Source organism: Pelodiscus sinensis, chromosome 24 (genome assembly GCF_049634645.1).
Source record: "Pelodiscus sinensis isolate JC-2024 chromosome 24, ASM4963464v1, whole genome shotgun sequence".
NCBI classification, from domain to species: domain Eukaryota; kingdom Metazoa; phylum Chordata; order Testudines; family Trionychidae; genus Pelodiscus; species Pelodiscus sinensis.
Genome location: NC_134734.1, coordinates 20,601,513 through 20,741,300, shown reverse-complemented (window position 1 = coordinate 20,741,300; position 139,788 = coordinate 20,601,513). Strand labels below are relative to the sequence as shown.

General features: G+C 43.4%; 2 protein-coding genes and 1 long non-coding RNA gene across 5 annotated transcripts; 2 read left to right on the top strand and 1 right to left on the bottom strand.

The window, feature by feature from the left end:
* The first annotated feature begins 60,414 nt into the window (after positions 1–60,414).
* On the top strand, positions 60,415–80,356 carry ANP32E (acidic nuclear phosphoprotein 32 family member E). Its single transcript, XM_006134666.4, has 7 exons — positions 60,415–60,601; positions 66,057–66,206; positions 68,165–68,287; positions 69,985–70,150; positions 72,493–72,650; positions 74,935–74,986; positions 77,157–80,356. The coding sequence occupies exons 1-7, from the start codon at positions 60,548–60,550 to the stop codon at positions 77,222–77,224; spliced, it is 771 nt and encodes a 256-aa protein (XP_006134728.1). The 5' UTR covers positions 60,415–60,547; the 3' UTR covers positions 77,225–80,356.
* A 147-nt stretch (positions 80,357–80,503) lies between these two features.
* LOC112547694 (uncharacterized) lies at positions 80,504–101,362 on the top strand. Of its 3 annotated transcripts, none has more exons than XM_025190498.2 (5): positions 80,504–82,631; positions 87,809–87,828; positions 91,110–91,200; positions 95,397–95,515; positions 97,924–101,362. In XM_025190498.2, exons 3-5 carry the CDS (start codon positions 91,149–91,151, stop codon positions 98,908–98,910), a joined length of 1,158 nt encoding a protein of 385 aa, XP_025046283.2. In that variant the 5' UTR covers positions 80,504–82,631; positions 87,809–87,828; positions 91,110–91,148; the 3' UTR covers positions 98,911–101,362. The 3 variants fall into 3 exon arrangements, with proteins under 3 accessions (XP_025046283.2, XP_025046281.2, XP_025046284.2); XM_025190496.2 differs by having other exon boundaries at positions 80,504–83,101; XM_025190499.2 differs by lacking the exon at positions 80,504–82,631 and adding an exon at positions 83,132–83,274.
* LOC142819685 (uncharacterized) lies at positions 101,349–138,258 on the bottom strand. Its single transcript, XR_012897526.1, has 5 exons — positions 137,908–138,258; positions 111,297–111,374; positions 104,882–105,129; positions 103,535–103,689; positions 101,349–103,345 (listed from the first exon to the last, which is right to left on the bottom strand). It is a non-coding gene; the product is annotated as an uncharacterized LOC142819685 (long non-coding RNA).
* Positions 138,259–139,788: the final 1,530 nt, after the last annotated feature.

Here is a 139,788-nt window from a genome sequence, read left to right as displayed (position 1 = left end):
GGGGGATTTAAATATCCCCCGCGGCATTTAAATAAAAATGTCCGCCGCTTTTTTCCGGCTTTTAGAAAAGCCGGAAAAGAGCGTCTACACTGGCCCCGATCCTCCGGAAAAAGCGCCCTTTTCCGGAGGCTCTTTGAAGTAGGAATAAGAGCCTCCGGAAAAGGGCGCTTTTTCCGGAGGATCGGGGCCAGTGTAGACGCTCTTTTCCGGCTTTTCTAAAAGCCGGAAAAAAGCGGCGGACATTTTTATTTAAATGCCGCGGGGGATACTTAAATCCCCCGCGGATTTCCCTACTACGATAGCTGAAATTAACATGCCCCTTCCGGAAAAGGGGCCAGTGTAGACGTAGCCGAGAAGTCAGTCTACCCCTCCACTCTGCACTGATTAGGCCTGTCATGGCTAAATCCCCATTCTGGCATGATATATGCAGAAGAGGGGGCCTGCAAAAGTATCCAAAAACCTTCTCTTTCCAGGTTTTGGTATAAAGCTTCCTCCCATAATCTTAAAACGTTATATTTGAGAATAAAATCTGCTCCCACCACACAAGTAATGATAAGGAAACCAGGGAGAGACCACTTGGGAAATTTCAGCCCCAAAAGTAAAAACCAGGACACAAAAATTAACCAATACCAGGTTAATACAAAGAAAAGAGAAAGAACTTTTAATATCACCACAATATTCTTATTGCAAGCATAATGACCAGATGGAAAAATCAAATTAATATACTCATGGGGAAAACCCCACCATGGGCCAAAAACTTAATTACAAAGGAAAGCAAAACACATTTTTAAATGTACAGACATCAGATTCCCATTCCCAAACCATAAAACAATAAACCCAAATGGATTTATCTAAACTGTACCCTACTTACAGATAGTGAAGAGTTCATTCTTGGAGGGAGACATAGTGTCTGTCTCCCTCAGTAGCTGGAGAGAAACTGCCTCAGAGACAAGGGAGGGAAAACCCCAAAATTTCTTTGCCCGTTTGAAATTCCTACCTACATTCCTATTGGCCGACTCTACCTGGCTTAGGTATAGTTAACCCCTTAGTCCCCAGGCTGCTGGCTAACCCTCATGATCATGACAAGGCCACAGTTGGAGTTTTGTGTCCAGTTCTGGTCACCACATTTCATGAAAAATGTGGAGAAATTGAAGAAGGTCCAGAGAAGAGCAACAGGAATGATTAAAGGACTAGAACACAACTTATGAGGGAAGACTGAATGAATTGGGCTTGTTTAGCTTGGAAAAGAGAAGACTGAGAGGGGACATGAGAGCAGTTTTCAAGTATCTAAAAGGGTGTTCGAAGGGGGGGCGGGGAAATCATTCTCCTTCGCCTCCAAGGATAGGACAAGAAGCAATGGGCTTAAATTGCAGCAAAGGTGGCTTAGGTTGGATATTAGGAAAAACTTCCCGTCAGAGTGGTTAAACACTGGAATAAATTGTCTAGGGAGGTGGTGGAATCTCCTTCACTGGAGATATTTAAGAGCAGGTTGGACAGACACCTGTCAGGAATGGTCTAGACCCACGGTCACCAACAGGTCAATCATGATCGACTGGTTGATCACGAGGCCTCGACCAGTCGATCGCGAGGAGTCCTGTCCGCCCCGCCCCCATTTCCCTCCCACCCCCGAGAAGCCCCACTACTTACCTCAAGTGAAAATGGAGGTAGTGTCGGCTTCCCGGGGATGGACAGAAGTCCTGCAGCTTAGCGCCACTTCCAGCGATTCTGGAAGTGCGCTAGCTGCTCTGCCGGGTGTACTGCGGGAGAGAACATCGGCTCCCTGCACCGCACAGGAGGGGTGAGTCAGCCCCGGGGGAGGCGTGCGCGGGGTTTCGCAGTGCACGCAGGGGGTTTCCCTGCGCTGGGAGGGGAGGGGTCGGCCCCGGGGCAGGCGTGCGCATGGCTTCCCTGTGCCAGGCCGAGGGGGTTGGTACTGGGGCAGGCGCACGCGCAGAGCTTCCCTGCACGGGGGGAGGGGGTCGGCCCCGGGGCAGCACGTGCTGTTTTCCTCTGGGGGGGGGGGAATCCTGGAAGGAGACAGATGCAGGGGACTCTCGGCCTCCACTGGCATCCCACTCCCCAGCCACATAACGCTGTCCCCACTCCCCTGTCCCCAGCTACAGAACACTGTCCCCACTCCCCGAACGCTGTCCCCACTCCCCTGCCCCCAGCCGCAGAACTCTGTCCCCACAAAATGTATAATTATAAATGCTTCATTTTAGATTTAAATAGCATGAATAAAAACAGACCATTTATTTCATAACTATAAACATGTGATTTTAATTTTATATATCGCATAATTTAAAAATAAACTGTTTATCAGAGTGTGTAAGTAAGGGCTGGGGATAGCAAGTGATGGACAAGAGGAGAATAGAGAGGGTGGGACTTCAAGGAAGGAGCGGGACTTCCAGGAAGGGGCGGGGCGGTAGATCTTCTCCTGTTCTGAGATTTAAAAAGTGATCTTGGGTGTAAAAAAGTTGGAGATCACTGGTCTAGACGGTCGGCTTGGTCCTGCCGTGAGGGCAGCGGACTGGACTCAATGACCTTTCGAGGTCCTTTTCACTTCTAGAATTCTAGGATTATCGCTGCATAATCTCCAATTATTATCACTTAAAAATATTATGTACATTTTTTACATTTGTATTTTTAATTACTCCAGCTTTGTGCACATAGCACATAGCCTGGCACAAGAGTTTTAGATCTGACTTTTGCTCAGTAGTAGGCTGCCTGCCACAAACAGTAAATCTGAAGCCCTGCATGAATTGGCTGGTAAGCATCATAGCAAATCATAAGCTAAGCTTATCTACTGGTACAAGAAATAAAGAAATACCTGTATCCCACTGCCATCTAGTGGTGAGGAGGCAAAAAGACTTTTCCCAGTTATACCAAGACCCTTTTAAACTTTGGAAAGATCCTGTAAAGTAGGTTAAAGACAAATGTACAGGGGGGATGAACCGGTTTAAAAGTCTTGTTGGCACTAATTGGGAGGCAGGTAGGAAAGCACCAGACCAAATATTATTGTTAAGCTTTTAGGTCAGTGTCAAATCCAGAACTTAAACAATGACAAGTCCAGGCACTATAGCTTGCATGACGTGTGATTATTACAGCGCCTCTGCAAAGCCAAAAACCCAGGTTGTTGGCAGGAGGGCTTGAACTTGGGACTTAGGCCATGTGCCTCTACCACATAAGCTAAACGCTATCTGTCCCTTAGCCAAGGCTTTAGAGCAGACTTCACTCTCCCTTTATCAGTGGTCTCAGTGCCATGTATATCAGTGGGGTTCAAGTAGTGATCCCCAGGCTGGACTTGGTTCACCAGGGTCAGCCCTCAACGGGACTCCGGTGCATTATTTACCTTTGTAACAGCAGATACAGCTGCTTGCAGCTCCCATTGGTCACAGCCAATGGGAGCAGCAGAAAATGTCTGTGTCCCTTGACACTCCGAGGCACCATCCTCTGCTGCTGCTATTGGCTCTGATTCTGGCCATTCGGAGTGGTGGGGAAAAGGCTCCAGGATGCGTTTTGCCACACTGCCCTTCCCCAGCCAGGGGCAGTGGGAAGGGAAGCAGCATGCTCGGAGCCACTTCCAGCCCCCTACTAAGCACAGCCTGAGGGCCCAATACAACCCCACCTTGCCTGACTTGGTTGCACAAGGATCAAAGCTCCCCTGGAGAGCTTTGTGGGGGGAGCACAGGACCGAACCACGAACACCGGCTCCCCAATGCTGGGAGTGGGGGAGCCCCAAGCCTCAGGAGCCAGATCCAGGCAAGACGGGTACCACATCCAGCCTCTTGGCCGTAGGTTCCCCACCGCTGCTCTGTGGCATGTCACAGGCCTTTTCAGTGTGTACAAAGGCAGCTATCATCTACTAATTTAGCAATGTGATCGAGGGTGCATAACAGGGAGGGAATAATACCAGGGAATTCAGGTCCACATCCCAGGTGTTCAGCAATTAGTCAAAGCAAATGGAGGTTTTGATTGTCATAGGGTGAACATAAGAATATAAGAACGGCCATACTGGCTCAGACCAAAGGTCCATCTAGACCAGTATCCTTTCTGCCGACAGTGGCCAGTACCAGGTGCCCCAGAGGGGGTGGACAGAAGACAATGATCAAGCGATTTGTCTCCTGCCATCCCTCTCCAGCCTTTGACAAACAAAGGCCAGGGGCACCATTCTTTATGCCCTGGCTAATAGCCTTTTATGGACCTAACCTCCATGAATTTATGTCGCTCTTTTTAAAACTCTGTTCTAGTCCTAGCCTTCACAGCCTCCTCTGGCAAGGAGTTCCACAGGTTGACTGTGCACTGTATGAAGAAGAACTTTCTTTTATTAGTTTTAAACCTGCTACCCATTAATTTTATTTGGTGTCCTCTAGTTCTTATGTTATGGGAACAAGTAAGTAACTTTTCTTTATTCACCCTCCCCACACTACTCATGATTTTATATACCTCTATCATATTCTCCCTCAGTCTCCTCTTTTCTAAACTGAAAAGTCCCAGTCTCTTTAGCCTCTCCTCATATGGGACCTGTTCCAAACCCCTAATCATTTTAGTTGCTCTTTTCTGAACCTTTTCTAATGCCAACATATCTTTTTTGAGGTGAGGAGACCACATCTGTACACAGCATTCAAGATGTGGGCATACTATAGTTTTATATAGGGGCAGTAAGATATTCTTCGTCTTATTTTCTATCCCTTTTTTAATAATTCCTAGCATCCTATTTGTTTTTTTGAGTCCCACTGCACACTGCGTGGACGTTTTCAGAGAGCTATCCATAATAACTCCAAGATCTCTTTCCTGATTAGTTGTAGCTAAATTAGCCCCCATCATACTGAATATATAGTTGGGGTTATTTTTTCCAATGTTCATTATTTTACACTTATCCACATTAAATTTTATTTGCCATTTTGTTGCCCAGTCACTCAGTTTGGTGATATCATCTGGTTCCCTCTTTCTGACTCTGTCTGATCAAGACAATTTTTTTGTATCAGCATCACAAAGGCCCAATGGGGAGAAAATGAATTCCAGGACCTCAGCAGATAGTAGGGGCAGCAGAAAACAAAATATTTCCTCCCATTTCTGCTCATTTTGATGTCAACCTTACCCGTAAATAATAAGATGCAATGTCTCCCACTTGAGCTTGTTTCTTGTTTACATGAGGATCCTTTTGCATCTGTCTGACAGCATAAGGTGTGTCTACACTGCACTGTTATTTTGAGATATCTAGCGTTATTTCAAAATAACAACGCGAGCGTCTCCACAGCCGTTCTGTTATTTTGAAATAATGGACGGTTTATTCCGAAATCTGTAAACCTCATTTTACAAGGAATAACACCTATTCCAAAATCACTATTTCAAAATAAGGCGTGTGTAGATGCTCCACTGCTGCTATTTCAAAATAGCCCCTCCCTAGGGCCATCCTAAGTTGTTCCTCACCAGTGCTTTGGTTGTCTTTTTTTTCTTCTCAATTGATTTTTCTGAGGCTCAGCAGTGGCCCCCGACCGCAAAAAGGTTCCCCACCCCGATACAGAACTAGCAATTCTCTTTTGCCTGAGTAACACTTCCTTCTTAGGCAATTTATATCACTTAACTTCCAAAGGGGAAACCTAGAAAATGTCTTTGACCTATTGCCTGCAAGTTAAAGGCACTGATTTCTGCTGAAACAAGAGAACAAAAATAGAGAACAAGAGCAAAACAATCCACTATCCGTGGTAACTGGTTGCAGTACAAACTCGGCAACTCACTGGTCAGCCCAATATCCACCTCCGCCCCTGCAGCCAGCGGGGGAGAAAATGTGTAATTTGCTTAGGCCTTTTGCAACCACACTGTTACGAACGAAGATCCACAGCTCTTCACCTCCCACAGAACAGCGTGGCCATGCTGGATAACACAATGTTTCTCAATCAGCGGTCTGAGTACCTTTAGGGGTACTCAAAATAAGTCTGGGAGATATGTCAACACAACTGAAATTTGGAGAAAACTGAATTTTAGTTTTAAGTTTTACAGAGTTTTATTATTTTTGTGCTTTTTACACCCAAAAATTTCATCGCCCACCTGGCTACGATTAAGTTGTTTAAAGAAATGTGTTGCAAAGGTAGACAATTTTTGTGTGTGTCTGAACACTGTAGGTACTGGGGGTACTTATAATATTTTTAAAGGGGTACTTTATAAAAAAGGTTGAGAAACACTGGGATAACAGACCAAGACAAATGGGGGTGGAAGTGGAAGGAGTACGAGGAGAGGTCTGAGGATGAGGTGTTTAAATGCCCTCCTTCACGTGTATGCGACAAAAAGAAGTGTCAAAACTGTCGTGGAGATTTGGCCATGAATTTTCTTGTTTTGGCTGCTATCACAACATTGTGGTAGCAGCCTCCTAAGTGACAAAGACCAGAAAGATGCTCAGTATGATGACAAGAAAAAAGTGACTGTCATGAGAAGAGAAGAACACCCCTCCTAAGGCCAGAGAGCAATCTGTCCTCCAGCTATCGGCAACCGGTCTGGAAATGACACAAGTTCGGCACCTGGTCAGGCCCATATGAAGGAAAGGCTGAGTTAAGTGGTCAGTAGGGGAATTTGCCATATCCATTCACCAACAGTCTCAAAAATGACATCAGGCTAGGAAGCTGCCAGCAGCAACTCACTCACGGAGCAGGCGGAAAATGCAGACAAATAAGGCAAAGCCAAACAAAGCTCCTGAAATATTGTGAGTCTAGGTAAACAACACATTGTAGTGCCCATTTGCAAATGACAATGGCAGTCATACATGCAGAAGGTGTAGATGGAAACGTTCCTGAGCAGGAAAGTTATTTTTATAATTAGTAAAAAGAAAAATGGCATTTTTCATTCCTAAGGATCTAATCATTTATTGCAGATTTGCATATGTATAGCACCACTGTATTAGAGCTCCATCTGGGCTGGATCAAAGCACCCATGGCAAGTACTTATTACAAAACAGGGGAAACAAAACTATAATCAGGTATTCTGGTAAACACCTCCTTTTGCGGAAAGTACCAATTTCTCTGAGGATGCTGAAAAGCCTATGGGATCTTATTTTTTCATGACTCCTCTGGAAAGACTATCAGATTGCAATTCCATGACTGCATTTCCATTTGGATATGATAACCCATATGGTTTTGGGCACACACAAGCTAACAAGAAGCGGAAGTCTTGTTTAGAAACAGAGAAAGACAGTACAGGCATGGGAAATTCCTCAGGCTTCCTTCCTCCACAGTACGTTATACTGTGAAAATGAACAAAGCCCATCTTGTGTCCCCCTATTCTTCTCTAAATCGCCAAACAATGTCTTTCCTCAGCTGCTTCCTCAGGAATGTTGTAATGTAATCCTTGTGGGCTTGATTCATTGTTAGTTTAGAATAATCTTATTTGCTCATCCATCCAATATTTAATTTTCCTGTTAGTTTCGTTTCCCTCCATGAAGGCTGGGATATGACGTTCTGCTTCCTAAAGCAAAGAGTACTTAACAACTTTGTCTACATGTCCATCTCCTCCCCTACCTCCACTTAAAATTAAACCTCCAACCCTGGGGTACCAAGCACTCAATAATCATAATTCTTTAACTTGTTATTTAATAAGTAGATACATACTCAGAAAGACTGAGAGGGCTGTATCACGATCTCACCATTGGAAGTTTGTGTAGTAAGAACAATGTATGGTAGGGCCACATCCAACTTAATAGAAAATTTTCCATATACTTTATTTGGGTCTCACGAGCAAAGTCTTTCATCTGGTTGGGCTTTAAAACTGAGACCAGCAAGGTCTTGGAGAGGATCACAAAATGAAGCCCTGCATCAGAGTAATTTGTAAAACCCTGAAATACTAAGGCCTTGATTACACCACGAGACTAGGTTGAATTTATTAAGGTTGATTTTTAGCACCCGATTTTATAAAGTTGAAGGTGCATGTCCCCTCTGTGCACAAGAATTCAACATAGTACATCTCCACCAGGGTGGCTACCATCAACTTTGACAGCAGTGCACTGTGGGTAGCTATCCCACAGTTCCTGTCGCTCTTTTGCATTCTGGGAAAGGCTCGCTGTGCCTGATGGGACAAAAACAGCAATGGGTGTATGGTGCACTTATCTTCTCCCTGTCTCTCCCTGCTTGAAAGCAATAGCAAACAACCTCTTTTGTGGCCTTTTTTCCCTAGTTATCCATGCAGGGCAAGTACAGACCCTTTCAGCTGCAAAATGCTACGGAAACACTTTGCACCTTATGCTGCGGTATGTCCAAAGCCCAACCAGGAGCCACTGGAGCAAGGAGGAAAGTGAGGAGAGCATGAACACAGATATGTATGAAACACTTGAGTGGAGCCACTGGCAGATGTTGACACAGCTGAATGTCAGTTCCGGTGCCATGAGACAAGCACAGACGGGCGGGCCCACATAATTATGCAGCTAGAGGAGGAGCTGCCGTGGCTGCAAAATTTTAGGAGATAGATCATAGAACGCAGGAGCTAGTCTCTTGGCATGACAGAATGTCTATCAAACTCAACAGCCATGTTATGGACAAAGCCAAAGTGATGTTTTAAAGTGCCACAAGGCAGCAGGTGCAGCACACTGATATGAAGGGAGGAGCTGATCTCGGTGTGGGGGCAGGCATGGTAAGGAATGGGTCGGGGCTTGCCCTTTTGCTTCCTCTTTGAAAGGATGTGCAACACATTGGCTGCAAATAGCAGCTCCCACAGCGAGGCAAGCATATATGTTTGCAAAGGGGGGGCATGGCTGCGAAGGGATGTGTTCAGCATCCCCTTGTTTGCCAGATCAACTTTCCCTTCCCACATGCACCTGCCAGAGGAAGGGGGGCCAGGAGTAGTGGCAGGATAGAGGCTCCCATTGTCACTGTGTGTTTGTCATCCCCCCATTTGCTAGGAGAGTGCAACTTTCCCTTTTCACAGGCGCCTATTGGGGGGGCAAGGGGATTGAGGGGCGGGTGAGTTGGCAGGGCAGGAGCTCCGGCCGTCAGCAAACCATACTTTGTTGGGGATGAGTGATGGAGGTGCACTGCCTTGGTGGTATCGCAGAGCACCCCCTAGGTTGCCATGCATCGTATCAGTCTTCCCCAAATCACTCGGAACGACAAGGAGTGGATGCTGATGGACTGTGGACAAAAACCTGGGCCTTATACTTCAATGATGCCAGATCACTTACTGCTGGCTTGGCATGGGCAGGTGTCCGGTCATGGAGGATGGAATAAGGCAGCCTCCCCAGACACCTTGTGAGAAGGATGATAGAGAACCTCTGAGGGCTTTATGGAGAGGCACAGGGCAGATTTCAGCTCCATCTCCAGACACATTCACACACTGTTCCGGGGAGCCCCCTCTGTAGGCAGAGTGGCTGCTGCAGATCACACCAAACTGCCTTAACCCACCTGTAGCATGATTAAAACTGTGAGCTCTCCAGACGTGCCCTTCCCACCATCAGGGCCCAGCAGCAGTATGTCCTGGGGGGAAGGGATTGTCTCGTAAGTTTAAAAAATGGTCCTGGATGATGCTAAGATCGGATGCTCCGTTCGCCTGCTCCCACTCTCCTTCTCCTCCTCAACAATGTCCTTCCTGCTGTTGACCGAGGCTGCATGAAGAGTCTCTTTGGAGGTATCTACAGACTCCTGTGGACACGGATCGGGTCCCCTCTCTCCTAGAATCCCATGTAGCTGCATATAGAAGCAGCATGTTTGGGCATTGATCCAGACCATCCATTTGCCTCCTTTGTCTTCTCATACACCTGCCTGAGCTCCTTTATTTTCACGCTGCACTGATGGGTGTCCCTGACCTATCCTTTCTCCACCATGCCCTGTGAGATCTTGGCACAAATGTCACTATTACTTTTGCTGCTTCGTAGTTCTGTCTGCACAGATTTCATTCGCCACACAGCAATCAGGTCCAGGATCTCCTGCATGCTCCACGCTGAAGCGCATTTGTAACCCTGGGCATTCATGGTCAGGTGGGCTGCTGAGGAGTGCGGCCTGTTCTGCTTGTTACTCTGGCCACACAGGCTTTCATGGGGCTTTTCTGTGCATCTGGAGAGCAGCAGAGTTGAAAGAGTTGGCCAGAGTGGTCACATTGGGGCACTGCAGAATGCCTCCCAGAGGCCAAGGATTTTGACTTTCGCAGAGCTGTGTCTGCACTACCGTAATGTCGACCATGCAAGGTCAAAAGCGAAGTTACTCACCTTGGTGTAGTAACTGTCATTCTTCGAGATGTTTGTCCCTGTGGGTGCTCCACTGTAGGTGCTGGGCTCATCCCGGCACCGCAGATCGGAGAGTTTTCCATTGCGGTATTCGGCCGGACTGCGCATGTGTGGTCAGCACCTCACAGCGTTCATGCCCTTTTGCACACAAATGCAGTCCGGCTCCCGCCAGTTCCTTGAATCCGCCTTGGAATCTGAAAGATATAAGAAAAGAGACTCTAAAGCGGGGAGGAAGGCAGGTAGTGGAGCACCCACGGGGACACACATCTCGAAGAATGACAGTTACTGCACCAAGGTGAGTAACTTCACTTTCTTCTTTGAGTAAAGTCCCTGAGGGTGCTCCACTGTAGGTGACGGAGTAGCAGAACCCTGGGATGGTAGGAAGGCGGGACTTGAAGTCACTATGTAGTTGTCGCTGAGACCAACTGCTGAAACCAATGAGGTATCTAAGCCATTGGTGTTGGATTGCATAGTGCTTCACGAATGTGTCGTGAGATGACCAGGTGGCTGCTCTGCAAATGTCTCTGAAGATAACACCCTTCAGAAAAGCTGTTGAAGTTGCCACCGCTCTTGTGGAGTGAGGTCTGGGTTGCGTTGGGAGTGGTATACGATGCGCAGAATAGCATTTGACTATGCGTGAAGTTATGATTTTTGCTACTTGTTGAGATGATATTGGCTCGCCTTTGGATCAATCAGCAAGTGAGACTATCAGACGGTCAGTCTTTAGGAATGGTTTGCTCCTTTCTATATAAAAGGCAAGTGCCCTATGAACATCGAGGGTGTGGAGTGATGCCTCGTGTAGTGAGACGTGTGGTTTAGGATAAAAGGAGGTTAGGATAATTGGCTCATTCACATGGAATTCAGAGCAGACCTTGGGAATGAAGGCTGGGTGGTGTCTCAAAACTATTCCATTCTCATTGAAGATTGTATATGGAGGCACTGCCATCAGAGCTGATATCTCACTGATCCTGCAGGCCAATGTGATGGCAAGGAGAAAGACCACTTTCATAGTCATCTTTTGTAAGGGAGTAGTAGCTAGTGGTTCAAACAGTGCCACAGTCAGAGCCCCAAGCACTATGTCCAGGTTCCATGGTGGAGGGACAGGTCTTCGAGGAGGGTTCAAATTGATAAACCCTTTGATGAACCTCTGGGTAGTGAGATGGGCAAACACTGAAGTGCCTTTAATGGGTTGTCTGAAGACAGCAATCGCTGTGAGATGCACTTTCAAGAAAGCTAAGGCCAAACCTGTCTGTTTTAGGTGTAGGATATAGTCGAGGATGATGTGCAGAGGGGCTGCATGCAATTCCATGTGATGCACGGAGCACCAGGAAGCAAACCTGTGCCATTTGGAAAGGTAAGTGGTTCGACTATTCTGCCTTCTGCAGAATTTCTTTTGACTTGTGTCTACACAGATCTTCGGATGCATTGAGACAACTAGGAGCCATGCAGTGAGTTATAGGGCGTGTATTTGGGGACAAAGCAGGGATCCCCAGTTCTGAGTCAGGAGGTCCGGAAGGACCGGGAAGGGGTAAGGAGGTCATGGCGACATTCACTGAAGGAAGGGGAACCAATGTTGGTGTGCCCACACGTGTGCCACTAGTATCATGGTAGCTTTGTCTGTCTTGACTTTCTCTAGGACTCTCGGGATGAGGAATATGGGGGAAAGGTGTAAAGGAGAGGTCCCTTCCATTTGAGGAGAAATGTGTTGCCCAGGGATCCGCGGCCCACTCCTACTTGGGAGCAGTAATGATGGCATTTCTTGTTGTGATAGGTGGCAAAGACGTCTATGGTGGGAATTCCCCAACATCAGAACAGAAGATGGAGGACCCCGTTGTGGAGCTCCCACTCGTAGTCTGGCGCGAAGTGTCTGCTCAAAGAGTCTGCAGCAACGTTGTTGACACCAGGTAAGTAAGATGCCACAAGCATGATATTGTTCCAAATGCACCAGTTCCAGAGTCGGATTGCTTCTACACTCAGGGTGTGTCTAGACTACAGGGTTTTTTCAAAAAAAGAGTGGCCTTTTTCGAACGCAGCAGTTTTTTCAACTGCGGAAAACCTCGTTTTACAAGGAATAATGCCTTTTTTCGAAAGTACACTTTCGAAAAAAGGTGTTCTTGAATGCAAATAGGGCTTTTTCAAAAGAGAGCACCCAAGCAGTTTGGATGCTCTCTTTCGAAAAAGTGGCTCACTTTTTCAAAAGAAGTGGTTGCAGTCTACACGCTCTCTTTCGAAAGAAGCTTTTTCAAAAGATGATTTCAAAAAAGCCTCTTTTGAAAGAGGCTTGTAGTCTAGATGTAGCCATAGGGAGCGAGAACTTGCCCCGACTTGACAAATGATGTAATATATCATCGTGATAGTGTCTGAGAGAATTTTAACTGTAGTGCTGCGAATATATCTGTGGAAGTGCTTGCAAGCGTTAAAGATTGCTCTGAGTTCCAAAAGGTATTTATATGGAGTGATGTCTTCTGAGATGACCACCGACCTTGGACCGACACAGTGTCCATGTGCGCTCCCCAACCTAGGAGGGAGGCATCTGTGGTGATATGCCATGAGGATTGTTGTTGATGAAAGGGAACACCAGACAGAAGATTTCTCTGGTCTGTCCACCATTTGAGGGAATCTCAAACTTGAGCCGGAGGTGTCACTGATCTGTGAACATCGTGCTTCGTGTGGTTGTAAACAGAAGCTAATCAATGTTGTAGTCTGTGGAAATGTAATCTCTCATGACGGACTACATATGTTATTGCAGCCATGTGGCCCATCAGTTTTAGACAGATAATTATCTGTATGGTGAGGCTATGCAATAGAATGTCTATCAAGCTCTGAATAGCTTGGAATCTTTGAAGAGGCAAATAAGCCCTTATTTTGACAGTGTTCTAAATTGTTAATACAGGCAGTCCCTGGGTTACATGGATCCGACTTACATCAGATCCCTTTTTACAAATGGGGTGAGGCAACCCAGCACTAGCTGCTTCCCCCCAGCAGACCAAGAAGACGTGAAGCTAGCGCCCCCCCCCACCCCCGCCAGCAGACCAGGGAGACAAGGAGCGGCTTTTCTCAGCAGACACCTCAGCTTGAGAATAAAGGACTGAGGGAAGTGAGGTGTGGGAGAATAAAACTGAGCTTTGGAGAAATGTTTGGCTAGAGTTTCCCCTACAATATGTACCAGTTCCGACTTACATACAAATTCAACTTAAGTACAAACCTACAGTCCCTATCTTGTTCGTAACCCGGGGACTGCCTGTAGTTCATAGTTTAATAGTTACTTAGTTAATATCACTGCGTTGTTGCTTGTTTAAAAAAAATAGAAAAGAAATCCTTTTTTCCTTACATCGTAGATAGATAGACAGATACCTTGGTTCCTTCAAGGCACATAGAGAACCTTACGTTTAAAAAAAAAAAAAACTTTAAAATGCCTGGCTCCCCAGGGTTTTAAAAGGGCAACACATGTCACAAAGCCATGCCCATCTCTGACAGACACTCGGCCTGTATTCGTTGTCTCAACGATGGCCATGTCGGGCCCTCATTGCAGCAAGTTACCTGCAAGGGCCCGCAGAGACAGGGAGATGAGGCTGCGAATGATCCTTTTTGATAAGGCTCTCCTACCGACAGGATCAGACTCCATAGCCTCTTCAGACCAGCCAGCTCAAAAGTGGAAAGCTTCATCGCCTACTGCTGTTCTGCTCAAGAAAGTCAGGGAATCACCTACAAGATCTCTGCCTGCTACTTTGCAGAGCAAATGGAAGCATCAGGGACAAGCCCAGTATGTCCAGCACTGCCACTTCCCGTTCAAGGGCAGTCTCAGGCTCGAAAATAAAAAAGTCAACGACTACAGTGCCAACACCACGTGCACCGACGGAACTGAGGGCAACCTCAGCACCGGCAGCTTCCACAACCAAACCTTCGGCACTGGCAATCATATCCATGCTGCGCTCGTCATCAACACCGCCGGCACTACCAACACCAGAGGGGCAGTCGGCATGGGAATGGCAAACAGATACTACGGCACTGAGGAAGACAACATTGAAAACAGCTCGGCACTGAGGCCCTACACCGCACACTCCTTCACCTACTTTCTCTCCAGCACTGTCACCTTTACCGCCAGCACCAAGGTCACCGACGCTGAGATCCCACCCCATGGAACAGTGCATCTCTCCCCACTCTCTGCACCAGAGATTGCCATCCCCCTTTCTCAGGGCACTGAGGATACGTCTACATTAGCCCCCTAGTTCGAACTAGGGAGGCTAATGAAGGCGACCAAAATTGCAAATGAAGCGCGGGATTTAAATATCCCACGCTTCATTAACATGTTCCCGGGCGGTCGCCATTTTGGAAATGACTAGCCTGGAATAACTGCCCGCATCTACATGCGGCAGTGAAACGGAAGTTCGAAGTAACCCCTTAACTCGAATTAGCTGTTAAACCTCATTCCAGGAGGAATAATAGCTAATTCGAGTTAAGGGGTTACTTCGAACTCCCGTTTCACTGCCGCGTGTAGACGCGGACAGTTATTCTGGGCTAGTCAGTTTCCAAAATGGCGACCACCCGGGAACATGCTAATGAAGCGTGGGATATTTAAATCCCGCACTTCATTTGCAATTTCGGTCGCCCTCATTAGTCTCCCTAGTTCAAACTAGAGGGCTAGCGTAGACATACCCTGAGAGATCACGCCCTCTAGTCTCACCGCCATTTTTCTGCCTCCTCATTGCCATCTCCCAGAATGTCATGCACCCGCTTCTATTCACCACGATCACCGCGAGCAACGTATTCAGAAAACTATAGACATCTAGACTTCATGAGACAGTCACCTCCCGGCAGGTCATGTTACCATCATGATTACTACCACCACTACTCGCCTCGTTGCTATTCCTACCACTATAGATCTAGGTCCAGGGGATGGTCTCTACACGAATGCACATCCTCTAGGCAATCACCCTACTTCACCTCAGCTGCAACAGTCGGAACTGGAGGAAGGGCAAGTTTTTGACATGGAAGGCCAACTGCCCGATATCTCTCCAACGGACCAATCCTCCTCCTCATCTGATGAAGACATTGTTCTGGGAAATGTCTCTCCTCCCGATGGCCTCAAACAATTTCAAGAATTGTTTCAGAAGATGGCAGCAAGCCAGGACATGCAGCTGGCAGAAATACAAGACAAACAACAGTGTCTCCTTAAAAACCTCCAGCCGGCCCTCAGCTCCAAAATAACCATTCCGTTAGATGAGGCTATACTTGAAGAGTGGACCTGATTTTCAGTTATTCTATTTCTGCACTTGTAGCAAGGATAGTGGGGAGGCAGCAGTTGCCCCTGTACTCTGAGGTGATTTAGGCAACTGCCCAGCTCCCTGTATGAGTTAGAGCAGTCCTGAGACTGCTCTAATTTATTATTGGTTTCTCCTAAAGGCCCTGAGAAGTAGAGAATTCCTATAATACAGCAGGTTCTAGATATACCCCAGATCTGCCCCGTGTGCCGGAGTCTGGGAGTAGAACTATTACAACAGCTCAGCACCAGCCAGGAAACACATCAGTGGAGTATGGATTGCCAGGGTACTGTCTCCATTCATTTTAAGGCCAAAGTTACATTCAGTATATTAGGACACAAGGACAGGACATGTTCTCTCATCACTCTAGCTAATTCATCTTCAGCAGAGGGAGTAACTAGGTTGACAAAAGAACTCTTACTTCTTCTTAGCACTGTATATACCAGGGATCAGCTCAGCTAAATGACAGTGTTCAGAAACATGTGTTTTTCATACCTCTGAACAAGGTAGTTGGGTCAACCTAGTTTTTTAGCAGAGGCCTGGCCTTAATATATTTTAGTATTAGGCAAAATGAATTTGTCTGATTGGGATGTAAATGGTATAAACACCATTGTATGACTGAGTGAATTTTTTGGCTTGCTTCTATTCCTGGAAAAAACGATTTCTCTGCCACACACTCAAAAGATATCTTCCACTCCATCTAAGGGCACATCTTCACTACCCACCAGATCAATGGGCAACAGATTGATCCAAAAAGGTCAATTTATCACATCTGATACAGAGAACTATCAAGCGCTCTCCCATCAGCACTGGTACTCCACCAAAACGAGTTGACGGGAGAGCATCAGCTGTCAACTTACCGCAGTAAGTAGATCTAAGTTTGTCGACTTTAGCTACGTTATTTACTTAAGAGAGGTGAAATGAATTAGCTCAGGTAAAAGGAGTCAACGGGAGATCCAAAAGCTGAATTCAGCAGTCCTGAGTCTCAGGTTCCAGAACTTTTCTTGGTTATCTGATTGTTAATTGCAAGACCTCATTCTGACACACACCTGCAAAAAGCAGAGCCCCATTTCCTGAAACCTTCTGGGTGCATCTACACAGCACCCTAAACTCAAAATAAGATATGCAATTTGCACTATGCAAATTGCATCTTATTTTGAATAGATTTTGAAATAGCTTATTTAGAAATTTGGCACATCTATACAGTGCCAAATTCTGAAATAATCTGTTATTTTGAGACATCCCTTAGCCCTTGTGGAACAAAGATTTACCGGGATGTCGAAATAACACACCCGTTATTTCAATAAATATTTTGAAATAACGGGATGCTTGTATAGACGCAGGGTAGCTGTCACTCAAAAGTCATATGTGGATATTGCAGCTTAGCAGACCTGGGTTGGAAGTTTCCATCCCTGCTGTACCCAGCTTAGCATAGTGTGGGACGCTGCAAGCCCAAACTGCAGCTGGGCTTTATCAGCTCCAATCCATGCCTTGAGCTGGGAAACTACTAAGAGGTAAATAAGTTTGACGTTGGGCCAGGTACGTCCATACCCGGTAGACAACTGTAGTATAACTAGTATAGGAAGCCCCATGCCCATTGAGTCTCACCAGGAACCTAAGCCTCGAAGGGTGTCGTGAATCCCCCTAACTGGAGCCACGTCCACGGCAGCTCGATGCGAGGTGACTGAAACAGGATTTCCCGCAGACTAAACAGGTGTAAGCATTTCCAAGTGCCTGTTACTCTTTTATGCATTGCTTTGCCTATGCCAATTTGTATTATTTTACAGTAGCCGTGTAACCAATTGCCAGTATTAAGCCTGTAAATAGTAGTGATTTAGTGAGATTAATAAAAGCAACTATCTATCCCTAATCGACTCTGCCTTGAAGCGAATCCACAATCCTGTTGGGCCATGCTTCTGTGAGTTGACTGCCGGTATCCTGAAATAGCTGTGCAGTGTAGACATACCCTCTAGTTACAATTTAATTGATAAGTCATCTTTTACACTTTTGCTAGTTCACTGATGCTATCATACTAAACAATGCCAATGTTGTCTGCCAAGAGACAAACTTAAAAGTTAGGAAGTCAGCAATCGTGCCTGTACTCCAGTAGTGCTCTTCACTGCTCAGTGGATTTTCCCTGTTCCCACTGGTGATTAACTCATTTTAATAAGCGCTGCAGCTCATTTGCAATACAATGCACAATAAAAAGTAGGCAGTCTTCCACAGGGAAGTGGGAAACAAGCAAAATTGCTCTGCTTTTTCTCAGAGCATGAAAATCACTTGTTCTGTTAGAGCAGTATCGTTTCCTGTTATACGCCAAGCAATTGTGTTGGTTCCTCTTAGAAAATTACAGACTAGGACAAGAAGCAGCCAGTGGATTGAATCAACTGTGACAAAATGGGCTTTTTGCTAACAGCAGCCTTGCTTCTCCAGACTTTCCTGGGTAAATATTTTACTTTTCATTTTTCTGTGGGTTGCAGTTGATGTGGTTGTGCTGTTAATTGTACTGATCAAGAAATCATACCCATTAGGTGCTTATAAAAGAATGTTGATTTTACTACAAAACAACAAATAATCTAGTAGCACCTTAAGGCCTCACAAAACATGTATATGGGATCATGAGCTTTCAGGGGGACAACCCACTTCTTCAGATGGTAGCGCCCATGAAAGCTCATAATCTCATCTACATGTTTTGTTAGTCTCTAAGGTGCTACTAGACTATTTGTTGTTTTTTAAGTTTTTCCTGTTACAGACTAACTCGGCCACTCTTCAGAAGCTTTTACTACAGTTAGTTATAATGATCTGTTTGGCCTCTTATCTTGATTTGGCCAGGTGATTAGCATAACAAAGCAGAGAGGGCAAGGTGAATTGATAAGTTAAATGGTTTGATCTGAGAAAGTGGGTCTGGCCCACGAAAGCTCATCATCTAATAAACCATCTTGTTAGTCTTTAAAGTGCTACATTGTCCTGCATTTTGCTTCAGCTACCCCAGACTAACACGGCTACATTTCTATCACTATGATAAGTTAAAGGTTGTGATTACAAACCACCTGAGTAAAGCATAAGGGATGTATGCTTATAGGGAACTGTTTTATATTATACAATCATGTCCATATAAAATTGTATACTGAAATACTTTACAGAATATCTACATATAATATAAATACATAATAGCAGAAAGAGAGAGAGAGACATGAAGAGGCACAGGCAAGGCAGATGAGAGATTTTCAGTGGATATCTGAAGCAAGATGTAGGAAGAGATGCAGAAACCTGATGCTCCAGAGAAGTTACTTGCAGTATTAACTGTGAGGACAGGCAATAAGGAGACCACTGAGCAAAGAGGAGAGAACAGGGAGTGGCAAGGCCAGAGCCAGGAATGACTTTAACAGTGGATTTTAAAAGCTAGGAAGGCGATTTGGATCTGGAAACCAGAAAAGGATTAGCACAGGCATGATGCAGGCATCCGCATTTGACCCATGCTTCTGTCTGGACAGCAGCCACTTGTTTATTATCCAAGGGGAGAGGAGATTATTGTGGATGAGCAAGCCAGCAGAGGAGAACCCGAGGTGATGATGCAAGTATTATTACCAAGGGCCCCCGAAACACAAACACGGTGTCTTCACAAGGGGACTCTGACACACAAGTGGAGGGGAAGACTTCGGGGAAAGGGTTTGCTGAGGGAGGATGCAGAGGAGTAGATGGTGTCTGGCAGGCATCACTGAGCACTATTGCGTGCTTGTGAAATGGAAACAAAAAATTTTCTGCGCTGATAGAAACACAGTAAGTGGAAAAATCTACCACAGTCAGAATGTCACATGATGGGAGCCCTTCACTGCTCGTTTTAAGCAGGCTAGGCTGGTTGGTGTGATGCTTGATGGGAGCTCTTGAAGCTCATGGGTAGTGGGTATCCTACGTGGGAAAGGCAATGCCTTCTCAGACTGCATCATCTGGCCTTGCCCATGCCCAGCTGTGTGCCATGCCTGCTCCAGAGCCAGGGCAAGCTGGGGCCGTATCGCCCATTGGCTCTCCCGAGCTTTGAGGTCAGGGGAGGATCGAGGGTGTTACCCTCAGGCAAGGAATGGGCAATGGGCCATCAGTCACACTGCGATGGTGAAGGGGAGGAGGCTGAGCAGGGACCAGTAGGCCATGAGGTGGTGGGAGGTACAAGGGTTCTGGTGGGTGGGGTTTGGGGGGCTTGCCTCCCCAAGTCATTGGGTCACCCATCGCCCATGCTGAAGCTACATTTCCAGAAGTGTCAGAAGCAATTTCAGAAAGTCAGCCGGCATCAGTTTCCACTCTAGATCAGCACAGCACCAAAGCCTCTCTTGCCAATAGACAGCATTGTGCTGCAAGGGCTTCCACCTTCCAAATCAGATGTAAAGCCAGAGTCCTAATGATCCTGGGAAACCTTTTTCTACGAGTGGGGTTGCTAAACCCAGGGGTTTTGACCAAACTCTACCTTGGAGAATTATATCCTGTCTTCCTAAATTCCTCTAGCAGCTTCCAAGAGGAAAAGAATCCTTATCTTCCTAGTCTGTTTGATGGCATTGCTGTTAAACACCTGCCACATTTCACCAGAGGTGTTTGCTTTGCAATGATAGACACAGCTATTAATAAGTTTGTATAAAAGTCCGTTGGTAACTTCATTAGACATTTTATCATCATTTGGATATATACTGCAGAAACAACTCCTACTTTTCAGTGGGTTTTTTTCTACAACACAAAATATTTAATTGTGCTTCACCTAAATAATTCAGCCACTTTTTGACATGTTTTTAATTGTATTTCATGTGCACACAAAAAGATAACTTGTAACTTGCATTTTTTTTCATCATTACAATCATTTTAACTGCATGCTTTCAGCTTCTTGTTTCTAAATATATTTCCTTTTGACTCTGCTGAAAATTGCCCAACAAAACACTGATGTCCGATTATGACTTCTTGGGGATTTCCAAATGGAAAGTACAAGTTCTTGACTTCATTTCCTTTCCCTTCAACAGCTAATTAATAAATAAATCACTTAATTTACTGTGGCACAAACAATACTAGATAATATCCACAGATCCAGTATAAAGTTTTTAAAGGAACTGATTAGATTGGATCAATGCTTTGGAACAGATCAAATTGAAGACATGGAAGAAAGTGAATACAATGAAAGCAAAATGAGGAGTAACGGTAGTCCAAATTAGGGGCTTTAGTTCGAACTACCTAGCCCGTGCCGTGTGCAGCCGCGGGCAGGGAGTCTGAACTACCGGGCATTTAAAAATGGCGGTGCACGGGAACATGCAAATAAAGCATGATATTTTAATCCCGGGCTTCATTTGCATGTTCGAATGACTATATTAGCCACCCTAGTTCAAACTAGGATGAACATAAAATCAATAGGGGCATCAAACTCAAGGGGAAGTCCCTCTATTTCCTGTCTTTATAGTATATGCATTTACCTAAGCCCCAATGAAATGAAATAGCAGGAGTACCATGACAGATTCAAGAGGCACACCAAACCCCAATAATTCTCATGCCAAAGTGCTTTACAAACAGTCAGAAATAACTTTATCTGGTAGGTAAATAAATAACTCTCTCGCAGAACAAGGAATCCCCACAATAGTGAAGAGAAAAATTACTGACACAAGACACTGAAACACAACCCCAACACTGGTAAATGAGAGGCCAAATTGGGACCTATATCAGGGAGCACGGCTATACATGGCAGTAACTGTTTGCACAAATGGGACTTTCTACAAACCCAACAGCCTTGCAATATTACAGCCTGAAAAGGGAATTTATACTCAGACTTTTGAAAAAGTTAACTGACCATATTTAGCCAGATCCTCTTTCTTGAGTCTTTAAAACTGTATAATTTCAGTAAGGTCAGCCATTTACAAAGCTTAATCCTGTTGGAAGCATATCCTCATTTTAAGGCACTTAAGATAAAGGAAGTGGAGAGGGTTTGCTCTTTTTAAAGAGAAAGCAGTAATATTATTCAACATCCAATGTATGGTGTATAGCATGGGCAGTTGGTAGGGCTCCACCTATAGCCTCACCTACAGCCCCATCCCTTCTGCTGAGTCCCTGCCTCCCCACCATGGGGAGGGGAGGGGGCGAGTATGCACACCCTAGTCTCCCTGGCCCAGAGCACTGGGGAGGGAGGAAGGTGGGGCTTCAGCCTCCCGGGTCCTGGAGCACAGGGACAGCAGATGTTCGGGGGCAGCAACACTCCACTCTCAGTATGCTTACAGTAGGTGTTCTGGGGGTGGAGTGTGGGCAGGGCCATGCCTGGTGGTTTGGGAAGGCTATGCCTTCCCCCGCCTAGGCTTCTGGGTGCCCATGGTGTCTAGATACTAAGGTGATAGGAGAATCTTAAAAAATTAATAGACAAATCATAGAGCTGTGGTGTCCAACCAGTTCTAAAGCAATAGCTACCATAGTGGCTACTGCTATAGCAAACTAACCACACTCAACCGGCCAAATAGCCACATGTGGCTAGTGGCTAGCGTGTTGGACACCATGGTCATAGAGAAAGTGATATCTGAGTTAAACAAACTGCCCCACAGGAGAGTTCAAAAAACTGTAGCACCAGATAAATGATGATTGCCCAACATGGGCAAAGCTTGAAATACAGACTTTTAGAAGAAAATGTGAGTTCTCACAGGGTATGTCTACACTACAGCGTTATTTCGAAATAGCTTATTTTGAAATAACATGTCTACACACAAAATGCATTTCGAAATAGGGTTTTGCTATTTCCAAATAGCGCGTCCACACTGAGTGGATGCTGAATTGCATTTAAGGCCGTCCGGAACCAGGTCCGGCAGGGCATCAGGTCAGGAGTTACTTTGTGTGGCTGCTGCCTGAGGCTATCTGAGGCTTGTGCTTAAAGGGACTCCCCCGGACAGCCACTTCTCAGGTTTCTCTGCTTGCTAGCCTACCTCGATGAGAGACAGCAAAGCATTTTATCTCTGTGTGCTCTGATTGCCCTCACTTGGGACACCACAGCACTCTGCAACATGGAGCCAGAGCTGCCCCTGGGCACTCTGGTGCTTCTTGCAGACGCGTTGCTGTGAGCCTGGCTGCAGTTTCTGCAGGCTGCCAGCAGGGAGGTCCATCGGGGGGCTGTCAGTATCCAGGAGGCCCTGCGGGAGAGCTTCCACCCTGAGGAGCACTAAGAGCCTCCCTGGTCTGTCCCACTCAGGGCTTGTGCCTCATTCCTCCTTCACGTCCTTCCATTTACCCCTCCCTAACCCCCCTTCCTGATGTCAAATAAAATACACGTATTTTCATGAACACAAACTCTCTTTATTTACCAAAACTTGGGGAGGGAGATGAAGGAATTAAACTCTGGTAAGACTGGGGAAAGGAGGTGGGAGAGGAGAAGAGAGAGGGTGGGAGAGGGGAGGGGGAAACCTGGGATGACCTGCTCCTGGGTTCGCATGTGGCCTTTGGTGGTCAGGCTGCCAGCTATCCTGCCATAGATGGCCGCATTCCCTTGTCTAGAGCGGAGATCATGGACGTTGGGGACAACCCCCCCAAACCTGAATAAGGTCCATGATCTCCACCCTAGACCAGGAAGGCACCTGCCTTCTCCGGTCCCTGGCAGGCTCCTGGGAGCTGGCAGTCTGTTCCTGGGAGTGGTGGAGGGCTGGCTGCCAGTGGCTTGCTGGCTCATGTTTTGGGGCCACTGGGTCAGGGGCAGTGACTACTGGCTCTGGGCTGGCAGGCTTGGAGCTCACACCGGCACTGTGGCCAGACTCTACCCCTTTAAGGGCTCTGGGGAGGGGGAGGGAGAGGAGTGTTCTTGGTTGAGGCTGGAGGGGACACCAGGGCACCCTGGGAAGGCTGGAGGCCTCCTATTTCAAAATAAGTTTCTATAAAGCACTTATTTCAAAATAGCTATTTCGAATTTGGTGTTATTCCTTTTGGAATGAGGTTTACCAAATTCAAAATAAGTGCTCTGCTATTTTGAATTAATTTTGAAATAGCGGTTTGGCTGTGTAGTTGCTAGTAAAGTTATTTCGAAATAACTTTGCTGTGTAGACATATCCACATATACTTTGAACTCATTTTGTTATATGATCCAAGGTTCTCAAAGCTAATTATGGGCCATTCTGTGAGCCCCTTACTAGTACAAGGGAGCAACTACGGGCAAAAGAAATCACAATAAATCAATGTCACTATTTTTGTGAGATGCTGTTCACTAGGGGAACGTCTACACTAGCCCCCTAGTTCGAGCTACGGAGGCTAATGAGGGTGACCGAAGTTTCTAATGAAGTGTGGGATTTAAATATCCCGCGCTTCATTAGCATAAACCCAGCTGGTCGCCATTTTGGAAACTGACTAGCCCGAAGTAACTGCCCGCGTCTACACGCGGCAGAGAAGCAGGATTCCGAGATAAACCCCTTAGTACTCCTCGTGGAATGAGGTATAGACTCAGGCAGTTACTTCGGGCTAGTCAGTTTCCAAAATGGCAACCAGCCAGGATTATGCTAATCAAGTACAGCATATTTAAATCCCGCGCTTCATTAGCAACTTCGGTCACCCTCATTAGCCTTCCTAGTTCGAACTAGGGGGTTAGTGTAGACATATCCTAGTGGAAGTGAAATATCAGACCCTATGAAAATCTTCATTTTCAGAATGTAGGAAGTCAGGTTTATATTGCTTTTTGCACTAATTACTGCTTTCCCCCTTTTCCTCCAAGAAATTTATTAACAATTGTAGTGGTCTAATGTATTCCTTTCCCACATCCACTCCCGGGAAATGTATTGCACTAGTATTTGTATTGCACTAATGTATTCCTTTCCCCCGGCCAGGAAATGCTGCTGGAGAAGAACAGAAATTATATGACAGTTTTGGCCTTTGGAACTTCTCATATTATTTCTATGGTGAGATAATGCATGGCACTTTGATCAGGTTGTTTAAAATATGTAAGGGTACGTCTACACTTGCTCCCTAGTTCGAACTAGGGATGCAAAAGTAGGTGACCGAAATTGCTAATGAAGCAGGGATTTAAATATTCCTCAAAAAAATGAGGAGTAACGTTAGTTCGAACCAAGGGGTTTGATTCAAACTAACGCGTTCCGGAGCACACTTCCTGGTTCGAATCAGCTGGTGAACGGAATAACGTGCGGACGAGATTATGCTAATGAAGCACGGGGTATTTAAATCGCCGCTTCATTAGCAATTTCGGTAGCCTACATTTGCATCCCTAGTTCGAACTAAGGTGCAATTATAGACGTACCCTTAACAAATATAAACATGGCAAGATGATCTCAATTGAATTGAATCCTTTTCTTGCATCTCTTATAGAAAAACATGATTTCAAATTTATTTTGACATGTGTTGTTCACAGCTTTGATTTTACAGTGTGGCTGAAAGGGAGCATAAGTGGCTATGCTCACTACTCATGAACTCCTGGCGTTACAGGAGTCTTAGCCCCTAGCAACCTGCACTGATCACCTCTTGGGGCCAACGATGGCCTGTGTGTGGCTATGTTTTCTGTAGGATAGCCCTCCAGCAAGGTCACCTCTTTCCAGTCAGTCCCCTTCTGGAGTGCCAAAAGTTCAATGAAAGAATCCACCCCAGCCTCTAAAGAAAAGGTCCTTCCATGCCTTTTGGACTACTTCCAGGGACTCCCGAATTTCTGCTCTGCTCCTTTGCTAGAGGCGCTGGGATTTCCCTGGAGACTTGCTGACAGGTTTTCTTTCTAGCAGGTTTATCCATTGCTTTGCCTCTTCCCTTCCTCAGGGACTCTGGCAGCTTCTTCTAGGCACCTCCCTCCTGCTTACAGGACTTAGTATCAGGTCTTTCACAGAAACCTAACCTATCCTCTGTAGTTCTCTGCAGTCTGCCTTCACCTGGCCCTTCCCAAGGAGAGGGAACTCTCCTGGTCCCTGGGCCTCCTTTCTCGCTGAGTTCTCTTCCCTCTCCACCTCAAAAAAGATATTTTGGTCTTGGAAAGGGTTCAGAAAAGGGCAACTAAAATGATTAGGGGTTTGGAACGGGTCCCATATGAAGAGAGGTTAAAACGACTGGGACTTTTCAGTTTAGAAAAGAGGAGACTGAGGGGGGATATGATAGAGGTTTATAAAATCATGACTGGTATGGAGAGGGTGAATAAAGAAAAGTTATTTATTAGTTCCCATAATAGAAGAACTAGAGGACACCAAATGAAGTTAATGGATAGCAGGTTTAAAACTAATAAAAGAAAGTTCTTCACACAGCCAGTGGAACTACTTGCCAGAGGAGGCTGTGAAGGCTAGGACTATAACAGAGTTTAAAGAGAAGATAGATAATTTCATGGAGGTTAGGTCCATAAAAGGCTATTAGCCAGGGGATAGAAATGGTGTCCTTGGCCTCTGTTTGTCAGAGGCTGGAGAGGGATGGCAGGAGACAAATCGCTTGATCATTGTCTTCGGTCCACCCTCTCTGGGGCACCTGGTGCTGGCCACTGTCGGTAGACAGGATACTGGGCTAGATGGACCTTTGGTCTGACCCAGTACGGCCGTTCTTATGTTCTGTCTTATGTTCTCTCTGTGTAGTCCTCCCTGACCCATAATGCAGTCAAGGATAAATGGAGTTTACCTATTTCTTACCTGGGAAATGTGATTAGTTTAGGTTAGTTTATGTGTTTCTTTTTTTACCACTATCACACACACCCAGCCCCTGCCTCTCCAGACATCCTGACATGACTGGATTCAGTGGCATGACATCCAACTAATCTGCCTCCAAAGCTTGCCCAGAGAACCTCTGGACATGCCTCATACTTCCTATTATCCACTTCTCTTTCCTTCCTCTCATATCCTGCCCTGACACCGAGTGGTGGGATTTGCAGTCTTCTGAGCAGGGCAAGGAACCCAGGTGGACTGGTGGGGACTCAACTCTGGTTTCACAGGAAATATTAATTGGAGGCCCCTCCATGGAACCGTAAGCATGGGTGTGTGACCTGATACAGGTCACAAACTCCTATGACCCAGGTCCCTTCTGCAGCGAGAGAGGGTATATCTACACTACAGAATTATTTTTGGAAAAACGGCTGTTTTTCCGACAAAACTTGAGGAACGTCCACATGGCAATCGCGTTCTTCCGCAAGAAAATTGAAAGAACAGAGGGGGTTTTCCAGCATTGGTAATCCTCATTCTACAAGGAAGAAGCCTTTTTGAGAAAGAGCTCTTTAGTGTGTGGATGGGAAAGTGGGAGTTCTTTCAAAAGAAGAGGAAAGAGGAAAAAGCACAGGTGCCCTGGTGGCCATTCCGCCCATAGCAATCACAGCTTACATGTGAGAGAGTGTCCATTTGGTCTGGATGCTCTCTTTCGACAAAGCAGATCACTTTTTCGATGCACTTTTGCAGTGTGGATACTCTCTTTCAAAAGAAGTTTTTCCGGAAGATCTCTTCCAAAAAAAGCTTCTTCTGAAAGCAGCCTGTAGTCTAGACGGAGCCAGAGAGAGAGCCTGGCACACATTTATGCAGGTGTAGCCCCTCTTCTGTCTCCTTTGTACACGAGTGTCTGCAGTCTTTGCCACTGTTTGTCTTTGCTGCTGTCACCCCTGTTGTGTCCTGCCCCTGTCGTCACTGCCACTTCTCACTGTGCTGCTATTATGAGGTTCCCTCTCCTACCTTAGCGATTTCACTGGGTAGTGGGGAACTGGTCTGCTACTTGCTTCTTCTGCATGGTCATTTCACCCCAAAGTTGTCTCCATTCTAGGGCAAAGGCTCATCCCCCTCGGATCAATTAGCAATGATCATGATCACAGAGGAAAATTAATTTAGTTGGCTCTTGACACTGTGGGGGAAATCAAAAGACTTCTAGGACCCTTTCAACAGTTCCCCACCATCAGACAAGAACGCCCTTCCCCAGGCTCTTTAAATCACATTTGAATTTGGCATCTGAATTTGGCCCTGAGTACTGGATGAAATTAAATGTTGGGTGATCCTTTCAGTCAGAGCACACCTTACACACCTGCAACTCTTGACTTATACATTAAGGATAACAACATTCCATAACTCTTAGGCCGTGTCCAGACTCAGGGGTTTTTTCGGGAAAAGTAGCCTTTTCCCGAAAAAACTTCCCCTGCGTCCAGACTCAAGCCACGTTCTTTCGAAATTATTTCGAAAGAACGCGGCTTTTCTTTCAATGGCGGTAAACCTCGTTTCACGAGGAAGAACGCCTTCCTTCGAAAGTTCCTCTTTCGAAGGAAGGCGTTCTTCAATGTAAAGAGGCCGTCTTCGAAAGAGAGCATCCAGACTCGCTGGGTGCTCTCTTTCGAAAAAGCGGATTTTTCTTTCAAAAGATCCGCGTGCAGTCTAGACGCGATCTTTCGAAAGATGCTCTTTCGAAAGATGCTTTCGAAAGAGCATCTTTCGAAAGAAGCCTGCAGTCTAGACATAGCCATAGATTCAAAACTAAAGTGAATTTTAATCCAAAACAGCCAAAATTCATGACTTGGGCAATGCAGGTCTTTCTGCTGATCCTCTCTAGGTAGGGTAGGTTTGTCTCTGCAGATAGTTTTCTCCTGATGTCTCTTCCCCAGATGCCAAGGGAGAGCTCATTCGGAGCTTACTTACACATAAATAAAAAAAACAGAAACAAGTGGTCCTGTAGCACCTTAGGGTATGTCTACACTAGCCCCCTAGTTCGAACTAGGGAGGCTAATGTAGGCATTCGAACTTACAAATGAAGCCCAGGATTTAAATATCCCGGGATTTATTTGCACGTTCCCGTCTGGCCGCCATTTTTAAATGCCACTAGTCCAGACTAACTGCCCGCAGCTACATGCAGCAGTCAAACGGTAATTCGAATTAAGTCCTTAGTTCGAATTACCTTTTACACCTCATTCCAGTTCAAACTAGAAGCCTAGTGTAGACATACCCTTAGAGACTAACAATAATATATAGATATAGAATTTTACTAATCTCTACAGTGCTACAAGACTACTCATTATTTTTTTAAGTTAGGGTATGTCTACACAGTACCCTTACCTCGAAATAAGCGACGCAATTTGTGCTATGCAAATTGCATAACTTATTTCAAGGTAATTTCAAAATAGATTACTTCAAAATTTGGCACTATCTACACAGCACCAAATTTCAAAATAAAGCACTATTCTAAAACATCCCTTAACTCCCGTCCAATGAAGTTTACAGGGAAATCTGAATAGTGAATCCATTATATTTCAAGATAACGGGCTTGCTTTTAAGACATGGAATAGCTATTTTGGGATACCGGAGGTCCACAGTGTAGATGAAGCCTGACCAACTAACGCAGAGACTCTGCTGAGACTTTTACACATAAATGTAACTTCTGAATGTACAAAAATGTGTATCACCTGTGCAAAGATGGTGACCCTCCGATGGGTAACATTGAAGTGTGACTGTTAAAACAAATACCCTTAAATTACTTCATTATTTTACTTTGTTTTCTCTCTATCCCTACCCTCACACACTCTAAGCCAAAAATGCTGTGCTTGCATGCAAGTTTCAAAATATCCGGGAAGAAAAGCACTCTTGTATAATGTTCATGTACTCCAACAAACAACCAAAATGTTAAGAATACAAGGAAATTCTAACTGCCCTGCGAGCAATCAGCAACTTGTATGATGTGCAGCTCCATTCAATACAAGCATATCATGCCTAAGGGAAGGTCTGTTGTTATTTCCCTTGGTGTTTGGAAGTATTTCCCTGTGCAATTATGAATATCACTATCGGTACAGATGCCATGCTAAACATGAACATTTTATTTTGATTAGGAAACTAAAGTATTTAAACATAATATTTAAGTTGTTCCTGAATGAGCTAATAAACAGCTAAGTACCACTATATACATTTATTAAAAAATCAGTTTTGAATTTTCTGATCAACTTTCTGAGACTAAAGTTTTAATAGAAAATGTCACACGGTCTAAGACTGAGACTCTGTACTCTTCTGTCTTCCCATTTCTGCTCATATCCTTAACTTCACCTTAACTAAGCTAACTTTTGGGGGGCCTTCTTGTGTTTTCCAAAGTTCAAAATGTTTGACATGCACAGAGCCCAAAATAGGCTGGGAAAGGGGTTCCGTTGTTTTGATGTGATTCTAAATAGAATATAGTCTGAGTATGTGAGAGGCACCTTTAATAACTCTAACTATATTTGTACATGATGCAAATAGACTCATTCAAAATCATTTTGTCATTTAGATAATTACTCAATTGATTATGGTCTAGAAAACTCTACGGGTTATTATTATTATTCAGAAAACGACACATATGATCACAGTTATTTCAAAACTTCAACTGAAAAGGTAAGTTAGATTCTTTCTTAGTCCTCAAAACACAAAGATGCATTTATCATTTGCAGTAAAGGTTGTTGCAACGTGGTGAAGAGATTTCTAAACTGGTCAGATAACTTACTTGAAAAATACACTAAGAAAATCATCAAAAAATTATTCAAGGAGAGGGATATCCAACTGTATGCAAAGGACCAGCATACAGATGATGCGTCACTAAGTCCTCCTAAGTCCCATTTTGAAGATCACCCTGATACCGTACTATGTATATTTTACCCAGATCTATACATAGGAGATACCATAGAGAAGTTAGCCCCTGAGTGCAGCCAGACCTTCAGTCTACTTGCAACAGGCTCTGCTAAAGAGAACAAACCAGGTTCAATTCCTCTGTGGATAACTGACCACCTAACCTGCAGGCCAGAAATTAATTAGTTAAAGAACACGTGGGTCTTACAAAGGGTTATGTGGGCCCAGGCAGGAGAAAGCTCAGGAAGAGCCTAGAGAAAGTGCTCCTGAGGGGACCTGGCTAGGAAACTATTTCCAGTAGAGACCCCCTAGAGAACAGACTCTGAGAAGAACGGGCCAGAAGGCAGAAAGAAGAAGAAAGTTCCTATGGGGAGGCCTTGGAACTAGTGAGCTCACTGGGAAAGGAAACCAAGGCAGAATGCTCCTAGGTGCAAGAGGCTGATGAGAGGTCCAAATGCCAAGTCCAGTAAAATCTGGTCCCAATGGACAGGCTTCACCAGACAGCAGCAGGAGCCCCAGATGAAAGGAATTATATGCTGCTCCTTAGAAGGGCTGCCATGGAATGATCTCTGGAGGTGTGACGTAGTGGGGGTGCTGTCTGCTCTATAACCAGGGGTTCCCCTGCTCTGTGACGTGTGATTCCCACTGACTCACCCACATGTGTATTGGCCCAGACACCTAGTCCCAACGTAAGCAGATAACAAGGTTCTTCCCAGAGAGAGAGACAAAGGAAGGAAGAAGGAGACGAACACCTAGCTGGGGGGCAGGATCTGGGAGCAAGGCAGTCTGGCTAGGAAACATGAAGGGAACAGACTAAGCTGGGTACTATGGGTTGATGGGGCGATGGACCCCCTAACCCCGGGGTCTGAGGCACCCTGGCCCTGACTCCCGTAACTACATCACGTCTATGTTGGGCTGTATCCTGAAGAAGCAATAAACCATCTCTATTCTACTGGCTAGCGGAGTCTGTTCTTGCTGCTTCGGGGGTGCAGGATCAGGGGGAACCCCAACACGCCATCACAGGGGGGACTTTGGCCCAAGAGGAGAGACCCATTCTCATTGGATGATGAGAAACCCTAACTTCAGAAAAGGGGCTTGGGCCAATAGGGCTTCACGGGGCAAGAACTCAAGTACGTGAAGATTGATTCATCCTCTACCCTCTTCCCCTGGGATGCTAGGGTGGAGCTCTATTTGTGTGTTCCTCCCTTGAGTTAAATAAACCCAACCCCTGACGAGGCACCGCTGTTCAATATACTTAAGCCTCCTTGGACTTACTGAGAGCCCAACAGAGGAAACTGAGGCAGAGACCTACTTGCAGCTCTGAGACAGTACAAAGGGCAATGAACTTTAACTCTAGCTTTGATGCAACATTATTCAGAATGACTGTTTTTTTAACATTACAGGCTTTCACAGAATCTGCAGGATCATCACTCCAGGGCCATCATCGCTTCCTCTTTGTTCTTCTCCACCTCCTGGTTTTTGTTACAACAATTCACACTTCTTTTGTAGAAGGTACTGAGGTTCTGTATTTTTACTTGGTATTTCTAGGTCATCTTTGTTGATTTCCTGATCCAATGAACAGTTCACTAGTTCCCATGACAGCAGCAAGCTATGTGCTATAACTCCAAGTGGAAATTACCACTCATTCTGAGCACCCAAATATGCGCTAGGAATTTCAAAACAAAAAAGAAAGGATCTTGTCCCTGCTTGCAATGTAAAAACCAGAAACGACATTAGTGAGAGCCAAAATCAGACAAAAAGAGGAAATGGAGAAGGGAAAGGAGTACAAAAATGAATTATGCGGTCATGTGTTAAAGCATGGAAAACTTTGGTGTATACATTAATTTCAGTTACGGAAGTTGTCAGGGCTATTCTCCACTCTGGCACAATAAATGCAGAAGTGGGAGCCCGCAAAAGCACCCCAAAACCTGATCTCTACAGGCTTTGGTACAAAAGCTTCCCCCAAAATCCTAATACCCAGACTTTGGAGAATAAAAACCGCTGCCACCATCCTACTATTACAAGAAAAATCAGGCAAGAGATCACTTTGGAAGCCTCTTCCCTAAAACCTCAGGGGTACCTGAAGCTCTTTTCCCCCAAAGAGCTTGAAAAAGAAAAGAGAAAATACAAGCTACAGTCTGTGATAGCTGCCCCCTAGTCAGAGGCATTCGTATACCCACAGAAAGATTTTCCAGGACACAGAAATGAACCAATAACAGGTTAATTAGAAAAAGAAAACAAACTTTTATTATCAAAACAAAACCATAGTTGCCACTCCAGCAGGTGACTAGATGGAAAAGAGCCACCAATTAATCTAGATACTCAGGGGCATCCCCTGGGCTCAGGACTTAGTTACAAAAGAGAGGGAAACCCCACTTTTAACAGCACAGACATTATTTCCACATTCCCACACCATAAAACAATAAAACCTGATAGGTTAACTAACTTTGCCCTACTTACACATTTTGAGGAGACTTTTCTTGGAGAGAGAGACAGCCCTTTCCATATCCCTGTTACTTGGAAGAAAACTGCTCTGACTTAGACAAAGAAGGGAAAAGTTAAAAATTCCTTTGTCCGAGTTTGAAATCGCTATCTGCATTGTTATTGGCTTATCAAATACCTGGCTAGGTACAGGGGACATAGTTAACCCCTTAAGGTATGTCTACACTTGCACTCTATTTCAAAATAGGGATGCAAATGAAGACATTCGAAATTGCTAATGAAGCCGGGATTTAAATATCCCCACACTTCATTTGCATATTCACATTATGGCACTATTTTGAAATAGCGCTATTTCAAAATAAAAGACGTTGTTGAGACGCGGTTATTTCGAGAGAAAGCCCTTCTCTTGAAATAACTGGTAAACCTCATTGTATGAGGAATAAGGGTTATTTCAAGAGAAGGGGTTTCTCTTGAAATAACCGCGTCTTAACAACATGTTATTTCGAAATAGCGCTATTTCAAAATAATGCCATAACGTGAATATGCACTGTTCATAATAAGCTGTTCATAATAAAATCCAAGCTCTGACTTCAATGGACAATTCACACCAGTTAAAGATTTGTCCCTTATCACTGTATGCTATACATTAAAAAAGATGCACAGTTACCATTATAACTTGCTTATTTTCCCATTTTATTTCAGACATGAACAACTTTACTGTGAATTAGAGCATTCCTCCAGAAGGAAAAAAGAACACTGCCATACTTGTAAATTCTTCCCCTATAATGAATCAGTCATCTATTTCAGTGCAATGTATGTATTTATGCAGAAACACATAATGATATTAAACAGAATTAGCAGCTATATTTCCTCATAAATGGTATAAAATGCATATATGTTGACCAGCTTTTTGTATATTCTGCATTTTATCCTTTCACATTTCCTCACTTTCACTCATTGGCTTCTACTGTAAATATGAAATATGTGCCGATAAAACGAAGCTCTGGCTGCTCACTCCAGTGGTATCTGATGTTCTGGCATCACTGGAACAGCTGACGAGATCTCCCTAATATGAAAAAAAGGACTATACTAGCCCTTGGATCTACTCTTGAATAGTTTTGCTGCACCCAGAAAAGGTCCACCTATAGACTGTTGAAACAAACAAGATATAAAGGGGACATTTGGAGTAAGGGTCCAAATTGCAATGTCTGGCTCACTTTTCCAAAAAATGTCACCTCCATTCCATTCCATTTAAAATGGAAGTTGTTCCCTGACCATGATTATATGTCGCTGTATTACTGTTCACTCAAGATAAAGTTTCAAGTCTCTGTCTCCCAGGCTACGTCTAGGCTACAAGCCTCTTTCGAAAGAGAGCGTCTAGATTACAGCCAGTACTTTCAAGAAAGTGAGCCGCTTTTTTGAATGAGAGCACCCAGGCAATTTGGATGCTCTCTTTCGAAAAAGCACAGTTCATGTTCAATAACGCCTTTTTTCAAAAGAGCACTTTAAAAAAAGGCATTATTTCTCGTAAAATGAGATTTTCTGTGATTGAAAAAACTGCCGCGTTCTTTCGATTTACTTTTGAAAGAACACAGTGGCAGTCTAGACGCAGGGGAAATTTTTTTGAAAAAAAAGGCCACTTTTTTCGAAAAAACCCTGTAGCCTAAACACACCCCTATTGTCCAGTGATCCTGCAACCCCTCACGCATATGAGCTTAGATGAGTCAAAAGAAGAAGATGCTAAGACCCAGGTGACCAAATGATTAGAGATTTCTGTATGAGGAGAGTCTGAAAAAACTGGACTGCTTTGGAGAGGAGAAAAATAAGAAAGGACATGACTGAGATATATGAAATAAAAAATGATAGAGAAGTCCATCGAGGCACTCCCATGTACCCTCTCACATTGTATAAGGTCAAGGGAACATTCAAATGAAACTGAAATGCAAAAAATATAAAGGCACTACATTCTCACATAATGCATAATTAACGTGTGAAACTCACTGCTGCAATCTCTCTTAAGAGGTTCTCTCCTATGCTGATCCAAGCTCTCTCATGCCACTCCCTCAGTCTCTCCACCACGGTGTCACTGAACATCTTCCCCTATTACCTCATCTCTCTTCTCATCAGGTCTGTTCCCAGCATGCCCTTGTCTTTCCAGTTAGCTAATCCCCACCTAAGAGTAAGCCTACACTGCACGCTTATTTCGAAATGAGCTATTCCAGAACACTCCAAAATAACTTATTTCGAAATAGCACATATACACTGCAGGGAAGCCTCAAAATTAGTCCAAGGCAGGTTTCCCTAATGTAGACGTGCTACCTCAATTTAGAGACCCAGGAAGCTCTGGGGAGCAATAATTTGGAATGGCCCTGGTGAGGGGCTATTTTGAAATAGCAACAGTGGAGCATCTACACATGCCTTATTTCAAAATAGCTATTTCAGAAATAGGCATTATTCCTCGTAGAATAAGGTTTACAGATTTCAGAATAAGCCATCCATTCTTTCGAAATTATTTAGAAACACTAGTTATCTCAAAATAATGGTGCAATTTAGGCGTACCGTTATAATTGAACATGCCCATTGTGGTGGATAGGAAGAGTGCTGGCCAGCACTTGGTGACTAAAGAGTTAAACTCAGGTAGCCAAGGCTACTTCTACACTGCGTTTTTGCGCAAGAAAAAGTACAGTAGATCGTCAGAAGCCAGCAGCTGCTCAGGGACAGGACCCCACACCTGCCCCTTCTACACGCAGCTACATTGCATCCTGGGGGATGAGGAAGACGATGCCTCATCCACTGTTGTGGACACTGGCCTGCAGACCCCCGTCATCTCCCAGCCAGAGCAGGAGCAGGAAGGTGAGGGCCAGCCGGCCGGGCAAGCTAAGGAGGAGATAAGCCTACAAGGTAGATGTAGCATAAGGCTGTTGGTAGGGGTCAGAAGAACCAATGGGATAAAGTGCTGAAATTTAAATCCTGCTGCCCTTTCTCTTTGTGCGAGTTCTAAGTTGAGAGCTGGAGGAAGCAATATGAAGTAATCAGACAGAATTATCATGCCTACAAGGAACACTGGGCATGGGAATGAACGGGCCTTGAAATACAGATCAGTACGGATGGTGAATAGCGAGAGGAATGCCCATTTAGTCGCAATCAGAGTATTTTTCTTTGTTTTAGTTAAACTTCTAAGTGTGAATTCCATGTTCCTCTCCCATTCACCATACCTGACCTGTGCCAAAGATACCATTTTTTTCTCTGTGTTTTAATCTGCTCTTTTCTTGGTTGCTCTGTAACACCTAGCAACCAAGTATGCTTGATCAAGTATACCTTTTTGTTTTTTTAATAAAATCACCTTTTTTAAGGCAATGAGTTGATTCTTGTGTTCTGGAAGGTGACAGGAAGTATGCGCATGTGCCTGCCTCACCTGAGAGGTCAACTATGAAAGACGCAGTTTGTTTTCTGTATTTTTTGTGTCTTTTATTTCAAGCTCTCTTGTGGCAAAAGAGCTCGGGGTACCCCTTGGGAAGAAATTCAAGTGTTTCTTCCTAGTTATCAGGGCTTAAATCACTTGATGGTGCCAGGGAATCTGTGACTTTGGGAAGCTTTTAAGCAGAAGCCTGTAGGAACAAGATATTGTTAAGGTCTCTTGCGGGCCCTCACCTTCAGCACTTGGAGTGCCAGAGTGGGGAACAGCCCTGACACCCTTTCTAAAAAATATTCCTCTAATTAACATAACGTTTGCCACAATTATATTGTTCATACTGCTTCCAAGTTATATTCTTTCCCCTCATGCATAACGTGTAATGAAAGAGGTGTCAGGGTTCAAGCAATATGTTTACCTTCATAATCAACGCGGCAAGCACAGAGATGCCAAGACTATGAACTGCCCAACCCAAAGATGCAAGGGGCCTCAGCTTTGGCAAGCTTTGGTACAGATTAAACACTCTATCACATCTGTTTTGTGTATTCAGCTTGTGAGCTCCTTCAGGGCAGGGGGGGCTATCTATTACATTGGGTTTGTATCCAATGGAACTCCACTCTTGGCTGATCCATAGACTCTATTATAATAAACATGATTTACTTTATTATCATTGGGGTCAACAGCTTAGTAGGGTTAAAAAATGAAAATTTACCTGTATAATGAAGACATCTGCAGTTATTTTACACAGGACATAAAGTACATAAAAGGACATAAAACCTCTTTCAGGCCATAAACTAGCTATTAGTAGATTGGAGTCAGGAAGAAATTTCCCATACAGGAAGGTAGTTACATAATTTTCCATAACAATGTCTTGCTTCTTTCTTTGAAGCATTTGAAACTGGTTACTGTTAAGGCAGGTCCTCAATGCTCCCTGGATCCAAGGGCAGCGATTGATCCAGTGAGGTTCAACTTACTGTGCATAGTATAGTCAAATAGACCAATCGACTGGTGAGTACTCTCCCATCGACTCCAGTACGCCACCAAAACGAGAAGAGTAGGTGGAGTCAATGGGAGAGTGTCAGCTGTTGACTTATTACAGTGAAGATACTGTGGTAAGCAGACCTAAATACATCGACTTCAGCAAATTATTCACGTGGCTGATGTTGCGTAGTTTAGTTCAACGGCCCACAGCAGTATAGGCAAAATCTTAGAGATGAAATACAAAACTAGCTGGACTATCAATCTGAGCCAATATGACAAGTAAAGATTTGCAATATTGGGCCCGTAAATTTTATTTCAAATCAAGCAAAAAATAGTCTTGGTACAATACATATCTGGCATATACTTCTGTGTGGCACATGAAAAGAGGATGGAAATGAAAAGTTAACCAAAAGCAGAGATGTGAGGACTTTAATTTCAGTAGCAACTGTTTTTACAGGAGGGCCAGGAACACAGAGCAGGGCAAAACTCCGTCCTATTGGGACTCAATGAATTCAAAGAGAGAACAGATGGAGAGCTGCAAGTATGGCAAAGAAGCAGAAGAGGGCTCAGAAAGGGGACAGAGTAGTAAAAGAGTTGGGTATTGGTTAGAATGGAGCAGAGGTGAAAGCAAGCGGGTGTGCCCTGGTGCACAGCTCTGGCAAGAGCTGGCTGAACTGTGGCAAAAGCTAACCGGGAGCTATTGAAAGAACCAGCAGGGACCTGGGTTGCAATAGAAGAGTAGCTGTAAGAAATTTTAAGTTACTTTCAGCCCTGGAATGGAGGATGAATAACAAGAAAAAAGGCTTGAGTGAACACAACTGTAGGAGAGGAGATAGTTATAAATATGGTTTACATTTTATTTGACTCTGGCCAGAATCAACATTTTGGGCTCATCAGTCCCTTCAGAAGGGGGAATTTTTCAAGAAAATGGCACTAGTCTGTTGAGTCATTTCCCACACATAAGACTCCCAATTCCTTCCAAGAAATAGTACACAACAATTTACAGTAATACAGCCCATGCTGTTAGTTTCCAGCGCCACCTTCTGATTTTTTAATGAATTATTACTATGATCCTTTCAAAAGCTAGTAACAGAGGTAGCCGTGTTAGTCTGATCTTGGTAAAACAAAAAAAACAGTCATATAGCACTTTAAAGAATAACAAGACAGTTTATTAGGTGATGAGCTTTCGTGGGGCAGACCCATTTCTTCAGATCATATTCTGAATGCGAACTGGCATTATATAACAGAGAGATACAATGATCATGCCCCATGAAAGCTCATCACCTAATAAACTATCTTGTTAGTCTTTAAAGTACTACATGACTGCTTTCAAAAGCTGTTATATTTTAAAAATATTTTTGACCTATGCCTATAATGGCTAGAAAAAAATTTAAAAAGCTTCTGAATGTCCCATCAATTCAACAGTTTCTATCTATCTACTTATCTAGCTATTCTATGACACAAGTGCAGTTCTGAGAGTAAAGAACTGTCAGTCAAATATGTGCAAGGAATGCATGTGTTCAAAGCATAGCATGTATATTATTATTACAGTGCAGGTTGAACCACTCTAGTCTGGCACTCTTTGGTTTGGAAAAATCCCTGGTCCAGCATAATTTTAATTAGCTGGCTGTTCACTTACTATGAGGCCGGCCAAGATTCCCGTGGTCCCATAAAGTTTGTTTACAGCCATCAGCTCTAGCCCTCAATGTGCTGTTCTTTAGCTCTAATTTACTCCTCCGTGTCTTCTATGAGCCCAGTAAGCAGTGGAAGTGTTGGTCATGTTGCTAGATAATACTGACCTCCCATGATCTGGCAAATTATCTGGTTTGGCACAGGTCAGGTCCCAAAGGTGCCAGACTAGAAAGTTTCAACTTGCAGAGACTGCAGACAAAACAAGAATGAAGCCCCATTGCGCAAGGCACTGTACAAACACAAAATAATGGACAGTCCTTGCTCCAAAGAACTTTACGCTTTGTCTAAATACACAAGACAGGCACAGCGTAGAGGAAAGTAATATAACAAGATAGCAGGAAGAACAATGTCATAGCTGTAAATGTAATGTTAGCGTTTTAAAATAAATGTAATGTATGTAATCATAAATATCTATTTAATTATGGGAAATTAAGTTAATCTGTTATATGATTTGCTATCTCCAAATGAAAACTAAAGATGTATGGAAATAAGGGTCATACATAAATGATTAACGTCTTTAAATAAGGGGGCTGGCTGGCTCAGGGATATTGAATCTCTACATTTTTAGATCATGAATTAAAATCCAGCCGGTAACAGCAGGGACCAAAAGTCAATACTAGTTATTTATGTGAAATGAGTTGATTGGTCAGTCTCTGGCCAGTTCCTAGTACACAAATAAGAAACAATGCCTTCATACTTGGCGCTGATTGGCTTCCGTATTGGCACTCACATCAGAGAATTCAAGGACTGAATGGGATCCTGGACAGTAAAATCCCCTGTCACACATGTGATCCCTTTGGCTAAAACACAGAGTGGGGGAGCAACTATAGAAGATAAAGTTGTGTCCTACCTGTTCTGTTGATTAATAATCTGGCATTTCTACTGAACATTATATTTTAGTTAATGAACCTTTCTGTCCCTGGTGGTGGATGAGTATTATCATCTTCCTTTTACAGGCAGCGAGACACAGCCACAGAAAGAGAAATTGATTTGCCCAAATTACATCAGATTCAGGTTTAGAAGTTAGGAATTCCTGTCTCCACGATCAGCAATCCACAATCCCCCTCTAAACATCAGGAATCAGTCTCTGCCCACATGAGATCTTTCACCAGCATTAAGCATTCCTGACTCCAAACCGGCATGAGATGATCGTGTTATATCAACCTTTCTGCCCTATAGCTGAGGAATCAACTGAATATCAGACTGTAATAGAAGATTCTCACAGACTATTTGATTAGCTAGTACTATGCAGATGGGATTCATTGACAACGGCTTTGGAAGAGACAAAGCACAAACTTCTGGTCTGACAGTACTGTCCACCCTGAAGTAAATTGTTGATTAGCTAATAAGTAGATTTATTCCAAATTCTTGGTTTGCACTGCTATGGCCATAAGAACAGCATAAACAAATCTGAGGCTGTACTTTGGGTCAGATATGACACTGAGGGTATGTCTAAACTACAAAGTTAATTCGAACTAACAGACGTTAGTTCGAATTAACTTTGATAGGCACTACACATAGAAACCGCTAGTTCGAACTTAATTCGAACTCGCGGAGCGCTTAATTCAAACTAGGTAAACCTCATTCCACGAGGACTAACGCCTAGTTCGAATTAAGTAGTTCGAATTAAGGGCTGTGTAGCCACTTAATTCGAACTAGTGAGAGGCTAGCCCTCCCTAGCTTTCCCTGGTGGCCACTCTGGGCACCACCAGGGAAACTCTTCTGCCCCCTTCCCGGCCCCGGAGCCCTTAAAGGGGCATGGGCTGGCTACGGTGCCCGTGCCAGGTGCAAGCCTGCCAGCACACAGCCAGAAGACCCTGCACCTGGCACGGCACGAACCAGCCACCCGCTGCCACCCAGTCCTCCGCCTCTTCCCGGGACCAGGCAGGCGGCTCCCGGGAGCCTGCCCAGGTCCGCAAGAGGCGGGCACCCGCCTGGTCTAGTGCAGGCATCGTGGACCTCATCCACGACCTCCGCACTAGGCACAGGAAAGTGGCCGTTTAGGGCAGAATAGCTGCCAGCCTGGCCACCCAGGAGCAGGTGTGCATGAAAATCAAGGTGGTCCAGTGAGACCCCCCGAACCTGAGCCCTGAGCTTAGAATGGCCGTCCTGGGTCAGACCAAAGGTCCATCTAGCCCAGTAGCCTGTCTGCTGACAGCGGCCAACACTAGGTACCCTGGAGGGGATGGACTGAAGACAATGACCATCCATCTCCAGCCTTCCACAAACAGAGGCCAGGGACACCATTCCTACCCCCTGGCTAATACCACTCTATGGACCCAACCTCCATGACTTTATCTCACTTCTCTGTAAACTCTGTTCTAGTTCTAGCCTTCACAGCCTCCTGCAGCAAGGAGTTCCACAGGCTGACTATTTGCTTTGTGAAGAAGAACTTTCTGTTATTAGTTTGAAGCCTGCTACCCATTCATTTCATTTGGTGTCCTCTAGTCCTTCTATTATGGGAACTAATTAAGAACTTTTCTTTATGCACCATCTCCACACCACTCATGCTTTTATAGACCTCTATCATATCCCCCCTCAGTCTCCTCTTTTCTAAGCTGAGAAGTCCCAGTCTCTTTAGCCTCTCTTCATATGGGACCTGTTCCAAACCCCTGATCATTTTAGTTGCCCTCCCCTCTCCCACCTCCTTTTCCCAGTCTCCCCGGGTTTTGTTCAGTAAAGAGAGTTTCTATTTTTGAACACATGTGTCCTTTATTTTGTACATCAGGAAGGGGGGCTAGGGAGGGGTAAGTGGAAGGAGGTGACGGAGGAATGGGGTACGAGCCCCCGATGGGGAGGACTGGGGTGGCTCTGCGGGCTCCTCGGAGTGGAAGCTCTCCTGCAGCCCCCCGATTGATCCCCCTCCCCGGATGGCAGCCTGCAGCACGTGCAGCCGGGCTGATGGCCGAGTGCTGTGATGTGCCGAGTGTGGGCACTCGGCACTCCAAGACAGGACTGCTTTGCTGTCCCTCATCGAGTTAGACAAGCGAGCAGGGAACCCCTGAGAACTGTCTGTCTGGGGTGGGGGTCGGGTCCCTTTAAGCACAGCCCTCGGCTAGCCTGAGACAGCAGCTCCACGCTTTAAGTCCTAATCTGATGCCCTGCCGGCACTGCTTCCGGCCATCCTTAACCCCGGTTCAGGGTCCTAGTTCGAATTAGAAAAACGCTAATTCGAACTAGTTTTTAGGTCTAGATGCACTAGTTCAAATTAGCTTAATTCGAATTAACTAATTCGAATTAAGTTAGTTCGAATTAGTGCTGTAGTGTAGACATACCCTGAGATATTAAATAAAGACAGAGACTATGTAGAATCCTGCCCTGTGCCATTCAGGAAGTATTGATTTTCCTTGCAGACAGTACAGAAGAACAGCATGCCTTCAGCTAATGTAGAAGATGCTAACATAGTTACTCCAAATAAAAACCAAACTGATGTGACATGTATCACAGCGGACGGGCATTTGTGCAGCAAATTTGAGCAACACATATTCCAAACACCACCGTTCTATCATTTTCTATAGCCTAATGTAATATACTGCTTGCAAGGGTAATCTACTACTTACAAATCTACTATCTGTGATGACGTTGTTACATATGTTTCTCCTTGCAAATACCCTGTGTTCCCTCCATTGTCTAAAAATGGATTTCTCTCTGTCTCTTCATAAAATCTTCACCTCCACAACCTCCTGTCACCTCCCTGCCTTGTCACTTACTTGGCCATTTCATTTAAAATCTTATCTGAAAACCAGGGGCAGGGAGTTATATAGGCCTGTAAAAGACGGAGCCTCCAACCCAGTTTGTGCCCGCCCTTTTATTGAATTGTCAGAGCTACATCTGTGCTCTGAACCCTTGCCCCGCGCTTGGACAAGTCCTACATTGGCTGCTTGTGATCCGAGGCAGGTAGGGGGGCTCGGGCCCTCCCTCTTTCCAAGCCCCGACCCAGAGCCCTAAGGACTGGAGTCCCGGACCCCGTCCAGTTGGTGGGGATGCTTTCCATAACACCCCAACCCACGGGCTTCTCGTTAGCCATGCCCTGGGTCGCTTCTTACCGCCTCGGGTCCTCGTTGGTTGGCTCCGTTCCTCCACTCACTGTCCCTGGGGAAAGGAGTTCGTCCTCACGCTCCAGGCTGCCTCCGTTCCTGGCTTCTCGTTCCCCTCTTCAGAGTCTGGCAGCGGCCTTTAAATGACCCACCACGCCTGCGCTGTAGCCGCCGGGCCCAACGTTCCCTCCCGGGCTGACCCCGACCACAATGTCCAGCTGCACATCCTGCCGCAGCTCAGCTGTGGCCACCTCGCACGCCTCACACCAGCACCGCCGCCACACCAGAGGCGGCTGTCCTGCCCAGCACGCCGGGGATGGCACCAGGTGAGTGTGGGGCCAGCTGGACACTCCGTCACAAGGCCCATGGTGCCCAGGCATCAGGAATAATGCCTGGTTCCAGCAAAGTTTGGTGCCAAGTCTCCCTGGCCTTGCCTGCCATCTTCGCATGATTTAAAAGGGCCTGGGGGCCCCACACCAGCGGCACACTGGAGCTAGAACAGCCTCTTGCCCGTTGGCTCCACTTCGCTACCAGCACGTCCCTGTGGCCCAGGGAGGGAGAGGTGTCTCCTGCACTACCCCTGCCCAGAGAGCCCCTGTAGCCAATGGGAAACTGTAGAGGTGGTGCCTTCAGGGAGCAGTGCGCAGAGACCCCTCAGAGCCCCTGCCTATGTGCTGCTGCCAGAGGCAGGTGCCCCAGATAAGTGCCACACACCTTGCCCCCTCCCAGAGTCTGCACCTCCACCCCTACCTGCCCCCAAACTCCCTCCCACATACCCCTCCTCCTGCACTCTCTCTCACCTCCAAACTCCCTCCTGGAGCCTGCACGCTTCACCCCTGTCCCAGCCAAGAGCCTGCACCCCAGACCCTCTCACATCCGCATTTCCTCCCAGAGCCTGCACCTCTTCCTGCACTCCACATCCTCTTCTGCACCCCAGTGCCCTGCCTCAACCCAGATCCTGCACCCAGCACACAGACTCTGTCCCAGAACCTATACCCCAGGCCTCCATCCAAACTCCCCATAGAGCCAGGGGCAGGTAAAGGGAGGGAGGGAGCACCACCCCTACTGAAAACATCTCTTTTTAACCTTTTCTTTTTTTAACTTATCAGAGGGGTAGCCGTGTTAGTCTGAATCTGCAAAAGCGGCGAGGAGTCCTGTGGCACCTTATAGACTAACTGAAGTGTTGGAGCATAAGCTTTCGTGGGCAAAAACCCACTTCGTCAGATGACATGCATCTGACGAAGTGGGTTTTTGCCCACGAAAGCTTATGCTCCAACACTTCAGTTAGTCTATAAGGTGCCACAGGACTCCTCGCCTTTTTTTTAACTTGTGTTTCATCTGTTGCCCAGTTCTTCAGGAATAGATACATACAAAGATGCTTACACAGGGTGAAGAGGAACATCCTAAAAATACATTATTTCTTTATATGTATCTCCACTGCTGTTGGCTTTTTTTCTATGCCAACAACAGTGGAGATACATTTGCTCCCTGCCACACTACAGTTTGTGGAGAAATACTGGTCTTTAAAGTACTAAATTGATGCTAGATGAATGGTCTTGTGCTGATCTGTATTAATTTCACTAAGACTTAGAAGTGTTGTATTCAAGTGTCTAGCACATATTTTAATGTTAACAAGTTTTACTTACCTCACTAGATCATAGCTGTTTATGTACCAGAAAAAAAGGAAGAAAAATTTGTTGATAAGAAAACCTAGTATTAGCATCACATTGGTAGTAAATAAAATAGTTTGAATAGCCCAAAACATCTATTTTAAGGTTGTGAGATCAAAAACTATTCAACAATTTATGTTGCTAATACAGTACTTCTGACTAGCATAAAAAATCTCAGGGCTTTCTAAAAGTACAGCCAAGTATGCTGCACTATAGCTCTCTATCGCCACCTTCTGCTACCATCAAAGGCAGGCATCGATAGCTGAGGTTGGACAATTAACCAGATATGCTAATGATTAGACCAGATGGCCTCTTGCATTGCATCCTGTCTGTGATACTTTATCCTCAGCCAGTAATTAATACTGAGAGTCCAATCCATAAAAGCTTCACAAGAAAGAACACATTTTTCTGCTATGGTATCTTTGTACTGTATTAACAATTTACTAATGCCTTGAATTCAACAGAGGTGGGTTTTTTTTGTTTTAAAGCTTGTGTCATTGCTTTGAAAAGGCAAACTTTTTTATGTGGAATTGTATGGCTGCACATTCCTAGAATGAGATAAAGTATTAAACTTGTCCTTTTTCAAAGAACATTGTCTAAAAACTTGTCTTTGTTTGGAAGCCAGCTGGTGAAACCAGCATCCGCATTGAATCTAGCTATGGTTCCATGTTTAACAATTCTGGTGTGTAGCAAGGTTGTTTGGTTTATATATATTTACACCTTTTCTTTGCTCAGTTGCAATAGAGAATACCAAACAAATACTATTCTACTTGGGTCTCGAAATCATTGACTACCTATCAGAGGGGTAGCCATGTTAGTTTGTATCTGGAAAAAAGAGGAGTCCTGTGGCACCTGGCCCTGGTCTACACTAGGGAGTTATTTCAAAATAACTCCCCATATTGTAAATAACAAGCAGAGCATCCACACTATGAAGGCCGTTACTTCAAAATAACGGAAGAAGTTACTCACCTTGTGCAGTAACGATAGTTCTTCAAGATGTGTGTCCTTGTGGGTGCTCCACGCAGGCCTTGGTGGGTGCCTGCGCTGGGGATTGGAGAATTTTGTGAGCAGTGAGCCTCGCACCACACCTGTGTACTCAGCGCCCCCTCCCACCCCTGAGCCCGTGGCGTGCACGCGGGATGTGAGTCCTGTCAGTTCCTTTTCAACGGTCCCTGGCTGAAGATGAAGTTCAGAGCAGCGCTCTTCTTCCTGACAGGAAAAACAGAAATCCTTTGTTAGTTTTAGGCTTTTACTTCATAGTTTTACTTAGTGCAACCTTTTTTAACTTTTACTTCGTTTAAGAAAAAAACAGTTATTTCAAAATCATTTCTTAGTATAAACATACCCTAATAGATTTATTTGGGCACAAGCTTTTGTGGGCAAAGACCCACTTCGTCATATGCATGCATCTGTCTACCTAGCTACTACAATAAGGAGTCCAGTGGCACCTTAAAGACTAACAATTTTATTATGGCATAAGCTTTCATGAATTGCAATTCACTTGATCAGATGCATAAAGGGAAAGGAAAACCTACCTACTACAACTTGGTTCTAAAACTATGAATGACAAAACCTTCAATTTATAATCAGCTTGTACTTCTAAATAGGATTTTTCTATTTCTGTTTCCGGTCAGTCTCGGCCCCCCACTCTGGCAGAAATGCCTTCCCTTTCCTCTCACAAATATTGTGAAGGACACAACATGTGGCCACCACATGTGGGATGTTCTGCTCATCAACATCCAGCCAGGTGAGGAGGCATCAGAACCGCACTTGCTGAGCCTAGCGTTGAACTGCGCCCTGGGTGGGTCAAGATGGCTGGTGTAGGGCTTCATTAGCCAAGGCAAGAGAGGGTATGCTGAGTCCCCCACGCTGATTGTGTAGCTGGGGAAAAAAGTGCTGGTGAGCAGCTTCTCAAACACGATGGAGTTGTGGAAGACACCTTCCCCAACCACCTGACGTATATGTCCGTAAACTGGCTGCGGTAGTCCGTGATGGCCTGCAGGACCATCAAAATGTCTCCTGTTAATGTACACAGATGCCTAGTAGTGGGAGACCAGATAGGGATATGGGTGCCGTCAATAGCCCCCCTGCAGTTAGGAAAGCCCATGTCAGCAAAACTGGTGACAATGTTGCGGAGGTTGATGACCCTGCACAGCAGGATGGTGTTGATGACCCGCACTACCTTTAGAAGAAGACAAACAGAAAATTGCAGGGTTGCCAGAGTCCTTGGGAGGTTTCTCCCTTCCCTCCCTCAGCAGGAACAACCCTCCACTTATCGCATCTCCTGGCAGGGCTTTGTGAAGACAGGACTGAAAAACCTCCCAGGGAGAAGGCTTCCATCACCACCACCACTACCATCCCCTCTTCCCTAGGAAACCCCATTCCAACAGTCCATCCTCCTCCTGGGACAATAACCTGAGAGCGCCATACCTGCATGACCAGGGTCCCGATGGTCGATCTCTCCATGCCAAACTGGTTCCCGACAGATCAATAGCTATCCAGCATGGCGATCTTCCACAGGGCGATGTGACCTGCTTCTGGAGGGGGATGGTGAGTCTCATGTGACTGTACCATTGCCTGTGGAGAGGGGCGAGCCACTGAGAGCTCCAGAAAGGTCTCTTTCCTCATCCGGAAATTCTGGAGCCACCGCTGGTCATTCCACCACTCTGTGACGAGCTGTCAGAACTGTGTCCAGACGCCAGAAGCGGCAGTGCCCGGAGTGCAGGGGAGAGTGGGTGGGATTCAAACAGCATGAGCCACACCTGCAAGGAGCCAATGAGGGTCTCCAAGATGAGCAGAGGGTTGGGTTCCTGCAGGGTCTGAGAGGTAGCCTGCAGAAACTGCTGCATGAGGTGCAGCACAAGCTGCAATAGCTGTCGACTGCCCAGAGGCAGTTCCAGCTCTATACCTAGGGTGCTGAAATGTCCACAAGGGCAACCACAGCAGGCAAAGGAATGAGTTTGCTGTCCCTCAATGAGGTAGGCAGAGGAGAAGAGCCTGAGACACTGCTATACAGGTGGAGTCCCTTTAAGCATGAGCCTCAGATAGGCTCAGGCAGCAGCTCCAAGTAGCTGCTGTCCTGATGCCCTGGACTGAAGTGGTTCTTGGTGGCCTCAAATGCAATTCAGCATCCAATCAGTGTGGATGCTCTATTCTGAAATAGCTAAGTGCTATTTCAACGAGCTTTTGGTGTGTAGATGTGCTATTTCCAGGGCTCGACAAACCGCTGATTCTACTCGCCCAAGGTGAGTAGATTTCAGCCAGTCGCTCTGTACGCACCATTCAGTGGCGCTGCGTGCATGCGTGGTACGGGGCTGGCGAGTAGGTTTGACAAGCCCTGGCTATTTCAATATAAAATATTCAGATTATTTCTTCCAGAATAGCTTATTCCGAAATAAGTGTGCAGTGTAGACATAGCCTCACAGAAATAATTATGACTTTCAAACCTCTAAACTATGCAAAGACTGTAAACAGAATTTTATAATGTAGAATCACTAAACACAGAAGCTACTCCAATCTCCAATCACGCAGATGAAAACTCAGATGTGACTGAAAAATTGGTGAATGCCCGAAGTCCCACAATGATTTAAATCAATTTTTGCAGGTATACATAGCTTCTTTTGTTGTCTCTGTTATAACTGCAAGGTATATAATAAATGGAAATGACTTGGTAGAAAAATGTCAAAATTTGAGGCTCCTTTGTCTCTTGAGGCTCTGTCCAAATGGCCCTCCTGGCCTCCCTCTCTGATAGGGCCTGCTCCCATTGACATAGCTACAATCATGACAGAGGCTGACGTAATTTAAGTTGAGAGCGCCTGCATCCTATTATAAGATCTGTAGTGTAGCCACAGCTTTTTAGGTTCAGAAGTGATGTAGGCAAGTAGGAGCCTGTATCCCACCAAAACTCAGAATGAATAGGAGCATTACACTTTGATCTCTTCCTTCAAAGGCTAGTATAAAGAGAAGTGGCTTTGCATAATCTGCTGCAACATGGAATTGCAGAGGTGTGAAGTAGCCAGTTCATCACAACAGGATGTTCCCATATGAATCAGATAACCCCATGGAGACTCATACAACCTGCCACAATTGGCTCTTAGAGGTGTGAACTGACCTATTCATCCCAATGGGTGATTTCCTCTCCTCTAACTCAAAATCTATCCCAGCCCCTGGGGTGGAATACAAATTGAAATTTTAAAATCAGCTCCTTTTTGGGATGCTGTATCTGAGAAACCTTTTGACAAAACTACTGCAGATTTCCACCAAGAGATAACTTTTGTGACATAACTGTTTTAAAATAACTTCCCTTTGATTATTAAAATTATCTGATAGCATAAGTGATATGTGAGGAAACTTTTACCAAGTGCTTCAATTTGCACCACTTTATATTTTGTACCTAAAGTAGCACAATAAAACTATAGTGGGGCAGCAGTGCCACCACTCTCAGGATTGCACAGGGATTTTTATTTAAACCAAGTTGAAAAAAAATCGACAAATATTCTGACTTTGGGTTAATGTTTCATTTTTAGATGTTTATTGTTACTTGTGCACTAATTCTTTTTTTCTACAGTAATCTGTAGAAGAAAGATATAACAAAGTTTACTACTCGTGTTTTCAAAAGTGACTAAAATGTTGGAAAACTGGCCAATACATTTGGGGTCCTTTTTCACAGAAATTACTGCAGTTGAAATTGACAGTTCATAGAATCATAAAACTGGAAGGGCTATCGAGAAGTCATCAAGTCCAGTTCCCTGCCCTCGTGGCAGGACCAAGCACCGTCTAGATCATCACTGATAGATGTCTGTCTAACCTGCTTAAATATCTCCAGCGATGGAGATTCCACAACCTCCCTAGGCAGTGTTTAATCACCCTGACAGGAAGTTTTTCCTAATGTCCAACCTAAACCACCCTTGCTGCAATTTAAGCCCATTGCTTCTTGTCCTAACCTCAGAGGCTAAGGAGAACAGTTTTTCTCCCTCCTCCTTGTAACACTGTTTTAGGTACTTGAAAACCGCTATCATGTCCCCTCTCAGAGTACATCTACACTAGCCCCCTAGTTCGAACTAGGAAGGCTAATGAGGGCGTCTGAAATTGCTAATGAAGCGTGGGATTTAAATATACCGCGCTTGATTAGCATATTCCCGACCGGTCACCATTTTGGAAACTGACTAGCCCAAAGTAACTGCCTGCGTCTATACGCGGCAGAGAAGCGGGATTCCAACATAAACCCCTTAGTTCGAATTAACTGTTAATCCTCATTCCACAAGGAGTAACAGTTAATTCGAACTAAGGGTTTATCTCGGAATCCTGCTTCTCTGCCGCGTGTAGATGCGGGCAGTTACTTCAGGCTAGTCAGTTTCCAAAATGGTGACCGGCCGGGAATATGCTAATCAAGAGCGGGATATTTAAATCCCGTGCTTCCTTAGCAATTTTGGTCGACCTCATTAGCCTCCCTAGTTTGAACTAGGGGGCTAGTGTAGACGTACCCTCTGTCTTCTCTTTTCTATGCTAAACAATACTTTCAGTCTTCCCTCATAGCCATAGCTCATGTTTTCTAGACCTTTAATCATTCTTGTTGCTCTTCTCTGGACCTTCTCCAAATCTTTCTTGAAATGTGGTATCCGGAACTGGACACAATACTCTAACTGAGGCCTAATCAGTGCAGAGTAGAGCGGAAGAATGACTTCTCGTGAATTGCTCAGAACACTCCTATTAATGCATCCCAGAATCATATTTGCTTTTTTTGCCACAGCATCATACTGTTGACTCATAGTTAGCTTGTGGTCCACGATGACCCCTAGATCCCTTTCTGTAGTGCTCCTTCCTAGACAGTTGCTTCCCATTCTGTGTGAAACTGACTGTTCCTTCCTAAGTGGAGTCCTTTCCATTTGTCCTTATTAAACTTCATCCTATTTACCTCAGATCTGCACCTTTATTTTGTGTTGATAGGATGAACTGGTGCACAAAGTTGAAATTTGTTTTCTGTGTTTTTCACGCTAAACTTTGTTATTGTTTCAACTGACATCTTGGTACCATATTGGTCAGTTGATTTTATGCCAGACCTTAGAACAGAGCTCTCTATTTAGGTGCATTTTCGGATGCCCAGTAACATCTTTGAGAATCACAGCTACTTGTTTTTGTTTTTTTATCAAGATAGTAACTTTGTTTAGGAAATGGCTGAGGAAAATATGCTGCTGCTTACTAATGACTTTCATTTTCCTTCTATGGAATTAAATTTATTTTCTTTTACAATTCTTCTGAAGTAAAGTGTAAATACTCAAATGCATTTTAGAGACCTTCGTAATACTGGCTCTTCAAACAGAAACTTTGTTCACAAGACAAACCTTCTGGACAGTACCTCTTCAAAATGCATTCTCAAAAAGCTGACACAGATAGTACTTGTGTTGGGCTTAAAAGAAGCACCTGGGATCTTTTTCAGAGGGATAAGGCAACACGCCACATTTACTGAACATCCATAGATCAATCAATACTTATCATACGTATATGATACATTACACTCATGCACTCTCTCTCACACACACAAGCACACTCCATCTTGTTACCAAAAGTTGTTCCCCCTAACTGCATTGGCCAGGTGAGTTAGATGGGGGAGGGGTGGAGCCGGGCTTCTGCCAATCAAGATCAATGTTCCCATGTTGACAAGAGGAAAACCGGGGGTCCCTCTGCAAGATGCCCCATATTTATCCCTCTCATGCAGACAATTAGTCATCACCTTGCCTTTCTTAATACTGCTTCAAAGAGAGTTCTTCCAAGGGCAGGCACTTGCTGCTTGACTCCCAAGGCATCTGTATGTCCAGTCTTCTTAATGAGCTCACTCTACAGGTATTGCCTTGGATCTGGATCCCAGACCTTCTCCACCCTTGCAACTGCTGCTGGAGGTGCTCACCTTTCATTCTCCATTTACACCTCATTCATTTCAACAGGACAATCAAGGAAAGGGGAGAGCTCAAAAGACATTTTCTCTTACAAGATCTATATACTGTACATAAAAAGAAAAGTTTCTCTTAATACAAAGTAATAGGAGAAATGTTACAGAGATCCTATAAGAACACTTAACAAAGATATATCTTAATAAAAAGTTATATGAGAGTGATAATATTACAGGGATTTATCCACATTTGAACCTACAATACAAGGACACTGGGCATATTAAATGGTCACAGTACAGCACCTCAAGCCACCAAAAAAAGTCATGCAAATTTGCCTGCAAACATCCTGGTTTGGCAGAGCTTCAGTCCAGCTGCATGAGCACAAATGAAAGACAAGAGAGAGGTTCACATATGCTGTGATAGATCACATAAAATGAATTGAGCAGTTACACAGGAAGTAAAAGTTGTTACAATTTGTTGTAGTGAACCAAAACCAAAACCCAGTGTCTCTGTTATATCTATGATAGCTTGGTGTCCAGTAGAGTTACATACTTAAGTTCTCAAGCTCATCTTTTGAATTGTTATTAAGGTGTCCTTTGAAGATGAGGATTGAGAGATAACATGTAGAATAATGGCTTTGTGAAGTGTGTTCGCCCACAAGTGATATGATGTCCTTGTCTTTTATCATTGCTCTATATGCGTTCATATGAGAGTTTGATTGTCTGGTTTTACTTGCACCTTTGTTATTGGGGTGTTTGATGCACTGAAAGAGGTACATCACATACTGTGATAAGCACATATGAAACCCAGGGATCTTGAAAGGTGTATTGTGGAGAGTATTGATCATCATAGCAGTGGAAATATGTCTGTATGTTTTGCATCTCTTGCTCTGAGAGCATCTATTGCCACTTTCATTTGGTCTGCAGATCCCTGGTCTGTAGGGGTATGTCTACACTACCACCCTAGTTCGAACTAGGGTGGTTAACGTAGGCATTCGAACTTGCAAACGAAGCCCGGGATTTGAATTTCCCGGGCTTCATTTGCATGTTGTCGGGCGCCGCCATTTTTAAATGTCCGCTAGTTCGGACTCCGTGCCCGCGGCTACACACGGCACGAACTAGGTAGTTCGGATTAGGCTTCCTATTCCGAACTATCTGTACACCTCGTTCCACGAGGAGTACAGGTAGTTCGGAATAGGAAGCCTAATCCGAACTACCTAGTTCGTGCCGTGTGTAGCCGCAGGCACGGAGTCCGAACTAGCGGACATTTAAAAATGGCGGCGCCCGACAACATGCAAATGAAGCCCGGGAAATTCAAATCCCGGGCTTCGTTTGCAAGTTCGAATGCCTACGTTAACCACCCTAGTTCGAACTAGGGTGGTAGTGTAGACATACCCTAGGAGATTGCTTGGCAACTGTTGGGCTATGTTTTTGGAGGATCACGGCACAGTTTCAAATTACAGGGGCATGCCAAAAATCATAAGAATTGTAAAATGTTGATGTCATGTAACTTTTGGTGAGTTCTTTTATCTCAGGAATCCCTTGTTCAAAGCAGCTCAAATTCGGAGCACTAACCCTATCCCTGATGTCCATGAGATGCAGCAATTTTCAAGACATAAAACAAAATTTGGGTTTTAGAGCAGTTAGACATACCAGCTGTGAAACAGCAAGCTAGTTTCAGCCTATAGATATGCTACCTCTCCACCATTTTATCTTGAGAATGATAAAAAATATTTTTTCTAATCCAAAAATGTTGCTGAGGTGGCAGAATAGGTTTTTTTTGTTTGCTATAACATTTCTTAATTCCTGCCAGAGATGCTCCAAAAAGTCAACAATAAAGTTTTAAGCTAGCAATGTAGGAGAAAGATTGGATGGCTAAGTACGATTCAAGCTGATAACTGTTAGCCAGTCAATCTTGCTCCCACATTGCTAGCTTAAAACTTTATTTTTGACTTTTTAGTGCACTTTGTTCTTATTTTTAGTCTTTTGGTGCGCTTTTAGAAAGATTATCTTTTTAAACATTATTTTTACATATATTATTTAAAATTTTGTCTGTTTGGTGATAAATCTAGTATGTTGCCTATGGCAGGATGGAGCTCTTCTTGCAGTACGCTCTTATCTGTAGAGCCACGCAGCCAGCTCCCCTCTTCCACGAGCCAAGGCTCACCCGAGACAGCTCCTGTGGTCAGGCCACCAGGGGAAATGGGGGGCTACGGCAAGATGCCAGCAATTGCTCCTGCGCTCAGACCAGCAGGGGATGGGGTGGCAGCAGCAAGAGGCCCGTGACAGCTCCCGCAGTCAGGCTGCTGGAGGGGGTGGGTTGCCACAAGAGGCCTGCAATGGATCCCATGGTCAGGCCGGTAGGGGAGGGCAGGGACAACGGCAAGAGGTCCACAGCAGCTCCTGCAGTCAGCTGGTAGAGGGGGTGGCCTGCCGAGGGGGCTGAGAGCCACATGGCATGGCGCAGACGAACTGGCAGAGGTGACCTGCCAGGGGCAGAGCACGCCTGAAGGAGCTGGCAGGGGTAGCCATGTTGGCACATGCGCAGGAGCAGCAAGCTGAAAATCCCATGACAGACAGACAAGAACAGTGGCCACTTAATAAAAAGATTGTATAATAATAATAATAATAATAATAATAATAAAAAAGAGAGGACTAGAAAATTAAATGTTTTAAACATTTACAATGGTAGAAAAAGTTAGCCTCATTCAAAGTTTCATGTATATTAATTTACTCTAAAAAGGAAATAATCCTTCTTATATAAGTACATTAGCAACAGCAGAAGAATATAGGGCTAGTTTATAGATCTACTAGCAGCGTTACCTATCATTGCCTGGGTCCTTCAGGGAAGGGGGCTGGCAGTGTGGGGGAAGCAGGAGTCAGGGTAGGGCCTTGGGGATGGGGTGTGTGTGCAAGAGTGAGCATTGGGAGGCAAGGGGAGCTCAGGGAAGGGGGTCCCATCCAACATGAGCCTTCCCTGATCTCCCCTGTCTGCCAGGGGCATTTACTCTCCCTTCGGCCCTCCCACCCTCTGGCCACCAGGGGCCTCCCCCCAATTGCTGCAGCCAAAGGCTGGAAGAGTGGGAAAGGGTTTGAGGCAGGGGGGCTCCTTACCCAATGATCAGGCAGGAAAAATGGCAGAGGCCCAGCCCTGCTGGCCACTCAATTGGTGGTACAGCTGCCCCCAGTGGACACTCTGCAGGATAGCTCTCCCCTGGCATGTTTCCTGCCCCCTAGTGGCCACTTTAAGTATCGTGTCACTCTGAACTGTAACTCCTTCCCTTTGCATGTTGTGGAAAACAGTCCCTTTCTTAGGGCTTTCCATAGTCCTGGCACAACTAAACTCTGATCTTGCTTTAAGTTCGAAGAGGAAGCTGCACACCAAATTTGGGGGCAGAGAGGGACAAGCATCCATGCCCTGCCATGCTCCTCACAGGAGCGCCCCGACCCTGCTCTCCACTAAGTGCTGGGGTATGGGCCAGAGGTGGGACATGCTCCACTGAAGAAGTTCCCTGGCCCTGCTCCCCACCAACTGCAAGGAACAGGACAGAGTGGGAGAGGCTCTTGTGCTCTGGCCATGCTTCTGGCCAGCAATGTCTGGACCCACTCCTCATTAAGTGCCAGGCAGGGTGGAGAAGGACACAAGCACCCTGCCACAGCTACTCTCCTCCACAGAAATGCTGCACCCCCTCCCCATAAAAGCCTGGTGAGCAAAACAGACCCCCACCAGCACCCTGCCCCTGCCTCTTGGCCAAACCCCCACCAACACCCTGCCTCCTGGCCAGACCCCACCAGCACACTATCCCTTGGCCAGACCCCCACCAGCACCTCCTGCTCCCTCCCTCTTGGCCAGACACCTACCCCCAGCTTGCTCCTGTACCCTACTTTCCACCCAGATTCTGCACCCCCATCCCTACCCCTCTCATTGGCAGCCCTGTACCGCACACTGGATCCCTCATTTTTGGCCCCACTTCCACTAACCCTGGAACCCAGAAGAGTTAATCTGGCCGGAGTCCTTGAACCTCAGTCCTACCTCCCTTCCTCCCCTCCCGCATGGGGCTGGAGCGCCAGGAGAGTGAGGTGTCTCAGTTGGGCCACATCAGTGAGGCTTGGGGGTTTTGGAGGGGTTGTTTTTTTGCATCTCACTTGTGTGGTCCCCGACTGATTTTTCTGTGGATCAGTGGACTTTGACCCAACACAGGTTCCCCACCCTTCCCATAAATAAAGACAATGCTGAAACATTTTGTGTTGGACATAACATTTTATTTAAAAATGAAGCCTGCCCAACAAGCCTCCAGTTGGAGCCAAGCCCCCATCTGGCTGCAGCATCATAACACTCCTGAACCTCCCATAGACCCCAACCCTGATCCCATCATACACCTGAACCCCCTGCCCTGAGCCCCTCAAATCCCCACACTCCTGCACCATCCACACACAGCAAACCTGTGCCCTGATCCAATCATACTTCCAATCCCATCTTCCCTGAGCCCCTCATACCCCCCCAACCCAAGCTCCTATACCCTCCACCTCCACAAGCCTGTGGCTTGCTCAGCACCCTATCATTCTCCAGCCTGGAGCCCCCTTCCTGAGCCAGAATCCCCTTCTCCATCTGCTCCTGCACCCAAATCCCCTTCCAGAACTTGCACCTCTCACCCCTTCCCACACCCAAATCCCTCATTCCCACCCCAGAACCTGCATCTCCTATCTCAACCCAGTTAGAGTGAGTAAGGGTTGAGCCCCGCGCAGCTCCCCTGTGCCCCAGCTCACAAATCACTTGCTTTCCTGTGATCCCAACAGGCAACACCTCCTGCTGTTACTACTGAGTTGGAAGTGTTCCTGACTGCTATTCCCCTAGTGAAGGAGGGAAGGGGAAACACCAGCGCGCAGCTGCATTTGGAGTCTTGGGGCTTTTCAAGACATTTCAGTGCTTCATGGGGACAGCAGTACAGAAGGTTAAAAATTGGGAATAACATGGATTTTCCGGGACAGATGGTCAGCATAGGTATATCTTGATGAAGACATTCACCAAGAAATATGTCAGTATCACACAATACCTGAAGACAAGTGTGACTCATGAATTACTGAAGTTTGTTGCACAATACATAACACTTTTCAAGGTAGTCAGCACCATGGTGAGGGATTCCTTACATATTATCAATGTTTGATTAACATGGGTGCCAAGCTTGGTGAAATGGATGGACTTTTACACCCATTCCACAACACCACATTCCACAACATTAGCCTGGCCTACTGCACTTGAGGCAGAAGAAAAAAGAAAAATCTCCACAGAGCTGAAAAGCATTCTTGGCACAGTAGGTGGAGGGGTTACCCCCTTGATCTGTGAACAGATGATTATAGAAAGGTTATCTATTTGGGAGTAACTGTTCATTACATAGAGCCACAACAGTTCTAAATGGTGGTGCGGGTGCTTTGTGTGACTCAGTTTGTGAGTGGGAAACCAAACACAGCAGAGAACAATTAATCAGCTATTATTCAGGCACTCAAGATTTGATACAGACAGCATTATAAACTAGACGGTTTTCGTTACTGACCAGGAACTAATGTGGCTGCAGCTCTCACGACCTATATACGAATAAGGTACTCAGTACACATCATAAATACTACACTTGAACACACTATCAAACCAGGAAATCAGAAAGAGTAAACTGATGTATATTCTGAAATCTGGTTATTTACTTCAGGAGATCTGGACTTCAAAGCAGACTACAAAGGAGATGTGGAAACATGATGGAACAACAAACTACTCATATTTAAGACAATCAAGGAGCAATGGGCAGAATATATGAAATTTTAACAGATAAGAGGGATACTCAGGTCATTGAGAGCATTGACAACAACATATTGAGCATTTTAATAGAGATCCTGCAGCTCTTCAAGGAAGCATCAGATGCTCTGGAGCAGTTCTCATAGCCCACTCTCCACTTGGTGCCCATTTGGTATGGAAAATCTATATATCTATAAAATTTAGAAAATCTAGATAATATAGGCCATCTCAAATCCAAAGCCTTGTAATATCTCATGGAAAAGTTTGAAATCAAACCTATGCAGAGTAGGGGTATGTCTACACTACAACGTTAATTCGAACTAACTTAGTTCGAATTAGTTAATTCGAACTAAGCTAATTCGAACTAACGGAGCCAGACTAAAAAACTAGTTTGAATTAGCGTTTTGCTAATTCGAACTAGCATGTCCACATTAAGTGGACCCTGAACGGGGTTAAGGATGGCCGGAAGCAGTGCCGGCAGGGCATCAGAGGAGAACTTAGAGCGTGGAGATGCTGTCTCAGGCTAGCTGAGGGCTGTGCTTAAAGGGTCCCGACCCCCACCCCGGACAGACAGTTCTAAGGGGTGCCCCACTTGCAAAGCAGTCCTGGCTTTGATTGCTCGGACTACCCACACTGGGCACATCACACCACTCGGCCATCAGCCCGGCTGCACATGCCGCAGGCTGCCATCTGGGGAGAGGGGGCAATTGGGGGGGGCTGCAGGAGAGCTTCCACCCCCAGAAGCCCGCAGAGCCAGCCCAGTCCTCCCCATCGGTGGCTCGTACCCCATTCCTCGCTCACCTCCTTCCACTTACCCTTCCCTAGCCCCCCTTCTTATTGATGTACAAAATAAAGATAACGTTTCTTCCAACATTGACTCTGTCTTTATTGAACAAAACTGGGGGAGACTGGGAAAAGGAGGTGGGAGAGGGGAAGAGAAAGGCTGGGAGAGGGGAGGGCAACTAACATGATCAGGGGTTGGGAACAGGTCCCAGATGAAGAGAGGCTACAGAGACTGGGACTGTTCAGCTTAGAAAAGAGGAGACGGAGGGGGGACAGGATAGAGGTCTCTAAAAGCAGGGGTTGGGTGGAGAGGGTGCATTCAGAAAAGTTCTTCCTGAGTTCCCATAAAGAAGGACTAGAGGACACCAAAGGAAAGGAATGGGTAGCAGGCTTCAAACTAGTAAGAGAAAGTTGTTCTTCACAAAGCAAATAGTTAACCTGTGGAACTCCTTGCTGCAGGAGGCTGTGAAGGCTACAACTAGAACAGAGTTTAAAGGGAAGTGAGATCAAGTCATGGAGGTTGGGTCCATGGAGTAGTCTTAGCCAGGGGGTAGGAGTGGTGTCCCTGCCCAAAGTTTGTGGAAGGCTGGAGAGGGATGGCACGAGACAAATGGCTTGGTCACTGTCTTCGGTCCATCCCCTCCAGGGTCCCTAGGGTTGGCCACTGTCGGCAGACAGGCTACTGGGCTAGATGGACCTTTGGTCTGACCCAGGACGGCCATTGTAAGCTCAGGGCTCAGGGTCGGGGGTCTCCGTGGACCCCCTTGATTTTCATGCACACCTGCTCCTGGGTGGCCAGGCTGGCAGCTCTCCTGCCCTAGACGGCCACTTTCCTGTGCCTAGTGCGGAGATCGTGGACGAGGTCCACGATGTCCGCACTAGCCCAGGAAGGTGCCCGCCTCTTACGGTCCCGGGCAAGCTCCCGGGAGCCGCCAGCCTGGTCTCGGGAAGAGGGGGTGGGCTGGGGGACTTCGGGTGGGTGGCTCTGTGCCGTGCCAGGTGCAGGGTCTGCTGGCTGGGTGCTGGCAGGCTTGCACCTGGCACGGGCACCGTAGACAGCCCGTGCCCCTTTAAGGGGTCCGGGGCCGGGAGGGGGGCATAGAGTTTCCCTGGTGTTGGCCAGAGTGGCCACCAGGGAAACCTGGGGAGGGCTAGCCTCCCACTAGTTCGAATTAAGGGGCTACACACCCCTTAATTCGAACTAGTAAGTTCGAACTAGGCTTAATCCTCGTAAAATGAGGTTTTGCTAGTTCGAACTAAGCGCTCCGCTAGTTCGATTTAAATTCGAACTAGCGGAGTGCTGGTGTAGTGCCTATGAATGTTAGTTCGAACTAACGTCCGTTAGTTCGAACTAACATTGTAGTGTAGACATACCCCAGGTGAGGTAGAGACTAGCCCTGCAGTGCATAGTTTGTATTGAAAAAGTTGTTGTGGCTCCCATAAACCCCAGCACAATAGCACTGGAGGCAAAGGTTTATACTCACCCCTATGCCCTCTCTAGAGCCCCTCCCCTTAGTGTAATCACATGTAGAGGGAAAGTGCCTGCTGTGCCTACTCCTGTTTCTTCCACACAATCCTCCTAGGAGGATAACTTATGAAATGAGAAGTGCCAGTAGAAGTGTTTAGCCAGGTCAGCCCTAAAAATTAAGAACTAGCTGGGCAGCTGGCCAAAGAGCACCTTCTTTAGTTCACTTCCCTCTGCCTCCCACACCTGCACCCCTCTCCTGAAGCTGCTCCCTTCACCACTGCAACTTCCCAGTGGGGAAACTGATGATCTGATCTGAAGTCATGGTCCAGACTGAAGTGCCTGTTGTCGATGGTCGTGATCCCCCCCATAAGCTCCCTAGGAGAATAACTTGTGAAGTCTTCTCAGCCCAGCAAGCCCTGGCTTAGCACTAAAACTTGGCAGCCTGCTGGAGAGCACCTGCAGCCCCCTGCACTCCTCATCCCTGCACTCCCTCTCCTGCAGCAAGAAACTGACAAAGTCACAGAGCAAAGTGTCTGCTGTCGTTGCTCCTAGCTCCACCACACAGACCCCCTAGAAGCCCAGAGGGGAGGTGTCCTGGGATTCCCCTCGTGATTCCACAGGTAGAACAGATTCTCCCTCTCTTGCATTATCTTATCTCAACTATTCATCACTCAGCTTCAGTGACAACTTTGAAACTGGGCAATGCATAGAGATAAAGATAATACCCTACAGTGTGTTCTGGGGAGGGACTGTGAGCAATTAAAAACGCTAGAAAAAAGCCAGAGGAACTCATTCTCATCATCTGGCATTTTCTTCTCCCCATCTCAATATTGCAGAACACAGCAGGAAGCTTGGAGACTGACAATTTAAAAAACAAGGAGGCAAAGGGAAAGAAAGGCTCCCTCCTCCACTAGTCCAAGTCTATGGTTTTAGACTGCAGTGAAAACCATAGCAAGAATAAGGGCAGTATTGTACTTGTTCTGACGACTGTTATAAAATAAAGATTGATGTTTACAATAACAACATGGTTGATACATACATTTATTTTATTAAGCCACAGGACACACGCGCGCACACAAACACAAATGCTCCTTCTAAGACTGAGCACAGTGAGACGAGCACAGTGAGAAGGCTGCTTCCGGCTTGATGCGGATGCGGATGCAGATGTACATAAAAGGTGGAGAGCGGATTCCGGATCGGATACATGCTGTTTTTAGCCGATGTGGATCGGATGCAGACCCACATTTTTATATCCACACAGAGCTCTAGCCATTGAGGAGGCAGGAGCTGCGTGTGTGTACCAGGGGAGGGGGTGGGGCTGCTGCCTGAGGAGTTCGAACCCTAACTCCTGTCTCCATTTGCAGCGGCGTCGGCCCGGCGGCGCTTCCCTCCCTCACGGCGCGGGGGCCTCAGGGAGGGGAGGAGATGGAGATGAAGAAGCGCATTACGCTGGAGTTGAGGAATCGGGCCCCAGAGAAGGTATGGGGATGTGACGCCCCCCTACTGTTCCCCATCGCTGAACAGCTGATACCTCGCGGGGTGGGGGGGTAGCCGCCACGTGGGGCTGGACACCTCTGCGCTGCGAGGCCGCTGCACTCCTCCACCCGGTTTCCCTCTGCCCTTACGTTTCCAAAGGTTCCTCGGGAGGCAGCTTGTGTACCGCGCAATCCCTGACGGTTCCCCCGCGATGTGTCTCCATAGCCCGCTTCGCCTCTCCCCAGCACCCTTATTCTGTTGGCTGGGTGTCCAGCCCTGACTCAGCGGGCATGACACCGGACAAGTGGGGCAGCCAGTGCCTGGGACTGGCCCCTTGTCTCGGGCGATGGGCATGATTTGAGAGGTTCCGCAGTGTGACCCAAGAGCAGTAATTTACCTCCCTCCCTTCCTCTGGCAGCCCCTTCCTGATCCACAGCTTCAGGGTTGCCCCCATTTGGAGGGTTCCCTTCTTAGACTTTTGTCCCTAATTCTTGATTGAATTTAAAGGATGTTTCCCCTGTTTGGTGTGGATGTTGGATTTAGAGTGAAAACTTCTATCTCCTTTCCCCGCCTTCTGAGCTAACTTAACTCTTGTATACTGGAAATCTGGGTCACCCACCATGCTTCAACATCAGTAGGTCGGGGGGAGGGGGATTTTTGTACGAGACTTCAAGCTGCAGCTGCTTTTTGAGCTGACGAATACATGGGAATCCTTAACTTTTATAATCCCTCTTCTCGTTGCCATCGGTGGCGTGCTTTCTTATTTATTTTTAACTTCTACTACGTGGATATTGTAAACAGGTCATAGTTGCACCGAATCCATTTTAGAACTATCTGGGTACATGACTTTGATTTCTTGCAGTCCTTTTCCAGCAATCTACGAGAAGCAGGCAATTTTTATAAAATGTCTTTGTAAAATGATTTTCCTCTTTCTTTCTCTGCTGACATTTAGAGCTGTTTATTTTGAATTACATCATATTTGTTCTCTTCTTTCTCCGTCTCACCCCTTCCTTCCCTGAGTTTTCAGCTCTGCCCAGAAAGCGCATGCTGGGGTAATGGCACCCTTCTCTCTTTTCCTTGAAACCCATACTGCTTGTAACCAGCCTTCCTAATGGCTAAAGGCAGATAAGGCGATTGCTGTTAGGTCCTTTTCAGTCATCAGAGACAAGATAGGCTTTTCGTGTGTACCTCCACCCACCAAGCCATAAGGTTCGGTTTTGCGAGGTCATGTACAACAGGATTCGCTTCTCTATGCCCGCCATGCGGCTAGTCAGGTAGCTCTACTAACTCTGTGATGAGGGAGTGGAGGTGTACAGTACTGCAGAGAACACCAGCCCCTACTGCTCAAACTTAACTTCAAAACAAAAGTCCGGGAGAAATGGAGCCTGCTTACATTGAAACTTTTTATTTCTTTTATAGTGAAGTAGGATGAAAGTCTGAAGTGCATTGCAATGTGCAGATTACATGTAAAATACTTTTCTTAATATTGTATTTAGTCTTCAGACAGATACAAGCAATTCTACTCATAATGAATCTCCTTAAATTGGGAAGCCCAGGTCATGTGCTTACATTGTAAAACTCAAGTATATATAGACAAGCGTGCTCTTACTCACATGAGTAACTCAAATTAATCACAATTAAATTAATTGTGATTACAGTTTTATTCACAATGTTAAACAATACCAACTGAATTTTATTAAATATATTTGGATGTTTTTTCACATTTTCAAATATATTGATTTCAATTATAATATAGAATACAAAGTGTATAGTGCTAACTTCGTATTTTTACTACAAATATTTGTACTGTAAAACTGATAAATAGCATTTCTGAATTCAACCCATGTAAGTATTATAGTGCAGTCTGATTACCATGAAAATGCAATTTAGAAATACAGATTTTTTTTTTTACATAACGGCACTACAAAATAAACAAAAGGAAAACTAGAGCCTAAGAGTCCACTCATTCCTACCTCTTAGGCAGTCAACTGCTAAGGCAAACAAGTTTGTTTTCATTTCCAGGTAATAAAATTGCTTTTTATTTACAATATCTGAAAGTGAGAACAGGCATTTGCACAGCACTGATATTGCCAACATTACAAAGTATTTACATGCCAGATATGCTAAACGTTCATATGCCCCTTCATGCTTCAGTCATCATTCCAGAGGACATGCTTCAATATGGATGATGCTCATTTAAAAATGTTAATTAAAAGTTTGGCTTTTGGGGAGTGAATTGTATGTCTCCTGATGTTTTACTCACATTCTGCCTTAAATTTCATGTTATAGCAGTCTCAATGATGAACCAACACATGTTGTTCATTTTAAGAACATCTTTGCAGATTTGACAAAACACAAAGTACCAGTGTAAGATTTGTAAAGATAGCTACAGCACTTGACCCATGTTTAAAAATCTGAAGTGCCTTCCAAAATCTGAGAGGGACAAGATGTGGAACATGATGGACAAGAAGCAATGGGCTTAAATTGCAAGGGAGGTTTAGGCTGGACATTAGAAAAACTTACTGACTGTCAGGGCGGTTAAACACTAGAATAAATTGCCTAGAGGGGTTAGTGGAATCTCCATCATTGGAGATATTTAAGAGCAAGTTAGACAGACACTTGTCAGGGATTATCTAAACCAGGGATACTCAACATGTGGCCCGTGGATCCACATGTGGCCCATTTGTTTGCGGCCCACAGTGCGGTTTGAGATTATGCAGGGCTCAACACGTGGGATCCTTTGAACATGGCCTCACGAGGCATCTCCCAGGCGGGGTGAGCACTGAAAAATGGAAGACGGGCTGGCTGGAACAGATAGGTATAGGGTGTCAGCGTTTCTAGTCCCCAGGGAGGAGGTGCCGGAGTGCTGTGTGAAAGAAGCTATTTGCATATATTTACATATATGCTTGCATTTATGTGCAACCACACTTAAGTTGCGGCCCTTGGCATGTACTGTGTGTATCATTGTGGCCCCCGCGGCTTCCAAAGTTGATCTAGACAGTAGCCCTGATCTAGACAGTGCTTGGTCCTGCCATGGGGGCAGGTGACGGGACTTGATGACCTCTTGAGGTCCTCTTCAGTTCAAGGATTCTATGATTCTGTGTTCTCAGAAGTCTTAAAAGAGCAACACTCCTATGTGAAAATTACAGACCCCAAATCACCAACAAAGACAATCAACCGTTTGCTGGTTTCATCTGATTCAGATGATGAAAATGAACATGTGTCTGTCCACACACTGCTTTGGATTGTTATTGAGCAAAACTTGTGATCAGCATGGACATGTCCTCTGAATGATGGTTGAAGCATGAAGGGACATATGAATCTTTAGCATATCAAGCATAAATATCTTGTGATGCCTACTACAACAGTGCCACTCCTTTTCTCACTTTAGGGGACATCATAAGCAAAAAGCAGGCAGAGTTATCTCCCATAAATGTAAACAAATTTGTTTGTGTGAGAATTAGCTGCATAAGATGTAGGACTGAGTGGACTTGTAGGCTCTAAGGTTTTCCTTTTGTTTTATTTTTGAATGCAATTTTTTGTAAATAATTCTACATTTATAACTCATAATAAAGAGATTGCACAACTATACTTGTATTTTTCAATTAAGCTAATACTATTTATTTTTACGGTGCAAATAATTGTAATCAAAATAATAGTGATCACTATGCACTTCGTAATCCGTGTTTGTTATTGAAATCAATATACTTAATGTAGATAGACATTCACAAATATTTAAATGGTGTTCTATTGTTTAACAACGTGATTAACCATGATTGATTTTAATTGCTTTGAAAGCCCTAGTTCCTATCAGATTGTCTGATGACACTTACAAAAACAAGGTATTTAGCAGAAGTTTAAGACATCAGACGATCACACTCATTCATATATATTTTGTGTTCTATGTTGGGAAGGATTTTTAGGAGAGTAAGGTGGTTCAGTTAATTTCCTATAGTAATTTCATTTACTGCTTTGCCAGCTGCATGGAGAGCAGGCTGATCAACTGTAGCTTTCGCTTCCCTGATGTTAAACTCAGATAAAAAATGACTTGTAGCTCCAGCAGATGTTTTTGCTTTTAGGTCAGTAAGAATGCTATCGATCAGTATGTCTAGGTGTCCCCAAGAGTTAAAGTCCAGATAGGTTCATATCAGGCAGTGTTGTTACTTAATGCCAGGCTGCGAGATTGACCTGATTTACAAGGAATCAAGGAAAAGTTCATAAAAACAATTAGTTGAATAAACAGTACATAGCTTGATAGATTCTGGTCCAAATATTTTGAAAAGCCTAAATATGCATTTAGATTAGTATAGGTTAAATGCTTAAGAGACTGGAATAGTCCCAACAGAGTAGTTCTAGTGTATTATAAAATTTACTTGTTTTACTTTTTAAAGAAAAATCCTCTACAAATTTCATTTAAAAGAATGTTGAGGCTGTAACTTTAACAAAAATTAAAGCAAAGAGAAGACAACACATGTACATTGCTTTCTCTCTGTAGTGGTGTGAAATAAGGATCTACATTTTGTTTTTCTGATCTGTCTTATCCACCAAAATGACCAAGAAGTTGTCAGTCAACAAGTGTGATGTTCTCTAGAACCACTCTTACTTCAAAGCTCAACTTCATATACTAATATTGGGCTGGCTCTTTTTTTTTTCAACTAGAACATTTAAAATGTCATGCCCATGCTTGTTATAACCCATGAGAGGATATACAAAACAGTAAATGGTCTAAAGAAAGTTAATTAGGCAATCCTATGTATCCTTTCTCATGGTTTAAGACATTCTGTAAAATAGAGTAACATATTTAAAACACATAGAAGGAAATATTTTATAGTGTCATGAGCTTTCATGGGCAAAACCCACTTCCTCAGATGAGTGGAGAAAGAGACAGTGAAGCTTTTAGTAGGATATGCAAAAGGATTAGGTTATTTTATGGGCAATGAGAATATCCAGTTAAACTGGTAGAATTAAAAAAATGTGGGGATATTAAACCCTCATGCTAAGCTAACCACTTAAGAGATGGGTTTAAGGAAGAAATTTCCTTTGTTGGCATATCATTCCTTAATTATCCAGCATACATGGGATTCTTTGTATCTTCTGATGTATCTGAAACAGGGTACTTTATTTGATGGATCATTTATCTGATCTATTTTTCTATTCATATAAAGGCCTACATGCATCATTGTGGTTATGGCTTTGGAGAACATATTTCTGACCACTGACATGCTAAATTTTGCCTCTTTCTCTAGTGCTGCAAATATAGATATACTATATAGATATACTACTAAATATAGATATACTACTTTTTTCATAGGCTGGCATTGTTAATTGTGGTGACAATAGGATTCTGATAACTTGAGTTTTTGCCTAATGTTTTACTCTTCAAGTCATTGGTTTAGATAGTTTAGTGTGCTTAATGGTCTTCATTAACCTGAAGATGGGTTTTACATTCTTTTTGAAGGTGACAGAGTTGGTGCTTGATAACTGTCGATCCAGCAATGGTGAAATTGAAGGCCTGAATGAGTCATTTAAAGAACTAGAGTTTCTCAGTATGGCCAATGTAGAACTAACATCATTGGCCCGACTCCCCACCTTAGCTAAGCTCCGAAAGGTATGTATTTCTATATTACAACAGCAAGCTCTTTTGCCAAACATCTTTGGTTAACACAGCTTCTTGTACACTTTCAGTATTCACAATCACATTTGCATTGATTGAAATGTCTTAGTAGAATAAGTTTGCAGGGCTGTGAAATGATGTCAATCTAAACTTAAGATTTAAAATTGGTGTAGGTAATGTTTAAATGATTTTTGTCCATAAACTCCTGGAACAATAAGGGCCCTATCTATTCAGCACTAGAAATACTGGTAGATACCAAGGATGCCAGAGCAAGGTCCCTGATTCTGCAAAGGATCCTCCGAGAAGTCAGTCGTTATAGATCAAGGTTTAAAATTTAAAATGATAGCCATCATAGTATTAGCCCTTTCACTGATGCTATGGCTTTAATTAATGATTTAATCAATAAAATACATCAGTACTTTTTATATGAGGTAATAAATGTGTGTATCTTTCATATGCACCACCAACTTAAAAATGAGATCTAAAAAAACATGAACTTCATTGCTTCTAATTAGAAATTACCCTTTATAATTTCTGTAAACTTTAAAGTAATCTTTCAAAATAGAGATTAACAATTCAAATACTGATTAAGACACATAGCTAGTACTGATTAATGTCTGAGGCAGTGATCAGAAGTTGAATATTACTTCTTACTTCTACGATTAAGTTAAAGATATTTCATGCAATTGAACGGAAAGATAGAGAGGGGGCTGGGGATGATGTATTAGGTGAAAACCCAGCTCTAGTGGATGAAACTCTGGCTGCACTGGAGTAACTGAGAGTTTCAGCTGTGATTAATGGAACCAAGATTTTGCTCCATTATACCTAAATAAAACCTGTGCAAGGATCTAACTTCAGGTTTCACATTTTGCTTAAAACCTGAGACCCCAATCCTGAAATACTTAAGCACATGATAAGCAGTAGGAGTTCAGCACTAAGAGCATGTCTACACTGCAGCGTTATTTCAGAATAACTGACGTTATTTCGAAATAACATAGTGCGTGTCTATACAGCAAGCCAGTATTTCAAAATAATTTTGAGATGGAGGATTTCTTACTTCGACTCCTATCACTCTCATATCACGAGGAATAAGGGAAGTCGAAAGAAAAATGTTCTTCCTTTGAGTTCTTGCTGCGTAGACAGCACCAATAGCTGAATTAAGCTATTTTGACTTTAACTATGCAATTGACGTAGCTGAGGTTTCGTATCTTAATTCAACTTTTGGCCTGCAGTGTAGATGTGCCCATGGAAATTAGTTATTTCAAAATAATAAGTCCTGAAATGACTTTTTGAAATAGCGTGTCCACACTTCAGGGAAGTCTCAAAATTAGTCCAAGGCAGTCAGTCTCCCTTAATGTGGACACACTACCTCAATTTAAAACCCAACCCCAGGAAGCACTGGGGAGTAATTACTTTGAATGACTCTGGGGAGTAGTTATTTTGAAATATCAGCAGTGAAGTGTCCACACTATCGTTATTAGGAAATAACTATTTTGAAATAAGTGTTATTCCTTGTGGAAAGCAGCAGTTATTATTTCGAAATAACCAGACCGTTTTTTGAAATAGCTCCCTAGTGTAGACCAGGGCTAACTGTGAATAGTCTAGATGCAGTCAATGGGATCACACAAACTTAAAAGTGAAGCTCATACCAAAGTTTTTTCAGTTTGGGGAGCCAAATAATGAAACTGTTAAATGAATTATCTGGACTGAGCACATTGTAAAGTGCTATGGAAATAAGTCATATGTTAGTCTTTAGAGATAAGTGCACATATCAATATAGGTTCCTTTGTTTTTAAGTAAACTTTATTTATGTAAGTAGTCTGAAGTTTTTATGGGTTATACAGCAAGTCAAGTGGTCTGGTGATGCATTTATTGTTATAATAAAAAACAGGTTCTTAATTTCTATAGAAGTGAAACCAATGGTCTGATTATCCAATTTTTGTGTATAATAGTTGGAATTGAGTGACAACATCATTTCAGGAGGATTGGAAGTCCTGGCAGAAAAGTGTCCGAATCTCACATACCTAAATCTAAGTGGCAACAAAATCAAAGATCTTAGCACTGTGGAAGCTCTTGTAAGTATAAAATAGTTTTTTTAAAAAAAAACTATAAACCATTGTGAAATCTCTACATTAAAAAAATAAATGATCAAAGGCAAAACATATATTTTGGAGAGTTTGTCTATCTGTGAGTCTATGTGTCTGTTCAAGAACTACTCCTAAATGGTAAGGACGAGGACCACCAAACTCGGCATACAGCTTCCTCTTATCACAACTTAAAGCAAGGTCAGGGTTTGATTGTGCCATGAAAATGGGATGTGCCCAGAATGGGTCGTCTTCATTTAAAACCAGACAAAAGAAAAGACAGAATCATCAGGCAAGTGAAAACGGTTGGCTGGGAGTGCCACTCCACCCCCAGCCAGGACTGCCCCGTCCCTAAGCCTCCACCCCTGGCATCCTTTAGGGAGGACGGAGGGCTGAAGCTCTCCTCCCCTCTTAATTTGTATGGGAACGTTGATGGCTGTTCCCTTTCATCAGGGAATGAGGGGAAAGTGAACAGTTTGCTGCATTCCTCACTCTGGCTGGGAAGCACGGGGCAGATAAACCTGGACCTGCCCCACCTGGGGGTCACGTACCACTCTCCCAGCTGTGCCTGCTGGAGCTGTAGAGGCCAAGGAGAGACGCTTCTTGACTCCAAGATGCTGTTGTGAGAGGTAGTTCTCTCTCCCCAGGGCAGCTTGCATACTGAACCCCTCATGCTCAGCCTAAAGCAACATTTTAAATGAAGCATGCATATTTTCATTTTATTTTCCAAAAAACAAAAATTGAATTAAGAACCCAAGTAATGCCAGGTAAATCTTCTAGTAATATTATAAGTGACCTCAACAGTATTGGTTATATGTGGCTGACAACAAGAATGCCTTATAGATAAGTGCAGTAAATGGGATTTAAGATAATGTTACACAGATCAATAAAATATGAAATAATAATACACCGAGTGGTTTAGCTGCCTATATATAGATTAAACAAAACTGAAAGGCATCCAAAGAGCAAAATATTGTTTACTTTTTCCATACTTCAGGTTTTTTGCCAATTCAAGTAACACTGATGTTTTCTTTCTAGATTTGTCAGTATCCCAATCAATCCTGTATTGATTAACTCCATTGTAGTAATTCATCATTCCATAGTTCAGTCAAGATATTACTTGAAAATTTACCATTGTTCTTCATTAGCAGGGCCATATACCAGATCGGAGGCCTTGCTTCCTTTTGAGCTCATAGGAGAAATAGTTTGATTAGCACGTAAGGACTGCCTTGTGTGAACAATTAGTTTTGTATTTGTGTAGTCTTCCCTCAGTTTAAGTTGAAGAAATAAATCTTAAGGCATAAGCTCCACAGTCTAGGTCCAGTTCTGTTTTCTGCCCTCACAAGGCCACCTCCTGAATAATTTCACTCTTCTGGTAGAACATAGCTGTTACAAAAAATTATGAATGCGGAGGGACAGGTAATATTTCAGTGACCTTTGGGGGAGAGTCTTTAGTTATCAGAACAGAAATCTTGTACTGAAGTCTGTGTATAAATGAGAATCAGTGCAGAGAGTGGAGAACCAAGATGGAAAGTACAAAGTAAATTGTATAGCTAAAGACACAACCTGTTATGTTTATGCTAAAACTTACAATTTGACAGATGACAGTACAGTAGTTCAAGGTTCCAAGTGTTTACTGTGTGTTAACCGAAAGAAAAAGATTAGTACTCTTAATTCTTCGTTTTCAGCAAAATCTTAAAAATTTGAAGAGTCTCGACTTATTCAACTGTGAGATCACAAACCTGGAAGATTACAGAGAAAGCGTTTTTGAGCTGCTTCATCAAATCACATATCTAGATGGATTTGATCAGGAAGATAATGAGGCACCTGACTCAGAAGAGGAGGAAGATGAAGGTAATATTTCTAAACATGCTATAGCTACTAAATTAAAATATATTTTACATTATCGAGATATTAAGTTGGGGCTAGAGTGACTCTCCACTGCAGTAGTGCAATATCATAAATTAAATTTTTGAAGTGCAGAACAGTAGCATTCACCCATTCAGTTGATGCTTATGCTAAATTATAGGAAAAACAAGTAATAAGTAAGCAAGCCAGTAGTAATCTATTTTGTTAATGAAAGCTTTTTAGGGGAGGGTTTTTTCACTTCATATCTGATCTGTGTGGAAACTATAATTCTATTTCCGAAATCATATTTGAATCACAGTAGCGGAAGTAAACAGACAAGAGATCTGTAGCAAAGCAGGCACAGGTTGAAACTCTCTGGTCTAGCAACATCCATGGTCCAGCATGATTTTAGTTATCTGGATGTTCACTTATCATGGGTGTGGCTAAGTTTCCTGTTGTCCCATAAAATTTGATTATAGCCACCAGTCCTGGCTCTTGGTGTTCTGTGCTGTTATTTAGCTCTAATGCACCACTAAATGTCTTCTGAGAGCCCAGTAAGCACTGGAAGTGTTGGTAATGCTGCTAGACAATATTGACCTCTTGTGGTCCAGCAAATTCTCTGGTTCAGCTCCAGTCAGGTCCTAAGTGTGCCAGACTAGAAAGGTTCAACCTATATCAGAGTCCCCTTGTGACCTCAAGCGTCAGTTTTCATTATTGGTAAAATAGGGATACTACTTTCTTCATTGCTATTGAGGGCTAACTCATTGAGGGTTGAAATTAGATGAAAGACTCTGTAAAAGTCCAAAGTTCTTAAAATTTCTACATTGATTTCATTAGAAAGATGGCAGGCCTTTCTTTAAAGAAAGGATTATTTTAAACGCTTATGTAAATATTGTTAGCTTTACTAGTGATCATGGTTGGAAGAGTTACGAAATATATCAGAAATGTTTGTTTCACACAGTGCTGCCCACAAGTGTCTCCATGCTATTCTGATTAATTGTCCTATGGCTTTAAATGAGGTCTGTCCTCACACTTAAATCTGAGTTGTGTCCTTTTAAGTGAATTTCACCGAAGAGAAGCTAAATGTGTCAAATGCTCTATTTTGAAAGTATAAACATATAAGTCAACTTAACAGTACCTGAAAATCTCTTAAAGGGCAGGAACCTGAAATGTAGTGAATTTTTAAAAAAGTTTTACATAAGAATGGCCATACTGGGTCAGACCAAAGGTCCATCCAATGCCAGGTGCCCTAGAGGGAATGAACCGAACAGATATTGATCAAGTGATCTCTCTCCTGCCATCTGTCTCCACCCTCTGACAAACAGAGGCTAGAGACACCATTCCTTACGCATCCTGGCTAATAGCCATTTTTACCTATTATTACCACAATCTGAAATTTAGTGAATTTTTAAAAAAGTTTTAAAAGAGTAATTTCAGATACGGAACCCATTTCAGTTCCCTCTGCCAGCCTTTGTGGTTCACACTTCTATTTATCTATTTTTAAAATGTCTTTCCTGACCCTGCATAAAAAGCCCCATACAAAACTGCCTATATGAGAGAAATTGTCAAATTGGTGATGTGCAGTATGGGAGGTCTAGATTGGATATTAGGAAAGACTATTTCACTAGGAGGGTGGTGAAGCATTGGAATGGGTTGCCTAGGGAGCTGGTGGAATTTCCATCTTTAGAGGGTTTAAGGCCAGGCCTGGCTGGAATGATTTAAGTTGAGATTGGTCCTGCTTTGAGCAGGGAGTTGAACTAGATGACTTCCTGAGGTCTCTTCCAACCCATGATCTTCTGATTCTTCTATATGATGCTACAAATATACAAAATAAAAATGAGAACTCTTTTCTAATCTTTGTTGTTATAACTGTAGGGCTATGTCTACATTGTGCTCTCTTGCACAAGAACATATGCAAATGAGGCACGGCGATGAATACTGCCGCGCCTCATTTGCATATGTTCTTGTACAAGAGAGCGTGATGTAGACGTAGCCTAGGTGTTTCCTGGAACTAATAGAAAGTAAAATTCAGTCGAGTATTATGTTAAAATGGCTGTCGTTTTAAATTTTAAACCTTGATCTATAGTGACAGTGATTTCTCCGATGATCCCTTGGAGAATCAGGGACCTTGCCCTGGCACCCTTGGTATCTAAATTCTTGTTTAGTTACGTATTTATACATTTAAAGTCTTCACATATTTTAATTAATCTCTCTTGTCCATTTTTAAAAACTTCAGGAGAAAACCTTGTAACTGAGTTGACTTAGATTTTTAGGAATCTTCTAAAATGAGTTTATAAATAAACCATTAAGTTTTAGGGAATTATATGGAAATAGCTCCTTTCTTTCAGAAGGAGATGAGGATGACGATGAAGATGAGGATGAAGCTGGTCCACCAGGAGAGTATGAAGAGGATGATGATGAAGATGATGGAGGTTCAGATTTGGGAGAGGGTGAAGAAGAGGAGGAGGAAGTGGGTCTTTCATATCTGATGAAAGAGGAAATTCAGGTAAATTTATACCTTTTCAGCTTCTAAGTACAAGAAGTTTTAATTTCACAAACTCTTTCTGGGGTTTGGGATTTTCATGAGGCTATATGCCTAAACAAAGATGCATTATATTAATTTGTAGAAAATTATTCTTATAAATTCTAGTATTGTATGTAAAGTAACATACCACTTTAGATTTTGATCATAAAGTTCTCTCTCCGAAGTACTTAGGCAAAACTTCTGCTCACCTATCAGCTAAATATATCTCTGCATTTCACTTCAGCACATGGCTTTGATTTTTCTAATCTTCTATCCCCCATCTACAGTGAAAAATGTCTGCATTTTCTGTAAGCTAAAAAAAAGTGTTGAAATTGTACACTACTACTAACTAAATTGTCAGAGTATTTTTTGGAGTAAGGTACATAACTAATTTTTATTATAGACAAAATGAAGAAACTATCCTTGTTCTCAATTAGGTAATCTACAGTACTAACAATAATAGTCAATGCTATTTTATGAGTCATGTTTAAAATTAAATAAGGGGGGAAATCAAGCTTTTTGGTGGGTATTTTATCTCCCTGGTTCACCTATAACTCCTCTCAGCACTTCGGCAAAGCTAGCATCAAAATCATCACCTTTATATCAAGGATCTTAGTGAGCTTTACAAACATTCATTAACACAAGCTTAATGAGAAAGGCAGGTAAGCACCTCCATTTTACATGTGTGAATTGAGCACAGGAAAATGTGAGGTGACCTAATCATGACTACATGAATCAGTGGCAGTTAGAAATAAAACACACCAGCCCTGATTTTTACTTCTTATCACTGACAACTAGACACTTTTTTTGAATAGAGGAAGTATGCTTTTATTTCTGTATAGCAGTAGTTCATACTCTTGTAACACCTTCTGCACCACATTTAGAAGCAAAAGTATTTGGGATACCATCTTCATAACTTTTCAGTATAGTTGTAACAGAGCATTTAATATTCTTCAAACCAACCTACATTCCACATGACTGCTGTGTGTGTACCACAATGTGAGTAACACTGTGGAACTTAATTTGGTGGTCTTCATGTAATGACTTACAGCCATAAAATGAAGGTTTCAGAACTAAAACTTGATTTGAGGAATTGAATAATCTTGGGAATTTCCTCAGGAGAATGGACAAAAATGGGTTTGGAAAAGAGAACATATTCTTCAATATTAAAATCTTCAGTGAGTTAGTAGTTTCTCTATACAGTTGCTTTTGGGAGACAAGAAATTACAGCATGCATAAAAAGGGCTTTAGAGGAACTGGAAACTATGGTAGCACAATAGAGCGGGATAGTGAGGATGTTTTTTTATTTTCTGCCGATAAGGTGGCCTATATTGAGCATGTGTTCAGGAGGTCCAAGACTGTCAGATTTGTTCATATTTTGGAAAATGCAAATAAGGGCTAGAATTAGCCAAATTATATGCCATTTAAACCAGACTTTGAGATAAATAGCCTAATTCAAAACTTCCCTTATAAATTGAGCAAAAACGTCTCTTAAATTTGTGCTTAAGACAAAATTATAGATACAAACTTTAACTGTAATGCCTTCAGATTTGTACCAGATGGTATAACAAATTAATGTGTTTAATATTAGCAGTTATTGCTTTAGAGAATAAGGTTCAGTTTTTCATTGACTCTTGCTGTACATCTACTGTTGCAGTCTTCTCCACATATTTTCACAATCCTCTATTTCTGTATTTCAAAAAGTCTGTTGTGTACTGTCTTGCTCTTTTTTAATGTGTCATTTTGTTAAGTTCCTAGTAGTATCAGAAAGGATTAATGAGTGGAAAGCAACAAGAAGCTCACACTACAGGCCAAATTCTTATTTTTATATATAAGTCGCCCTGGTATGCACCCATTCTGCACTAAAGTCGTTGACACTTGTAGGAACGGATGCGTTATAAGTCCTCCTATTCTCCACTCTTAAGTCACGCAAAATACCCACCCCCAAATTTGCACAAATAGAAGTCAGCCGTGGGAAAATAATTCCCCGCTTTAAGTTGTTTCACTATAAGTCCAAGTTTTTTGGAATGTATCTTGGACTTATAGCTAGGATGGCCTGTATCTGTGCAGCCCAATTTAGTGAAATATAGTGAAGAATTTAGTATCCTGTCTTCACACAGATGTCTAGTAACGAAGTAAATAAAGAATGTGATCGCTATACAGAATAAGTGCTTTTATTTGTTTTCTGTGAAATACAGATTGCTTAAACTAAATGTAGGTATACTGTAGTTTTTAAAAATCTGATTAAATATTGCTTATTATGAAGGATGAAGAAGATGATGATGACTATGTTGAAGAAAAAGGTGATGAGGAAGAAGGTAAGTTTCACAAAGCATGAAAATAGCATGTTTCAGAACCCTTCTGAATTGATTCTTTCAACTTCTGTAATTTAGAAGGTTGACATTAGCAGTCTGTTGGTATAAATTGTCTGTTTAGCTAGTCTCTTTGAAGGTATGTAAACACAAAGAAAGAGGGTATCCTGATATGGATTTATGAAACATTTCAAAAGTTAAATATTTAGATATTTAGCTGAGCAGCAATGCATTAATTCAAATGCTATCTCTTCTTATGTGGCTTAACTTAACACTTAACTTTTGAGTAAAAGTGAAAAAAAAATTTCTAAGCATTTTTATAGAAATATTTTAGCGCCCTTAATGAATAAGAGGAAATTTGCCAAGTAAAGGATTTACAGAAATTAATTTTCTAACGGCTATGTTGCATGAACTTTGTAAACTTCATTTAACATAGGTTTAAAAGATCTTTATTAATGCATCAGAAATGTCTGAATTTCCTAGTTAGGGTCTAAAAGCAGTACTTGCGTTCTTAGGACATCTGCAACAAAACATTTCAAGGTGGTGTCATTTAAGGGAAAAAAGGCCAATATCCCTTTTAAGCGCTGAATGTTTAAATTCATAGGTTGGATTTTCTTTCCCATCTAGTCTCTTTCAGTAGCTTCCTAGAGTTTAAGTGAAATTCCATGCATTACTGCCTTATGTGGTTCCTATAAAATTAGACAAAGGCTTGGAAATAGATGTCTGAGGGAAAAGAGACGTAAGTGTATTGCTAGTACTGAGGCATAGTGCAATGACATACTTTTATAGGGAAAGACTTTAAGAACTGTCCCTTGAGAATATTAAATTCTCTTTGCATGATATGAGTGGGATATTCTGTATATTCATGCATACAATAAGTATGAAAATAATCAAAAAGATAAATTAGGTAAGCCTTACACTTAATAGGCAAAGGCTAAAAACAATCTGCCAGTCAAAAGGCAAATAGACAGAAGTGTTGGCATTCCCTTCCCTCCCTTTAGATTGTTTAGATTTCAAGATCGTCAAGGCAGGGACCAGTCATTTCATAATTATAAAATGCCCGGTATGTTCTTAGATGCTAGATTAATAATTGTTCTGTAAGCGGCAGCAGTATAATCTCACCACACTGAAACAAATATCTACATACTGTGAGGGGTTGGGTACGTTACTTATGTGGGTCTGCCCATGCTCAGTAAGGACTAGCCAGATTTAGGGAGAGTTATGGGTTGAAAAGTGGTTTGTTGAGTTCCTGTATAGCCTTTTGAAGCCAATTTCTATATTAAACGTACCCAAATATTCCTGATTGCATTAACCAATCTCTTTGAAGATTTGTAATCTGGATTTTAAAATGACTGCTATAAACTATGTGGTGTCATACCCATGTTGGTCCTATGATATTAGAGAAAGGTAGATGAGGTAATATGTTTTTTTTTTAACCAACTTCTTTTGATGAAAGATGAGCTTTCAAGCTGACACGGAGCTCTTTTTCGGTTCTAAGAAACATACTCAGTATCATAGCTTAAATACAAGGTGGAACAGATTGGTATAAAGTAGGTAATGTATATCTGAAGGGAACATTCAAGGTGTTAATGGTCTGCTTACCGAGTCACTAAAGCACTCCGTGAGGATATTTAAATGGTCAGAAAATGATCACCTGACAATGTCAAATCTTAAATTTTTTAAATTGCATTTCATGATTTGGCCACAAGAGTGCACAGTAGGCCACTTGGATTAATTATTGCCATATTTTCTGTATGAAACAGTTGAAAATTAAGAAAAAGAGGCTAGTAAAAGCAAAATCAGGTTAAATGTGTTCTCTTTCCATTTGAAATCTCTGTATAATACGATTTATTGCATATATAATTTATAGTGCAGACACAAAAGGATTTTGAGAGACATCAGACTGAAGAATAACCTATTTACAGTATGAAATATAGAATGTTTAGATTGAGCATTCAGTTTAATGTAGTTTATTTGCATTAGTCAGAATAAATAAACGGGTTGTTTAAAAAAGATCCATCAGCAGCACAAAGAGAGGTATAGTAACAAGTGCATATAAGAAATAAAATAATTTGAAATAGTCTGCTAGTTTTTATAGGTAAGAGCACAACACATGTTAATTTCCTGATATTTAAATTTAGTGTAATAAAATATATACAAACTTCTTTTTCATCAGCAGAGGGAGTCCAAGGGGAGAAGAGGAAACGAGATCCTGAAGATGAGGGCGAGGAAGATGATGATTAAGTCACTATAGAATCAAATAGGACCAGACTCTTAAGTTACAGAATACGCAATAGTGATCATGCAGATCTGTATGTCTCCATGTACCATAGATGTCCTTACAGAAGATAACATGTTCACTTTTTATAGGAAAGGTGTGGTTTTACTATTTTTGCCCCTTTTATCATTCCAAATAAGATGTAATAGCCTGGTAGTGAACATATGTAGAAAAACCAGTTTCAACCCTATAATCACTGAACCCATTGTCAAGCTTTCTCCTAAAATTTTATTTGGACTTCTTTTGTTTTATACAAGTTTGCTGTGTTTGTCATTATTAGTCCACAATTAAAAAAGATAGACTTTTACATGGGTTTAGTATGACTAATTTCATTTAAGATTTTAAAGTTACATATAAATTAAAATCAAAGATGCTGTAAAGTGATAAAGTCAAGTCTATTTCAAGTGAAAAGTTGGTTATATCCAATTGATCTGACACGTGCAACTTGGAATCAACTTGATTATTTTCACTTTTTTAAAAAAGTAATCTGTGAATTATTTGGGGGGAAGATAAGCTTATGCCCTCTTTTATTATGTTGGTATTTAGGAGGAAGGTTTAAGTTTTAAGGCCTAGTTTCCATGTTTATTCTGAACATCAACTGTGTGCTTGGAGGACTTGCTGGATATGTCTGAAGATGTGTATTAGCTCTCATGCTTTAATTGAATTGGTGGAGATGTGGCATCCTTCTTTCTCCAAAATGTTTAGTCGCTGAATTAAAAAAGATATTTCAGACAAACTGAAAAACAATCCAAAGTTTTAAACAGGCTAACCAAAACTCCCTTTCCCTCTTATTTGCTCAACTTTCACTCACCTGGCTCTTGTTATATTGTCATGTATTAGTTCCCCAATGATCATAATCTTTGAGGTGAGACAGGACCTGCATTTCTAATGCAAAAACAAGCAGGTATCCCCATCAAACACACTTCTAAATTTTAAGGAAAAAGCCTTTATACATTTTATAAAGCAAAAAATGAGTGTGAGCTCAGTTCTCTCATCTTTGCAGGTGACTTTTTGAATTTTTGTATCTGGTTGTAGCTAGATCATTAAAGGCCCTATTTCAGCAGTAAATAGTTCTTATCTTTCTATCTTGAAAATCTGTAGGAATGTGTTCTACCACATGTATTCGGCTGCAAGTGCAGGAGACGTGCAAACCAGTCTTTTCTCTGGCAGACTGTTAATTGTGATTGGCAGATTTTAATAAATTCTGACCTAACAGACATTCTCACTTTCCATTTGAGCCAATGCAAAATATAAATTCAGACACACAGTGCTCCTCTTTTTGCAGTTGTAATTTAGATTTCAAACAAGGTATCTCAGTGCAACACTAACATTGTTTCAGATCCTCAACCAAATATCTCACACAGTTTTATTCAAGATACTCTATTTTTTTATTATATATCTTTCTTGGCTGACAGTAATTGTTTAAACTGGGGAAAGATATCAGGGGTATTTCCTGGACTTGTATAGTGGGGTCACCCATATATCACAGTTACTTGTAAATATTTAATAAGGCATTTCACACGCCAGCAAACTTTAAGGCCATGTCTACACTGTGAGTAAAGGGTGTGATTTCCAGCTTGTATACGCATACCTGTGTTAGCTATCATTGAGACAGCATGACTTTGAATAGTATTTTAAGCGTGGCTCAGCTGTGCTGAGTATGTACCCATAGGGCTAAATGAGTTTGTACTCAGCCTTGCTAAACCATACTGTTAACTCCCTGTGCTACCATGGCTGAATTACTGAGAATCACACTCCTAGCTTGCATAGGCAGAGCCTAAATGTGATACATGATTCCTAAATCAAGTTTAAGACAAACCGCATGAGAAAAGAAGTCCACAAAGCCCAATTTCTTGTTTTTTCCCTCAATAGAGCCTTAAATCATAGTCCATGTGGTTGTAAAGCTTAACCAACTTTTAAAAGCATTTGAATGGAATTTATAAGTCAGTTGGCAAAAGATCTGGAAAAAAATTAAATGGGTTAACATTTTAAATAGAGATCTGTAAAGATACTAGAAAAAGTATCTTTAAATGGATATCTGTAAAGATACTTGGCAAAACAACATTTGCAACCACAATCTATGTTCCCATGTTTGCTGTATGAATATTAAACGAATTTTAAAAAATTAGTTAAATGCACACCCTTTTCGTCATGGAGGCTCTGTGTTCAAAGCAGTTGCTTTGTATTTATCTTTACTATCTCAAAGTTTTCCCCATGTTTGTCTTTGAATGTTAACTTTTTTAGTCGAAGCAAATGCTAAAATCTTCCTATTTACAAATATGTACTTAAAAACCTCTCAATATAAAGACTATATTTAACTGTCTTGTACTGAGGCATACACAAATTGTATGAAATACAGAGTTAAACTGAAATTAAATTATTTAATGAGATTTTTGTTGGAAATTAGTGAAGCTATCAACAGTCTTGTTTCAATCAACAAGTCGGCATTAAATCATCCAATGTTATAAAGGTTAAACTATTTTTAATTGTCCAAAGACAATTAAAGACATAAAACATGCAGGTTAAATTTTTTTTCAAACAATTTACAATGTAGTGCATCAGCTGCTGGTGACAAGAGTCAGAGCCTCACATGCAACTCTGACTTTCTAAGTAACTTTGTCTTTTCCACAGTGTTACCATTTTAAATATAGTTCCACATTTGCCAGTCACCTTGACATGTAAACAAGATAGCATAGCTTTTTTTTTTAAGTTAACACATAGAGACATAGAGCCTCCAGATAATTTTTGAAACTTTTTTGCTTGGTGGGTGGTCTCTTCATGCAAATATGTAGGGGTGGGTTTTATATTTTGTAGAGGTTTTTGTCCTATTTTAATGCTCTTTGTATGGCAGTATGTATATAGTGTGTTCAGTTCCTTATCAAACCCCTTCCTTAAAAACTTTGAAGTACTGATTTTGTGCAACTGTGTTTTGAATAAAGCCATGACAGTGTTAAATAAAACAAAACAAAAAAATCCTGCAGCACTCTTCTTATGATTTTTAGTTGTAACAATGTTTCTGCCCCCATGTGTGCTGTAAAATTTTAAAGTTTTTCAAACTGAATTATTTCAAATAAATTGAAATGTATTGTTGTATTGGATTAATTTTCTAGAATATAGCTTCTATTCAGTAGCTGCATTTTTTTGTTTATATTGGAGAAGAATAAGTAGAATTTGCTATTTCCCGGTATTGTTCTTAGTTAAAATTACACTTTATTTTAATTATACCCACAATTACCTGTCCTCATAAAGTTGTAATACCATTCTGAGTTTTAAAATATATTAAGTGGTGTTCATGTCACTTGGGTTGTCATTGGGTGAAGGGAAATCAATTTTGCCTTGTATAATACAGTAATATCTAGCAGTTAGCACTTTTTGCAATAGAATTTTGAATTCTGTATCTCAGAGAATCAAGTAACTAATCTGTGAAAGGATGATTCCAAGAAGGCAAAAGACTGACATACTGATAGCTCCTACATACAAAAACATTGGTAGCTCCTATATACAAAGACACTATTTGCTACACCCCATATTGTCACTATCACAGAAGACTACCAAGCATCATATGAAAAAAACAACAAATGGTCTGGTAGCACTTTATAGACTAACAAAACATGTAGAGGGTATCATGAGCTTTCGTGGGCACACCTCACTTCTTCAGATGACCGGAATTATGAGTAGGGGATACGAAAGCTCATGATACCATCTACATGTTTTGTTAGTCTATAAAGTGCTACCAGACCATTTGTTGTTTTTTTCTGTAACAGACTAACTTGGCTACCCCTTGAAGCTTCATATGGGCTGCCTGAAATAAACTTTTAATAACTTTCTGCAGAATTATATTTCCCTCATCTTAGGCCTCTTATTTTACCAAGAAATTCAGTTGAATTTTGTTGCTGAAAGTTTGCTGACTGAATATGATAATTTTGACACCTGTATAAACTTAAAATGTCAAGAGAATTGAAATGCTTTCCCAGATACACTCAATGCAGAAATGAGCGTATGAATGCTAGCACTGCCTGCCTTCTCTGAAAACTGATGCAATTCAACTACAGCAAATAGATAAATCTAGTTCAGTCCTGTAAAGTAAAATTGATAGAAGGATGACAGTTAAGAGCTTGGACCTTTTAAAAAAGTGGTTACTTGGATATCTCTTGGAACTAAACTAGCTCAATGTGTTACTCTTTCGATATAGGTACACTGAAGTTTCTTTCAGGTATGTCTTTAGAAAGCTTCTCCCTTTACTCTGCAAGGAGCTAGCGATCCCTTTACTTTTATTGTGAGGTTGATCCAGAAAGTAAAAATATTACATTGTGTGCATGTTAGTATATTGAAGAAAATTATTGTGTAGTAGTTTCCCTTTAAATACAAAAATAATGGGAAGACCTGAAACAGTGTTCTGAAGACGTCATGTTTACAGGCTAGTGACCTGTATTAACTTTCTCTTTAGAGTCTAATAAGCCTTTTTTTAAAAATCTTAAAAGAGCTTTTGTTTGCCCTATTATGATGTGATAGCTGCTGCCTGGACACCTTTAGGGAAAGTAGGGTGGTTCCCTGTCAGAGGACAGTTATGTTGGTATTAACTGTAAAGTATGGTGCTTACTCTTAAAGAACAGTTAAGGACTGTTCACAGTAAGGTTTGTAGTGTTACTAATGTCATCCATTTTGTCACAACTTGCATAGGAGCCGGCCTATGTCTACTTTCCCCTCATACTTTCTCTGTTTTACCTCCTCCCGCCCCACTTCTTTTGTCCTAGTCTCTTCTCTACCTTGTGTGACTATGCCCCATATTTTGCTCCCCTGTGGTGCCCTCCCCTTTGCTATGCCTGCTGTTTCTGAGTGGCAGGGCTGTCCCCCATTGTGCGTCTCTCTGTTCCCCCACTGGGTCAGTGCACGCTAACAAGGAGGACATAAAGCAGGCTCTTCTCAGAGATGCCTGTGGCAACTAAAATGGAAGGGGGGGGGCCGCGTTGCCACATCGCTCGCTTGCCCAACCAAGCCTAGGGCTGCCCGAGGCAAGCGCTGATTGGCCCCTGAGCGCGGGAAAGCCGTTATCCACGGGTTTGCCCCAAAGGGGATGCAGGGGCCAGGCAACCACCCGCCGCTGACTGGCTGAAATTTGCCGCAGTTCTTCCCCCTCCCCCTCTGCCTCCAGCCTCGTGCGCAGCCGGCGCGCGGGGATTAAGCGTTGAAGTGACGCGAGCGCGCGGCTCCAACGGTCGCGCCCCGGCCCGCGCGCTGCCCGCCCCGCCCTGTTGCCCCGCTATGGCGCAATGATTTGTTTCAGGGGAGGGGTTAAGCGTCCGCCCAGGGGCATAAATTCCACCTTGGAACCTGCCTGTGCGACATAATGTCTGAAAAAATAAATTTATTCCTGTCAGTTTCTTAAAAATATTTGTACTGCCCGCAGAGAAATACTCCCCCCCCCCCCAATCCTGAACTTCCTCCTCAAATCTCGACTTGAAACTGTGATTGGTGTTGTGGGAGAGAGTGCCCAAGGGATTGTGTTCAATGGTCATTTCCCTCATAATTTTAAAAGTGTAATTTGTCAGTTGCAGGTTTCACCAAAATAAACATCAAAATTAGGCAATTCTGTCAAGGACACACAATTTACAAAATATTTTCATTCCAAATCCTCTCTGAACACGTGATTTTTGTTGCTATCCCTCTGGGAAACTCAGACCAATCAGGCTATTGCTCCCTTTCCTCTGTTAGATTTAATAAGTACTGGCAAGATGTCATGACTCTGTCACAGTCCCATTTGGGCACTATGGCTTTTATCCCCCCTCGGACAGACACCCTCTTCTGGTTTCTCTTACTTGCTAGCTGTTTTAATCTCTCCCCAGGTAATAATTTACCCACAGGGAAATATTTTAGTGTTCATATAAATAACTGCTGATTATATCCTAACCACTCAAATCCTACCCACTCAAAAATCATGAGATTAAAAGAAAATAAGAATTCTGTTTTGGTGGTGGTGTTTCTTTAATTTATCTTCTGAGGCATTGTACCCTTTAAGGTAATGCTTTCAATCTTTCTGCAGCCACAAGTGCTAGAAACATACTTTTTAAAGACAGAATCTGAGATTTGATTCTCGTGTAATCACATAATTCAGGAACTGGGGCTCTAAGAAAAGCACAAAATATTGTGAGACTCGTGATAAAGTTTTGAGAACTGGCCACACTAAAATTAAAGTCTCTCATGTCCTTGCAAGTAAGATGAGTAGCACATTTTGACCTTAGTAGGAACTGGTTTGGGGGAGAGATGGTTAAAAGAAAATAGGATATATAACTAGTGTTGCTAAATGCAAATGTTAAAAAATTATGATTTGGGCCACAAAATAGTGAAATTGGTGTAAATATAGATTAAAACTAAAATAATATTAACAGGAAGTCCTTAAAGACTAACAAATGTATTTTAATCTTTAAGGTGCCCAGGACTCCTCATTTGTGCTGAAGCAGGCTAACATGGCTACCCCTCTGAAACTTAAAACAATATTGGTTCTTTTTATTTTTCTTCTGATTTCTGAGCATTTGTGATGTACTTCGTTCATATTTTCAGTTTTTTCTTTAGCCGTAAGGGTTAGAAACTTTAAATGAAGATCGAGATTCTTCATTAACCACATGCCTCCAGGAGATGGGGCTTTAAAAATATTAGAGTTGTCAGCACTATAAACCCATATATGAAATAGGGACCCTGGACAAAAGCAAGGTCATAAGTGACTAAAAAAGCAAACAGCAAACCCATTCGGTTACAGGAGTTTGATCTGACTTCCTTTCATGATAAACCTAAATTGATTTAAATGAGAGTTTAATTGGCCTCTGGGATATAGGCTATCTCGGCAAAGAATTTCCTTTCATTTGGTCCTGCTGTTGGAGGTGGTTAGTGTTGCTATTCTTGATCCTTCTGCAGAACGTGAGGAATGTGGGAATAAAATGAGGACTTGCCTGCTGTACTGGTCTCAGGGTAGAGGGCTGCTGTCTACTCCAGGCCTGATGCCAATAGGGGAGGAAATGGGGAATAACTAAATCCTTCACTTGGGACAGAAGAATCTCAAGCATTGTTAGAGACTGGGGATCAACGAACTAAGCAGCAGTTCAGAAGAAAAGGACCTGGGGATTACAGTGGATGAGAAGTTGGATATGAGTCAACAGCGTGCCTAGGGTACGTCTAGACTACACCTCTCTGTTGACAGAGAGATGTAGATTAGGCACGTCGAAATTACTAATGAAGCGGGGATTTAAATATCCCGTGCTTCATTAGCATAAACATGGCCACCGCTTTTTTCCGAAACGGAGCTTTTTCAGAAAAAAACCATCAGTCTAGATGGGGATCTTTCAAAAAATAAACCCTTTGAGGTTTACAGGATCTTTTGAAAAAGGGTTTATTTTTCGAAAGATCCCCGTTTTTTTTTCAAAAAAGCTCCATTTCGAAAAAAAGTGGTGGCCATGTTTATGCTAATGAAGCATGGGATATTTAAATCCCCGCTTCATTAGCAATTTCGATGTGCCTAATCTACATCTCTCTGTCGACAGAGAGGTGTAGTCACGCTAGATACAGCCTTTGTAGCCAAAAAGACTAATGGCATATTAGGGTGTATTAGGAGCATTTCCAGCAGATCTAGATAAGTTATTATTCCCCTTTATTCGGCACTGGTGAGGCCACATCTGGAGTACTGTGTCCAGTTCTGGGGCCCCCCACTATAGAAAAGATATGGACACATTGGAGAGGGTCCAGTGGAGGGCAAGCAAAATGATTAGGGGGCGGGAACACATGACTTACGAGGAAAGGCTGAGGGATTTGGGCTTATTTAGTCTGCAGAAGAGAAGAGTTAGTGGTGTGGGGGGATTTGATAGCAACCTTCAACTTCCTGAAAGGCGGTTCCAAAGAGGATGGAGAGAAGCTGTTCTCAATAGTGATGGACAGCAAAACAAGGAGCAATGATCTCAAATTACATTGAGGGAGGTCTAGGTTGGATATTAAGAAAAACTATTTCACTAGGAAGGTGGTGAAGTACTAGAATGGATTATCTAAGGAGGTGGTGGAATCTCCATCCCTAGAGGTTTTTAAGTTAAGCCCTGGCTGGGTTGATTTAGTTAGGGTTGGTCCTGCTTTGGGCAGGGTTCTGGACTCGATGAGCTCCAGAGGTCTCTTCCAGCCCTAGGATTCTATGATTCTAAGTGAGTTCTGCTACACCGAAAGAAGAAATGAAGAGTTTAGACAAGTTTGTGAGTAAAAAATCCTGGCAGAGCTCCTAGCAATGCTTGGAATTTAATGCCTGCGTCAAGAGCAAAACATTTATCAAATTACATGTATCATGTAATTGCAATTTGTCATATGGATAACACAATTCAACGTTCCATTTTTATTAAAATACACAAAATGTACATACATTCATGAGAATGGGAATGGCTCCAGATTGCTAGCAGGACAGACTAACGTATCTGAGAAAGGAGTTGTGAGAGTACTGAAGTTCACATGGATCCAATACCCTACTTAATCACAAGAATGGAGCAAGCTGGTACTGTAGAGAGAGATGATACTATGTTGTGTGCATAGCTTCATGATCTGCATTAGTTGGTCAGTGGCCAGTCACCTTCAAAAATGGGATTTTATTGTGTTGTAGCCTTAAGTTTCTAGGGCTGGTGATTTTGCCTGGATACCGACAGTCATTTAACCCCATGGTGTCCATGATAGTGGCTACTGCTTCAGCGAACTAGCCACACTTAACCAGCCAAATATCCACATTATTCAAGTCAAATAGCTACACTGAGCTGGCTAAATAGCCATATGTGGCTAGTGGCTAGTATGTTGGACACCATGGATTTAAATCATAGTGTATGTTAAACTTCAGTTCTGGTCTTCTACCTTGACCATGCCCCTTTTTAAAAAAAAATCACTGAGATGAAGAAAACCTATCCTCATGCTTCTTAACTTGCCTGCCAAAAATGAAGGAAGATCCAAAAATAAACTTAATGGACACCAGGACAAATGAAAAGAAAACTACATATTACGTAAAAACTGGCATCTTCTGGCACTGGGGAAAGAGAGCTTATCCCAGAAAATGAAATGGATTCAGACTATATATTTATTTTTGTGTTGGAGAGAAAAGTTACTTTTGCAATCTTTATGTGGTGCTTTAAAACAATATACATGATGTGTTGTAACATTTGCTAGTGCTTCTTTCAACAATAGCGACAAGGAGTCCTGTGGCACCTTATAGACTAACTGAAGTGTAGGAGCATAAGCTTTCGTGGGCAAAGACCCACTTCGTCAGATGCATGTCTTTCAACAATAAAGATCAATTCAGGTTACAAATTTGCATCTATGCATTGTTGACAAGTGGTTAGCAAAATGAAAGTTACTTGAATTTCACTCTCTGAAACACTGTCTAATCACTCACATGCAGAACAGAAGGGTAAGTGGGAGAGGGCCTGTCTTCTGCTATTTAGAGATTAGGATTCTAATTTTTCTGCAGCATACAGATCACATGAGAGTGGAATGTGAATGGGAAAGTTACAGCAGAATAATAAGCAGAAAACATTTTGAATGGGACAGGAATAAAAGTATTTGGAAACTAATTGGTAAGAGGAAAGAATGCTAAGGTAGTGCATTTGAACAAAGATTAATAAAAAGGAACAGGATGTGAAGCAAAATCAAGACAGTGGTAAGAATGAAACAGCTAATGAGTAAGGGTGAGACAATCTGAATGATGAACAGTGAGGTGTGAGAATTTAACACAAAGTAAGAGCTGAGCAGGGAAAGAAGGAAACAGGAAGGTTGAGAGAATGGTAGACAATGTCAATACATAGTAGAAGGGAGTAACCAAAAAGGAAGGCATGAAAAAGTGATAATACAGTTTGGATGGGAAGAAAGGAATGGAGTAGGCCGGGTAACACAAAATTGGAGAAGTCTCAGAGGGGAGAGATAATTCAGCAAAGAGAGGGAAGGAATAAATACGGCTGTATTGAGCACTCAGTGAAAAATAATTTGGTTGAATATACAGTAACTGTTGCGAATATTTCCGGCACAGTTCTGGCCTTGGTTACCCAAGTGCATTTCCCATTACATAAATTTTCTTCCATCCTCCCAGTATCTGTCTGCTCCATTCTTGCAAACAGGAAAGAAGAAGAAAAAAACTAAATAAATAAGTAGGAGAAATCCATCTTTGCAAATGGTGTTTTCTTTTGCATAAAAAAAGAACAAAATATGTTTTGAAATTTTTCTGCTATAAGGACAGCATTAAAATATTAAAGACACATGAAAATATTTAAGACCACCTAAATAGGAGCAAATTACACAATTAGAAAATTGGTAAAATTAAAGGGAATATTCCATGGTTTTGAAAATTAATTTTATAACATTGAGTATACAATTCAATATAATAAAAATTGAAACTGGTTTTAAAATCTACAACTGCTGGGTAATTGTATATCATAATTAACAAAGGATAGAAAACATTTAAATATCAAAAGAAAGTATTTGGAAAATGTATCAAGTAAGATTTCTTATGAATCTCCTTCTAAACTATGCAACTTTCCTTTTTCACTCAGGCCGCAAGATTGCTTATCAGGTAAAATCTTTTTTATTATTAAAAAGGTTATATTAAAACATAGTTGTAATTACTTAATAGTTGTAATCAGAGAAGTGACTATTGAAAACCTACACCTTCTTACTCTAAATTTCTGCTTCCTGTGCACTTTAAATTTCTATTTCTTTATTTCATGGCCACTGCAGAGCCAATACAGTTTTACAGGCAGTCCCCGGGTTACATGGATCCGACTTACAAACGGGGTGAGGCAACCCCGCACTAGCTGCTTCCCCCCAGCAGACCAGGGAGACGCGAAACTAGCGCCCCCCTTCCCCCCAGCAGACCAGAGAGACGCGGAGTGGCTTTTCTCAGCAGACACCTCAGCTTGAGAATAAAGGACTGAGGAAAGTGAGGTGTGGGAGAATAAAACTGAGCTCTGGAGAAATGTTTGGCTAGAGTTTCCCCTACAATATGTACCAGTTCCGACTTACATACAAATTCAACTTAAGAACAAACCTACAGTCCCTATCTTGTACGTAACCTGGGGACTGTCTGTATAGGGAGAATATATCTGAAAAATAAAATAGACACTCATGTCAAATTGTGGTCTCCCCTATGTAACTCTCCCTCAAGTATGTACACATCCAATGTCCTCAGTATATATCAAAATGTTTTATTATCAACACTGTGACCTGGAAATCCAACTATTATTACTTTCTTCTCCTTACATCATCACTAACTAGTACAAAACATCCTAAACTCAGAATTTAACTCATAATTCTGTTGACAACGCATATAGTTCTTTCAAATACAGGCAGTCCCCGGGTTGCGTACAAGATAGGGACTGTAGGTTTGTTCTTAAGTTGAATCTGTATGTAAGTCGGAACTGGCGTCCAGATTCAGCTGCTGCTGAAACTGATCAGTTTCAACAGCGGCTGAATCTGGACGCCAGTTCTGACTTACATACAGATTCAACTTAAGAACCCCAGGCATCCCCAAGTCAGCTGCTGCTGAAACTGATCAGCGGCTGATTCCAGGAAGCCCGGGGCAGGGGCTTCCTGTAGTCAGCCACTGGTCAGTTTCAGCAGTGGCTGACTTGGGGACGCCTGGGGCAGAGCAGCTGGGGTGCTGCTGGGTTGGTCCAGTAGCACCGCCGCTCCTCGGCACTACTGGACCAACCCAGCAGCACCCAAGCTGCTCTGCCCCAGGTGTCCTGATTCAGCCGCTGCTGAAACTGACCAGCAGTGGCTGAATCAGGACGCCTGGGGCAGAACAGCTGGGGTGCTGCTGGGTTGGTCCAGTAGCGCCCAGAGCGGCACTACGGGACCAACCGGCAGAGCTCCAGCTGCTGTACCACAGGCGTCCGGAGCAAAGCCGCGGAGCACGGGGGCAGCGGGACAGCCCAGATGCGCTGTGGCTGTCCTGCTGCCCTTGGGCTCCGCGGCTTTGCTCTGCTTTGCTCCCCGTCTCCCTGGTCTGCAGACCAGGGAGACGGGGAACAAAGCAGAGCAAAGTCACGGAGCACGCGGGCAGCGGACAGCCCAGATGCGTCTGGGCTGTCTGCTGCCCGCGTGCTCCGCCGCTTTGCTTCCTCTCCCTGGTCTGCTGGAGACCAGGGAGACGGGCCCCATTCGTAACTGCGGATCCGACATAGGTCGGATCCGCATAACTCGGGGACTGCCTGAATTTGTTAGTCTCTAAAGTGCCACAGGACTCCTCATAGTTCATCTACTATTGAAATTCAGTAGTGTTTAACAGCATGCAACAATAATACTTAAGCTTAGTAAAGGAAGTGGAAAATACCTTATATAAGTGAGATAGACAGAATAGGAGTATCCATATTACAATTTATTTAGGATGTCAGGGCTAACATGCATTAGTAGAATAATAATGGGATATTTAACAGTAAGTTGCCAAGATCTTTATTTTACACCTTCTGCATTTTTTGCAGTGTAGTGCTCTCCAGCAGAGCACTTGACTAAGCATTAACTCTAAAGAATATATTAGAGTGCATTTGTGAGTTTGTTTGTCTGTGTTTCTGAGTTCATTTGTTCAAGAACTCCTCCTAAATGGTAAGTGGTAGGACCATCAAATTTGCTATGCAGGTTCCTTTTATGCTATTTAAAGCAAGGTCAGGGTTTAGTAGTGTCAGGAAAATGGGAAGTCCCTGGAGTGGGACTGTTTTCCATAACATGAAAAGGGAGGGGACAAAGAGGTAGGGACACAATACTCACGGTGGCTACCAGGACCAGCAAGCACAGGGGAGAACTATATTGCAGAGTGAACATTGCAGGCAGCCAGATTAACGAGAGTGGCCAGCAGGGTTGGGGCTTGCCATCTTGCCTGCCACCAGACCAGGTAAATAGCCCCTCCCCTGCTCCAAATCCTCCTCCCCGCTGACACATGGCTACAGTGCCACAGGATGGGAGAGGGAGAAAGCCCTGCCAGATATTGAAAAAAGGCCCCTGCTGACTGAGGGAAGAGAAAAGACTCTTACCAGCCAGGATCTGGGGGGGAGAGAAGGTGGGTGGAGAGTGGGTAGCACTATTATCTGGGGGAGAGAAGAGGCCTCTACTACCTGGGGGGAGAGACAAGGCCCCTGCCAGTCGCAGAGGACTGGGGGGAGAAAAGGCCCTGCAGACTAGTAGAGAGAGAAAGCCTCGCTGGATGGAACTTTCTGCCCTGAGCCCCTCCTTATTCCCCAATCTTCACTCTTGCACATATCTCCAGCCCCTTGTCCTGAGCCACTCCTCAACACCCCCACCCTGGCTACATCTATACTGCAAGCCTCTTGCGGAAGAGCAAATGCAAATGGAGCGCTCATTTTCAAAAAGGCACCGTCTACACAGCACTTTTTGCGCAAAAAGGAAAGGAAGAGGAAATGCAAATAAGAGCGCTGCATCGGCAAATGAGCGTTCCATTCGCATTTGTTCTTCCACAAGAGGCTTGCAGTATAGACGTAGCCCCTAACTCCTGAACCACCCCATGTTCCCAGCCTCCTGCCCTGCCCCCCACATCTCCAAGGCCTTACTCTCACTCCTGCACCGCCCATGCTGCAAAACCTCTGTCCTGAAGGACCCAGGCAACGCCAGGTAACTCTTCTAGTATTAGAAATTTAAAGACGAATACCACTTTCAGAAGGTTCCTGAGCTTTCTCACATCCAAATTCTGGCTTAGTACTTTTACTATTATTCTGTCAGATTTCACAATTGCTACTGAATTTAGATTTTTGATAGTTGTATTTTTTTTGGAATGAAACATATTCACTACTGCACTCAGAAGTGTAAACATAGTATTTCCTGAATCACTTATGTTTTTTAAAGGTCAGATTAACACCAATTGACAGCTTTAAAACTGATTCAATGAAGTCAAGAAGATCTAAACCCGATATTATCATAATGCCAAAGGAACCAGGTAAAAGTAGATCATATTGTTCTTCTCTGAAACTATCAGTACAAGATTTAATGATCTGAAGACTAAAATTGGTAGGAATATCTAAATCTCTTTTGTACCTGTTTCATTTGCATAAGCACTCTTATTAAAGATAATACTGTATTGTGTTAACTTTTTTGTTTATTCTATTAACAGTTGCTTGGAACTTTGATGCTTCTTAATTATAGGGAGTCAAATAGCACTGACTAACTCCAAACACGGTGCTATTCAAGTGAGGGCCTTCTCTTGTTCTGAGTAACAACTGTTTGTTCTGTGGTGATTCTGAGATGTAGCTAAGGATTAGTTTAAGCTTCTTAATTGTATTAAGATTACAAAACTGTGTTTTGGTGAATTAACTCAGGACTCTTGAAATCTAGATACTGATTGGTATCTAGATTTTACTAACTAAAATAATAATTTATTATTTTAGTAAAATTATGACTTAGTAAAGTTATGCTTTAAAGATTAACCTTACAGCCTTTTGTGGGACTACACAAGTATCTTGAGATATTATGGACTTTGTGTAAGCCAGCCAGCACACATTAGAGCAGTCTCATTTATGCTAGAGGTCTAGCCTGGCACAGAACAGTCCCATTGTACATAAAGCAGGCAGCACTGTTGTGAAATGAAACTACAGTTTAGAAACATTATGACATACAATTGTTAGTAGAGTGATCTTGATGTGAACATAAACATTGTTATTCAAGAAGTGAAACGTTGCAAAGGCAAATAGTCGCTTGATGCTACTGCCTTATTCTGAGCAAATTGTGCCTACTTATGGTAGAGCCCTTAGGATGGGTCTCCACTTAGGGTATGTCTACACTACAGCACTAATTTGAACTAACTTAATTCAAATTAGTTAATTCGAACTAAGCTAATTCGAATTAGTGCATCTAGACCTAAAAACTAATTCGAATTAGCATTTTGCTAATTCGAAATAGCATGTCCACATTGAGTGGACCTTGAACCGAAGTTAAGGCTGGCCGGAATGATTGGAGTGTGGAGCTGCTGCCTCAGGCTAGCTGAGGGCTGTGCTAAAAGGGACCCGACCCCCACTTTGGACAGACAGTTCTCAGGATTCCCCGCTTTCTTGTCTAACTTGATGAGGGACAGCAAAGCAGTCCTGACTTGGAGTGCCCTGAGTGCCCTCACTCGGCACATCACAGCAGTCGGCCATCATCCCAGCTGCACTTGCCGCAGGCTGCCACCTGGGGGGTTAATTGGGGGGCTGTCAGGATCCAGGAGGCCCTGCAGGAGAGCTTCCACCCCGAGGAGCCCGCAGAACCACCCCAGTCCTCCCCATTGGTGGCTCATGCCCCATTCCTCCCTCACCTTCTTCCACTTACCCTTCCCTAGCCCCCCTTCCTAATGTAAAAAATAAAGGACTCGTGTGTTCGAAAATAGAAACTCTTTATTCAACAAAACTGGGGGGGGGGATTAACCTCTGGGGAGACTGGGAAAAGAAGGTGGGAGAGGGGAAGAGAGAGGGTGGGAGAGGGGAGGTGCAAACCTGGGATGAGGGAGCTGGAAGGGTGAAGCCAGGGGAAGAAGGAGGAGGGGAAGTATAAAACTAGGGTATGCCATATCTTCAGTACTGTGTACAGATGTGGTCTCCTCACCTCAAAAAAGATATTTTGGCCTTGGAAAGGGTTCAGAAAAGGGCAACTAAAATGATCAGGGGTATGGAACAGGTCCCATATGAAGAGAGGCTAAAGAGACTGGGACTTTTCAATTTAGAAAATAGGAGACTGAGGGGGGATATGATAGAGGACTATAAAATCATGAGTGGTGTGCACAGGGTGAATAAAGAAAAGTTCTTCATTAGTTCCCATAATATAAGGATTAGAGGACACTAAATGAAATGAATGGACAGCAGGTTTAAAACTAATAAGCGAAAGTTCTTCTTCACACAGCACATAGTCAACCTGTGGAACTCCTTGCCACATGAAGCTGTGAAGGCTAGAACTATAACAGAGTTTAAAGAGAAGCTAGATAAATTCATGGAGGTTGGGTCCATGGAGTGCTATTAGCCAGGAGGTAGGAATGGTGTTCCTGGCCTCTGTTTGTGGAAGTCTGGAGATGGATGGCACAAGACAAATCACTTGGTCATTTTCTTCGGTCCATCCCCTCCAGGGTACCTGGTGTTGGCCGCTGTCGGCAGACAGGCTACTGGGCTAGATGGACCTTTGGTCTGATCCAGTACGGCCATTCTTATGTTCTTATGTTCTAAGCTCAGGTCTCAGGGTCGGGGGTCTCACTGGACCATCTTTATTTTCATGCAAACCTGCTCCTGGGTTAGCATATGGCCCTTGGTGGCCAGGCTGGCAGCTATCCTGCCCTAGATGGCTGCATTCCTGTGCCTAGTGTGGAGGTCGTGGATGTTGGAGGCCTCCCCCCAAACCTCGAAAAGGTCCACGCTCTCCGCACTAGACCAGGCGGGCGCCCGCCTCTTGTGGCCCCAGGCAGGCTCCTGGGAGCTGCCAGCCTGGTCCTGGGAAGAGGCGGAGGGCTGGGTGGCAGCAGGTGGCTGGCTCATGCCGTGCCAGGTGCAGGGTCTGCTGGCTGGGTGCTGGCAGGCTTGCAACTGGCATGAGCATTATAGCCAGACCATGCCCCTTTAAGGGCTCTGGGGCCGGGAGGGGGGCAGAAAAGTTTCCCTGGTTTGGCCCAGAGTGGCCATCAGGGCAACCTGGGAAGGGCTAGCCTCCAACTAGTTCGAATTAAGTGGCTACACATCCCTTAATTCGAACTACTTTAATTCGAACTAGGCGTTACTCCTCGTAGAATGAGGTTTATCTAGTTCGAATTAAGCTCTCCGCTAGTTCGATTTAAGTTTGAACTAGCGGTTTTCATGTATAGACGCTATGAAAGTTAATTCGAACTAATGGCTGTTAATTCAAATTAACTTTGTAGTGTAGACATACCCTTAGGGACTTATTTCAAAATAACTCCCCTTATTTTGAAATAACAAGTGGAGCATCCACATTACCAAGCCCACTATTTTTAAAATAACAGGCTGGTTATTTTGAAATAACAACTCCTGCTTTCCATGAGGAATAACGCTTATTTTGAAATAGTTATTTGGGGAGTTATTATTTCGAAATAAATTATTTCAAAATCATTTCCTAGTGTAGACATGCCCTTCTTGGTCTATTTCTCTTACGTTGTGGTGATACTTTTTGTGGAGCTTGTCAGGCCAATAAAGTATTACTGAATTGACATAAATTAAGTGAACTGATTTTGGCTGCCTGTCTGTATGACAGGAGCATTACAATATTGATGGATGGGAAGTGGAAAAATAAGGGTGAGATAAGCTTTCCGACAGGAGGAGATGGAACTGCAAGGGAAGATGCCAAGGATAGCCATGGGGTATGAAAGTGGGATTCTTAGAGTCCTGCTGTGACTTCTTATCCTTAATCTGTAAATCCAGACTGCAGCTTTTATCTAATACAGTCTAAATCAGCTTCACTGTAGTAAAATGCCTTCTCTATCTGTAGTAAACAAAATACCTTCTTTACTTTAATGTAAAATGCATTAATCATCAAATATGTTTGTTGTCAATACCAAGCATAAATTGAAATAATTGTGGAATAAACCTCACTTTATTGTGCACATGTTAAATTAAACATATATCTTTTACTAATTAGTTTTACATTTCTCATTTGTAGCAATATTAAGTAAGGGGGATATGAAGAAATGCTATAACATCTGTGTTCATTAAAAAGATAATACTTTAAAATGCTTCTAATTTTATTAAATCTATTCAGTGGAATCACTTAAAGCTTTTATAAAAAATTAAATATTTGATCCCATTAAAAAGCATTGTTAGTCTGGGAAGTAATATTTTGGTTTTCTTATAGAACTATTTAAATAAATTCACACTAACTACATTTTTAAGATGTGTTTTACTGTGGAATAATGACTAGCACCTCCATAATATATATTAAAGAGGCTAACCTAGTTGATGTTTCATGGTTCTGAACCCCTTTTTAATGTCCTGGTAGAGTGCCCTTTTATCCAGACCATGTTAAAACATTTGAAAATGTTCAAAAGTATTCTAAACAAGTATACTTTATCAAATAATTTCCAAAAATGAATGTATATTCAAACTATTGTTTATTTCATGTGGTTAGTGCATTCCTTTTATAGTGGTTTTTAATTATAACTTATTCCAATAGAGGAATTATTGACATCACGTATGCACCAGAGCAATGAAGAAATTAATCAAAAGATGTTGAAGATTCTGCAAGATTTGGAACCAGCAGAAGTAATACCTAGGAAACTGTTAGCTTTGAAGGTAAGAATGGAAAGTTATATATACAGTAAAACCTGTGTTATCCGGCACACTCGGGGATTAGGGCATTCCAATTATCTAAAAATTCTGGTTATCTGAGGGTCCCATCAACCTAGGAAAAACCAATGGACAATAATAGTAAAACTCAAGTTTTTAATATTGGTAGTTTTATAGTATGTGAGGCAGTTGATCTCACATTTCTATTTTGAGTTAAAGATGATTAGTACTTCTTAAATAAAAAATTGTTAAGCCAATCATAGTAAACCAAGCCAGGCCTGTGCACCTGAAGATGTAACAGTACTGTGGCTGGGGGCAATGCCAGTTAACAAAGTTTTCTGGTTAACAGAGTGCCAGATAACAAAAGTTTCACTGTAGTTAATATAATGCAAAGAGTGATTATTCCACTATTTGGACCAAGCACAGAGGATATATTATGTCTGATTTCCCACATAATTGTGCAGATGAGGGTTAAGTGTATGTGAGTAGGCTGATTTGGGGACACATTCTCCTTTCACACCCTGGAAGTAATGTAAGGCCATGTCTACATGGGAATGATTTTTCTGTGTAATCTATGGTGCAAACCAGGGGTGCACAACCATCAGCCCTCAAGCCGAATCTTGTCCATTGATCAATTTCATCCAGCTTGTGATGCTGAGTGGCAAACACAGGCTCGTCCCATCATGGAGGGAGGCTCTGTGTCTCACACACACACACGCATTGGGGATCTGGTGCCACGAGTGCTGGTTTACCCCACTGCAGGTAGGAAGCCTCAAGCTTTTGGTGTGGGCTCTGGACTGCGATTGCAGTTTTCTGTTGGTCTGTGGCCCATGACAGAAAAAAGGTTTTCACTCTTAAGGTGACCAAATTTCCCTGTGCTGAATTCAGGACATTTGGTACAATTATTTGTAAACAAACAAATTCAGCGGCATTCAGAACTATGTAGTACAAATATTCAAATTAACACAAAGTTGAATGAGTCCTAGTTAAATAGTGCATAGCTAGAGTCTTTTTATTTGCCTTCTCATCTCTAGGGTTTGCATGGTGAGAAGTTTCTCTCTCACTCTCACTCACTCACTCACTGACCTGACCCAACCATCCCTGTCCAGTGCTCTCCATTCTGTCTGGACCCCCAGGATGGACCTGCCTCTCCTGGCACTTGGAATCACATTTTCTCAAGGCAACAAGTGGGGACCACACAGGTTCACAGGCCCACCTTCCCCTGATCTTTGTGAGGGTTAATCCCAGAAAATGGCCAGCAGCAGCCTTTCAGCACTATGCAGGAGGGAAGGGCTTACATTCACAGGAGGGTAGAGGTGGGGGTGGGTGTACGGAGTGCTTTGCCCATGTCTTTACCAAGGGTGGAGTTTCGGGAGGGCAGGGAGAGGGAGGGAGCAGTCATGCGCACCAGAATGTGGCTTGCTTTTTTCCCCATCCCCTAGACTATTAGGGAATGAGGGGAAAATATTAACATTCTGTGCATGCCTCTTACTCCTGGCTGGTGAATGGAGGGGGCAGAGGAGTAAATCATGGAATGCAAGTACTTTCTTCTTGCTCCCTAATAGTCTGGGGAATGGGAAGAAAAGCAAGCCGTGTCCCTCTTGTCCCTGGCTACAGTGTGGGCAGGAAGGAGTCCTAAAGATGCATTGTGCATCATGGTCCGGGAAACCTAACTGCAGGTGACTCACCAGGGCCAGAGAGGTAACCCACCAGGGGAGGGTGATTAGGAGAGAGAGCAGCCCCAAATTTCTGGGGGCAGGATCGAACTGGAATCAGCATATCTTAAATCGCCATCCACACAAGTGCGCCCTTCGGCTTCCCTTATTCCTCATGAAGAGCAGGAGTACGGGCACTGATGGGGGTGCCCATTGAGTTCGATTTAGCACGTCTTCACTAGACTCACTAAATCAAACCCCAGAAGATCGACCGTGGCAGTATTGATCTTACCCATAGTTTAGACAAGCCTTGAGTGAACCACCTTCAAACAAACAAACCAAAAAAGCAGAATTAACCTGTGGTACTCATTACCACAAGCTATCATTCTGGCTAAGAGTATAGCAGGATTCAGTAAAGGAGTAGGGATATGTATATGAATAATGAGAACATCTACAGTTACATAAATTAAGGTTTTTTTTACTATGGTTACAAATCTTCATGCTTCAGATTATAACTCAACCACTAATTGATGGATGTCAGGAAGCAGCTTCTCTTGTATTGGGTAACAGTCACTGTCAAAGAGAGGATACTGGACTAGATGAAACATTCTAGTATAACAGTTCCTGGATACTTTTCATGTATAGGTAAATAGTTTGTGAGTTGCAGCAGATAGCATGTGTGCGCACACACACGCACCCATAAAATCATACACATATGCACTATGGAACACACTAAAATTTATCTTTTTTCTTTTTTAGAATCTTCAGGAGATCATTGCTCAGAAAAAGGAAAATACTTATGTATACTCAGATGTTTCAAAGAAGATTAGGCAGACTTCTGAAAAAAGAATACCTTTGAAAAAAAGAAGGAAGAGATTAATTATAGCAAAGTCAATACTAAGGGCTGCAAGAAATGATAGTTGGATATTCAGAAAATATAATAAAACACAAATATGTGTGATAGAAAACAAACAGACCAGGAAAGGCAATATTCAGAAACAAGATAGGAATATAAAATTTAGAAATCAGAACCAAACTCCTAAATGTGTCAGAGGATTATATCTTGGTGCTAACAAAGCTGAAAACCAACAAACATTAAAATATACTAAAAATAATAAAAACAGAAAAGCTAACTGGAGAAAAAATAACTCAACTAGTAATGCCAAGAAAGAGCAAATGTTAGTACTGAAGGAAAGAAGAAAAAGAGAAATACACATACAGAAAAGAGTAAAGGTTTTTAAAAATCCAGTAGATCATGATAACTCATCCATCTGTTTCTCAGTTTATGTTACACTAGATACTGTTCAGAGTAAATTATCAAAAAGACTAAGGAGAAACCTAATTGGTTTTAGAAGAAATACAAGAGAAACATCTTTGAATAATTTCTTGCAGAAATTTGGTGATTTTCTTAAACACCTTCCAAAACACAAAACACTTGGTAATGAAAAAGTTACAGGCATTGATATTAGTATTAAAATAAAAAAATCCCGAAATGACTCTCATTTTCCCATACGAACACAAAAACCAAACATAAATATTTTAATATTATCAAAAAGTACTTCTCAGCCTCCAGGAATACTGTCCATCCCAAAACATATGGGAACAGCTGAAAAGAAAAGAAAGATGTCACATGAGAAACCTTGGAAAATTCCTCATTCTGTTTCTTTGCATAAAATAAAGCATAATTCTGAGCATAAATTCAAACTCAATACTTTTAAAACAAATGAACAGAATAGTAAACAATAAAGCAGATAAAGATATAGAAATGGGAATGGTAGAAAAATCTATGGACACAAAATTACAGCTTTCATTAGGTTTTTAAAAAACTATGTAAAATATAAAAGTTTCTAAAATTCACCATAAAATAGTAAATGTAGAATTGATTACTACAAAATCCCCAAATTCACAGTAAATTTGAGAATACCATCATGATGTCAACTCATTTTAAGAGACAAAGGCAAGTAATTGGCACAGAAAGGAAGCAAATACTGCTAGCTTAGTTACTCATTTGAAGTTGTCAGAAACAGTAAAACACATACCAAACAATCCTATCAGCAGATCGAAACAAATGTAACTTGGCCACATACATGAACTGCTAAGAAAATTAAAGACATTCATTAGGATTTTTCCACAGCAGATGCTGAAGCAAGCACAAGAAAATATCCAACGTTTAACCAAAACTTTTGTTCAAACCCCTTCAGAAACTCCTTAATATGCCTCAATTTAAAATATTCAGGAATTTTTTAAAAAATCTAATGACATGTTGATAAAAGTATAACAGTGTTGAAGTAAACAAAATTCTCATATTGCAAGTTGGCAAGAAAAAAGCAAAGATAAGCTCCATAAAAAATATCTTCAATTTAGTTTTAATCTGTAGTAGAGAAGGAAAAGAAACTTTGAAAAAAATGTGGATTTGAACTTTTACTAGAAACAAATCATTAGTTTGTTTAATAAAAATAAAAATTCTTCATGCTAGTGTTATTCAGTGAAAAGGAATTCAAATATTGTAACCACCAAAATCAAATATTAGACGTTTGTTAGCCTTTAACGATACTTTATTAAAATGTGGCTTTCTATAGCTAGACTTTTAAGTTTATATTCAAATATATTGATTCTTCATGTTTATTCACATGAGCATGTATATCAAGCATTATATCAAGTATGTACAGTAGCCGAAGTTACTTTGCATAAACAGTAAGCAAGTCCATTAAACAACATTGCATAAGTGTAGACTCTAAAAAGGCTGATGACCATTTGGACTCTTTTCCAATATTTTCACTTGCATATCATTGACTTTCTTTTTGTCTTTGTAATTTCTGCACAGGTCAGTGGGCCAAATTCTGGCACTGCAAAATAGGCAGCCTCCAGAAAACCCACAGCCAGCAAAGGGAGCACAAAGTAGAAGATCACTATTGCTCTCAGTCACAATCAAAAAGTGGTTTCCTCACAGACTTTCCATGACCAGAGCTGCAGAAGGTGCTTTATAAGTCATGATCTAAAAGTCAGGAAATATGATTGAGATGTCTATCCATGTATGCTCACTGATGTGGACACGCCTTCCACTCGGCGCCCTCTACAGACAAGACTAGAAATAGACTGTCAGAAGGAATTGTGTCTAGGATGAATGTTGACTGGAATACACATTTACATTAATGCTAAACTACAAGGGCAATTAGTGAAATAATTACTCTTAATATTAGTATAAATGAAATAATACTATATTGAGTCAAAGTACACAATCACATGTATAATGTTAATTCTTGAAATCAAGAGTGTTAATTAGTCCTCAGTGGGAAGGCCACTTTGAAAAATGAAGGGGCATATGCTGAATATTCATTCAATTTTTTCCCTAAGATAGTGCTGAATGGAGTTTAATTCTAACCAAACATCTTAGCAATATTCTGATAACTTGCTATCAAGGACGAGATTTTGGTCTGTGTTGAAAACACTTTCAAATGTAATATAGCTTTTGAACACTAACCTATCAGGCCATCTGAGTTGTAAAGATTTGTACTGGAATTCCTGTTTATGGGTTTTTCCTCATTTTTCTTCCTCTTAAAATTCTGCTTTAGAGGATAAAACTATAGCATGTATTTACAAGAGATATATTATAACTAATGTTAGGCTGGTTTCAGAGTTGGAGCTTTCATAAGTAGTTAATTAGAATTAATTGCCTCTTTTATTGCATATATCATAAATTCTAAGGGACAGTCTATACCACTGATATAATGTGTGTTAAAATTCAAGGTCAAGGCAATAATTTGCATTAAAATCCCATTAAGGGATATGACTACTGTGTATGTGGATGAGGGGAAGGGGATGCTATGGGTTCAATGTGCAATTCAAGTGGTTCCCAGAGAATCTATAATAGGCTCTGGTCATCCATTCAAGGGCCCAATGTCCCTAAGTTTGGACTCCCAGCAGCTCCCCATATATTATGGCTTTATTGGAGAATCTCTACTACAGATCCACTCAGACCACAGACTCTGCTTGAAATTCCATTATAGTTTCAGTGGGTGCAGAAGGGTACAAAGTTTGCATCCTCCTCCTGGCTTGTTCACCCTGCCCTGTATTTTCTTTAGCAATGTTAAAATGGATAATTCTATATTTTATCTATATAAACTCTTATATTTCCCCTGTTTATTTCAGTGTACCTTTTATCTTGCATGTTCTTCATAAAATTATTGTTCGTGTCTTATATTGTATTTTCTGCTGTATATTTATATAAAACGTCTTTCATTATCCTTTTGAAAATATTTATGTTTAACTGGTTGCAAAAGCTATCTGCTTTATCTGTTTTAGTACAGTTAACAAGAAAATAGAATGGGTAAATGAAAATATGTAATTTTGTGGACTATCTTGTCATTGATTTTTATGAAAAATCCATCTCTAAGAATTCTGCATGCAGAATATATAGTGGGCAGGATGGTATAATAAATACTTTTGTTGTTCACAATGTTTTATAAACATTAATTCTCACAACACATAGGTCAGAATGTCTCCCTCAACGACTTTGAGTGAGTTGACACTGACTAAGTCCTTGGCTTCAGGGGGTAGCCAAATTAGTCTGTACAGTTGTTTTTTAAGTTTATTAAGTCCTTGGCATCAGTGCAGCTCGCGGCACCATCTCCTGACCATATGGAATACATTCTTACATCAGCTGTCGATTTCTCTATGCGCACCAGTACATAAATAACCATTGATACTGATGATGTTCCTGGTGGTACCACAAGTGTTACCATGAGCCAAGAGACCTGATTGTCTCTGACACTCAAGATTTGCCATTCTTCTGTATTGAGCTTCCAGTGGTCTATTCCTCTCCCCCAGAGATATATCTTGTCATACATCTCTTTCCTTCACCATCAAAGACTGTTCCACCTTTCTCCAATGAGGTGGAAGAGGAGGTGTACTTACTCCCCATGATCATCTTAAAGGACTCCATGCAGAGAATCATACTACTGCCCTCAATACATAGAGACCAGAAGTGACCCAGATCTTTTGTATGGACACCTCTGGATGCAACCCCCAGATGCCTGTTCTCTCACGTTGGCCTTATTGTACCCTGAGGCTGTATATAGGCCAATCTTTCCCAAACTGTACATGGAGCAGAGACAGGGACAAGTGCACTCTAAGTCCTCATCAGACTCTAGGGTTCCCAACCCAGATCCACAATTGCAAGATGAGCATGATGAAGAAATGGAGGAAAAGGTTACACCACAAATCCACACCTTCTTATCCTCACCCGATGAGGCCATCATGCCACAACCTCGTACACTGGCTGATGATTTTAAACAGTTTCAGAAACTGTTGTGCAGAATTGCCAGTTCTCTCCAGATACCCTAGGAGGAAATTAGAGAACAGCACAGGTTGCTCAACATCTTGCAAGCTTCCACATCTGCAAAGATCACACTCCTGATCAACAAGGCCTTGTTGGACCTGGCCAAAGTGTTCTAGCAGACGCCAGCATCAATACCACCTATCTGCAAGCTAGTGGACAAGAGCTATCATGTCCCCACTAAGGAAGTGGAATTCCTATTTTCTCTTCCTACTTTGAACTCCCTCATAATCAATGTTTTGAAGGAGAAAAGATGACAGTACCATTCCAGAACCTCTCCTGATGACAGGGTCTCAAAATAACTCTTCAGTTGCAAAGAATATTCTTTGGCTACACTCCAGTTTCAAACTGCTAAATACAAGGCTCTCCTAGCTAAATATAACCATATCAACTATTCCAAGCATGAGGAGTACTGCCAGCTTATTCCAGAGGACAAAAAGGAGCAGTTGCAGGCACTGCTGGCAGAATCCTCCCTGTATACCATGGACATAATGGCCTATCCCAGTGTGATGTCTGTGGTGATGGGACAAGCCTTAAGGCTCCATCGCTCAGGGAGGTGTAGACCCCTGTGGAAGATCTACTGTTTAAAAGGTCTAAATTCTTTACTAAGCACCCTGATGCAGCCCTTCATTCTTTAAAGGTTCTTCTTTGGTAGTGTTCCCGTGGGTACTCCACTGAAGGTGTCAGGCTCGTCCTGGCTCCGCAGGTCAGAGATTCATCAGCCGTGGTTTAGCCGGCTTCGTGCCATTTCTGAGTCTGCATGCAGTCTGCCTCCTGCCAGTTCCTCCTAACCGTTCACAGTCACAAGCGGAGTGAACTGCTTCTCCTTATTTTGACTGAAAAAATCTGCAAATAATTAGTTTATAGTTAGTTTTTAGTCATTGGAGGGGCGCGAACCATGATACATCCTCAAATCGACTAATTACATCTCAGAGCGTGGCTCCTAGCTGGTTCCACCAGACAGAGATCATCTGCTCTCAAGACGTAAAGCATGTCTTAATGCACAATAGACTTGACTCCACGCGAAAGACTTACCTTTGTAAGTGGCGGCGATTCCACTCTTGGTGCGCTGACAACAGCTTTGATGCTCTGACAATCCCTATCCATCATATCCTGGACTATGTGTTACACCTCCAACACTCCAGTCTGGCTGTACCGTCTATAAGAGTCCACCTCTCTGCGATCTCTGCCTTCAGACAACCAAAAGAAGGATACTCAGTATTTGCTCACCCCATAACCAAACAATTTTTAAAAGGACTCATGAATCTCTACCCTGCACTCAGAAATCCCCTGATGCTCTGGGACTTACAATTAGTCTTGGACGCTCTCACATATCCACCATTTGAGCCAATAGCCACCTGTGACATTTCCATACTTACCATGAAAGTAGTCTTCCTTCTAGCCATCACTTCAGCATGACGGGTGGGCGAACTTGCGGCTCTCTCGGCAGACCTGCCGTACACTGTGTTTACCAATCAAGGAGTGATGCTACGATCACACCCTAATTTCTTACCGAAAGTGAATTCAGAATTTCATATCAATGAGCCTATAATACTTTCTACCTTTTATCCCAAACCACACGCCTCAATTCATGAAGCTCGACTACCTACCTTAGATGTTCAGAGAGCTTTGGACTTCTATCTAGAGAGAACACGACCTTTCCGACAATCACAACGCCTTCTACTATGCACGGACGAGCAAACCAAAGGCCGTCCTTTATCCTTGCAGCATATTTCCAAACTAATTGTGAAATGCATTGCACATTGTTATTTGATACGCCATAAGCCAGTACCTACCTCAAAACATGCTCATTCCACCAGAGCAACAGCCACAACCACAGCCTTCCTCTGAGGTGATAGAAATGTAGCCATGTTAGTCTGGGGTAGCTGAAGCAAATTGCAGGACGATGTAGCACTTTAAAGACTAACAAGATGGTTTATTAGATGATGAGCTTTCGTGGGCCAGACCCACTTCCTCAGATCAAATAGTGGAAGAAAATAGTCACAAAATAGTCACATATATGGTTGTGACTATTTTCTTCCACTATTTGATCTGAGGAAGTGGGTCTGGCCCACGAAAGCTCATCATCTAATAAACCATCTTGTTAGTCTTTAAAGTGCTACATTGTCCTGCATTTTGCTTCCTCTGAGATGTTTCGCTGCAAGATATTCGACAAGCGGTGACCTGGTCTTCGGACATGACATTCGCAAAACATTATGCAATTGACGCCATTGTTTGGGACTCAGTGCTAGCATCGGCAGTGCTCTCCACAGTGCAGAGGTCCTGACTCCAATCCCTCCTTTTTAGGCAAGACGACGACTTGGTACTCACCTGCAGTGGAGCACTCACAGGGACACTACCCAAGAAGAGGAAGTTACTCACCTTGTGCAGTAATGACAGTTCTTCGAGCTGTTTGTCCCTGTGGGTGCTCCACGACCTGTCTTCCTCCCTGCTTTGGAGTCTTTTCTTTATGTTTTTCAGAGTGACCCGATTAGGGGAACTGGCGGGAGCCGGACTGCGCGCAAACTCAGAAACGGCACGAAGGGCACGCAACGCCATCACGCATGCACAGTCCAGCTAAACCACGGCTGATGAATCTTCGAACTGCGGTGCCGGGATGAGCCCAATACCTACAACAATTTTGAAAATTTAGTCAGGGCCCCAAGATGCTTCTCCCTGGCACCGTTGCTGCAAACAGTTCCAGTAATCCATCAGTTTGATAACTGCTTAACCCCTTTTTACCTATCATGGCAACAAACCACCTCTAAAGAGTGGATCTTGGTAATTACCAGCAAGGGGTATTTATTCCATTCCTCTCTCTCCTACCCCTCTCCCAGGGGCCTTTCTCATGAATAACTTATATGAGAAAAAATAAACCACTTTCTAGAACTGGGAGCTGTAGAACTGGTCCCATTCCAACACAGAAGGAAAAGTTTTTATTTCCACTATTTTCTGATCCCAAAGAAATTTGGCAGATGAAGAAGACCTATCATCATAAACTTGAGGAACCTCAACAAGTCTGTCAAACTACAGTCCGTCATGGTTGTCACAACTACCAGCAATAATCGCAGTACTGGAACATAGAATCATAGAATCATAGGACTGGAAGGGACCTCGAGAGGTCATCGAGTCCAGCCCCCTGCCCTCAAGGCAGGATCAAGCTCCGTCTACACCATCCCTGACAGATGTCTATCTAACCTGTTCTTAAATATCTCCAGAGAGGGAGATTCCACCACCTCCCTTGGCAATTTATTCCAATATTTGACCACCCTGACAGTTAGGAATTTTTTCCTAATGTCCAATCTAAACCTCCCCTGCTGCACTTTAAGCCCATTACTCCTTGTCCTGTCCTCAGAAACCAAGAGGAACAAATTTTCTCCTTCCTCCTTGTGACACCCTTTTAGATATTTGAAAGCCGCTATCATGTCCCCCCTTAATCTTCTTTTTTCCAAACTAAACAAGCCCAGTTCATGAAGCCTGGCTTCATAGGTCATGTTCTCTAAACCTTTAATCATTCTTGTCGCTCTTCTCTGTACCCTTTCCAATTTCTCCACATCTTTCTTGAAATGTGGCGCCCAGAACTGGACACAGTACTCCAGCTGAGGCCTAACTAGTGCAGAGTAGAGCGGCAGAATGACTTCACGAGTTTTGCTTACAACACACCTGTTAATACAACCTAGAATCATATTTGCTTTTTTTGCAACAGCATCACACTGTTGACTCATATTCAACTTGTGGTCCACTATGACCCCTAGATCCCTTTCTGCCATGCTCCTTCCTAGACAGTCGCTTCCCATCTTGTATGTATGGAACTGATTGTTCCTTCCTAAGTGGAGCACTTTGCATTTCTCTCTATTAAACCTCATCCTGTTTACCTCCGACCATTTCTCTAACTTGCTAAGGTCATTCTGAATTATGTCCCTATCCTCCAAAGAAGTCGCAACCCCACCCAGTTTGGTATCATCTGCAAACTTAATAAGCGTACTCTCTATCCCAATATCTACATCATTGATGAAGATATTGAACAGTATGGGTCCCAAAACAGACCCTTGAGGAACTCCACTTGTTATCCCTTTCCAGCAGGATTTAGAACCATTAACAACCACTCTCTGACTACGGTTATCCAGCCAATTATGCACCCACCTTATCGTGGCCCTATCTAAGTTATATTTGCCTAGTTTATCAATAAGAACAGGGGGACTTGTTCTCGGCCTCCAAAACTTGTACTTCCGTATCACCAGATACTCTTCCCTTAGGCAATTCTTCTGATTTGTCTTGACTCTGACTATTATCAGGTTGGCCTCACTACAGTGCCCAGGGCATTTTCCAAGGTCTTCACTGTGGTGGCAGTGCACCTCCGCAAACAAGGGATTGTAATATTCCCATGCCTAGATGATTGCCTCCTCAAGGCTCTGTTTATAGTAACTGCATTCAAAGCCATAAAGAAAATGATTGGACTTTTCTCATACTTCAGCCTCCAGATAAACATATTTAAATTGGTACTGATGCTAGTAAAGCATCTGGAATTTTTGGAGCCCAATTGGATGTGATAAACATCAAAGCCTTTCTTCCAGCTCATGGATTTTCCACAATAACCAATGCCATCAGAACTAGCCTGTGGATCTGCTGTGGATCTCCAACAGAACTTGTCTATAGCTGCTCATTCATGTGGCAGTAGCCACATTCATGGTAAAACCTACCAGAGTATACATTTGCTGTTTTCTGGGATAGCTATGCACTGGAATGTCTGCATGGAGGTCTCCGTTCTCCAACCAACATTGTCCTTGATATTGATGACCAGTGCCTCACTACTTGGTTGGGGAGCACATTTACATACTCAAACGGTACACAGCAAGTGGTTGCCCTCATAATCTGGGTTGCACATCAGTTATGGGCAGTCCACAATGCATGTTTAGACTGTGTGGGAGCCATGGGAGAAGCTGTGGGTGATGGACTGACATCCGGAGCAGGTACGTATACCAGGTCTGTCTGGGCCAGTCTGGTGCTATCAGTATAACGTTGGCATTGTCCAAGCGCTCCTTGGTGACCACTTGATGGAGCAATGATATGGGGGGAAAGGCATATAACAGAGCTGTCCCCCAGTGTATTTTGAATGCATCCCCTAGGGATTGTGCTCCAATGCCCGCACATGAACAGTAGTGCGGGCACTTCTTGTTGGCACTGGTGGCAAACAAGTCAATCTGAGGGAAGCCCCACAGATTAGACAGTGGGGTCTAATTCACATTCGAGGCCCGCTGTTTCTGTTGAGACTGTCTGTGGTTGTGTTGTCTTTGCCAGGGAGATGTGAAGCAATTAACATTATGTTGTGCTGGATGGACCACGTCCATAACAGGACTGCCTCCCTGCAGAGGGGGCAGGATCTCGTCCCTCCCTGCCAGTTTGTGTAAAACATTGCCACTTGGTTGTCCATAAATATCTGCACTGTGGAGTTAGAGATACGGTTTACAAAATGTCGGCAGGCATAATATACTTCTCGAAGTTCAAGCACATTGATGTGCATCATGCTCTCTGTTTGTGTCCACCATGCTTATGTGGTAAGTGTGCCCAGGTGGGCTCCCCAGCCCTGATGTGATGCATCTGTGCTGATAGTGAACGACGGGGCTTGTCTGTGGAAGGGGGACCCCCAGCGCACACGTTTCATTCCCGAGACCACCACTGAAGGGCACGCCTGACTGCATTTGGTGGGGAGACCAGTTTGTGCAGGCTGTGTATGCGAGGTCTGTACACTGATCTCAGCCAGTGTTGTAGAGGCCTCATGTGTAGTCTAGCAGGTGGGATGACTACAGTTGCTGCTGCCATATGGCCTGGTAGTTGGAGACATGCCCTGGCTGGTAGTTGTGGTGCAGTGGTGTGAAATTCTGCTAGTTGTGATATAGCAAGGAACCTCTGGTGGGGTAGAAATGCAATCTCATGTGTGCAATTGATATGAGCTCCTATGAACACCAGTACTTGGGTTGGTTGGAGCTGACATTTTGAGAGATTTATTTGAAGGCCAAGTAACCTGAACAGGGACATAGTAGTGGTCACCGAGTCCTGAGTCTCTTGGAATGAGTTGCCTCTTATGAGACAGTCGTCTCAATAGAATAACCTCATGAGATGGGTCCCTGAAGAGGGACAGAGTGGGTGGTTGGGTTTTGGGAAGGGATAGAAATGGGATGCAGTACCTGATTTTTATCACATCCAGAACCCATTTGTATATGGTTATGAGGCACCATTGTTGGTGGAATGTGCTAATCTGTGGTTGGATAGAATGATGGTAGTCGGCTTGGGTGATGGAAGATGAATCTGATGGCTCTTGACCATACCTTCAAAAAGTTTGTCGAACGAGAGGACTGGGATGGGGTAGGTTGGTCAGTTGACTGTCGCCTCCTCCCCTGCCACTGCCACTTTCTAGAATCATATTGTCTCTGCATGGGACCAAAAAAAGAAGGTCTGTACTTCTGAGTGTAAGGTTTATTTTTCTTTCTTTTTGGTGCATGAGCCTGGATGCCCAACATTTTGAGTGTGGCCCTGGAGTCCTTAAGGGAGTGTAAGGAAGCATCGGTGCCATCTGCAAAGAGCTTTGGACCTTCGAAAGGGAGGTCTTCCACCTTCATCTGGACCTCCTTCGAGAAGCCAGAGAGGTGAAGCCAGGAGACCCTTCTCATCACCACTGATGTGGCCAGGGCCTGTGAAGCTGTGTCCACCAAATCCAGTACAGCTTGGAGGGCTATTCTAGCTATCAACAGCCCCTGTGTTTAAATATAAGATACACAACAATGTTGTATATTGCTAAGACAACCTTATTTCTTCCTGAATACTTAGTGATAATACAAATAGGTTCCCATTTAGGACAGATATCCAGAAATTCAATTTCCTTTCTAAGTGGCTGTATTTTCACCAGTTTTTGAGAGTGGTGATGGGATCTTTTTTATCTTGATTTTGAGTGACGCCATCTGGCTAGTGTCAAATGACACTGGTAGGCAGATTACAAAAGAGACCCACATTTGAACTTCATCCGGAAGGAAGGGTCACTGCAAAATGGAGTTTTTTATGGTACTCAATAGCTTTTTGCAAGTACTGTTCTTTTTTAGGGGAGGGACGCACACACATGTCTGTGCAGTGTCTAACATAATGGGCCCCCCCCAAACACTATTGACACCTCTAGATTCTATCAACCACAATACAACTATTATATTCTAATAAAGAAGTAAATGGAGGGACCCTTGAGTTTTTAATGCCAATGAAAGCCTCCAACAGAATGTAAATATTTCCTGAAAATCATGATCATTTACGGATGTGCTTTTTAAACTCCAGATATGAAGATTTGATTCTAATTCAGTAACTGAGAATCAAGCTCTTTGTGTATAAATAACAAACACTAGAGGGCACCATCAGCACAAAGTCTAACCAATAAGTAGCTTTGGTATCTTTCACTGAAGAAGAAATCACAAATTTTAAGGAAACATATTTAAGCTATCTTCTTTTTGTAAGGAATCCAAAAGTATAGATTAAAATGACTTCATTTGGAAGGCTTTGCAGTCTCTAGTCCAATTCATCTAATTAATCTCAGCATTCATAGGATAATAAAGCAGTAAAGCAAATAGCATCTGCTTCTTCCTGTAATGATATTTGAAGAACTCAAGTCAGGATAAGGAGTGATCGGTTTTCAAAGGGTGAAATACATATAATTGCTACATTACTAATACTTCCATTTGCAAGTGAACTAAGCCTTCAGTATGCAATGTTATAACCATATGGATCTCAGGGTATCAGAGGAACAAGGTGGGTGAGGTAATATCCTTTATGGTGCCAACTTCTGTTGGTGTTGTTCCCAGGAAACACTATCCTTCAAAGCTCAGTATTTATAAACATACAGTTAAATTTCTCTTTAACGAATCAGTGCAAAGGAAAAGGATACATTCTGCAAATATTCTTTCCTGCCCTTTTCATTTGAGGATTATTTGATGTAGGGAGAGGAGAGGTAGAATACTTCTTTTTTGCTATGTTAAGGTTTGAGAATGTACAACCTAGTTGTGATTGAATTTTTATTATAGCTATTTTCTAAGAGGTGTGAATTCTTCTCTAACAGCTGACATCTGAGGTCATCTAGCTCTGATTTATTTTGTTTAAATGACTGTCAAGTCTTGTCTTACAATGTTAGATGCAAAAAGGACATAATTGAAAATACAAAAAGGAGCATCCGTAAGGGATTGTGTGTGTGGATAGATAGATAGATAGATAGATAGATAGATAGATAGATAGATAGATAGATAGATAGATAGATAGATAGATAGATAGATAGATAGATAGATAGATAGATAGATAGATAGATAGATAGCACTTCGTCCAGCTTCCTCTGTTCTTGCCAGCTGAGAGGTTAGTTAGAAGAAAAGACTACTTCAGGGAACAAGTGGAGCAGTGTACAATGTCTGAAAGACCTCATTCACATAACAGCCTGGAAGCTCTTGTACTACATTATCTGGTATGCAATGCCTTTATGAAACCAGTACTCCTAAATTGTTTAAAAAAATAAAAGTTTGCTTCTCTTCTTAAATTTACTCTTCTAATTGAGGCACAATATGTCCAGAAGATTTCATTCTCATTTTTTTATGTTAGGATCTGATGTAGCAGAGAGGCCATCCCATCAGTATTATATTTTGGAAATATATTCTTGGGAATCTATTTAAGTCCACAGGACTGTACTAAAATTTGCCACCCTGGGCTGAAAATTAGGTGCCATACCTGCAGGCCATTGGCAAAGGAGAAGAAAGAATCTACCATAAACAGTACTGACCTTTTCATTTTTCCAAGTTTGCTGGAAATGTAGTTGGCTGACCTTGTTAGATATGATTTAGCTTCAAGCTTTCAGAACCTAAATATAAAAAAATTACAATACACTGTATTTGTCACATTGCTTATCCAATTTAACTCAGCCTTGAGAAGAGGCAAAAGCATCTATTTGCACTGCAATGATAATTCTCCATGTTCTTTTTGTTTCAAGACTTTTTATTTGTAGCACAATTTCACTGGCATACACTGTGATAGCTGGAAAGATACTGTTCTCTTCAGCTGTATTAAAGATATGCACCATAGAGCCACCATGAATGATTAAAGTAAAGAATAAACTAGGACAACACAGTGGTTCTCATCATCTGAGAAGTGTACACATAGTGTGTATTTTACAATATCCAATCGCTGTCATAACGGTATATGAAAAAAGTTTTGGGAGAAATAAACTGTATTCGTTATCAGAACTTGGCCATTGGACGGAAGCAGCAGATGCACTGAAAGAAGCCTATGCTACTTGTAACCCACTGGTCAATATGTTATATGCAGCAAAGGAGGTTTAGGTTGGACATTAGGAAAAACTTCCTAACTGTCAAGGTGGTTAAACACTGAAATAAGTTGCCTAGGGAGGTTGTGGAATCTCCATCCCTGGAGATATTTAAGAGCAGGTTAGATAGACATCTATCAGGGATGGTCTGGACCAGCAGTTTTCAAACTTTTTGGGCTCCTGAGCCCTTTACATGCGTAAAAATTTATGCGGAGCCCCATCAGTCCACTGATTGTATGTGTTGTACCTATCGATATTTCCAGTTTGTCAACCTCGCGGAGCCCCTGGAGATGAATCTCAGCACAAGTTGCTCTAAAGAATGACCTCATCAGCCACAAAAAGAAGCATAACAATGTCCATACTTCTGGATTTCTCATTGTGTGAGATTCTTCTTGATACAGCATAATTTGTCTATTATTCTGTTTGGGTACATCTACACTGCACCATTATTGAGAGATAATTAGCGTTATTTTGAAATAACAACATGAGCATCTGCACAGCCATTCCGTTATTTTGAAATAATTTCAAAATAATGCACGGCTTATTCCGAAATCTGTAAAGCTCATTCTATGAAGAATAATGCTCCACTGCTGCTATTTTGAAATAGCCGCTCACCAGGGCCATTCTAAGTTATTCCTCTCCAGTGCCTCCAAATCGAGATAAAAGCGACGAGGAGTCCTGTGGCACCTTATATCGCTTTTGCAGATTCAGACTAACACGGCTACCCCTCTGATACAAATCGAGATAGCGCGTCTACATTAGGGAAGCCTGCTTCGGACTAATTTTGAGGCTTCCCTGCAGTGTAGACATGCTATTTCAAAATAAACTACTTCAGAATAACTATTCCAGAATAGTTTATTTCGAAATAAGCATGCAGTTTAGACATACCCTTACTGACTTGATATCCAGCAAAATAATAATTGAAAAGTTAAAAACAACAGTCCCAAAAGGCTGTAAATAATCTTTAGTTTATCAATGTATAAAATAAGGTACATTTTTTATACAATGGAAAAGGAAATGGAACTGTCCTTTCCCTTATTGTTAGAGGGACTGTAATGCCCTGGGCACAATAATGTACTTCTCAGTCTTCTGACCCTTATTCCTACAGTGACTACCAACTACTTCTATTCTTTCTAAGGGTGAGTCTAGACTACATGCCTCCGTAGATGGAGCCATGTAAAGTAGTTTACTCGACATAATCAATGAAGCGAGGATTTAAATAATCCCCGCTTCATTAAAATAAAAATGGCTGCCGCGCTGTGCCGACAATCAGCTGATCCAGCACAGCGCGGCAGTCTAGACACAGTGCGGTCAACAGAGGAAGCCTTTGTCGACCACTCTGGTATGCCTCGTGAAACGAGGTTTACAGGAGCGGTCGACAAAGGCGTTCCCCGTCGACTGATCTGCTGATTGTCAGCACAGCACGGTGGCCATTTTTATTTTAATGAAGTGGGGGATATTTAAATCCCCGCTTCATTGACTATGTCGAGTAAACTACTTTACATGGCTCCTTCGATGGAGGCATGTAGTCTAGACATACCCTAAGATGCTCAGAGTTCTCTCACCTATCCCCCTTGGGGAAACAATATTTAAAAAGTTACTAAGAATAATATTAGGAACTCTAGGTCAGAGAGTGTCAAACTGATGCACATAAAAAAGAAACCTAAGGCTCACTTTAACCTAAAAGGATTAGCACAGTGGTTCTCAACCTGGGGTCCACTTGCAGCCCCATCAGCACACAGCCATGGTCTATGTGACAACCTCGGGTCCATACAGGTAGCATATATATTGGTTAGATATGGTACATATAACACTGTGGCTATGTCTACATTGCATCCTCTTGCACAAAAGCCTATGCAAATGAATTGCAGATTAGCATATTGCCAGGCTCCATTTGCATAATTAATTAGGGGTTGTTCTTGCGCAAGAAGGGTTTTTTGCACCAAAAGGAGCTGTGTAGATGGCTCCTTTTTGCACAAAAGCCTCTTGCACAAAAACGTTCCCTAATTAATTATGTAAATGAAGGACAGCAAGCACAGGCTTTTGTGCAAGAGGGATGCAATGTAGACATAGCCATAGAGTTATGTATGGGGTACACAATGGTAAATAGGTTGAGAATTGGTTTAGAGTCAGTCTGTTATCACAGTGAAGGAGGGGTAGAAAGGCCAAAAAGGAATGGCACTGTGCCAGGTTGAATTTGCAAAGTGGGAACCCCTGACCACCACTGTAGGACAGGGGTGGCCATTGTTGAGTCTGTGTGGGGTGGCCCTTTGTCAGTGACCCATCACACTTCCACCCCAGCTGTAAAGCCTGGCTCTGCTATTGACGCAGTGAATGCAGCTAGAGAGCATGCAGATCAATGCTGCAATTCAAATCTGTGGATCACAACACAAACTATGGCTCATTCACTTAGTACTTTCTTCATGACAACTTCTTACGGCACCGCCCTGACTGGTCCCTTACCAGTGGCTGTTGCCAGGTTCAGTGGGCACAGTTAATTTCCTAACAATGGGTAATCTGTTAAATCAATATTGTGCTGTTGTTCTGTGTTTGGCAAAAGTGAGGTTCAACTACATTTATTCATCTGACTTAGTCACTGGTATTTTATTGGTGTGCCAACTCATAAGAAATTGTAGGCTATAGTTTCTGAGTGTTATATCAAAGAATGTGGACAAAATTATGGTTTTTACAATGTTTTTTTTAAATGCCATTGTTATGTGAATAGATTCATTCATCAAAGGTTTATGGTAACAATCCTTTTTCCATCAGAATGGCAATTTGTATAATTTTCTTAATTGTTACAGTAGGTTATGGATGATATCCTATTTACTGCACAAGAGCCCAATACTGGATTCTTTAGCAGACAAAGTTCCCTGTGAAGTACGTGAGGACTTTGGTTTCCTAAGAGCTGCAGTAACATGTCCCAGAATGAACACTTAAGAGTTACATTATTGACTTGGAGAACATTCCATCGCTCTTTTCTCGTAGGCTTCTAACTTGGGGCATCCTAACGCTTCCCTGCTGAGGGATTCATAGAAAATGAAGCAGAGAGCAAGTGTCCTTATCCTTAACATGGAAGCATAACTCATAGATGTTATAGGTCCCTTCATAAATTGTTCCAGCTCAATCTAACAAGGCAGGCTCAACCTAGCCCTTTCTCCAACCTTTTTAAACCCAAGATCACTTTTTAAATGACAGAACAAGACAAGATCTACCACCCCGGCCCTTCCTTGAAGCCCCACCCTCTCTATTCTCCTCCTCTCCACCACTTGCTGTCCCCAACCCTTATACTGCTGCTTTTTTCCCCCAGTTCTTCTGTAGGAAGAGGTTTTTCCAATATTTGGCCTGTCTAGACTGGACCAAATGTCAGAAAAAAACCTTCTTTTGGAAGCCCCCTTATTCCTCGTGGAAAGAGGAATACAAGGGTTACCGAAAGAACATGTTTGCTCTTCCACTAAAAAAAGCGGAAGAACAAACGCATCCCTGGATGCAGAAGAGTTTTTCTGGGATATCTCTGGAATCCTGAAAAACTCCTGCAGTCTAGCCATACCCTGGCTGGGGTGAGACAGGATGTGTAGGCTCTGGGGTGAGAATGAGGGATTTGGGTTTGGGAAGGGGTGAGAGGTGCCAGCTCTAGGAGGAAATCTGGATGCAGGAGAAGGTGGAGAAGGAGACGCTGGCTCAGGGAGTGTTGGGGTCAGATGTAGGGTTAGGGTACTAAGCAAGCCACAGGTTTGTGGATGTGAGGGTTCAAGAATTTGGGTTGGGGTATGTGAGGGGCTCAGGGCAGGGGGTTCCAGTGTATGATAGGGTCAGATCTAGGATCTGGGGGAAGGGGGAGTGCAGGAGTGTTCTGGTTCTGTGGCCAGATGGGGGCTTGGCCCCAATTGGGGGTTTGGCCAGGCTCCATTTTTAAATACAATACTATGTCAAACACAAAAAGTTTCTGCACTGTCTTTATTTATGAGAAGGGCAGGAAACCTGTTTTGAGTCGGGGTCACTGACCCACAGAAAAGTCAGTTGTCAGAAAAGCCACACAAGAGAGATGCAAAAAAAACCCCCTCCTCCAACCCCCCCCCCAAGCCTCACTAATGTGGCCCCAACTGTGCTGGTGGGAGCAGGGGACATGGTACTGAGGAAGGGTGCTAGTGGGTGCTGGGGCAGGGGACAGGGTGCCAGTGGGGGCAGAGTTCTGCAGCTGGGGGCAGGGGAGAGGGAACAGGGTGCCAGGAGTGCAGGGGACGGGGTTCTATGGCAGGGGGCAGGGTGTCAGCGGGGACAGAGAGTCCCCTGCACCAGCCTCCTCCCAGGATTCCCCCTCCAGAGGAGGGAAGTCCTGTTGCACGCCTCCTCTGGGCCCGAATCCCCCCTCCCACGAAGCAGGGAAGCCCGTACACTCTCCCCCTCAGGGCTGACCCTCTTCCCCCCATGGAGAAAGGAATCCCCGTTGTGCGCCTCCCCCCGGGACTCCTCCCCCGCCCCGGAGGAGGGAAGCCCCAGCGTGCATCTCCCACCGGGACTCCTCCGCCCTCCCCCGCAAAGGAGGGAAGATTCAGCACGCATCTTCCCCTGGGACTCCTACCTCTTCCCCCCTTGCAGCAAGTCCCCGGTGCGCCATAGACCTGGAGGAGGGGAGCAGTCAGCGCACTTCAGGAAACCCCGGAAGTGTTACACAGCTGCCAGACTTCCGTCCACCCCGCGGGAAGCCGGCACTACCTCCATTGTCACTGGAGGTAGGTAGTGGGGCTTCTTGGGGGTGGGGGAAACTGGGGGGGGCCCTGAATGCCTTGCAATCGACTGGTCGAGCCTTCCCGATCGACCAGTCGATCGCAATCAACAGGTTGGTGACCCTGGCTCTAAGGGCATGTCTTCACTAGGAAATTATTTTGAAAACTAAACTAAATAATGTGTTATTTCTACATACATTTGAAATAACAATTCCCAAAATAACTACTTTGAAATAAGCATATTCACCAAGGAAAGCAGGAGTACAGATTATGAAATAACCAGCCAGTTATTTCGAAATAATGGGCTTGGTAGTGTGGATGCTCCACTTATTATTTCAAAATAACTCCCTAGTGTAGACCAGGGCTTAGGAATTCCAAAAAGCATAGGTATCCAACAGGCACTAGTGTTGCTTGTACTTAAGGCCAGCTCTGCCAGATTCCAGAACACCTTGGCCCAAGTCCTTGGCTGTTGGTAGTGAGTGTATAGCACAGATCAAGAGAAAGAGTGCAAAAGTGGCTTAAGGTCCCCTTTGCTCTCTACAAATCTTGGACTGCCTGTGCCCTTTGCAGTTCCTTGGCATTAATTAGAGCAACTCAATGGCTGATCTAATTTATGCAGGCTACCAATAGTCTCAAGAAGACAGTAGTTGATGATTGTTGGGATTCAGGGAAGCCCCAGACATGCCCTTTCCCCCTCAATCACGCTCCCTGCACTGGCAGATATGAGAGACACTTTGTGTTCTTTGGGTGTGTTATGTGGCATGACACCATAAAATGAGACCTATGGACTATTAATTTCAATTTTAAAACCTGGCATTCTTTATGTATTTATTTCTGTTGTTTTACATTAGCACATAGGCATCGGAGTCAGGGACAAGGACCCCAATGCACTAGGTGCTATACAAACACAGGACAAAAAAAATGGTCACTCTCCAAAAGAGTTTACAATCCAAATAAAAAATGTAATGCAAACAACTTTCAATTTATTTAAGTTCTGTGACCCTTACTGGATAACAGACCCACTCTTGCTTTTCACTCTCATAGCTTCGTGAGAGCATCTGTTATTGTTGGCACATTGCTAAAATTAGATGCTAATACCTGCCTGTTAATAGTTTGAGTGTATAGTATGTACTGCGTGTCTGAGAATTTTAAATTGTATGGTATGCAGAAAAAGAGACAACTGAGTAAAATCTACTCTAATCCACATGGATCCACATGTCACTGATTATCCAACTGACCTTCACAAGAAGTAGTTTCTGTTCCAGACCAGTGTATCATGCATAGGTGGATTTTAACTGTTACATTTCAGTTAGATACTCTAATTTCACCTGGAAAGGTCTGCTTACTTCAGCAGAGTGATCTTTATACCAGAATATCCTTCTTTATCATTTCTGAAAGTACTGGAAACATCAGTGAGCTTAGGTTCACACTATCAAACAAAACAGAACATTTTGCATATGACAGCCAAGAATTCAAGGGTGCCAAGTGATTAAGTTTTCATTCAGACAGTGTAGGGGAAAAGCAGGATCTGCAAAGTTGGATTGGAAACTGTATCATGCTGGTGTATCATGTTGGTATAAAAAGACTGTAACTTCTTGTTCAACTAATTGCCTGAAAACTAGAGCTGGTCTCCAGCTCTAAACATTAGCATCTCTATAGTACGTGGCTTATTACAATGTAGTTTTATTTTGTTTCAATTGCCATTGCTGAGAAAGTGAATGTTAATTACATTATTTTTGTTTACCAAAGAAAGTGATGACGCATATAACTTCATTGCCTCTGATATTATACGTATCTTGTTGTGACAAGCTGAGAGCAAGGTGACTTGCTTTACTTCAGAGCTTTTCACATATATTGTTAGGAACAAGAACAACATTTTGATGGGTCTGTTGGTTTATTTTTAAAACATTTTAAAGATTTTCAACTGACAACCAAAAATAAAAATGTCCCTAAAACCGTGTCACAATATTTTACTTTGTACTAGTGAACGAGAAGTGCAATGCTTTCCCACTGTTCTTTCATGTTCTTTTAAATGTGTGATTCCAAAGCAAAGCCAAGGACTTGAATAGATAAAGATCAGCAGGTTAAGGTACTTAGCAATATGTATCATGGCTATGAAGTAAAGGAGAATTGGCTTAATTTTCCTTTGCCATGCACTGTGTACAATCAGTTACTTCTTCGAGTGCTTGCTCATGTCCACTCCAATTAGGTGTGCACACGCCGCATGCCCGGATCCCAGAGCTTTTTTAGTGGCCATTACATCAGCCCAGTGCCTGTCATCATGGGTCACATCCTGCATTAGAGCTTGCTATGACCTTGCCCATAGGCCAGCTCCCGCTCTCACAGTCCACTCCACAAAGGCACAGGCCTTGTCAACGGCCTTCATAGTGCAGGTGCCCATCCTCGACATTCACAGGTCGGCTGCGTGGTCCTCAGGACATACGTTGACAAGCCATTACACCGTTACACAGCAGGCCCGAGGTGACGCAGCCTTTGGCAGGGCCGTGTTGCAGTCCACTGCAGATTAGTCTCCTCCTCCACCTCCTGTGGTAGAGCTAGAGAGTCACCTCGCTGGAATGGACACGAGCAAGAACTCGAAGAAGAAAAAGCGGTTACTTCCCTCTCGGAACTGCTGTTCTTTGAGATGTGTTGATCACACCCATTCCAAATCCCACCCACCTCCCCTTCATCGAAGGATTACGGAAGGAAGGAACGGAGGGGATGGAGGGCCAGTAGGAGTAATGCGCCAATATAGCGACATCACTCCAGGGGGCTCCCACCGGATACTGCTACGGGAAAAAAGCTCCAGAATCCGTGCACGCGGCGTGCACACCCAACTGGAATGGACATGAGCCACACATCTTGAAGATGAACAGATACGAGAGGGAAGTAACCGGTTTATCTTTGCAAACGAGGTATAAACTTTACCAGACAGGGTAGTAGTATTTTACTCCATTTCAAACTGTTGAATATCTATGCAAGGTGCAAAGCCCTGGAAAATAAGGCCTCATATTTTGATACAGAGACAAATATCACAGTAAGATCTGAGCACCTAGCGGTCATACAATTTTGTACATGTTCAAAGAACTGATCGGCTATTATCTAGCTTATTCTCATTAGGGATCTAAGAAGTTAACCAGTTAACCTTATTGGTTAAACAGCTGGAAGCCGCAGTGCCACAGCTGGGAGCCGCAGTGTCAGCAGTTCCCGGGAGCCTATGGGGCCGGCAGCCACAGGGAGCCTGCAAGTCTGGGCACCACTGAGAGCCTGCAGAGCTGGCAGCACTAGCAGCACCCAGGAGCCAGCAGGTCCAGCAGCCACCAGGAGCCTGCTGGGTGGCTGGCATTAGCAGCCCTGGGAGCCAGTGAGTCCAGCACTTGCCAGGCGCCCCCAGCTGCTGGAAGCCTGCAAGGCCGGTAGCTGCCAGGAGCCCACAGAAATAGCAGCACCAGCAGCCCCCAGAAGCCTGTGGGGCTGGCAGCCAGTGTGGCGTTTAACCGTGTAACAAATTGAATTTCAATTAGTTACACATTTTGTAGGTTTTTTTTAAATGTACATCCCTAATTCTCAACCCACGTCTCTATTTTAAATATGAGGTTTAATATCTGTCTTTTACAGCTGGGGAAATTGAATCAGAGAGCTGAAGTTTGCCCAAAGCAAGTCTGTAGTAGAGCTGGGAACGGATGTAACAGTTCCTGATGCCTAACCATGTGTTCTTACCAACACGTATGGTGCCTCTGGCCCTATAATTATTCTGTTGAATTCAATGCTGAAAGGAATTATCATCTTAAATACTGCTGTTTTTTTTTAAAGGACTGGATTTACATTTACACTTATAGGGCCAGATCCTGCAGTCCACCCAGACTGCTTGTGCTTGTCCTGGAGCATAAAACTGCCTTAATCCCAGCAGATCCAGTCACTGTCTAGGTATCTTTTCAGGTGGCATACTGCAACCCTTGCATCTCTTCTGTCACCCCCTTTCCTGGGCCTCTGGGGCAGGGGAGGATAGTTGGAGAAAAGGAGCTGTAGCCAGGCCATACTTTTGCCCTGGCAATCCCTGGCTTCTGCAACAGCTTTCGGGGCATTGGGCAGACGGTGTAAATTAGAGCAGCCCCTGAGATATAACACAGCTGGGCCATAATATGTGCAAAGTTCAGATAATCAAATCTCACACTTCAGGGAACAAACTGATCTGTGCAGGGTTCTGGGAGGGATGTCCCTCTATGCACAGTATTGTACAACGGGCAGGGTGCACTAGCTTCTGTTGTAATCTGGAGCAACTGCCAGGGGCCGGATGCTAGACTAGATTGGCCAATGATCTGATGTAGTGTTGCACATCTAGGCACAGCAGAGATTTTTGCTCACAGAATTGCTCATCATTACAGGATCACAGCAACTCTTTTAAAAGTTTTTGGAGGGTTGGGGTTTTTTTTATAAGTCAAGACCCACACTCCTTTGAGGTTGAAATGGAGGAGGAAAGGTTTACAGGAACCTACTCAAAAGCCAAAGCACTCAGCACATTCATCTCCCCTTCAAGCCCTGATAACAATATTCAGTGTTTTTCTACATGCAAAAATGGGTATAAAAGGAGGAATTGAGCCATGTGACATTTTCAAATGAGTGGAGAATTAAATGGGCAAAGGAAGATGGGAGAAGTCTTAGGGCTTGTCTCCACTTACCCTGAGATTGACACTGTGCAGATTGATCTCCCGGGGTTTGATTTAGCGGATCTAGTAAGGACCTGCTAAATCAACCGCAGATGGCACCCCCATTGAGTCTGGTACTCCACCAGGTCGCCAGGAGTTAGAGAAGTTGATGGGAGAATTTCTCCCATCATCCTCCTGCAGTGGGCAAGCCACAGATATTTTACATAAGGTATGTCAACTACATATCTTAGGTCAACTTTCTCTCCTCGTATAGATCTGATGTAAGTTCATGCAGAGCACAGCTTTACACAAATACAGTTGGGCAGTGATTTAGCTGTGAATTCTTAGGGTAAAAAGAGCCAAACAAACGTCACATGGTAGTGTCATAAATATAGCATATCATAAGAAAATTTAGTAAATGAGGCTAACAATCCACTGACAGATATATCAAAGAAGGGAGGATACATTCACTGGCTGGGCAATTATTGGCTATTTCTAATTCAGACCAGGGATTTCCCTAGCTTCCTCATTTCCACCACTAGTTTTGGTGGCATAATGCTAGTATCAGTTGAAAAGATGCTTTTGTCAGATCCTCTGATTTTTAAAGTCCAGGGAAGAACAGTAATTTGGAAAAAATGTATAAGAAAAAGCCTCCTCCACCTGCTCATAGTATGAAGAGAAATGTCATCACGATGGGTATGTCTTCAAGAAGGATGTGGAGAAATTGGAGAGGGTCCAGAGTAGAGCAACAAGAATGATTAAAGGTCTAGAGAACATGAGCTATGAAGGAAGGCTGAAAGAATTGGTTTGTTTAGTTCAGAAAAGAGAAGACTGAGAGGGGACATGAGAGCCGTTTTCAGGTAACTAAAAGGGTGTCATAAGGAGGAGGGAGAAAACTTGTTCATCTTGGCCTCTGAGGATAGAACAAGAAGCAATGGGCTTAAACTGCAGCAAGGGAGGTTTAGGTTGGACATTAGGAAAAAGTTCCTAACTGTCAGGGTGGTCAAACACTGGAATAAATTGCCCAGGGAGGTTGTGGAATCCCCATCTCTGGAGATATTTAAGAGTAGGTTAGATAAATGTCTATCAGAGATGGTCTAGACAGTATTTTGGTCCTGTCATGAGGGCAGGGGACTGGACTCGATGACCTCTCAAGGTCCCTTCCAGTCCTAGTATTCTATGATTCTATGATACACTGCAGAGTTTTTCCAGAAAAACAGCCATTTTTCCGGAAAAATAATACTTACATCCACACTGCTATTGCGTAGAACGGAGGGGTTTTTCTGATGGCAGTAAACCTCATTCTACAAGGAAGAAGCCTTTTTCGGAAAAAGGCTTGTGAGGCTGCAGAAGAGAGTGTTTTTTCGAAAGAAGAGGCCTCCAGGAAAAAGCACAGGTGCCCTGGTGGCCACTCCATCCACAGTAATCACAACCGAAATGCGAGATAGCGTCCAATCAATGTGGACGTTATCTTTTGAAACAGCCGATCGCTTTTTCATTGCACTTTTGCTGTGTAGATGCTCTTTCAAAAGAAGTTTTTCCGGAAGATCTCTATTTGAATTTGCAGAGAGAACACATGGAACATGTTTTGCATTTAAAAACTAAACACGATGAACTGTGAGGAGAATGTGATGAGAAATTCATGTAAAGGACATGCCTATTGACGACACAGGTACATTGCCCTCACACCTGGGCTGTCTCGAAGGGAAAGTAGATGGCTACAGGAGCTCTATTATCTTTACATTATTAAATGTAGCCAACTTTGAATTTGTTTAGAGCTCAAGTATTACCTACCTCAAAACCAGACACTGACAGAAGACGGAACATGATCAAGAAATAAACCAAGGCTGAACACAAATAAGGCATCCTGGTTCCAGCCACCCACAAATGAATGATATTTATGTCTTTTGGGTAGGCTTGGCACAATCCCGTTTTTATTTTTGTATCATTTTGATGGATAATATTAATGTTTATTTTTAAGCATTTTTATCTATTTAAATTTTCACAGTTGTGCAACATAAACAGAGTTGAAGCTTGTTTTAAAAAATTAATTATATACATTTTCACAATTGCTGGAAATTATGACTGGGAGAAAGCCACTATCCCAGACATGCCCACGCTGTTCTGATCTTACAGTGTGGGCAAGATATGATCGAGAGAACCAACTGAAGACCTTCCTTTATGAAGGAAGGCACCTCAAAAGGACTCTCCTTCCTCAAGAGAGGGAAAAAACCCTTCGCTTCCGCAAAGAAACATCCCTCCCCGCCTTCAGACAAGACAAAGGCAAAGTCCAGGATATTCCCAACCAGATCTTTGCCTCTGGCACTGAGCTAATCTAGAGCCAGCACCGCCAATAAGCCCAGCACCTCCGGCCCTCTTCCGACAAAGGACAGAACATCACACAAGCATCCTGAATCGAGGGGGAAGTTCTCGGCACCAACACTGACACCGGCACCAATGCCTGGCTAAGACTACACGAAATCTGCACCGAGGATGGCACCAGTCATCCCGTCAGGGTAGGGTCAGGAGGGACTTACCTTCAGCTGCTCCCCAGTCAGCAGTGCAGCGGGGGGCAGGCTAAGGCAGCTTCCTGCCCCTGCTGGCACCGCAGACCATGCTGCGCCCAGAAGCAGCCGGCAGCAGGTTCCCAGCCAGTGGGAGTATGGCGCTAGTGCTCAGAGCAGGGGCAGTGCGCAGAGCCCTGTGCGCTCTCCCCAAGCAACACCCCGGAGCCGGGCCTACTACTCGCCGATCTTGGGGCGCAGCGCAGTCTGCGGTGCCAGGAGAGGCATAAAGCCTACCTTAGCCCTCCCGCTGCTCACCTGATCCCCTTGCAGCAAGGAGACCCAGTGCCCGACATCCCACCCCCCAGGCCTGGGTCACACCCCTACATCTGGAAACGACTGATCTATAATGTTGCCTGAGAAAGGACTGAGGAACAACTCAGTAAGAACTTCCGAATTCAGCCTTCAACTTGGAACCGCTTTGTGAATCACTGTGTATCCAGCTCTGTTGTGAGGCAGCAGATGGTTAACAATGCCCAGCCACCTACATAACAGTTTGGGGGCAGGAAATTAAAAAGCTTGCTATATTCAGCTGAAACCATGGGGGATAGTTCTGTACGTGGAATGTCATCATCCAAGTTGGAATTTGGCCAGGGTACTGAGGTTCGAAAAAAGTGCTTCGGGATTTTTTAATGACCACAAAAAGCCAGGAGGTTAGTTTTATGTCTATCAAATCCTCCCCCGCCCCCCCAAAAAACAGCACCATCAACAGCAATGTCACCTAATACTACAAGGGAGTTCTTGGTTCATTATTGGCTCCTGTGGAAAAGTGCCGCTTATTACATTATCGGTCCATCTACCAACGTAGCTGTGGTCTTTGAGCACCACCCCCATTTCGGGTCGCACCTAGGAGTTCCTTGGCAGCCTCCCATCCCAATGCTAAGCTGGGTCAGTGGTGCTTAGCTCATAAAGTCTAATGAAATCACAGATGGAGATAGTAATAGAGATGTAGCCGTGTTAGTCTGGTCTTGCTGAAACAAAAGACAGGACTACGCAGCACTTTAAAGACTAACAAGATGTTCATCACCTAATAAACCATCTTGTTAGTTTAAAGTGCTGCATAGTCCTGTCTTTTGTTACAGATTGAGATGACATTGCTACAGATCATGGGTATATTTGTCCTGTTTTCTCGTGTTTTCACCACTGAATTTACCTGGTTCTGAGACAGCCTTTAATCACAACATTGTGTCAATTGTTTGGTTATTTAATATACAAGTTTATGCACCTTTGATTGCAAAGTACTTTACAGGGCACGAGTCTTTGTTGCTCTTCTCCTTGTGCAGACTCATTTACATTACTGACTCAGACACTGCTGAATCAGACTAGCAACATTTTACACCCCGTTTGTACTGGTGTGAATGACTGTACAAGAGGGAGGGAAATGGAGAATCCGACCCATAAGGAAATATTATCCAAGCAAACAGCACATGTTCATCAAACACTACAAGTGTTGGTTTAACAAAGGAGCTTGCAAACGACCCTCTGCCAGCTGAGTTACAAAAAGGGGCAGGTTCACTTAAATTGGATGAAGTCTCCCCACCCCCAGCCAGTCTTTTTCTACCCCTATTTACCAACCGTTTCCCTCGCCTCTTAACTAGCCTTGTGTAGTGGCTCTTGTGTTTGCTGGGCAAGAGGGGAGGCTGGCTGCGGGGAAGGAGATGTATCGGTTTCATTCTGGATATATAAAAATCAGCCACAGCCCGTATTTCCCAAACTTTTGTGAGTGCAGCTTGAGACTCACAGACACGTTGCACCTTGTATGCCAGGCTATGTTCACGTGTGGTGCATTTGAGGCTGGGGCCAGACACTTTGCACGCTACTGACTCTTCATAAGAATCCAAACTATTCCTTCCTGCTTGTCAAACGTTTTTTAAACGGCGCTCACTGGAGCTCAGCACATCCTCTTCCACTCAATGTCTGGTGGAGCAGCAGTAGGTTAACCGCATAACAAAGGATACATTCGCATCGCAAAATAAGGTATAATTGTAGCGCAGGTGTGATGGCATATCGGGGTCCCCCCCAACCCTGCACCCCTGTCCGCAGCAGATGTAACTCCGCCAGCCAGTGGAATATGGAAGGTTTATTGCTTCTCAGAGATGCAGCACAGCCCGGGTTCGATGTGGACATCGGAGTAAGGGGGCCAGCAGGGATAGGGGTCCACAGGCGCCTGATCCCCCAGTACTTGATTTAGTCTTTTCTCTTCGTGATTGCCCAGCCAAAACTGCCCAGCTCCCAGGCCCTGCCCCCCAGCCAGGTGGCTGTCTCTGCCTCCCTTCTTTTGTCTCTCTCTCTCTGGGAACAACTTTGCTAACTGCTCAAGCTGGAACTAGGTGTCTGAGCCAATCCACAAGCCGAGTGAGTCATTGGGAATCACACCTCATAGCACAGCCAAGTGGGGACACCGGCTTACAAAGCAAACAGCCCCCCACTACGTCACAGCAGGTAGCACTAGTTTTAACCTAGGTGCATGGGTCACATGAGCAGTGAAGACAGACCAGCATGGATCCCAGTGCAGGCCAGCAGCCCAACTATTTAGCCAGGTTCCTGGCAGGGATGGACTCAGGAAGCTAGTAGGGATGTGACCGGTTGAGCAGTAAGCATCACACTTACCAGGTGATGCTTACCAGTAACCGGTAGTCCAGCTGGGTTGGAGCAGCCTCCTTGCCTGTGGGATCCCGGTGAGGCAGTTAATTCATTAAATACAACATTTAACTGGTTAACTAGTTAAATGGGATTTTACATCCCTAATAGCCAGTCCATGCTGAAGCCCACGTTTCTATGCCTTCACAGCTATTGTTCTCTGCACTCGCTAGAAGAAAGCCAGTCTGGGTATGTCTGCCCAGACCACAAACACAGCTTCAGCTGCTGCACAAATATACCCAAAAATGTGTTAAGAATTTTAGAGTATGTGTTGGTACACGCGTGCATTCCTTTTCCCCCCAAAATATAAAATATCGTCAAATGCTGTTAATCCGAAGCAACAAGTGAAGTCCTGTTTCAAACCAGCTTAAAATCTGAAATTGGTTCCCACTGTTGGGAACATAGGGATGAACTAAGCTCAGATTAACCAGACCCAGCTGTATCCACTTAAATGATGGATAGTCCCTTTGGTCCAGGGCTGGGCAAGAGGCTGTCAGCGGGCCGAATCCAGCCTGCTTACCACTTTGATCTGGCCTGCGGCAGCTCCTGGCTCTGCCGCGAATGCATTGTCTGGGAGTTGCCAGGAAGGCATGAGCTCTTTCAATTGCTGCTATCAGCTCCTAGCCCCACCGCTAATGCCTTGCCTGGCAGATGCCTGGAGCCGCGAGCCGGGAGCCCTTTAAATAGCAGCAATTGAAAGAGTTCCTGGCTCAGCTTCCAGGCAGTGGGGTAGCAGCAGGGCCAGGAGCTGCGAGCCCTTTGGTGGTGTCTTTAATTCCGGGCTGGGCAAGATAGAATCTGTAGGCAGGATCCAGCCTGCCAAATCGTAGCCGCCCTGCCACTTCCCAGCCCCCAGGCCAATCGAGACCTGGGGACAGGGAAGTGTGCAAAGTCTCTTCCTCCCACCAGGGGTGTGTGACACCAGAGGGAACTGCCAGCTGTTCAAAACACCTGACAGGGCAGGAGCAGGGGGCAAAGACATCACACACTACCCCACCCCCCAGGTCAATCAGGGTCTGCGGGCAGGGGGAACACACAAAGGGTGTGTCTAGACTACAGGGTTTTGTCGACAAAAGTGGACTTTTGTCGACAAAACTATACCTGCGTCCACACTACCTTTGAGTTATGTCGACATAATGTCGACAAAACTCAGCAGTTTTGTCAACGTATGTAAACTTCATTCTACAAGGAATAACGCCTTTTATCAACAGAGTTCTGTCGATAGAAGGCGTTATTGCATCTACACTGTCCTTTGCGTCCACACTGTTATGTCGACAAAGCGGCTTGCTTTGTCGACAGAACTGAATGTAGTCTAGACGCTTTTTGTTGACAGAAGCTTTTTCGACAGTATCTGTCGACAAAACTTCTGTCGACAAAACCCTGTAGTCTAGACATACCCAAAGTCTCCTGTCCCCGCCCCTGCTGCCTGAGGCCCCGCCCCAACCGGGTCAGCCCAGGACCACTTCCAAAATTCATGAAGTGGCCCCTCTTCAAAAATTATTGCCCATCCCTGCTTTGCTCAACGAGCCGCCAGATTTAAAATGAAAAGAACACTGTCTTGTATCACCACAGCATCTATCCACCAGGAATGGAGGCATGCCCTTTTACTCTGGAAGTCACTGGTTCAGTACCTGCTGCGTTTGTCAAGATGCTAGCTAGCACATCACGAACAAACTATGCAGTGAAACAAACCAGTGAAATCACGGGCAACGGTAAACAAAATGTTTCATGAGCCACACATAGAACCCCAATAGGTCACATGTGCCCCTCCGGCTGCCCACCACTGCTTTATATCCCATTAGCAGTCACAGGACTTCCACGCAATGAGAATGTGGCAATAACCAAAACTTTTATAGGCGTTTCCTGTCCAAACTGTGATATCTATTTACAGCAAGATGTGTGAATTGGGTAGTAACTGAATGTCTTTAGTATAAAGGTCATACTCTTAGTTACGAGATTACAGATCAAGTTGTGTTCTGGAAAAGAAATTGGAACAGTTATACCTTTTCTCCTTGGCTTAGCCAAAAATAAAATCAATACAGCGTCTTTTTCCTTTATCACTTTGGAAAAACATGGCTGGAATGAACACTTCACAAGTACACAGACTGTCTCAGAACTTTCAAGTCATTGGGGATTCACTAATGTGGCACCAAGAGATTTATTTTCGACATGATGGCTCATCTCAAAAAGCACTGCAATTCACAGCTGTGAGAAGTGAAATCCAGGCACAAGGATGTAGAACAGCAAACTCTGACATCTGTGAGCCAGAATAAAAAAAAAGAAAGGGAAGTGGAGGTGGAGGGGCGGAGAGGGGCAGTACAAATGATCCACATCCGATGTAAGATAGTATCACTGTTTCCCTGACCCTCGATGTTCTTTTAAGTGTCCAGAATGTTTTTTCCTTTCCAGGCAATCTAATCAATCTCTTCAGAAGCTATTATCCAGGACTGTCCGTACTTCAGCTATTTTGTCCTTTCCATTCCCAGAACTAAGTTTTCAGTTTTATTTCAAAATCTGTAAGGCTTCTGGCTGCAAAATGTTCTTGTAGTCTGTAGGAGTAAACAAACATCTTACCTTTAGCTTGCCTCTTTGGGACACCATACATACTCAGAAGATTCTCAGTAGCTCATATCACCCATGCTCCCCCAGACAGTGTGTGTGGTAACACAAAGGAGCATTTTCCATGAGGTGTCCTTCAATCTAGTATTTGCTTTACTTCTTGGCACACCAGAGCTCAGATTTAATTAACCTCCCAGGCATTTTGCAATGCCCATCTGTTGTCGCAGGCTTTGGGCAGGTACATTAGTGTTTCCAACTTTCACATTTCCATCAAGAGTATTGGGCTAATTGGTATTTATCCTAAAGCCCTAACACTCGGGCTGTGTCTATCTTGGTAAGATTTTGCACAAATACTTTTTAACGCAAGAGTTTTTCTGTTTGAGTGTTTGAGTAAGAGAGCGTCTACACTGGCATGTGCTTTTGCGCAAGAGCATCCGTGCCAGTGTAGACGCTCTCTTGCGCAAGAAAGCTCCGATGGCCATTTTAAACATCAGGCTTTCTTGTGCAAGAAATTGATGTTGCCTGTCTACACTGGCCTCTTGCACAAGAACAGTTGATTTTTCTGTGGGTCAGTGGCCCCTAATCCAAAAAAGGTTCCCTACCTCTGCTTGAGATAGTAATTTCCCATGAGATCTTTAAAAAAATCATTGTTCACTACACCGCAAGAAAAGTTTTTCATAGACGTTCGTAGCCAGTTGCAGCTGGACCCAGGAAATGCAGAAGACAAAAAAGAGAAACAAGGAGAAACCATAGTTGTGCAAACTTTATTTCTCACAGAAAGTGTGGGGAAAGGTGGGCAAAGGTCTGTGGTGTTTTAACTCACTTCACCTTGCTTGTGCCAGCAATTCTAATCAGTGGATATTCCAGATGCATTTAAAATCAGCACCAGTGCTACCTCATGTTGCTCCAGAGGCGTGTTTCTGAACATTGGACGAGGGTGCTATGAGAAGTCTGGGGTATGAGTCAGTGTGCTTTAAAATAGCAACTGATTATTAGGTAGAATTAAACAGGAAAATGAAAGATTAAAAAAAAGTGTGTGGGAAACTAGTGTGAGCATTTCTGAAGCAAGTGACAGTGTTACATCCCAAGCGCTGCGACTCCCACGTGCTCTTTAGTGTTCTGGGGAGGGGAGGAGGTCGTATGGAGCAGCCTCCCCGGCCAGGAGCACGGAGGGGGGGGGCCGGGGGCGCTGGGGGCAGCAACACTCCACCCCTGAATGCCTACAGTAGGTGTTCTGGGGACAGAGTCTGGGCGTGGCTGTGCCTGGTGGTTTGGAGAGGCAGAACCATCCCCTGCCTAACATACCGCGTGTCAATGTTGTGTGGGGTGTGGCAGCTGGTGATTTGGGGTGGGGGGGTTGTCTCAAGCAGCAGCAGACTTCTGAGGCGAGGCTGCAGGACAGTAATACGTCGTTGGCTGGGGACCCACTCGTCCATTAACACTGTCTAACAAGCTGCCTTTTTGTGAGGCGAGATTGGCTCAGTGGCAAGAAAGAGTGCTGTGCCCTGTTCCCGGGGTTTGTTACCGCTCCCACAAGAAGCTAGGAATAATTACTAAGGTAGGAATTGCCATATCAGACCCGATAGTTGTTCTGCTAAGTACATTAGTCTGTTTCTTGCCACTCCAGAGCAAATCCCTGGTCCAGCTAAGCATCTCGTCTCTGCTGGAAGACCATTGTGTGACAGAGATGCCAATTTCCTGTAATATCCTGGACAAACCTTATGAAATTAAGTTAAATTATTAAATTAAGTTTTATGGATCATTACGGGGCAGGGATTGTATGTCATTCCATGGGGGAAGGGGACCACAGCCCGTCAGGAATTAAGAGAGAGTGTGGGGCAGCAGGGAGATTAAAGCAAGTTTATTCAGGTTGTAACTCTTCTAAAGAGCTACTGCCGCCTGGAGAAAAACTAACATGTGCTGAATCAAACTAAATCCTCTGGGGAGGAACAGACAAAGGATTTTTGGATGAATAGTCTGACTTGGAGCCTTCTGTCAGATCCAGCAAACGGACAGGACGACTGGTCGAATGGGAGCCCAATCCTTAGGGAAGTTTTGGGTCTACTGAAGCCCCGTTAGACTGCATGTGCTTGTTCTGAGCTGATGTGGTGTGGAATTTATGACAACAGGAAAACCTTGGGGTGGGGTTTGAAGGACGGTGATGGGCCAAAGCCCTTGTTCGAGACAGAGGGAGAGCACTGGTAAGCTTATTTGCATGTGTACAGGTTCCTCTGTTGTTTTAAAGGGTTTTTTTTTCTGTAATGCTTTTACCTTAAGAATTAATGTGTTTGCTTAAATAGAACTATAAGAGTAGCAATTGCTACTTTACCATCTCTAAGGCCTGGTCTACTCTACAGCAGAAGATCAAATTAAGATACGCAACTCCAGTTACATTGACTATGTGATGGAGTCGACATATCGTAAATAAAGTTTCTGTGCTGTCGGAGGCTGACAGGAATTTGCCTTACTCTGCATGAGGAACAGTAGTACAGGCATCGATGGGGGCACTCTCTGAGTTCAATTTAGCATGTCTTCACTAGACCCACTAAATCAAACCTCAGAAGATCTTCTGCGTAGTGTCGACATGGCCTAGAAGGAAAAGAAACGCAGGCTTTCTTAGGTAGCCTGTCTTTGCTGGGAGACGCGTTTGTCCACCCAAGAAAGACCATGACTAAAGGGCTGGAAGTTTGAGGCTAAGTCTACACTTAAGACACTAATGCGCAGCCGTAGCAATGCTTTAAAGTGGAAGTGTGGCCACAGCACCAGCGCGGAGAGAGAGCTCTCCCAATGCTCTGTGTAAACCACCTCCACGAGGGGTGTTGTTCCCAGCACTGGAAGTCCATTTACACAAGTGCTGTGCTCAGTGGGGGGTGTTTTTTCACACCCCCTGAGTGAAAAAGTTGCAGTGTAGACATGACCTGAGAGGGGGTGTCCTTGCTGGATCACTCAGGGGAAATGCAGGGACAGTTGCCTTGAATTATGACACACACACACAACAACCGAACTGTTTAAAAATCATTAATAAGGCCCCCCAAATCATGAAACAACTTTGTTGGTTGTGTGGCAGCAGGGACGGGGGTGTGTGTGAAAAAAGAGAGCTGGCGATAACGGGGCCTTATGCTCCAATCCACCAACATTTCCCCCTTCCCCCGTGATTTTTGTTCCAGTTCAATACTAAAATTACAACAATAACATTTTGGTTCTTTTCATTTGCCTTCTGATCATTGAGACCTTAGGGTGTACTCTGGACATACTTTCCAGCTTTGCTATGCAACCCCCGAGGACTAGAAACGTATTTGTCTTTTTAAACTCAAAGCTGAGATTCTCATGAAATAACAGAACTCTGGGAGCTGCGGGCTTTAAGGTAATCACCCAGCTATCACAAGACCGAAGATACGGTATGCACGAATTCACAACGACATGTTAGTGGGAGTACTAGGATAGGAGCCAGTATCCCTTGATTCTCAGGGTACTGCTATTTTCACTAGAACAGACTGCTGTACAGATGCACCAGCTCTTTTTCCCTTTGTTTCTTTGGTGCAAGCATTAAAGGAAAGCTCAGAAGCAATAGCCTCTATATCTCCTTCTGGACTCACTTTCATACTTCCCCTGTTACATAAATAATCTTGTAAGTGATATCAAACATTTCCCAAAAACATACGTCAAAAGCATGCAGCATTTGAGAGCCTCTGCCCAAACAGACTCTCCCCCTCTCCCTATCTCAGTGAATGCTCAGGCAGCCTCGTCATTTCGATAATTAGAGGTGCCAGATGGCCATAAATATGCTCAGGATCCTCCTTATCCAGCTCCCTTCTCTCTGGTCCCCACTTCGCTGTACCCTGTAGCGTGCACCTGGCCTGTTCCAATTCTGCCAACGTCGTCCCCTCTCCTCTTTTGATCTAAATTGCTTCTTCTTTTTTTTTTTTTCAGTGCAGATGTCAAGGGAAGCTCTCCGGGGCTGTGCTTTGTGCCAAGGAGTATTCTCTAAGGATCCTCATTATGATCAAATAATTAATAATATGTTGCCCTACCTGGAGCTCTTTTGAGGCAAAGATCTCAGAACTCTGTGCCTCAAAAGGAGGGTAAATGTCATTATCCCCACTGTGCAAGGGTGAAATCCGTCTCTCTGTACAAAGAATCAGGAGAATGCTACACACCATGTGAGTCCTATTTTGAGGACTTAGGTCTCATGCTGGCCACTCTCGTGGGGTGATTTTCACCCAGAATAAATATGACTCATTCAAGATCATGCCAAGGGAGTTCCTATAGTCCTGTGCTCTAACCACAACACTGTTTTGTCTCCTCTATCAGGGAATACTATTTTTGTCCTAGAAGTTAATTATAGTCACTGTATTCCAACCCTTCCACAGTTAGTCGTAGGCCGTGTTTTCACTCCGCGGAAGATCAGTGCTGTCACGATCAATCGTCCGAAGTTCGATTTAGCAGGTCTAGTAAAGACTTGCTAAATCAAACTCAGAGGTCACGCCTATCGGCGGCTGGTACTACAGCTTCTGTGAGAAGGAAGGGAAGCCGCCTCCTGCTGTGGGCATGGTGGGAAAACTCAAATCAAAGTATATCGGCTCCAGCTAGGTAATTAACGTAGCTGAAGTTGCGTATCTTGATTTAACCTTCCCCTTTATTGTAGATCTGGCCTTAGTTCCCGTGGGTGAATGTCACTATTACTGGGATGTTTACTGGTCGATGTATCACATTCAGGACCTGTCAGGCATGTTTATACAGCAACTAGACACACACGGGTGGCCCTAGCTAGATGACTTGGTCTTGTGCGGTTTGGGCCATGATGATCTTTCATTGCTGTATAGACTTCCAGACTTCTGCTAACGGCTGGGCTCTAAGTCCTGCAGGGTAGAAAGCTTATTGATCAAATTCCAGTAAGTGAGAGCCCTAACTGAATAATAGAAATAGGCCATTTTCGCGATCGGGGCTTTTTTGCGGAAAACAAATCTCAGCTGTCTACACTGGCCCTTTTGTGCAAAATTTTTGCGCAAAAGGGATTTTTGCCCGAACGGGAGCAGCATAGTATTTCAGCAAAAAGCACTGATTTCTTACAGTAGGAAGCCAGAGCTTTTGTGGAAATTCAAGCGGCCAGTGTAGACAGCTGGCAAGTTTTTCCGGAAAAGCGGCTGATTTTCCGGAAAAACTGGCCAGTCTAGACACAGCTGCCCAGTTCTTTCAATCTTTCCTCAGTCACAGGTCATATTTTCTAATTCTCTTATCACTTTTGTTGCTTTCCACTGGACTCTCTGATTTGTCTACACATTTCTTGGAGTGTGGTGCCCCAAACTGTAGACAGTCCTCCAAAGATCTTGCAGCTTCTCCAACGTTTAACTAAATAGATATGAACCTCTGTGTTGGAACCATGCTGGAGCATTTCCCGCGATCCTCTGAATTCAAGAGCCTTTTATTTTTACGATTACAATATTTTCTGTTACTAGTGGAAACATTTCATGCTTGCTAAGCAAGTCAGAAGAGGAAGTAAGATTGGTGAGAGGGTGTTTAAGCTGTTTAAAAAGGGAAGTTGCTTTCAATAAATCTTAAAATATACCCAATTACTTTTTAAAAAAAGAAATTGAGAGGAATAAAAGAAGGTCACAAGCTGTTTTTGGTGATTCATTTCTGGTAAGGAAAGCCACCCAAAGCAAAAATTCCAGATCCCTGCAGCACTCCAAAGGGTTAACTTTAAAGGATGATACATGTTTTCGCAGATGATGAATATATTAAGTTGACTTACTCATGTTTTATATAACAAGATATAATCCACTGTATACTACTAAGCCAACAAATCAGGACTCTAACCAGTGTTCCAAGTGGCTTAAAAGTAGTGTAGACCCTTGATCTCAGAAAGATTCAGTAGAGTTAAAAAACAATGAACCGTCTAGCAGCACCTAAAAGAAACATGTAGGCTATGTCTACACTCGCGGCTTCTTCCGTGAGAAATATGCAAATAAGGCTAAGCGTGGAATATCGCTGAACTTCATTTGCATACCTAATGAGCCGCCATTTTTGCAGAAGAGGCTCTTGCGCCAGAAGGAGCTGTCTACACTGCCCCTTCTTGCAGAATAAAACCCCTCTTGTGCATGCCGTTATTCCTGAAAATAATTGGCGTAACGGCAGTGCAGACAGCTCCTTCTGGCACAAGAGGCTCTTCTGCAAAAATGGCAGTTCACTAGGTATGCAAATGAGGCTCGACGATATTCCACGCTTAGTCTCATTTGCATACTTCTGGTGCAAGAAGCCGTGAGTGTAGACATAGCCTTTGGGTACTTGAAAGCTGTTATCATGTCCCCTCCCAGTCTTCTGTTTTCCAGACTAAACATACCCAGTTCTTTCAGTCTTCCCTCCTAGGTCATGCTTTCTAGGCCTTTAATGATTCTTGTTGCTCTTCTCCAATTTCTCCACATCTGAACTGGACACAATACTCCAGTTGAGGCCTAATCAGCGAAGAGCAGAGCAGAAGAATGACTTCTTGTGTCTTGCCCACAACACTCCTGTGCATGCATCGCAGAGTCATGTTTGCTTGTCTTGCAACAGTGACGCACTGTTGACTCATAGTTAGCATGTGGTCCACTATGACCCCTAGATCCCGTTCTGTGGTGTTCCTTCCTAGATAGTCACTTTCTTTCATTAGTAGTCTTTTGCCTGATAGAGGCGCTACACTGAAAAGCTGTTGGCAGCTGGGAGATACACTGGATTAGATCTCAGGAATATGAGTTCAACTCTTGGCTCCGCTACTAACTCCCTGTGCGACTCTGGACAAGTCACTTGCTATGTAATGTTGAGGCAATCAGTTTTCACTGTACTTCGGATTTCCAGTCTGCAACAGACCATTCTACTGCTTTACTTCCAGAGTGCTGTGGAGGTTAATAAACAGCTGATCAGCTGTTTGTCAGCTCAGCGCAGCAGCCATGTAAATTTAAATGAAGCCGCGATTATTTAAATCGCGGCTTCATTTCCCTTTGCCGAACAATCAAATCTACATGGCTCCGTCGACAGAGCCACGTAGTTTAGACGTACCCTTAGGGTGTGTCTAAACTGCAAGCTGTGGAGAAAGCAGATGGCAGAGGGGGGAATGGCTTCATGTGCTTGCGCCCAAGGAGACAGATTAATTGCCCTAATGATGCACAATGAATATGGAGTTAAAAGGTTGTTTTGATGGATGTAGAAAATAAACACAGAGGTCCTCTGGTTTAGGGAGCATTCTCAGCCTATTTATGCATATGAGCTCATAAACTCTTGTGTTTAGAAATCACTATGAACCTCAAAGAACTAGGAGGTTCTTCTCCCCAGGCATTTTAGATGTCATGGATTTCAAGATTCCCCTCAACTCAGCTCCAGTCAAAGGGAGACACCTCCCAGATATCCTCCCTCTAAGAAACCCTTTTGTGTATCAGTAAATTCACTAGCAATACTATTGCCAATCTGGGTCAGGAAGGAGCAGGAAGAGACACACCAATTTTTGCCTCACTGGGGGAAGCTAGATTACAAAGCTGTCTGGAACTGGGGAGGAGACAGGACCAGATTTCAGGAAATAAGAGCTCAATTCCCGGCTCTGCTACTGACTCCATTGTGCAGCCTTGGTCAAGTCACTCGTGTTCTGCGTCTCAGAGTCTCTTCTGTAAAATGGTGATAACCGGGGCGACTGGTGAGGAAGGACATGAGGGGGCATGGCTGGTGGGTGACCCCATGATTTAGGAAAGAAAGCCCTCCCCAGCCCCGCCCATTCCATGTTCACCAGAGACAGCCTCCCCTCCACTGTGGCTGCTCCTGTCCCATGCCCAGCCCCCTCCCAGTATGGCCACTGGCCCTTTCCCCCTCCCTGTCCCAGGGTGGTGCCCCCGGCCTGCCCCAGCCCTGGAGCGCCAGAGAGCCGACAGGCATGGCATGGAGAGGTTGGGTGCTCTAGCAAGGTGCTCCCACCCAATCTGAGCTGCCAGCCCTGGTGCTGGACCTCCAGAGTGGTCCCAGTGCTGGTAGGACAGGTGGCACGACACAGCCCCCAGCCTGCCTGCCCCAGACTCTGGCGTCGCAACAGCAGCCTGAGGGAGGGGGTCTGGGACTCCAGTGGAGCGTGGGTGGGGCCGGGTGAGGCAGTTTGAGAAGGCATTGCCTTCCCTCACCTATGTCACCTGCTGTCCATGTGTGGGGGACACTGGCCATGTGACTCCTCCCCACGCCCAGTCCGGGGGAAGTTCCAGGACAACCCTCCCTCCCCACTCCTGCTCTGCCCTCTTCCCCACCCTTGCTAAGTCCCATCCTGCCTCTTCTCTCCAGCCCCCTCCTAATGACGCCACTCAGGGAATTAGTGGGGTCAGCAAAGAGCAACACAACGGGCGTTTGCATCTCTTCTCTTACAAAAAGAGCCAAGAGAGCTCGATGACCTCAAGTGTTGAGCACCTTCCTTTTTTTAATCTCAGCCACCTCCAAAAGCACGGCACCTGCTGCCGTCACAAGAGGATGGTGAAGTAATACTGATCAAGACCACTAGTGGCGGCAACGTGGGCTTTTCTTAATAGTCTCAGGCTTTGTCTTCACTCTGTGGAAGATTGAAGCTGCCGTGATCGATCTTTTGAAGTTTGATTTAGCAAGTCTAGTTAAGACTCACTAAATCAAACTCAGATGGTGCCTCTACTGGTGACCAGTACTCCTGCTCTTACAAGGAGTAAGAGAAGCTGACGGGAGCATTTGCTCCCATTGGTCACCCACTGTGGGGACAGCTTCAAGCTCGGTTTAAGGTAAGCTGACTCCAGCTACATCATCTACGTAGCTGGAGTTATGAACCTTAAGCTGAGCTTCCAGGTCTAATGTAGACCTAGCCTCATATTCATGTAGACTCCTGGCCTGACCCCATGTAGCTTGTGAGGTCTAATGTGCTCACAGAATAAGGTGATAAGATTTAAAAATATATATACATGACCTTTTATGCCGTCTTCGGGTGGAAGAAATAAGCCCATTCCCTGAAACATGGAGACTGGCCACTTTCCTGAGGATCATCACCCACTTTCAATGCATTCGCATTTTCTCTTTTAAACAGTTATGATCGATATTTGGCACCACTAGTTGCATCTGTTGAAATCCAGTCTCTTAAAGTACAATATGCACCATCTCCCCCCGGCAGTCCCAGTCAATGCTAGCACTTGTGCACTGTTCAGGATCATATTTTCAGGCACTAATTACTGCCGCTCCGAATAATCATCCTCTGTCCGGGCATGACGCGCCTATGAATCCTTTATTCTTACCACAGAGCCATGGAACGTCTCCTTCTCTTTATCAGCCTGAAGGGAAGGGTTTCCAGAAATACACAACTCTTTTGGGAGCAGGCCAAAAGCATTAATACGCCTAACTCCGAAGCCACTCACGTCACAAAGGTCGGGCCACCAGCGTTTAGAACTCTGACTTGTATGACCCCTCCCATGCACTCAGGAAATTCAGGAAGGGCAAAGAAATTTCATTCGGTTTCCTTTGAGTCGGGAGATTTGGAAAGGCAAAACACAGCATTGTTTGGTTTTCATGTGATCAAAAATTAATAGAGTGGAAGACTCTATATAGGGTTTTGAGTTAAATCGTTTGTAGAAGCACTCGAGAGACTCTGCATGTCCAAAAGTAGATGATAAGGTTTCCTGTGCTGTGCCCTGTTGGTATAAATATTTTCCAAGATAGAATAACCGACAGCAGTAGTTCTTAACCTTTTCTCTTCCAGGACACTCTGGCTACACCTAGACTACATCCCTCTGTTGACAGAGGGATGCAAATGAAGCACATCGAAATTGCTAATGAAGTCGAGACTTAAATATCCCGCACTTCATTAGCATAAACATGGTCGCCGCTTTTTTTCGACACGGAGTTTTGTCGACAAAAAACAGCAGTCTAGACGCAGATCTGTCGACAATTAAACTCTTTTTCGACATATCCTATATTCCTCAAAAAATGAGACTGCCGTGTTTTGTCGACAAAAAAAGCGGCAGCCATGTTTATGCTAATGAAGCACGGGATATTTAAATACCGGCTTTGTTAGCAATTTCAATGTGCTTCTAGACGCAGCCCCTGTGGCAACAGAAGCGTCCCAATTCCCCCATCTATCCATAAAGCAATATAGAGTGGTCACGACAGCCCATTAATGACTCTCAGAACAGCATTTCTGATCACCCAGGATGAGCCTTAAACAAAAATTAGCATCTTCAATGTACTTTTTAAATGGACCACTCCCCCTAGGGATTCTTTAGCCATCCCTGCAGGAGGGGTGAAGAATCACTCTAATTTTATAGACAGGGAAACTGAGGCACAGGGATTAAACTCTCATGCCAAAAGGTACAGAAGAAGTCGGATGTGGTTAGAATTTAAGAACTCCAGGCAAGAGCTGTGGAAATAATGGATTTTTCAGTTCTCTGGCAGCTCCAAAAAATAAGGGGAAAAAATCCCACTTTTTATCAGATTGACCCTATAATTTAATGTTTCTGAATTTTTGACAAATTGAAATTCAAAACCCTTTCCTTTTGGGTCAAATGAAATGTTTCATTTTGATTTTAGCCTCCCCCCCCAAAAAAAAATTGTAAAACTAAAAATAACGTTGAAACATAAAGTAATTTAGAATTGAAACACCAACACGTTTCATTGCAAAAATGATGCTGAAAAAGCACATGGCCTCTGCAGCCAGCTTCTCCGAGTGGTGTGGAAGGCAGGGAGCCCGCCTGCGGGACCTGTTGGGCTGCTAGCCTCTGCCCCCAACCCCCAGCTCCCCCTACCTCTACCTCACACAACCCAAACCCTCTGCACCCCCGTCCCTGCCCCCTTCCAGACA

Coding starts and splice junctions, on each gene's coding strand:
- ANP32E (XM_006134666.4), top strand. CDS start 60,548: ATGGAGATGAAGAAGCGCATTACGCTGGAGTTGAGGAATCGGGCCCCA. Junction 66,207..68,164: donor CCTTAGCTAAGCTCCGAAAG/GTATGTATTTCT, acceptor TGTGTATAATAG/TTGGAATTGAGTGACAACAT. Junction 70,151..72,492: donor AGAAGAGGAGGAAGATGAAG/GTAATATTTCTA, acceptor CCTTTCTTTCAG/AAGGAGATGAGGATGACGAT.
- LOC112547694 (XM_025190496.2), top strand. CDS start 82,996: ATGACTCTGTCACAGTCCCATTTGGGCACTATGGCTTTTATCCCCCCT. Junction 83,102..87,808: donor CTGTTTTAATCTCTCCCCAG/GTAATAATTTAC, acceptor TTTTTCACTCAG/GCCGCAAGATTGCTTATCAG. Junction 87,829..91,109: donor GCCGCAAGATTGCTTATCAG/GTAAAATCTTTT, acceptor TGTTTTTTAAAG/GTCAGATTAACACCAATTGA.